The sequence below is a fragment of the Rosa chinensis genome, chromosome 3, assembly GCF_002994745.2.
Source record: "Rosa chinensis cultivar Old Blush chromosome 3, RchiOBHm-V2, whole genome shotgun sequence".
NCBI lineage: Eukaryota > Viridiplantae > Streptophyta > Magnoliopsida > Rosales > Rosaceae > Rosa > Rosa chinensis.
This window is the reverse complement of record NC_037090.1, coordinates 18,993,314-19,110,004: the sequence shown is the minus strand read 5'-3', so window position 1 is coordinate 19,110,004 and position 116,691 is coordinate 18,993,314. Positions and strand designations below refer to the sequence as shown.

The 116,691-nt window shown below is 37.7% G+C and overlaps 11 protein-coding genes and 1 long non-coding RNA gene across 17 annotated transcripts; 5 read left to right on the top strand and 7 right to left on the bottom strand.

Moving 5' to 3' along the window:
- Positions 1-2,699: 2,699 nt before the first annotated feature.
- On the top strand, positions 2,700-4,968 carry LOC112194889 (F-box/LRR-repeat protein At1g67190). Its single transcript, XM_024335142.1, has 2 exons — positions 2,700-2,879; positions 3,269-4,968. The coding sequence occupies exon 2, from the start codon at positions 3,412-3,414 to the stop codon at positions 4,669-4,671; it is 1,260 nt and encodes a 419-aa protein (XP_024190910.1). The 5' UTR covers positions 2,700-2,879; positions 3,269-3,411; the 3' UTR covers positions 4,672-4,968.
- A 1,186-nt stretch (positions 4,969-6,154) lies between these two features.
- Positions 6,155-6,763, bottom strand: LOC112195390 (NDR1/HIN1-like protein 10). Its single transcript, XM_024335812.2, has one exon. The coding sequence runs from the start codon at positions 6,761-6,763 to the stop codon at positions 6,155-6,157; it is 609 nt and encodes a 202-aa protein (XP_024191580.1).
- Positions 6,764-8,149: 1,386 nt separating this feature from the next.
- On the bottom strand, positions 8,150-8,830 carry LOC112191695 (NDR1/HIN1-like protein 10). Its single transcript, XM_024331097.2, has one exon. It carries the CDS (start codon positions 8,828-8,830, stop codon positions 8,150-8,152), a length of 681 nt encoding a protein of 226 aa, XP_024186865.1.
- A 6,255-nt stretch (positions 8,831-15,085) lies between these two features.
- On the bottom strand, positions 15,086-15,724 carry LOC112195024 (NDR1/HIN1-like protein 3). Its single transcript, XM_024335315.2, has one exon. The coding sequence runs from the start codon at positions 15,722-15,724 to the stop codon at positions 15,086-15,088; it is 639 nt and encodes a 212-aa protein (XP_024191083.1).
- A 12,409-nt stretch (positions 15,725-28,133) lies between these two features.
- On the bottom strand, positions 28,134-28,709 carry LOC112194240 (NDR1/HIN1-like protein 10). Its single transcript, XM_024334485.1, has one exon. The coding sequence runs from the start codon at positions 28,707-28,709 to the stop codon at positions 28,134-28,136; it is 576 nt and encodes a 191-aa protein (XP_024190253.1).
- Positions 28,710-38,302: 9,593 nt separating this feature from the next.
- Positions 38,303-41,842, bottom strand: LOC112191394 (protein ABSCISIC ACID-INSENSITIVE 5). Of its 6 annotated transcripts, none has more exons than XM_040517274.1 (6): positions 41,518-41,842; positions 39,287-40,689; positions 39,102-39,173; positions 38,984-39,013; positions 38,681-38,803; positions 38,303-38,577 (listed from the first exon to the last, which is right to left on the bottom strand). In XM_040517274.1, the coding sequence occupies exons 2-5, from the start codon at positions 40,415-40,417 to the stop codon at positions 38,708-38,710; spliced, it is 1,329 nt and encodes a 442-aa protein (XP_040373208.1). In that variant the 5' UTR covers positions 40,418-40,689; positions 41,518-41,842; the 3' UTR covers positions 38,303-38,577; positions 38,681-38,707. The 6 variants fall into 6 exon arrangements, with proteins under 6 accessions (XP_040373208.1, XP_040373207.1, XP_024186507.1 ...); XM_040517273.1 differs by having other exon boundaries at positions 39,287-40,662; XM_024330739.2 differs by having other exon boundaries at positions 39,287-40,639.
- A 1,534-nt stretch (positions 41,843-43,376) lies between these two features.
- Positions 43,377-44,258, top strand: LOC112194239. Its single transcript, XM_024334484.1, has one exon. It carries the CDS (start codon positions 43,377-43,379, stop codon positions 44,256-44,258), a length of 882 nt encoding a protein of 293 aa, XP_024190252.1.
- A 513-nt stretch (positions 44,259-44,771) lies between these two features.
- LOC112194238 lies at positions 44,772-45,527 on the top strand. The gene has a single exon (XM_024334483.1). It carries the CDS (start codon positions 44,772-44,774, stop codon positions 45,525-45,527), a length of 756 nt encoding a protein of 251 aa, XP_024190251.1.
- Positions 45,528-52,942: 7,415 nt separating this feature from the next.
- Positions 52,943-61,439, bottom strand: LOC112194237 (Golgi integral membrane protein 4-like). The gene is made up of 10 exons (XM_040516171.1): positions 61,309-61,439; positions 60,652-60,713; positions 58,454-58,718; positions 56,566-57,674; positions 56,334-56,468; positions 54,812-56,125; positions 53,939-54,125; positions 53,624-53,851; positions 53,303-53,535; positions 52,943-53,219 (listed from the first exon to the last, which is right to left on the bottom strand). The coding sequence occupies exons 6-7, from the start codon at positions 55,891-55,893 to the stop codon at positions 53,999-54,001; spliced, it is 1,209 nt and encodes a 402-aa protein (XP_040372105.1). The 5' UTR covers positions 55,894-56,125; positions 56,334-56,468; positions 56,566-57,674; positions 58,454-58,718; positions 60,652-60,713; positions 61,309-61,439; the 3' UTR covers positions 52,943-53,219; positions 53,303-53,535; positions 53,624-53,851; positions 53,939-53,998.
- A 21,264-nt stretch (positions 61,440-82,703) lies between these two features.
- Positions 82,704-83,584, top strand: LOC112193376 (germin-like protein subfamily 3 member 2). The gene has a single exon (XM_024333503.2). It carries the CDS (start codon positions 82,782-82,784, stop codon positions 83,430-83,432), a length of 651 nt encoding a protein of 216 aa, XP_024189271.1. The 5' UTR covers positions 82,704-82,781; the 3' UTR covers positions 83,433-83,584.
- Positions 83,585-83,607: 23 nt separating this feature from the next.
- On the bottom strand, positions 83,608-88,130 carry LOC112193375. Its single transcript, XM_024333502.2, has 5 exons — positions 87,884-88,130; positions 86,501-86,763; positions 86,212-86,423; positions 85,657-85,921; positions 83,608-84,147 (listed from the first exon to the last, which is right to left on the bottom strand). The coding sequence occupies exons 1-5, from the start codon at positions 87,975-87,977 to the stop codon at positions 83,851-83,853; spliced, it is 1,131 nt and encodes a 376-aa protein (XP_024189270.1). The 5' UTR covers positions 87,978-88,130; the 3' UTR covers positions 83,608-83,850.
- Positions 88,131-93,586: 5,456 nt separating this feature from the next.
- On the top strand, positions 93,587-94,032 carry LOC121052040. Its single transcript, XR_005807836.1, has 2 exons — positions 93,587-93,809; positions 93,958-94,032. It is a non-coding gene; the product is annotated as an uncharacterized LOC121052040 (long non-coding RNA).
- Positions 94,033-116,691: the final 22,659 nt, after the last annotated feature.

Here is a 116,691-nt window from a genome sequence, read left to right as displayed (position 1 = left end):
CAACGTTGAAGGTCTTGTTAGTGGACGTGATCCCAACAATCTCCAGAAGTGGAAAGCGATATCTATTTGTTTTGTAAGTGCAATCCATGATAAGTACATGTGGAAATGTACGTAAAATCTCAATGCTGTAAGGGTGACACCAAAACAAATCTGTTACTTTATCACCATCACTTCTATGATGCTCAATATACTTGTGCTCAAACAAGTTACTTAGCAGTTGCTGCATTTGTGTTCTCCCAACCCTAATTTTTGTCCTATATCGTTGTCTGGAATTATATATTGTCTTCATTGCTGTCACATTCTTCAGATTTCTTCTCTTGATGGCGGTCAAAATCTCTTTAGGCCTCATTAAACTCATGGACATATCCACCAACAATGAATTTTCTTTTTCTGACAATCGACCTGCGAATGAGTGCCCATGAAGGTATTCTGAAGCAGCATGATTATGCACTCCACAAACCACCTCTAACTTCCATTCGTCTCCATTTTCAATATTGATGCCTCTTAATGAAAATGGGCATCCACATTTCTTTGTACTAGTAAGCCTCGGACGCTTTTCATTTCGACTATCTTCATCAGATTCTTGTGTATTTATATCAGACTTCATAGACTTATATGATTTATATTGACCATTCCTCTCACAACAAAATCTAATTTTAGGTCTCTTCTTCTTATTGCCAATTTTTCCAGAATCAGACCTTCGGATAACAATCACAAAATTGTTTCTCGTTCCTTCTGAACGAGTCCATTCAATCAACTCAGCTTTATTTTTGAATATCTACCAGCAAAGAATCTAATCATGATTCAAAATAGTATGCCTTCGTGATATTTAAAGAAATTTAGAAAAAAGTTTACCTTGTCAGTTGTAAATTGATTGGTATGATCTAAAACATCATCTACTTTGACCCTGCTATCTGGAATAAAGGTATCACCGTGTTGTTGATCCTGTATGTTGTAATTGAAAAACAAGAACATAAACACAAGCAAGTGACGTTGATTAAATGTAATGTCAATCTAGCATGTATATTTGTCTTTCAAGCTTTTGAGAATCATATATAGGAATATAGTTAAAGCTGAAGAAAACTTTAGGCATGCATCAGCGTCATTTTCAAAACTTGGACCATATTTTTTTACTAAAGAAAAAATAAATCATGATCGTAGCTAGAACCACTGCAGCACGCACACACAGTTTGATTACAATATTTATATATAAAAGTGAACCCATTAACTCCTATGCTCCTATTAATTGAAACAATGCTTCAATGTGGTGATTATACACACTGAAGGTCATTAAGGATGTCCGCAAATTATTCTTTTCTTTAAATTTTCTTCTGATTGATAATTTTTGGCTATCATTATTGGTTCTTCTTAGGCAACGATGCATCTTTTCTGTTGCCTGTCCACATAGATAGCAGAAAATATAAGAACAGTTAATGCTGCTCTAATGCAAATTAGAAGGTGTGAAACAAATAGTAGAGCACTTCACAGTAGAAACAGAATGAATTTTACAGTTGATGAGTTGCTAAAGGTGCCAAAAAAAGGTCACCATACAAGTTATATATATGTAATTACTAAACGTACATGAAAATTGTGATGTGAAGATTACAAGGAAATGTATAAGTAGGAATTAAACCAGGTAGATGTGTGAACTGTCGAAATTGGTAACTTTATTTAGGAAACAAGTAACAACCAAAGAATTCAAATGTTGTTTCTGTTTGGAAATGGCAAGAACATGTCAGCAAACATTCCCTTGGATTTTATTTTGTTTTACAAATTACTTTGTTATCAACAGAACGTGTCAATCGGTTGGATCACATCCATAATCCATACATCACAAAGAATATAGCAAACGCAAACGCAGAAGAAGAAGAAGCAGAAAAAAAAAAAAAAAAAACACCAGTATAGCAAACGCAAAAGAAGAAGAAGAAGAAGCAGAGAAAAAAAAAACACCAGTATAGCAAACGCAAAAGAAGAAGAAGAAGAAGCAGGAAAAAAAAACCAGTATAGCAAATGCAGAAGAAGAAGAAGAAGAAGAAAAAAACACCAGTATAGCAAACGCAGAAGAAGAAGAAGAAAAAAAAAAACCAGTATAGCAAACGCAGAAGAAGAAGAAGAAGAAGAAAAAAACACCAGCAATAACGGAAACAAAGTACCATAGCTCTGTTGAAGTCTGCCCCAATCTTTGCACTGTGCTGCTCGTGTAGTTGTCGTTCAAGATAGCTGTCCAGTTTCTATTCAAACAAATCAAAACCTAGTTGGTAAATTCAATCCGTAATGAAAATTGCAGAACCCAAAAAACTAGAAAGCAAGAAGAAAGAACAACATCAGACCTTGACGGGCGGTGGAAGAACATCAAGCCTAGTTGCAATAGCTCTTATGCACGTCAATGGGTTTGACGTTGTGATCAGAATGGGACTGTTATCATAGATTAGAGTAACATCACAAGTCCAGGGTTTAGTGGTTTGTATCGTGAAAACTAGGTTTTTTTTTTTTTTAGTTGAAAGATTTGTAAAGAAAATACTAATTAATTAAAATTATTGTCTATAATTGTCATTTTACAAGAGGATATATATGTAATTCAATAATTCAAAAGAGGTGGAGGTCAAATGAGCAAATTGGGAGGTCCCAATAGAAAAACTCTTTATGTTATAGACCTATAAGTAGGGGGGTCGTCAACAGCTTGCTGGTTTAGAATAAGACCTACTTCCCACGTGAGCAAAGACCACTATTCTCTGATTTCCGCGCATGTTAGACGCAGACCTTCCTTCCCCCAATTCTCATTTTCTTTCACCCATTCAAATTCTACATTGCGATCGATTCTTCTCTCCCTGGAATTGAATTGATTCTCGCAACTTTCGAATTTCGATTATGGTCGTCAGGTAATCCAGGCCCTGATTCTCACTTTGGTCTTACCCTTTCTCCTTTTCATTGCGATTGTAATTTCTGTGATTAGACTATCGTGTATTATTGAATTTGTGGGAATGGTGTCTCTAGATTGATATTGATCCTGTGAAAAGTTTTGAAATTTTGAACTTATATGTAATCCCCAAATTACTGAGACTGTTTTAAGAATCAAGTAGCTGTCTTTGCCTGATGATTGTCACTAACAGTAGTGAAACTCACTGATTGAATTGAAAGTTTAAAACTTTGATCTGGGTTTTTGAGTTTTTGATTTTATAGATGATATTCTGAATTATGTGCCAGACATGGCAGATTGGTATTTGGCATTGATGGATGTTTGATTTTGCTAATTTTTTGTGACACCCAGATGATAGGCTTAGGAAGTATCAGTGCTCAATTGTGTGGTGCGGAGTCATTTGAAGCTGGTTTTTTTATTTATTTCATGGGTGTTATTGAGCTTGGCAACTACTAGCTTCCCTCGATCTTCAGTTGGTGGTGATTTTGTTGGGTATGGTTCGTATGGAGCACCTTCCGGTGGAAGTCATAGGTAACATACTATCGCGGCTTAGAGCTGCCCGAGATGTGGTTATTGCATCCGCAACTTGCAAGAAGTGGAGAGAGGCTTGGCGGAATCACCTCCACACTCTGTCTTTCAATTCCAGTGATTGGTCTGTCTACCGTGATCTCACAACGAGTAGATTGGAAATTCTGATAACTCAAACCATATTTCAAACCACTGCTTTGCAATGTTTATCAATTTTTATGGATGATGTAGATGAGTTCTCAGCTGCCCCAGTGATTGCTTGGCTCATGTATACGCGGGACACCTTGCGACAACTGCATTACAATGTGCGGACAACCCCAAATGTTAATATCATTGAGAAATGCAGTCGGCAGAAGCTTGAAGTCTTGGCCTTGGCTCATAATTCTGTAACAGGTGTTGAACCGAGTTATCAGAAGTTTCCGTGCTTGAAGTCACTTTCCTTGAGTTTTGTCAGCATCTCAGCATTGGATTTGAGCCTTTTACTCACTGCATGTCCAAAACTCACCAGTTTGTCTCTTGTTAATCCTGATATAGCAATGTCGGATGCACAGGCAACAATGAAACTTAGCAGTGTGTCATTGAAAGATATCTATGTTGAAGCAGTCAGTTTGGATAATTTCATATTGGAGTCTGATACCCTTGAGAATCTGCACTTGAAAGATTGTACCTTGGAGCTTTTTGAGCTTATTGGTAAGGGGTCATTGAAGGAATTGAAGATTGATGATGTTAGCGTGCTCCATCTCGATATTGGTGAGAACACTGAGAATCTTCAGATTGTGGATGTCAGCAGCTTCACAATCATGTGGCCAAAGTTCTATAACATGATATCTAAGTCATCAAATTTAAGGAGGCTTCGGCTATGGGGTGTTGTGTTTGATGATGAGGATGAGGTTGTGGATTTGGAGAATGTTTCTGTTTGCTTCCCACTGTTAAGCCACCTATCCCTAAGTTATGATTTAAGAGATGTTTGTGGCTTGCAGGGTACATCTCGTTTGGAGAATGTGGTTGTGTTAGAACTTGGATGGACTATAATCAGTGAGCTCTTCTCTGAATGGGTAGCAGGACTTATAGAGAGATGCCCTAAGTTGAGGAAGTTGGTCATTTATGGGGTTGTTTCAGAAGCCAAATCCCATGAAGAATGCCAAACTTTGGCAAACTTCACTTCGGCCATTGTCCGGCTGATGAGAAAATATATGCATGTGGAGATTCAGTTTGAATATGAGTAGAACTGCCCATTCATGGCTTTCCAATTTTTGCTCAGCCTGATCTGTCCAACAAGGTACATGGCACTTTTGAGGATTCATATCACCCTCATGTAAATGTGCCTCGTATTTTCTAAAATGCTGAGCAGATGAAACTTTAGAGATTGTTTAAAAATCAGTTTTGGCTGTTTATGTCAGGCTTGTACTTGTTTCAGAATATTCAAAGGGGATTTTCATATCAAAGATTGTTTTCTGCTAGTTTTTGCTTGTACTCGTTTCAGAATATTTAAATGGAATTTTCATATCAGAGAATGTTTTCTACTTTTTGTGCTTTATTTTTGAATTTAGTAGTCTATGTCCTTCTATTGTATTTCACCATGAATTTGTTTTATAGTGCAGTTAGTTATGGATAATTCAGATTGAAGCCATTTATGGACTCTATAGTCTCTATATGGCTACCTTCTTGAATATGGGCCAGAGGATTTGATGTGCTATTATCACCTGATTGCTTGAGCAGGTGTACTTTTCTGCTTTCACAATTCAATGGAAAAAGTCTGAGCCTATTTCTTGAAAGTGATGGTAACATGTTTTAAAGTTAGTTCTGTGCAAAGGAAGTTAAACTGAACCAAAATTCATGGAAGGAAACTGGGTACAATAAGTAATAACATGAACTCATTAAACAATATGCTCAAGTTCTGGGTTTCATTCTCAACATATGGAGTTTTCTTTCCCCCTTGTAACCTCTAGATGTGAAGTAATGTTTAAATAAACAATGCTAGCTGCATAGTTTGTTACAATATAGATAAGCAGGTTATTGGGGAGATACTCATACCCTGTGGATTGGACTTGTAATGCCCTTTTTGTATATCTTTACCAAGAAAAGATGCTAATCGGTGAAAAAATAATACAGTTGTTTGCTCATGAAGGTTTTGGTATATATTTATTGGGGAGGTACTCATACCCACTGGATTGGACTTGTAATGTCTTTTTGTATATCTTCACCAAGAAAAGATGCTAATCGGTGAAAAAATAATACAGTTTTTTGCTCTTGAAGGTTTTGGTATATATTTATTGCATTAAATTGTTTGAAAGAGTGTATTTCTTTGGTAATGCATTCGACCGTACTTTTGAATTTCCTTGGTCACTTTGGTTGACCAAACTATTGCTGTGAATTCAGACGTGTATTTTTGTCTCTGTCGCCCTTTGTTTCCAATCCATTGGAACAGATCATCCCTTTACCTTGACTTGTGTTCCTTTGGTGAACCTGTTTGTGGTTGTCACCAGTTTACGTCTCTTTATTTTTGAGCAAGACTTATTTTATGAAGGAAGATATTGTCTGATAAATCACCAAATAGGGAAATACAATTTCTGGAGTATGGCATATGTATTGAAGTGTTTATATTATGAATGCAACACAAATAGATATAAAAAGTTGAGTTTTACGGGAGTTGAGTATCTAAGTTATCTCGTTTTAGGCTGAGTTTGATTTCCTGACAAAATGTCTTGGTCAGAAAACAGGATCTGAAATAATGTATACATTTCCACACTTTGTAGTTTTGAAACGTCTAGCATGTCTCAAAGGAACCTTCAGCTTGCAATCGATCTTGCCGCCTGACTGCTGGTAATACCTTGTCTTGAACATGTCATACCCGAGCTTTACTTGAAGAACAAGTTGCACATCGATACTGTAAAACCCAGCAGCAGTCTCTGCCTTAAATTTGGAAACCTCTGGCTCCCCAAACTCCACTGATTGCTGCCCTTCAAGTACCACATGATCCAAAATGGTTGTGTTCTTGTGGCCTTGGTAAAATGGTGTGGAATCTACAGTCAGCATGGCAAACTCCTTTTTTTTATATTTAGCGATGACTTGGATGCTATTGTAGTATATGTCAACCTTCTTGGGATTTCTGATGGTAATGTTGAGCTCAAGGTTGTAGTGGAGAGTTCTGGTGGTCCCGATGAAGTCGAAATTGGTTAGAGAGGCATTAGTGATGCTGAATTTGGGCTCTTGGGGAAGGAAGATGAACCACACTATGGAGAAGACTAGGGTGAAGCAGAGGATGGTGTTGCAGAATAGGCAGAAGCTGCAGTCGATGCAGGCACGCCTTCCAGTCATGGCTGAGAACGAAGTCTACAAAATGGGAAGGTATATAATGCAGGGTAGGTATTGGCTCTTTCTATTTGAATAAGATTAAAAGATAGAATGTTGAGCAACATGATTGTTAGAATTTGTATGCATATTCCGTTTCAGTTTGGCAATTAGCAATTGGCAGAGAATGGCCATGCCGACAAGTTCAACCCTATGGGGAACTTCCAAAGTACTTTTTTGGGTGAGGTGGAATTTCCAAAGTACCTTCTTCAAGGAATTGCTTGGCTGTTTAAAATTACAGTACAGAGTTGGGATGCCATGTTCTTTTTTATGAGCTCCGATTTGGATTGGGACCTACTCTGATGAACCATTTCTGTCAATTCTGTTGCGTACTTTTTCTTTGGGATCGTTAACCCGGTCAACATTACCTATAGAAAGAAGGGTTGTTCCTGATAGTTTCGAACCTGTAAGCATTTATACGCACGGTTTTTTTCCCCTTTAATATAACTTTTCACAACTCGAGTTTTCAGGATAAGAAGAGTTTGCAGCGGCAGAGGTAGCTTGCAGTTTAAATATTATGATCAAAGAAACTTGGAGAAAACATTCTTGTCTATATGGTGTGAGAAGGAGCAAGGAACCTGCATATTCTGACTAACATAACCAAGTTTGCTTCAAAGGAGTTCTTAGAACAGCAAGGTTGTTTGACAATGTGCTTTTGGAATTTGTATATATTCCAGTGTAAATATCTGAAAAACGTTTGACAATACTCTTAATACTTTGACCCGGCAACTGTTTCTTACTGGTTTAAGCATGTAAAACTGCAAGACTACAGACCCAAGTAATCAACACTCGGACAATGCGGTTACCAAGAAAAAGCAAAACAGATTTTGCTCGCGGCTTCAGGTTCTGCAGTGATGTAGCACTTCTGCACTCGGCATTCTTTGGTTATGAGGTATACGAATTATCCGCATGGTTGTGTTATGTTGGCTAGCCTGCACATCCAATTAAGACTTGGGGAATAGCATTTTGGCAGAAATGGCCGTGACAAAAAGGTCCATGTCAAAGCTGAATAGAGGAGGAACTTCCTATGTTATTGAAGAACGTAGTTCCTCGTAGTTTCCAACTCGTTGACTTGTAAGGAAGCATTGGTAGCAATCTAAAGTGGAGGGTGAAGGGATTTCGTTGCTAAGGTTGTAGTACAGTATGTGTTGTTGGTGGCGTAGCTGACTCGCAGTGGATTAAACTGTGATAGTAAGTAAATTTGGGTTCTTGGGTATGGAAAGATGAGATAGAAGCAGCGTTTGCAGCAGCTGTGATTGCATTTTATCATATGCATGGTCTAACCATATTTTACATAACTCGAAGTTTGACAATTTGCTGAATACTTTTAATCAAGGAACGGTTTATTACGAGTTAACCACGCACTGCTGCAAAAATATAGATACAAACAAGCAACACTTGGACAGTCGAGTCACCAAGGAAAAACTGGACAGATTCAGCCCGCTGCTTCAGGGTCTGCAATGATATATCATTTCTGCACTTGGTTGTCTTGAAAGTGAAGCGATTTGTAGATGTTTCACTAGACTGCAAAGGAACTTTCAGCTTGCAGTCGATCTTGTGCGATGGGTTGGAATGTCTTGTCTTGAAGTACCCGCCGAATACTCTTATCCCAACATAAAGCCTCACGTCAATACTGTAAACGCCAGCAACAGTCTCCGAGTTAAACTGGGAAATCTCCCGTTCTCCAAACACCAGAGACTTGCTCCCTTTAAGAGGTATGTGATGCGAAATGGTTCTGTTCTTGCCGCATTGGCCAAATGGTTCAAAAGGTAAAGTCACGATAGAAAATACTTTGTTTCTGTAGGTAGACGCGACTTGTATTTTACCGTAGAATATGGCAGCCTTTCTGTTGGGGTTGGTGATGGTGATGTTGAGTGCAAGGTTGTAGTCGAGGGTCTTGTTGTGGTTGGTGAAATTGAATTGGGTTAGAGAGGCATCTGTGATGATGAATTTGGGATCTTTGGGACAAAAGATGAACCAGAGTATGGGGTAGGCTAGTAAGAGGCAGAGTTGTAGACGAATTCCTCTCCACATGGCTGGGAAAAAGCGAGAAATTTTAATGGGTGCGAGATATGGATTTGGCTATGATGTATATACGAATTCTATGAAATGTTTGGTTATGTTGGCTTGTCTACAGGAAGGGAACTAACCGTCGGTTCCATTTGGCAGAGAACAGCTGTGACGAAAAGGTCAATGTCAAGCTGAATTATAAAGAGTATTTTGAGAAATCTCCAGGTGTAAAATTCCAAAGTTTGTTTGGGGAGAGCGACTTCCAAAGTAATTACAAGGAAGTAGTTACTGGCCACTTGACTTTTAAGGGAAGCTCTTGGAGCGACCACGGCTTATCTGTTGTCTCGTGGCGTGACTGGCATCAAAATTTTGGCGGTCAATTCTCGGATTTTGGGGGTAGAAGAAAGTTTGCAGCAGCAGTATGGTATTTTGAAAAAGAGCCATATATTTAAAAATGTTTTCGCTTCCAATAGGCATTAGTGGCGAAGTTCGTGGCATATTCTATGACAATGGTCACTGTTAAGCTCCTACAGTAACGAGGACTGTTTTATATAATTAGCAAAGAACATAAGAAAGAGAGTAAACAATCCTATCCAACAACTCCTTCACGGCTTCACATTCTTTCCTCTCTACTCTTCCTAAGAATATTCATTCGTGCCTTACGATCGAAATTATCCAAATGTTCCATAGAATGACTTCCTTCTTACTCCTAGTCCTAGCAGGCCACTGGCGAGTGCAACACTTTCTCAATTAATTGATTTCTCATTCAAAATTTTAACTATAAGTTTAGGTTACAAGGTCAAATATCTAATTTAGATTTCAAGATAACTACCGTAGCTCTTTGCAATGAGATCAAACTATCAAAGACACCCTGAGTCTGCCGTAGTTACATATAACTGTTGGATTCAATGTATACGTCTGGAAACTATATACATATTGCTAAAGATTTTGAATAAACATTGAATTGTTTGGTATAACTAATTTTTTATTTTTTTAAAATAGAGGATTAGGCGATATTAGCACCTCGTTAGCGGTCTTTGCGCGAGCGCCTACCCTCCCTGTAAGGGGAAGGGACCACTACACCCGAAAACCCACCGCCCATCCCTCTATTTTAGTTTATTGAAGAAAAAAAGAAAAAAGTACAATAGGGGAGAGGGGGACATAAACCAAAACCCCTCCCAAAAACAGAAAAGAACAACCCAAAACAAAAACCTGGGAACTACCATGGACTTAGCCAACCAAAAACAGACCTTGGTATAACTAATTATAAGTCAAAGAACCAACACTTCATGAACAAAATAAGTAATAAAAGCAGAAAAATTGCATATTATTGCTAAGATCAGGAAAAACATTCGAGGACAAATTATTGCCCTAACTAAATTTATTCAATGTCTCGTCACCAAACATTCTGTTGCCTTGAAACTACTACCGGGAGTTGTTTCATTAGAACTCGACGGAACCTTCAACATACACATCCCTACTGGTTTGTAAACGATTCCTTTGAGAACCCGGCGGCTTATCCTAAAAGAAAACTGCAGGTCAATACTGTAAATGCCTGCATCGGTCTCCAGGCTAGAGGGTTGCCCTTGAAGAAGGGGATGCAGAATGGTTATGTTCTTGGTTCCTTGGTCAAAGGGTGGCGAACTCAAAGTCACCAAAGCAAATTTCTGCTCCCTATATTTCGCCGCGACTTCGATGCGATTGTAGTGTACCCTGAAGGTTGGGCTAGGGTTTCTGATGGCGACATCGAGGGCGAGGTTGTAGTAGAGAGTGTTGTTGTTGCTGTTGAGATTGAATTGGGTCATAGACGCATTGGTGACTGTTACTTCGAGCTTGGGAGATCTAGAGAAGATGACTACGAATGCTATGACTCCGGCTAAGACGGCGATGGCGGTAAATATAGAGAGAATGGTGCAGCTTGTTAGTTTCTTTCCGTTACATGTCATGGAGCAAGTCATGGCCAAAGGAATATTAATGCATGTAAACTCAAGCAAAGGCATGCAAGGGAGAGCCATATACGGGAGTACTCCTCCTATTTATAATGTGGTAGCTTAATTGGGTCGATCAACAGTGCTAAGGTGAATCTTTATGAAATCTAAGATACACCTTCAAATCTAAGGTCAATCGTTATGGATGGAACGAATTAAGAAACAAGTTGAAGGAATTAAGGCCCCGTTTGTTAGCTAGGAAATCAAATATGGAATGAGAAACATTCCATTAAATTGTCGTGTTTGGTTAAGTCATAAGTCTGGAAAGGAAAGTAAAATAAATGAATTGACCGGAGTTCAATTCCATAAAAAGGCGGAATAGAAATACCATCTAGGGTGTGGAATTTCAATTCCTTCACTTAATGGAATTGAAAATTTACTTGTTTAGCCCCTCATAAAATTGGGTCAATTAATAATTCATATCTCCACTCATTCACTTTTAATCTTCCATATTTAATTCGATTGGGCATTATTGGAAAATCGTTAACAAATTAATTCTCTCAAACCATTTTCTAATCTCAAGTCTTGAATCCTTCCAATCACCACAAATGAAAATGCTAAATCAATTCCATTCCATCATTGAAAGGAAAATTAGTACAATTCTTTTTCCCAACATTCCGGTCAACCAAACGGGGCCGAAGGGTGCATTTGCAGAATATGGGAAAGTAAATATTTAGAAGAACCTACATGTGATCTTTAATAAACTTGCCTCAAAAGATATCTTAATATGTTAATGTCAATGTCAATGTCTCCAGCAAAGGGCATTTACAAAGGAGCTCCCCAACTAGCCCATTCATATCTACACCATAACGAAGCTCTTTCCGGCAGCGAAAGATCGTATCATCGGTCCAAAATACAATTACCTAACCAGTACAACTAATCACCCAGCATCAATAGGAGTAGAAGGAAAATTTGTACCTAATTGGCTTTGGGTTTTCACTGTAAAGTTCGATGATGAGCTCTAATTCAGTGACGTAATACTTGCAACCAACGTTATCCAGCTGTCAACATGATCAGAGTCTTTCATCTTCTCCGGGGCCGGTCCTGAGATTGTAGAGGCCTGAGGCGAAGATATACCTTCTTTTACTACTCAAGAATATGTATGTTAAACTAATTCAAAAATATACAAAAAACTTAAGAAAACAGATGCAAAAATGTCATTAGTGGGATTCGAACTCCTGCTAAAAAGGAGCCATCAAAGGCAGCCTTGCCACTGCTCTAACTTTTAACATTGGAAATTTAGGCGCAGAGCTCATATATATTAGATAATATTTACTGAAAGTCAGAGCTCTGAGGGCCCCCGAAAGCCGGTGGCCTGAGACGGTTGCCTCAGTGGGCTGCCCTCAAGGCCGGTTCTGATCTTCTCGCTCAGGGTCTCAATAGCCAGCGAGAACTTAATCATACGTTCGGTGAGTCTTCTTCTCTAGGAATCATATGAGTTACAAATTAAAAAGCACTGATATTGTTGATGAATGAGACTACCTACGAGAAAGATTTCTTTCTTAGAGAATTTTCTCCAAGTATTTTTCCCTAGTGAGTTTAGAAATTTTTTGGACTCATAATTTGTCCTCATAGATGAAGGATTGTTTTCAAAGTTCTCTAATCCAATTTCTTTAAGTGGGGTGGGCTGTTTACTTTACGTTTTTGACTAGATTGAAAATTTGATGTTAACTACTATATGTCTATCTATAAGAGGGAGAACCTTTTTAGCTGGAGGGGCAATAATATCATTCATCTCAAGCCAGAATAGACCGTTACATACCATTTCGTTGCCATCTATAGACAGACAAGAAAATAGTGGTAGTAGTATTACCTACAGTGGTACATAAACAATAGACATACTCATTAAATATTTAAATACGTAGATAGCGGGAATCCTCTTTTGGTACTACTCCAGAGGCGCTAGAGGTAGAGTGCACCAAAAAAAGTGCATTAGTTTCCTAAAATGAATTTTTTTTTTTTTTGAGGAAAAGAGATAACTTCATTCATTTATCCATGGCCAGAAGGCACGTACATCAAATGTTGTCTTACACCAAAATTAAAAATGGTATAAGATACCAAACAAATGACAGGTGACCCTCACTGCTAACACATGCGCTCACTTATTGAGCCTACATACAAGAGATCAAACCCTCACTACAAGCCTCTCTTTGAAAAGTAAACCTAGTCGCCTAGAGACCTCAATTGGTGTACAACTAGAGAGAACTAAGAAGCAAATAGTAAAGACTCAATTTCAAGTACTAGGTAAAGAGACCCAGGAACCAAAAACTTCCTTTTGCCCTTATCTCGAGAATCCTCCGTCGTTACTACTCTAGAGGATTTGCTAGAGGCACGAAAGTGCGTAGTTCCCTAACAAAAAGTAGAGAGTAATACTAACCTAGGGTTCCCAATACAAAAGTAAAGTAACGTAAAAAAAAAAAAAACACAAGGCAGGGCCCAAAAAGAAACCCCAACCCAAGCTTCAGCCCAAAAAAGGCCCACAGCCAGTGCCCAAACCCAGAAGGTCAGACCAGAAGGTGGGTCGTACCCAACCCTCCCGGCCCAAGTCGCAGACTGCCTCGCCGCGTCTCCACTTCCATCTCCCAAACAATGGCCTCAGACCGCAACACGACCCATCGCCGCCCTACCAATGGGGAGTGACAGCGATCCGGATCCACACCAACCGCCTCTGCTTGAGTTGAAACTAATGTCCGATCAGCCAAACCAACCAAAACATTCAAACCCAGCCAGCCGACCGCTGACCACCACCAAACGTCGCGTCCGCCCCTGCAAGGACTCATGCCCACTCTGATCTAGTCCCATTGCCACGACTCATCCACCACCTGCAACCAGGAGAGAGGCGGTAGAACACCCACCGATCTCAACCTCTGAGTCGGACGCACGTCTCCTAACTAAACTACCTGTCCGGCAACCCCCAAACGTGCGCCGGCTAGGCCTAAAGGCCATCGCCTACGCCGGAGCGCAACCGGACAGGCATCTGCCCAGCTAACGACGTTCTAGAGAGAGGGTTCCTCTAGGCGTTCTAGAGAGAAGGGTTCCTCTAGGCGTTCTAGAGAGAAGGGTTCCTCTAGGGTTTTTTGCTTCTCTACAATTGTTTTTCAGTTTCCTAAAATGAATTATTGTAAAAGACAAAGCTAAAATATAGTAAAGACCTATGACAACAACCCCAGCCAAAAATACTAATTAAGCCCAAGAGCCCCAAAAGGAAGGGTTCCAACTCAGAGCCCATCAAGCTGGCTTGGTCCAGGCCCAACATCTCCCTGACGTCATGTCGTATGCAGCAAAACCAGCACCTCTATATGATCTGTTCCGTGTTCCATGCCGCTACGACCCCACACCGTTTTGACCCCAACCGTCGCGCCCCACACCGCCAGAGCTCAAGCCGTTAAGACCAGATCCAGAATCACGCCAGTCTAGTGCTCAAAACATCTGCACCACCGTTGATTCAGAATCCAACGCTACCGGTCTTGAACAGCCCACAAACCCCACAGCCAATCTTGATCGGAGATGTTGCCAGAAAACTCAAACCAACGTCGTCTGGTACCCCCGAGCACACAACACCCACCCAAGAAGCTTCCTCGACTAGTTACAGATCAAACACCTGTCCGGCAGCAGACCTCATACGTTGGCGAGGTCGAAGGCTAACCCAAAAGTTAGGTGCCGCCGGACGAGCACGGTTTCACAATCAGAAAAAAAACCTGTCTTAGGGTGTTTAGGTTTGAGAGAGAGAGAGAGAGAGAGAGAGAGAGAGAGAGAGAGAGTTTTATGATGGATTTTCCTATAAGAGGGAGAACCTTGATCGTATCAAAACCTAATAAAATCACAACTCATAAGGTAATTTAACCATTATTATAAATTTAAAAGAGCATACTATGCTTTTGTTTTTTAGGGTCATATACGTACGTATCATTTTCAGTTTATGATAGGCAAATGCCCTGTTATATATATAGACGATAGTCACGATACTATGGATGATGACGGATATGAGCTTTTTTTAATCTTGTTCTCATGAACTCTTCAATTAATCAAAAAATTATTTTCTATTCTCATAAAATCTATATAGAATAATCAGTAAGATTGAAAGACACCCCAACACAACCAAGTCTTCCTGAAGGAGTAATTTTATTAGTATAAGAGAAGTTCAACGTAGCCAAGTTCCCCTACAGTTGAAATTTCTGTGCATTATGAATATCAGTCCATATGTTTGTTTAATTATATAAAAGCACAAACAGTGCCATATAAACTCATTAGCACTTTGACAATCGATATAAGAGAACATAATAAAATAGAGTTAATCTGCATCAGGATCTGAAAAGAAGTGAACATTTCCACACCTTGTAGCCTTAAAACCAATGGCCGTTGACGTTTCATTAAAACTCAAAGGAACCTTCAGCTTGCAGTCAATCTTCCTATACGGCTTGTAATTGCGCGACTTGAACTTGCCGTACCTGGCTTTTATCCGAAGAGCGAGCTGCACGTTTATACTATAAATCCCGGAAGCAGTCTCCGAGTTAAACTGGGACACCTCGCGTTTTCCAAACTTCACCAGTTGCGACCCTTGAACAACCAGTTGATGCAAATCGGTGGTGTTTTTGTGGCCTTGGTAGAACGGCAAAGTAGTCAAAGTGACGAGAGCAAATTTCTTCTTTCGGTAGTTACCTATGACTTGGATGCGGCGGTAATATATGCCAACCCTCTTGTTAGGGTTTCTGATGGTCATGTTGAGTGCGAGGTTGTAATCGAGGGTGTTGTTGGAACTGTTGAAATTGAATTGGGTTAGAGTGGCATTGGTGATTGTGAATTTGGGCTCTTGGGGAAAGAAGATGAACCCGAATATCACGAAGGGCAGGCTGAAGCAGAGGGTGGTGCAGTAGTATATCCAGAAGCAGCAGGGGCAGCAGTTAAAGCGGCAACCACACCTTCTAGACATGGTTATTAATGTATACTATGGAGAGTTTAGCTTATCGATGAATAGTGATGAGGAATGTAAAGACGTATTTATATAGAGATGAAACGACGGTCGATTCTGATCCTGATCGGAAATGGATGGCAAGAAGCTCAAAGTCAACTACCTGGGAAGAGTGTTCCGTGAGGAATCTTTAATTAAGGGAAATTGCAAAGTTGTTGAAGGAAGCGATACGGTTCCTGGCAGCTTCCCAACATCTGACTTTTGCTTGATAAATACATACATACGTATACACACACACATATTACATATATATGTATTTTCCCATGTTAATTAATTAATGTTGACAAATTCTTTTGTTCTTTATTGATAAAGTTTGGGTATATATGACTGGGTAAGAAAACTTGGAGATGGAAATGTTTTCGCCTTTACAGCCTCATGATTAATTTGAAGCAAGTAGGAAGTCTAATGGCATCGCATATGCATTGTAAAAAGGCAGAATGAGAACAATATATATCAAACAATATTTACATGCATAACAGAAGAAAGATCTCTAGAAGACTGCAACCTAGTGAAAACTAAGTGAAAGATAACTATAACCACATTATGGCAATAACATGGAAGACTTGGGACGTTTACATTTAGACATATTAGTTTCATCCTTTTCTCCCAACCAAGCTATTACTTCATACATCGATTTATTTAGTCTTTTGTACAAGCATGCACGGTCACGCTCAAAAGGCTGAAGAGGCTTAAAATTTTCTGTCTGTGGCTACTTCACCTTCGATATTCTGTCTGCAGGCAGTGGCGCACCTAGAAAATTAGTTATGCGGCCGGGGGCGAATTTAAACCGTAATAGCTAACGAAAATTGAAATCCTTGCCCACCCATTTCCAAAAAACAATTTATGCATAAAACATATGAAAATAAGAAGCAATTTTTATGATATTAGATTAAACATGCATGAAATCATCAAAATCATGACACTTGTGGGGGCAAAAGCTGCATACTACACATTCAAATGCATAAAATTGTCTAGAGCTTCTATATATAACAGTACGTGTATGTATGATGATGTAGTGTGGGCAGCAGCCCACAGTAGCCCTATGCTAGGTCCGCAAATGCATGCGGGAACAGTGAAATTAATGAAAATGGCCTTGAATGAAATAACTAAAAGTCGCCATGAGCTCTCAGAAAACATATGCATGCAATGCTAGAGTGCTGGCTTGCATGGATTGTTAAAGACAAAAGCAATACAAGATCATAGCATAGCAATGCTAGATCTTATTTTTTGTTAACAGAGGTAAAGCCTAATGCCAACGTTGAAGCTAATTTGGTACCAAAATTACCATAATTTTCATTATTTTAGGTGACCACTCTTCTATCCGTTAGATTAGACAAATAATTGTGATTTTATGAAATTTATTTAACTTCACACAATGTAATTTTAGAGTAGCTGGATCCGTGTTGGTATGGTCATTGCAAATTTAGTTGAAAGTCACATGAGATGAATTCAAACAGAGGGCTCTTTAAGATGTAATGAGGAATTGAACTTTGGTTTCTTACGCTTAACTTTAACGAGGGTATACTGAAAAGTGTAAATTGATTGAGAGTCATTAGACTAATAGAGTTGGACATAAAAATAAAAAAAAAATAAAAAAAACTAAAAATAAAACATGGGATATATTCAGTAATTAATGTGATATGAGTATAGCGATGGGTAAGAGAATTATTATAGGCACTTTATATGGTATGATGAACTTTTTTTTAATGTGGTTAATAATGAAGGGAATGAGTTAGTTGAGTAGTTAGGATAATTGACTTTGAAAGAAATGTGATATTGTTGGTGTTTGTACAGAGGCTGTTAGAATTGCTTGATTGGGTTGATCTCCTGTATTTATCCGTTCAAAGCTTCAAGAAACTTTGTAGCGTCTTCTCCTAAGCTCCCCCACAATAATGTTAATTGGCCTGCTGCGGTAGCATGCTTCTTGTAATATGTAGGCATAAACTCATACAGTTTTGATAGATGAACAAAAGTACATAAAAAGGTTTGCAAGAAGGCATGTGGTGTGTGGGGCCAGAAGTGCATGAATTGTAGAAGATGAAATGCTTGCTGCGGTTAGAAGTTTGTTGTAGTGTAATTCACTGCGGTGAGGAAGGAATGGATTTTGGTGGTAGTTGATGGATTTAAGGTCATTTAGAGCTTGAAACTGGTTTTGGATTGGAGGTTAGAAATGCTTGGCTTGTTCCTTGAGGCTTGCTTGTAAGATGTATTGTTTAGAGGTCCTGAGATTTATTGCCTAGAGGTTGTATCCTCTATAGCTTGGAGGTCCTCTATTGCAAGAACAAGAAGTCTTAATTTATAGGCTAGAGGGAAGTGGAGTAAAAGTATAAGATCAAGGGAAAAAAACTGCAATGTTATGGTTAAAACCACATGACTAGGCATAGAACACAAGGCTTAATTAGAGTTGTTCCTTAAGTTTAGAATGTGCAATAAAGAATGTACCCTCTATGTACTATTGTGATGTAATCTTTATTGCAGTGTTGAAGACCACCAAAATGATGCTAGTTTCAAGGTCATGTGAAGGGAAATATGGTGTGTGTTTAGGGAAGAAACTTAAGGTCTTTACGGTTAAGTTCCTTACCAAAGCAAGGATGGAAAGATTGATGATTCTCATAATCTTGGTGTAGAATAAGATAGCTACTGCATGATAAAATATGGACAAAATACTGTTTACTCCTTATACTTATAGGATCTTGACGTTTCAGTCCCTGACATTTCAATTTCACCTAAAAAATCCCTGAACTTTCCAATTTCATCTAAAAAGTCTCTGCCGTCAATTTTCCATTAAAAAATCTGTTATCTTGCCGATGTGGCACTATTTCAACAGTAAAATGACTATTTTACCCTTATTGACCCCAAAAAAAAATTTACTCTTTTTTTTTTTTTCTTTTTTTAACTCTTTTTTCTCTATTTTTTTAATTTGTTCTTTTTTATTCCTACTTTTTTTTTTAACTCTTTTTTCTCTATTTTTTTAATTTATTCTTTTTTATTCCTACTTTTTTTTTTAACTCTTTTTTCTCTATTTTTTTAATTGTTCTCTTTTTTTTTCCTACTCTTTTTTTTTACTCTTTTTTCTCTCTTTTTTTTTAACTCTCTTTTCTCTCTTTTTATTTTATTTTATTTGTTCTCTTTTTTTTTAACCTCTTTCCTCTTTTTTTTCCTACTCTTTTTCTTTAACTCTTTTTTCTCTTTTTTTTTTTATAACTTTTTTCCTCTTTTTATTATTTGCTCTCTCTCTTTTGTTTTTTTAAATTTCTTTCTCTGTTCTGTTTACCTCTTCTTCCTCTTCCTCCTCTCTGCCTTCGGCCTTCTTTTCCTTTTCCCTTATTGCAGCTCCAGTTTTTGGCGAGCATCACCGCCTCTCCTAATCACCGTTGGCGTGCCCGCCGCTCCAAGCAAGTGCTGGCCATTCCACCATCCATCCATCATCCCCGTCATCCCAGCAAGCATCACCACCTCTCCTAATCACCCCTCTCCATACAGCGGTTCCAAACCAAATCGGAGCACACCCAAATCAAATCAATTCACCTTCCACCTCCCTTTCTTCGGTGCCAAAACTGTTCGAACATTTCTCTCTAAAGTTACGATCAGAAACAGCCAAATAGACCAAAACATGGAAACTCGCAGGAAAACTCAAATATCTTATCCTCTTCGAATCTCTATTGGCTCATCATCTCAGCAAACCAACACCAAAGAAACATTATTGACGTCAAGAGAAAGCTTCTGATATAGCTCCGACACCACGAAGGGGCAGGAATCTGAAGGGAAGAGAACCCGACCATTTCGGCTTCTAGGAGTGGCCGAAAATTGGAGCTGCGATCAAGAAGGAGGAAAATAAGGGCGAAGAGCCGAGATGAGGAAGAGGAAGAAGAGGTAAACAGAAAAGAGAAAGAAATATATATTAAAAAAGAGAGAGAACAAATAAAAAAAAAGAGAAAAGAGATTTTTTTTTTAAAAAAAAAAAGAAAGAAAAGAGAGTTAAAAAAAGAGTAGGAAAAAAAAGAAGAACAAATTAAAAAAATAGAGAAAAAAGAGTTAAAAAAAAAAGTAGAAATAAAAAAGAACAAATTAAAAGAATAGAGAAAAAAGAGTTAAAAAAGAGAAAAGAGAGTAAATTTTTTTTTTTGGGTCAGTAAGGGTAAAATAGTCATTTTACTGTTGAAATAGTGTCACGTCAGCAAGATAACAGACTTTTTAACTGAAAATTAACAGTAGTGACTTTTTAGATGAAATTGGAAAGTTCAGGGACTTTTTAGGTGAAATTGGAACGTCAGGGACTAAAACGTCGAGACCCTATAAGTATAGGGAGTAAACAGTATTTTGTCCATAAAATAAAGTATTGCATGACATTTGTGTTATTGGAAAGGCTTTTGGGTAGATGATTGTGTTTAAGCTTATGAGTTTGGACTCTCTCATTTTTGCATTCCCATGTAAAGATTTCGATTGTTGGACCTAAATTTTGGTCCCAAGTCCAAAACCACCGACAATAGAAAATCAAGAACGAGCCTCACATACTTCAGTAACTTTCCACACCACAACCAATTATGTAAGCCCCAAGAGTGTGATAGCAGTAAGACAATCAAAAATGAATTACATGATTGAGTATTCCTTCTAGCACAATGGGCATTAAGTCATTAAAGCCCATAATTCGTCTTTTTGGATATTACTCGTTTTATTATTTTCGCATAGTATATTGAATACCTCTTAAGCATGCAATGTGATTTTTTGGGTATCAACAGATATTCACACACTCTTAAATTTAATTTGAATCCCCGCATCATCTTGCATGACGACATAATATTCAGATTCAAAATTAAATTGAAAACTGATGTCGTATTACTCTTAAATTTTGAAACCTCATGACTCAGAGAAGCCGCTACATAATTGAAGGGGCGGCATAGCATGGCTTTTCCGTATCTTGGTGGCCCATTGTAAAAGGGTAGACAACAACATTGTTTAGGTCGTGGTTTTGACTTCTTGTAATTAGTAATGGCTTCGAATTTATCAAAGTGAATGTTAGCCCATGGGTTAGAGTTTTCAACCATGGTGCCGAAGTCTATGGCGTAATAGAGGATGCTGTTGCCAGTCCTCGATTCGTTGATATCCTCTATGGTGCCATAGAAGATATCAACTAATCGAGGACCCTCTATTACAAGTTTTCAACCATGGTGCCGAAGTCTATGGCTTATTTGAATTTTGAAATGGGATATGGGACAGGGATAATATTTTGATCTTCATCCCCCTACCTACCCAATAAGAATTACAATATGGGTATTGTTACCCTACTAATTACTTTGTTCACCCTACATTCTCTTCTCACCCTATATATATTTTGGTAATTTCAAGTCTACTTAGCTCACCCATTTATAGTACCCAAAATATCCTTTTTCAATGTAAAATTTAACTTGAATTCTTTTTCTATTTGGCTTCCTCTGCGTCTCAAATTCTTTTTTTGTTAGCATAACATGAGAATAATTGAAGATGATGAATGCTAAGAAAGAAAGAGTTAGGGTTTAACGATGAATGAAGAGATTAAGAATAGAGTTTAAGTACATGTTCAGTAGGGTGTAAACCATGTTATAGGATAAAGATATTGTAATTTATTGTTATTTTATATTAGGGTATTTTAGTTTTTCAATAAATCAGAAACTTGTAGGGTGAAGAAAGTAATTAGTAAGGTAGCAATAGCCGTACCCTAAGAATTATCTAGAATATATATATATATATATATATATATATATATATATATATAGCAAGGATCTGAAGAGGAAGGCCGCAAAAGAAGAAGAAAAATGCGGAGGTTGATTTTCAGCCATTAGATTAGTTAAATGAAATTGAACTGCTCAGGCAGAGTCAATTCAAGTCTAGACTGTCAGAGTGTAAGTGACCATTCCCAAGTACCAACATTTAATTTTCACAAATCATCTCAAAATTACTCATAGAGAGATGAGAATGGATAACTAGAAAACTATTTGAATTGAAATTTTCTACTTCAAAACTGTAAGGCCAGTCATCTCTCTTTCCATCCATGAAGAGTATGGCTTATACTCAATCTCATGCCGAGGGAAAAAAAAAATCATTTCCTATATTTCAGTTTGGCAGATGACTGAAGAAGAAGAACTGGGTAGGGTTGGGCATCCAAAATCGAAGTCCCGATACCGTCCCGAAATCAGCCAGTACGGGCCGGGACCAAATTCTAAAATTTACTATTTGGGCCCGTCCCGTGGAAACGGGCCCGGTACCAGTACTAGCCTAGTAGAAACCGATTGATCTCGTCCCGTCCAGTTAAAAATTAATTAAATTAAATCTTTAATTTTTTATATTACTTGGTTGGTTTTGATTGGGTAGTTTGTGGGAACACAAAGGAATGACCACATTTGATCAAAACATTTTGACCTAAACTAAACGGCCTAAGGCCCTAAGCCGCTAAACGAAGACATCGATCGATCCCTAATTCTTCTCTACTCTCCACTCTCCACTCTCCAATTCTAAGCTCTCTTCTCTACTCTCCACTCTCCAATTCTTCTTTTGTTCTTCATCTAAATCCCCGATCCCCAATTTCTTTCCAATTTCCCTTCACACAGCAAGCCCGATCCCCAATCCTTACTTTATTGTGAGGATTCAAGGCTTCAAGCATCATCCTCGACCTTACTTTCGAACCAATCCGAAACAACCAAGGAGGAGCTCGATTTGGAGCAGTCCGACCCGGAATCGTGGGCTCGTGGCTTTTTTCGTCATTATCAACAATCATGGAGGCTTGGTACTCACTAATCTGTTTGATCTGTGCCATATGAAATCGATTTGATTTTGAATTTGAATTTGAAATCGAGGAGAATCGAAGGTGTGGAGGGAGGGTTGAAGATCTGGGGTTGAGAGCAAAAGGAGACGGTTGTGGTTTTGGTATTTATAGGTTTAGAGAGGAAGGGTGGCGTGCCGTTTCTTGATGAAGAATTACTACATTACTGCATTACTGCAATCTGTAATTTGCAGTACTGCAATCTGTAATTTGCATTACTGCACTTGTTTCCTATCATAATCTACATTACTGCAATTTGAATTCATAATCTGCAATCTACAATTTGCTGTTTTGCACATATTGTATTATTTTCCATCTTCACTAGTTCATTTCTTCTTTTCAAGAAGTCTTCAATTCATTGTAGTATTTTACATTGTTTGATTTGGTTTAAGGCAAAATTGATTGTGTAGACTTATAAGTTGCAGTGCTAAGAGGACAGCTGCATCCTAGAATGATTGAAATCTAGAAGTTTTGGATAGCTGTTAAAGTACTTAAGTGTGGAGGAGGAAAAAAAAAAAAAGGAATCGGGTATCCTGAATTGGGCCCGGGCCCGACCCGATCCCGGTCTGTTTCGGTACCTTCGGTACCAACTTTGAAAAAAAGTAGTCCCGTCCCGAATAATATTTTCGGTACCAGGCTCGGTATCAGTCAGTAACCGGCCCGTGACCAGCCCTAGAACTGGGTTCAGTATATTCATTTGAAATAAAAAGAAAGAAAGAAACAAAAAGGGCAAGAGAGTGATTCAAAATCTGAATCCGACCCAGCAAAAGCTTTGGAACATTCAAAGCCAACCAATTAAAGACGAATTAGTCCCAGGGGAAACAAATTTGAATACCTTTCGGAATTGAAACAAGAAAAAAAAATCCAATTCCATATCTTTGATTTCTTCTTCTGAAATCGTCGCTTGACTTTGAATCTGAAGAGATGAGATAGATGAGTTGGGCTGTTGGGGACTGACTTAAGAGTGCGAAGTAGACACGTGTTCTCAACGCACATGGGTTTTTCATGTGAGCCATTCAATTTCATTTAACCAATCTAATGGATGAGAATCAACCATCCGCATTTTTTTTGGCTTTTGCGGACATCCTCTTCATATCCTTGCTTTGTATATATGTGTGTGTATATATATTCTAATATAAATTATCAATAAATATTTATCTAAATCTCTTTTTTTGTCAATCTTTTGGTACTCTAAATAAATTTGTTCAAAAAGAAAGATTCTTTTAATAAAAATATTATTATGAACATGTTTGATTTTACCTTCATACTTTGTATGAATTTTTATATAATAAATTAGTAATATTGTTAATAAATAAATATAATACGAAGAAACAAGTTTTTTTGAATATGTATCTTCAAGTAACATAATAGTGGTAGCATAAATTCAACAATTTCCCACTTCTTCAAGTACCAAGAACTCATAAGAGTTAACAGAGATTGAGGCGGCAGAGGCGGAACTGTATTACAGTCCGGCGGGGTCCGGACGCCCCCAAGCTTTGTTTCAGATATACGAGTATATATGCATTCTGTTAATCAACATGAGGGAAGAACCTTCTGTTCATGTAGTGGACCCCCCCTAACCACGTGATGACCAATTAAGCCTCATCAAAAAGCCCGCGGATCAAGTGGGCCGATGGAGGCCCGCCGGCCCGGAGGGCTTTTAGCCCGGCCCGGCCCGTCAAAAAACCCGCAAAAGCCCGCCTTAGTGGGCCGAGGGCCGGCCCGCCTAAAGCCCGCAAAAACCCGGCCCGGCCCGTAGGCCCGGCCCGCCAAAGGCCCGCTAGGCCCGGCCCGTAAAAGCCCGCTAGGCCCGGCCCGTAAAAGCCCGTAAAATATTATATATATATATATATATATATTTGTAGTTATGTGTGTGTGTGTTTATAAATATATACACACACACACACATAGATATATATATTTGTGTGTGTTTATATATATATATGTGTGTGTGTGTGTGTGTGTGTGTTTATATATATATGTATATATATTTATATATGTGTGTGTGTTTATATATATGTATATATATATTTATATATGTGTGAGTGTTTATATATATAATATATATATATATAGAGATATATATATATATGTGTGTGTGTGTGTGTGTGTGTGTGTGTGTTTATATAGAGGATATATATATAGAGATATATATATATATATATGTGTGTGTGTGTGTGTTTGTTTATATATATAATATATATATAGAGATATATATATGTGTGTGTGTGTGTTTATATATATGTATATATATATTTATATATGTGTGAGTGTTTATATATATAATATATATATATATAGAGATATATATATATATGTGTGTGTGTGTGTGTGTGTGTGTGTGTTTATATAGAGGATATATATATAGAGATATATATATATATATGTGTGTGTGTGTGTGTGTTTGTTTATATATATAATATATATATAGAGATATATATATGTGTGTGTGTGTGTTTATATATATGTATATATATTTATATATGTGTGTGTTTATATATATAATATAATAATATATATAGAGATATATATATATATATATATATATATATGTGTGTGTGTGTGTGTGTGTGTGGAAGTTCTTATACTTCTATTATTCTATATAGAATATGTGCATATATATATATATATTCTACATATCGGTAATCGGTTGACCAATTAGATCGGGTTCAAAACTATGGTGAAATTGACTAAATTTTTAACCACACGCATAATTTATTGTAATAAACTCATCCAACGGTCGGTTTTTCCATTTTCTTTGAATTGATAGGGGTTGCTCTTTGGAGTGTATGATATATAAATATAGGTTCATAAGAGTAACTAAGTTTGACCTAGTTGATCGAATTCGAAACAATAACGAAATTTGCTAGATTTTCTACAATCACCATAAAACATTACAATCTCTCCATCGAGCGGTTGGTTTCTCCGAATTCATTTTCTACTTCATGGTTGCTTTAGAATAAACCTAAACAATTTAAATGCAATGTATAAGTCATACAACTAAAGGAATAAAATTGGTATACACCAATGTGTTTGTAATTAAAATTAATTTTTTTTATCTTATGTCCACGCACATCCATCGATGGAATATATACAAACGTGATGTGAAAAAATAAGCACGTTTCGCGGTTGCCACGCCATCGGTCAACCAATAAAACATATAAGTGACTACGGTTGACCAATCCGATCGGATTCGAAAATATGGTGAAATTGGCTAAATTTTTTACCACACTCATAATTTATTGTAATAAACTCATCCAACGGTCGGTTTTTTCATTTTCTTTGAATTGATAGGGGTTGCTCTTTGGAGTGTATGATATATAAATATAAGTTTATAAGAGTAACTACGTTTGACCTAGTTGATCGAATTCGAAACAATAACGAAATTGGCTAGATTTTCTACAATCACCATAAAACATTACAATCTCTCCATCGAGCGGTTGGTTTCTCCGAATTCATTTTCTACTTCATGGTTGCTTTAGAATGAACCTAAACAATTTAAATGCAATGTATAAGTCATACAACTAAAGGAATAAAATTGATATACACCAATGTGTTTGTAATTAAAATTAATTTTTTTATCTTATGTCCACGCACATCCATCGATGGAATATATACAAACGTGATGTGAAAAAATAAGCACGTTTCGCGGTTGCCACGCCATCGGTCAACCAATAAAACATATAAGTGACTACGGTTGACCAATCCGATCGGATTCGAAAATATGGTGAAATTGGCTAAATTTTGTACCACACTCATAATTTATTGTAATAAACTCATCCAACGGTCGGTTTTTTCATTTTCTTTGAATTGATAGGGGTTGCTCTTTGGAGTGTATGATATATAAATATAGGTTTATAAGAGTAACTAAGTTTGACCTAGTTGATCGAATTCGAAACAATAACGAAATTGGCTAGATTTTCTACAATCACCATAAAACATTACAATCTCTCCATCGAGCGGTTGGTTTCTCCGAATTCATTTTCTACTTCATGGTTGCTTTAGAATGAACCTAAACAATTTAAATGCAATGTATAAGTCATACAACTAAAGGAATAAAATTGGTATACACCAATGTGTTTGTAATTAAAATTAATTTTTTTATCTTATGTCCACGCACATCCATCGATGGAATATATACAAACGTGATGTGAAAAAATAAGCACGTTTCGCGGTTGCCACGCCATCGGTCAAACAATAAAACATATAAGTGACTACGGTTGACCAATCCGATCGGATTCTAAAATATGGTGAAATTGGCTAAATTTTTTACCACACTCATAATTTATTGTAATAAACTCATCCAACGGTCGGTTTTTTCATTTTCTTTGAATTGATAGGGGTTGCTCTTTGGAGTGTATGATATATAAATATAGGTTTATAAAAAATTAGTGTCTTTAAAAATTTATTTATCAATAAATTAGTATCTATATATAAATATAGATTTTTTTTGGTACAATATAGTTATATAGATCTATTATCTTTGGTTGTATTTGATCATTATCCATTGAATTTCCAAAGCTTGATTAAAAAAAAAAACTTGTGTCTTTAAATATTTATTTATAAATAAAGCCCGCAAGGCCCGGCCCAAAAAAGCCCGCAAGGCCAAGCCCGGCCCGGCCCGAAAAAGCCCGCAAGGCCCGCTTTATATGGACGGGCTTGGATCCTTTGATTTTTAATAAAGCCCGGCCCGGCCCGGCCCGCAATTATTTAAAAATATGGCAAGGCCCGGCCCGAGCCCGCTATGAATGGGCCGGGCCGAGCCCGGCCCGGCCCGTTGACGACCCCTATGACCAATCCTCTATATAAAAGTGTAATAAAATAATAAAAAATTCATTGTAATACAAATCAATGACATATTAATTAAAAACTTAGTTGCCTTTTTTTCATTCTTAGAGTTGGTTTTTTAATTTTGAAATGAGAGTTATATGGTTTTGTTACAAAATTATAATTTACTTATGAAGTAGTTTTTTATTTTTTTTATTTTTGGAGTAGTTTGTTATATTATTTCTATCTCGAGTTCTGGACCCCCTCAGTGTTTAAATCCTGGTTCCGCCACTGTGAGGCGGGTATGAGGACCTAATCCCGAATGAGAATGCGGATGAGAACAGACAATCGCCAATATCTTATTAAGGAGATTGAGGTGGATACAGAGATGGAAAATGAAGTCGGACATGTGGATGGTATTTTAATTCCCACACCCTACCCTCCCACTGTCATGCCTACTGTTACATTGTAAAAAGTACCAGATTACCAGATCCTCTCATATCACACTAAAAAATAGTATCCAAGCCTAACTAAGTTCCAGGGGATGAAAAAGTTGAAGAAAATAATTTAGTATATAAATGTTCGGTTCATCATATGAATAAATGGTTTGCGAAGGAACATCACTGGTCAACCATACTTGTTAAAAAAAAAAATGGCTCCCTCATATGGAAAAAAGAAATAAAAACAAATATACAAAAAAAAAGAAAAAAAAAAGCCTATATAGAGATCGAACACATTTTAAGATTGTTTGTTTTTTTCCCTATCAAAACGCATTTCACGATTGTTGATGGCAAAATGTTAATTAAATTAGCTACTCTGTTTCTTTCTCTCACACTTGGTACTTTTGAATTTTTCACCACCCGATTTTGTAGGAACCTTCAACTTGCACTCATATTTGAATTTGTTTTTAACCTTGAAACCGAAAGCAGTATCGACCTTTATCTTGGCCTCAAGCTTCAAAACAATATCGACAAGCTTAAGGTTCTTCACCTTTGAAGCGTCAACATTACCAGACATCTGTTTCACCCCCTTGTACGATGGTTTGAGTTCCTTCTTGTCGACCTTAATTATCTCAAACGGGGCCAAATCAACCTTACCCAATTCCACATCCTCGTAAACAGGAGTAGTTTCAAACTCTTCCCACTTTATTTTAGTATTAGCGCTCAACTTATTCTCAGCAGTTATAGTCAAGGCTAGATCGTAATCGAGGGTCTTGTTGGGCGTCATGGAAAACGTGTTCAGCACGCCGTCGGACACCGTGTACTCCAGTCCCAAATCCATTTTTTTCATCTCCTTACGCAGCCAAAGAAACGTTCCAAGCATGGTAACAGCAGTTAGCACCAGAGGGATGACGCAACAAAAGAGACACAGCTTCCCAAACATGGTTGGTTGATATGGATTTAGTGCAACAAGATTTCCCTTTTCTTCTGCTTCAAGGCAGAGGCAGAACGAGCCCTAGAACCTTTGGCCTTGGTGGAGATTCTTAATCTCTAACCACCAAGACAAAAGAGGGCTGGTACCAGAGAGGCCAAAACGTCAAATTAATGTGTAGAAAAATTGGTAAGGGTAAGTACAAGTGCAGGATTTTGGGCAATTAAATGGGGGTATATATAGGCCAAACTCACGTACAGACGGGACCTTTTTGGTACATTGATAGACGTATAATTCGCGTATGTATGATGTACGTGATTCATTAATTCTTAATTTAGTTTATCTAATCTTAAAACTGCAGATCTTCAGGTTGACCACACGACTTGGTCTTGAACTTTTTACGACCACCTAACTTTCCTTTATGGAAACTTAGGGGGGTGTATTCAATCCAGATTTTAAATGATTCTGATTGATTTTTTATAATCCGTGGATTTTCGAGAATTCTACATAATCCACGGATTGTTTTAACTCCACACAGATTTAAATAGATTTTAATGTATTGTATTAGCAAGATTTGCTTAGATTTGTTTGGATTTCATAAGTGCATGGATTGTCCTTATAACAATAATTGAATAAATAACATAATAGAATAGTATAATTTTTTGATCTATAAGGCCCCCGCCTACAAGGCCTTATTTGATCATAGCTAGCTTAATTAAATGTGAGTTAGATTACATATATATTTGCATCAATAACACTAGTAATGACCAGTTTAATCATAGCTAGCTTATTTGAATATAGTAGTGGAGTGTGTGGACAAACTAATCCATCTTGTAAGGACAGACTATAGAAAGAATATTGTAAATATGATGCTATATGTACAATACACTTGATATAAATTATTCTACGCTTCCTGGTTTGGTATTTTCAATCTTTGACAAATGAGATATTGTGGTGTGATTTCATTGTTTTTTTTTAATACCCAGAATGATTTTTGAGTTGTTGATCAACCAAATAAGCATATGGATGGTCTCCAATTATGAAACAAAGTCTACTCAAGATTTCATAAAGCAGCTTTCCATACAAAGTCTTCATAATCATAACCGAACACATGAAATACTAATAGGGATAATTATCTTATTACTTCTTTGCTTCAATGTCTTTCTTGAAATCAAAGTTCGGCTGTGAGTCAAGAACCGAAGCAGGAACCTGCTCATTCCAAAGAAAAATAGTTAAGATCGACCTCAGCTCAGCATTGTTTTTCACCCAAAAACTCAAGAAAACAAAATTTCTCCCAGAATGTTCTTGAATGCTAATGAGTGCATTAGACTATATATTCACAATCAAAAGAAATTATTTAGCTAGATACCTTATTATGGTAAGAGCTAGCTAGCATATAGCAGCAAATCCAAACAATATAGCAGATTTGGATCAAAACAATAATATGTCACTGTAACATTCATATACAATGATACAAGACTGATGATGTATATAACCTTGGCAATGAGAACAAGTAAAAAAAGAAAGAAACGTTCAAATCAAAAAAAGAAGAAGAAAGAAACGTTGGCTTTTAACATTTTAGGAAAAGAGGAAATCATATGCCCCAAAAGCTGCTATATAAGACAGCATCATATATCAAAAGTCATTTTTATAATCAATCTGCCTAAACTGCATGCTGTACAACGAAATCACAGGGATTGTACCAAAACCAAGGCCATATCAAATTTGAACATGAGAAAATCTGATGAGGCAACTCTAGCTTTCCTGATTCACAACATCTTTAGTTTCTATCATATGAAAGATGGCACATTTACCATTATCAAATTACACCAGTATTGGTTTGTAACAAATAACATGATTTGTTATTATAGAAAGAGAAAGTTTTAATTCAGAACAATACTATTTCTTAAATGCATGTGCCATTCTATATGAGTTGATCCAATATCACAGCGATTTGCAATAGAACATTCTAGCTATAATGACAGCTAGAACATGCCACAGATCAGCTGAAAAAACATGACACCACAATGAAAATTAAACTACCATGACATTGAAATCAATATGGTTCGTCTGTTATCAATTTGGCTTTTTTGGTCACATGTTTTCAATACTGATCTCCAAATGGTAAATTTCATAAACAAGTAGTCAGACTTGAATAGAACAATTTATTATTATCATTGAGCCACTTGAGTGCAGGTATAAACAAAGCAATATTCCTAAAAGTTCCAACAATGCATTTACCAGACCAAAACAACACAAACCATGCGACTAGAGAGCAAAAATAGAAAAGGCTCGCCTGGATACGGAAAAAAGTACTGCTATTTCATGGGTAAAAATGACAAAGTACACAAGGTTACATATCCAAACATTTTTATGATTCTCTCTATTACAAAGCCAAACAAAAAATTCAGCCTAAAAAAGAAAAAGCCCCAAAAGAAGCCAAGTATTATTTCAACTATCAATGCCAGACCTAATATGCAGAATCCAACACATTCACATAAACGTATCAAAAATTGCCAAAATCACTGCAATCGATCAACACTGGCATGTGTATAAAAATACCTTTTTAGCAAGTGATAATTTCCCCCAAGTTCACAGATTGAGGTCAACTGTCAGTACGTCTTCTCTCTTTGTCAGTTCGTTTTCTATCTTTGACGCCTTTTCATCTTCAGAGTGAGAGAAAAAAAAATGAAAGACGTCAAAATCTCATGTCTAGAGGGTGGATTTCTGATAGGGTTTGGTATTTATACCAAGCACCCTAGAATCCTACAAAATCAAGCATCTAATAAAATCTTTCAAAATCGCTAGACTTTTGAATACCACTAGATTTGAAAGGACTTTTTAAAATCTTGATAGAATACCACAAGATTTTAAAGGACTTTTTAAAATCTTGATTGAATACCACCAGATTTTAAAGGACTCTTAAAATACAAAAAACTCCTATAGACTCCTAATTGAATACACCCCCCTTACTGTAGCCTTTTCTCCATGGAATGGATTAAGACGGAAGATTTCAGGACCTTTGATCCTATGTGGCGTGTCATGTTTGTTGGAAATTTTGATTGTGTATTTCAAAATACTTTGTGTAACTCCCAATGCTTTGAAAAACTATTTACTATATATTTATGATAAAACATTACTAATTCATTATGTTCATAATATTAGGGCGAGTTACAATATTCCAATAATTATCTTATTAAATTTGCATAATATCTCTAAGCTTTTTCATCTACTATATAAACCTATCACTTCTTGGTCTTACACACACAATGAAACTCATTATTTTCTATATTTCTCTCAGTAGCCATTTTTCTAGTGAGTTCTTTGTTCTTGCTCTTCCATAATGCCAAAGGAAAAATCAAGTATTTCTAGGATCCAAGTTTGCGAGTGTACGCTTACAAGGATTAACGGTTCTTGTACCCTGGAGGGTAGGGCTCCACAAACCTGCTACACTGAGACATTGTCTCCGAGGGGCGAAATCTACTCTTAAAAACAGTGTTTACACGCCTCAACCTTAAACTCTTTTTGAAATAATCATTGGGTGGTGGCTCGCAAATCTAAAAGATAAGTGTTGATCTTCTATTTTCAGCTTATTATGGCATTAATGTGATTATATTTATTTACTAATAAAATATTGTATTTGTGGAATTTTGTAGGAAACGAAATCTGATGACGAAAATAACATCCATCAACCAAATTTCCAACAATACATAAAACAAACAGTTTCGTATTTTTACTTTTCTATATCAATAGCTGTATATAATATCATTTTTGTAACGCTCCAAACTGCACCTCATCAGCTTGAGCACGTCATAGTGCCGCGTGTCCCTAAGACATAAACTGAATGTTCAGTTTACATCCTAAAAACCCGCAAGGCATTTTAGTTAAATCGCGTAGCGGAAACGTCGAAATACTTTTTGAGGTGAAAACTTTTTAGAATCATTTATCGAGCTTATTTGTCTAAAGCGCTTCTAGATCACCACTAGGGTAAATAAGAGTTGGTACACTCTGATACAAGACGAAATAAGGAATAACAAGTTCCAAATGAATGACTCTCAAGAGATAGAGTTCAAGACTAGACACGGAACCTGAGTTCAGTTACCACTATTCACCGAAGCTATCTCCGCGCACCCTGCTCCGTCCGTCAATCCCGTCACCAGTGCATAGTACCTGCATCCACACTGTTGTAGGGCTGAGCTTTCGTCCTCGCTACTCATTGGGAAATCATCTCGACTAGGTTTGAAAACAATCTAATATTGCTTTGTGGCCACAATATGAAAACATACTCAAAACCATGTCATTAAAAGAACGACAAACTTTAAAATAAAAATATTCTCTTTTGAAAATCGATGCATGTTACTCAAATCAATACGTGCGCACCAAATATTACCTGATGGCCGGTCCCATAGACCCACTACACGACCTTACCTCAAATTAATTTATCACCAGGTAAGCATAGCGAGAGCGTCCGCTACCTAGATACACACACGGATCGGGTCGTCATTGCGATCGCGCACCGTCCGACTGCTGTAACTAACCCTCCGGAGGTTTTGGGGATCTAACCCAAGGAAGTCAGAGCCACCCTTCGCTCTCAAGCCATCACATCTCTCACGGTTTGGTCAGTACGCATTGCATTTTAACATAACCAAACCACAGACTTAACATGCATTATTTAAACAAAAGCGTAATATAAATAAACCGCTAATCGAGGAGAGTCTCGAATCCCCTACCTGGATTCCGATGTTTTTCTTCTCATACTCCGAGAGTCACGAACCTTCCGTTCCTCGGGTAACTGAAGTCCTAGATTCCGACATATTGCTCGTCAATATCTCATTGGATAAATATTAACGTTTCGACGGTAAAATAATCGTCCGATCAATCTTTCCTAGTTTGACAAGGAGTTGACCAACATTGACCCATTTGACCAAGGTTTGACCAACATTGACCAATCACCACAAATTCAATAATTATCCCAATTACTGAATATTTTATCATTTATCACTTTTAGATTTTTCACCAATCATAACCATATCAAGATGTTTCTCAAATCAACACAATTTCTTTTTCAATTAGGTGCACCCTGAAAATTACTAAGGGCACCCAACATTAAACTTGAACCATGATTAGCTTTCTATTTAAATACAGATCCCATGATAAACAAAACCATGCTTATGCCGTATTGAAAATACCATGGCATACCCTGGAAATTTTCTTTGACCAATTTAACATAACTCCATTTCACAATTGTGATATCAGTTACTACTCTTAGTAAAAGATTCACCAACTCGTCCAACTTCCTTCCCAAATCAAAATAACTTCAACTCACCACAACTATGACAATTTAATAAAATCAAACATATAACCAGGAGATCAAATTCCAACAGAAATCCAACAACAACAATCGATCAGAACCTCTAGCTCACCTGATTCATACGAATTCAAGATTAAATGATTAATTATGAGCTGCTGCCTTCGCTTCCTCGACAGAGGAATACAGTGAATCGGAGAAAACTTCACCGTCTCCACTTTCACCCATTCCAAGCTCCTCACTTCAGCCAACTCAACAAACTGGGCTTCCTCAGATCTCATTTGATGCTCCACAACGTCGGATATGAGCCCAGAAGCATAGAGCGACCAAAGAGGACAGCGGCTCTGTTGGTACCCGACACCCACCAAAACATCAATCCATCAAAACCCATCCAAAACTAAAAACCAAGTATACCAGTACGTAGAGCTCACCCACAGGATCGATTTCCATACCTCATGCATCCCCGATGATCACCAGAAACTTCGCCAGAAAACTCGAAGCTTTCGGGCTTCCGTTCTCTCTCCTCGCTCCATGCATGGACGATCTGTGACCATAGGCAGAGCCACGACGACAAGACGCGTCGAACTTGACCGGTGCGCCGTCGTGTCGTTGCCAGACGCGGGAGTTCCGGTCAGGGCCGGTCTTGAGGTTTTTGATGCCCCGGGCAAAAAAAAATTTGGTGCCTAACTACCCATATATATATATATATATATATATATTCATATGTAAAACAGTACAACTTTAAACGATAAACATTCGAACACAGAACAATAAAACTAGGATTGCGATGTAGCAATTGTAAAGACGTATGCATCAACATATCAACCTGCAACTTCTGACTTCCAATTAATGCATCTAAAGATGCTATGTTTGTAGAGAAAGAGAGCAAAAAAAAAAAAAAAATTCCATTGTAGGGGAAAAAAAAGTCGATCTTCTAGTGTTCAGTATAGATTGAACCTGTAATTAACTGATTAAGGATGTTGAAAGCTGCAAATTGAACATCAGCGATGACAGTATAGTCGAGATTTTGATATTATAGGCATAAAAATTTATAATAGTTGTTAGAATAATCAACAAATACCACAAAATGCCAGTAATAGAACTTATAATGTCCAAAATTTCAACGAATTTAAAAATTGAAGAACACCCACCATAAAAAATAAAAAAAATTTAAAGAACACCCAATTTAACTATACCTATTTTGATCGATCTCTATTGCAGCCTGAATCGATGGAATGCCAAAAATTGTGTCTGATCACCGTAGAAGAAGAGGAAAATATAGGAGAGAAAGATTGAGAGGAAGTGACAGATGATGAAAATAAATTGCTTGATTGAATAACCATTGAAACCCCAATATTTCAAGAGAAATTTGTTTGTTTTTAAAGTTTTAGAGAGAGTTAAGAGACTCTTGAAATTCGTCTGCTATAATTGTGTGTACAATTCTCAAAATGAGGAGAAGAGAAAACCATTTCGAAGTGAGGAGAGAAGAGAAGACACTGCGTTTGGGAACAAAGCAATTTTTTTTTTTTTGTTTACCGTCGACATATACTATATATAATTTTTTATATATATATATAACCTTATTTAAAAAAAAATTTGTGCCCCCCTCTCACTTGGGCCCTGGGCCGTCGCCAAGCCCGCCCTTGGGCAAGGCCGGCCCTGGTTCCGGTTGGGTCACCGTCGCGGGTCTCGAGCTGGAGAAATGGGTCGATGCTTCTGTTCGTTTCTAGAACGATCTAGTGCGTCCATCAAGTCTCCCCTCTTATATACTTTCCCTTAAATGATTTTGGATGGCTCAGATGAAGCAGTGAATGGATCAATGGCTCAGATCGTGCCAAAACATTTCCTTTTTATATAAAATGAATTTCCATAATTCCCAGACTTCGGAAATTCATAATAAATAGTTCCGGTGTCGGAAAAATTTCCCGAAAATTCTCACAGACTCGTAACGTCGCGTACTTTATTGTAGTATCCAAAATTTTAAGATTTCACCTTGTGAAAAATCCCAATAATTATTCCCGAAGACCTTAATAATTACCGAGATCGTCAAATTTATTCCAAACAATCTCACCTTATCTCAATAGATTTTTCCGGGGCTCACAATTTTATCATTTTTCGTACTATTTATTGTGCATCATTGCTAGCAAGAGTTTTTAATTCTCTTTGTCATATGATTTACCATAATTATTTTCTATTCATTAAAATATTTTTTACCGTTATAACTTGAAAAGTTGTTCCTTTATTGTTGCCTTCGGAATACGTCCCTGCAAAGTATTTTTCTTCAAGGAAGAAATTTTTTTTTGAAATATTGCCTTCGGATTATTGTTTCTTTGGAAATAATAAAGTTGTTGCCTCTCAATAGTTCCATTGCCTCTTGATTAAGATGATATCTCGGTTGCCTGAAAAATAAATGTGTTATCATGAATAACGCATTGAGAAATTATTTTGTCAATTTTATATTGACGGTTGCCTATGTCAATTTGATGCCTCAGAATATTAATGTCCCTACGGTTGATGTCCTCGAAAAGAAAAGAAAAATGTTTCCTTAAAGTTTGGTTACAAATTACAAGTAATAAGAGTTGCCTCATTTAAATCTTGAATGATGAATCGGACCCTATCATATGGATTAAATATAACGGTTGCCTCAATATTTAAACAGTAATGAACACGGTTGCCTTGAGAATTTGGTCACTGAGAAAATAGTTGCATGATTCTATATTATTGGTGTTTTCGGATATAATGCAGAGACAACAAGTCTCTAAACATGGTTCCCTAGCCATTTGCTCAGATGATTTGCTCCATAAGTTGCCTTTCGAATTTTCGTTGCCTTTCAATCAATGTTGCTTCAAAAAAATAAAAATATGCAGTTTTTATTCATTGACGCCTCGATATTGTCCCTTATGCTTATGCCTGAAAAAAATCTCATTGATGGCTATAAATGTGGGGGTGACTAAAATACCCGAAGTTACGAAACCGGATAAACAATGTTGCCTATTAAAATTCAAGTCCTTGACCTGCGAAGATTCGTTGCCTAAATATATATGGCTTGATATTATCTTGCCTATATATATATATATATATATATATATATATGAGCCTGAGGCTAATTCAGACAGACTCAAAATGTGGGGGTTAAGAGAAAAACAAGAAAAATAGGCTCTTATATTTAAATGAAATATATTGGATAACTAAAAATCCAATAAAGATTACTTATTGTTGAGATTATTCAATAAGTTGTGTAGGTCAGAGTTGATTTTGGCCAATACTCTGACAAAACCACTAGGCCAAAGGAAAATGAGAATCCAATGCTTCTGAACTGGTGTCTTTTGGACTATGAACCAGCTATAAGATAAATAATTATGATCCACAGAAATTTGGTGAAAATTAAATTTTCTATGAACCAAAGTTTCTTAATATGAATCAGAGAACTACCATCCACATTGAACTCTCGAAATCAAGTATTTTCCATGGGTGGGCACAAATAAGCCATGCGCCCCTACGTGGATATTCATGAATGCTCTAGAGAGTATACCTTGCTCTCATAGGAAGCTGCCCCACTTCCACATCCATATAGGTGAATCCATCAAGTGTGTACCGCAACAAAACATCACCCAAATTTTTGGGCTATAAAACTCATTAAGAACATTTGTTCAACCTTACACATTACAGTTCAAGCACTATTTATTTACACCATAGAGAGGGACCATCAATAGTTTTATTTGATAGTGCAACACTGACCAACAAGTGACTTGTTCTTACCCATATGAACCTACTTCATGGGATCTCCAATCACATAGGTTGGGTTACCATCACTCTTGATCTTTGTTTATAGGCATAAGCCCTATCCCCCTCGATGTATTAACCACTAGCCTTGGCCAACAATGTCAAGCACACATAATTAATTGTTTGCTATTCTGATCTTCCATGGTGTTGGCTTCGGATAATATCCTAAGCTTCACACTCACAAAACAGAGTTGTCGAACAGAAAAGGAAATAGGTCGTGCTATGATGTGAAAATTTCAAGCTTGCATGAACCCAACCATTTCCAGGTTCAATTGGACTCCCGTATGTAACCCACCATTTTTCAGAAATAGAAACTGAAGAAAAGGATCGGTGTATAACACCATAGTACGTTAAAGAATTTCCGAAACAGTAACAAGAACTATACTAGTGACACTCAGATCACTAGTATAGTTAATATTGGGTGAATAATTATCGGTTGCCTCAGCGTACTGGCCTGGCTTCGCCAAAGAATGTCGAGTGTATGATGAAAAGCTCACGACTGTAGGCAACCACTTCAAGCCAAAAGCTAAAGTAAAAATATACAAAATTCAAAATTCAAACTATTATGTCTAGTCTAAGAATTAATACAAACTCGCATTCCTAATTTAATCCTAGCTCAACTTGGTTCTACACATCTTGAACTACTATTCGCGAATCTCGATGCACATTTCCATAGTCATATCTTCTCAGAACAAGTACAATTGAAGGAATTTATCAGCACTGTGCTGAGCTTCCATAGTTGCATCCGCTGGTGGGGGAACTTCAATTCATCATCTATTCCTCAATGACCTGAACCAAAGATCATTGCTCAGGTATAGGAAAACATATCCCCAAAAAGAAATTCAAATATCCATTTAGTTAGATAAAAACTCGGTGTACAAAATATGCTTACATTTTACTTGACATTTCATGATTTGCATCATACAGCACAACTGTGACTCCTCTTCAGCATCCACAGCTTCTCCACAGCTTTCTGGGCCCTGCTCTGAACTCTTTTTCTCATTTCCTCACAGTACTGCCAAAATTTAACAAGTTGATTCAGATTAACAATTACATGCTTCTTTTATTTCATTTATAGCTATACTGGAACCAATTACATCTGCATTAATTAATTGAAAGGCCAAGTACGGCAGTTGGCTTGAGGATTACCATATGAGGATACATTATGTGATTTCATCTATTACAAAAACTATACCTGTTGCTTTCGTTTCATCTCAAGCTCAGCCTGTTCAAGTTGACACAATCAGTAATGTAAGAGCACTAGCAAAGTTACAAGCGCAATATGAGAGAGATGTTTCTGATGTGATAATTACCAGTGCCTGTTTAAGGTTTGCATTCTCTTCTCTTAATTGGTTCAGTTCTGCCTCCAATTCAACAGTATATGCCTTTAAAACAAAAAGAAACACGTTCATAAAAGATTATTTTGATGATTATTAGTAGCTAATTTGAAGCAGAATAAATAATTAATCACAGACTGACTTTTTAAGGAATGACGTACCTGTTTCCTGGCTCTAGACCTTGCAGCAGACTCTCTATTCTTAATCATCCTTCTCTGCCTCCTCTCCACCACCTTCTCCACTGGACCATCTATAATCCTCTTTCTTCCCCTCAGTGCACCCATATCCATAGCATATTGACCCCCTGAGTTCTCAATCTGACTCGCACACATCCCATCTGATGACACTGGACTCACAGAAGTAGCCATCCCGATTGGCTGTGTCGGGGCATAACCACCTCCACCATTGACCACTCTCCCTCCAAAACAAACTGCCTGTGGCGGTGGTGGGGGGTATGCCCCATTCCTCTTGCCATTTGTAACATACCCAGATGACTCTCCGACCGGGGCGCCACCTTGAGGGATAGTTTGGTAATTGGGCAGAACAGGAGTAGTACTAGTGCTAGCACCGGCATTTGCACCCATTCCCATCACAAAACTTTGTCCCACTATGCCATACTGCTGTGGTTGCTGTTGGGGTTGAGGAGGGAGGGGCACCACTGACATTGAATCTGGTTCCCGAACTACCCCAGCTTTTACTAAAAAATCCTCCAGTGTCATCTCCCCAAATGTGGGCTGGCGAGGAACATACTCGGAATTCTGAGCACCATCATTGCTATTGTTGTGGTTACTGTTCTGTTGCTGAGCTTGTGCTTTCTGCTCTTTGTGCATTTCAGACCAAACTTCGTCCACCGTCTTCCTGCACAATGGTGCAGGAAGGGTGAGTGAACCCTGACGTGGCAAGCTTGGTTGCTTGGCTATCACACCTTCTTTTTCCATAGTGATCTCGCTTAAGGCGGGGTGCTGGACATTGTTGTTGCTTATGTTGTTGATGTGGTTGGGATTGAGGTTATTACTGTTGTTGTGGTGGGTGGAGTTGATGGCTTGATTTTCTTCAGCAGTCCAAATGCTGTTGAGGAACTCGTCCATGTTCATAGACCCGAAATTCTTGCCGTTCTCAGAGAGGGTGTGCTGGAACTCGTCGAGAGTGAGAGAGTAGATGGAAGATTGTCTTCCTAAGGACGTGAATAGTTGGTTGTTCTTGGCATATTGGTCAGACTGCCCTGGCAATTCCTCTTTGCCGTGGGACATCATTTCAGACTCTGAGACACCGCCCATTGTTGTGTTTGTCATATGTGGTTTTTCAGAATTCTGATAGGGCTGATGATCAAGAGGTTTACTGGAAGCAGAAGAGCGCAAGGACTATGCAGTGCTTGTGGGTGTTGCAAGGAATAGATATATTACATATAATCTTCAGGATGATCACTATCCGTTTGAAGAGAAATGACAACAGTGTACGCTCCAATCATAAAGAGAGAGCTGTGCGAGGCTCAGACCCGATGCCTTGAGTTTGTGCTGCACGTGATCGAGTTGCTTCACTGTTATTCCCACTGATACATTAGTTTCTACAAACAAACATATAACTGTCCATAACCGAAACAAAAACACAAAATTTCATCCTTCAATCAATTAGAAGAAAATTACTTATAACAAAAACAATGAAAACAAATAATAGCTAAATCAAGATGAACACAAAGAGCCTAGACTTTCTGGATCCTTGCTCAGGTAGTGCTAGCACTATAAGGACTAACCGTGCCGGTGGTATGCCGAGTCTTACTGAACCGGCTGCAATGCCAACTTACCAATTTAGCCTTTGGAATACAAAATAATCATGTTATGCAAATCTTCTTATCACCGACACTAGCTTGTTGAGATTTAACCTAGGAGTAATCAGAGATTTTCTAAAAAAATAAGCAGGAGAGATTCACGTGCCTATAAAGGGTAAAGGGGTCCATATTGAAAGAATAATGACAAGAAGTATATCTAATATCTACAATTAATTATACACTCCCAAAATAGGAAATTGGAACAAAATGTAGCCAAAAGCATAGAGAATCTTTCCTGTTTCAGTATAGCACTTCACACTAAAATTTCTCTTTCAACTATTATACACCACAAAGAAAAAGTCACCATAAATCAAATAAATCAGGAATACGAAAATCTTCCAACAATTAGCTAGCTTAACCAATGAGTAATAACATCAACTAATTAATCATTCTGCATGAGAACTGCAACTAACCCAAGTTTAAAGGTTGGGTTTAGTTGCAATTCATTAACATGTAAGTTACTTACGAAGAAGTCTCAGATCTCAACAACATTTTAATGCAAACATGCCGGCAAAGATTCCTAAAAAAGAAGAATGAAACAAATTGATCCAGACAAACAAAACATACCCTTATTGCAGAAGGCAAATTAAATGCACGCCGTAAATTTGTAAAAGCTCAGGTTCAGTAAAGTGAACGAAATGGTACCAGCAGGTTCTTCAGCAACTTGAATCTGAGCTCAAAGTATCAGAAATTCAATATCCGAGGACGGTGTTTTGAGTCTTGGGGCAGATCTATAAAATGAAGTATACTGTACTGATTCTTCAAGCTTCGGTATAAATAGAAGCAACAGTGCAATATAGTAGCAGATTTTAAGGGGTAGAGGCTTAGTTTTTATTTTTTTTGTTAATAGTAGCTAAGGTGGGAGAGAAAGAAAAGAGAGTAGAGAGGAGCAAGTTCATGACCACAGCTCTAGGTTTTCCGGCGAAGGGTGGGGCCACAGTGGCGTGCAAGTCAAATCCATCAATCTAAAGTTTCCTCTTAAAAATCGAAGCCTCAGTCCGCTATTCTCTACACTGCTTGGAGACCTTGACACCTGTTGGACATGTGGCTTCTATAGGAGGGTTAGGGTTTTAGGTATCAACACGTGTTCTGCCCTCTGAGAGAAAATATATTATTTCATCTTCTAGGTCATTTTTGGAAGGTTTCCTCGTAGACATAGATAACTCAAATGTGATGCAATCGTAATGGCCTTCCTTAACCAAAAGATGATAAAGTCTAATGGAATTATTTCGATAATTTCTTCGCTTGTATCTCATCTCGTTTTATGATTAAGATTACAACATTACTCGTTTTAAGGTTTTAAATCGAGAAATTTCAAATACACACTCAAACTACTTAATACACATTCCTATTATTTTATAAGGGAAATGATGGAAAATGTCATTTTAGATAGTGAAATGATAATAAGGTCACATAGTTTTCCACTTGATAGAAAGGTCCACTGTGAATTGTTATTAATATTAGTTTAGTCCTTATGAATAATGAGGTCATGTTACAAAATGTCAGTTTTTAATTTTTATCATTCCGATTCAGCCCCTACAGTAATAAACCTTTATAACCTTCCATTTCAAAATCTACGAGCTCAAATTTTCTCTCTCCTTTGATCAGAAACCTTCCGATTCGATTTGTTCGGAGATCTCTTTCCGAGATTTTTTCTTCTCCGTCCTCTCCGTTGGAAGCTTCCGATTTAGTTTTGTGCCTCTGCGACAATCTGAAATCTCAGTTTTGAGTGGTTTTGGAGCTTCCGCGGCTCTTCTCTTTTTCTGGATCTTTGGCTTCGTCGGTGTTCGTCTTGATCACGTTATTGTGTTCTTCTTCTTCGTCGACTCAGTGCTTAGTTACGGTCTCTGTATTTCTTCCTCTCTCTGGTTTTCTCTGATTTGATATGTAAGCCTTCTCTCTGTGAATTTGTTCGTTTTGGATTTTGCAGTGTTTTTTTGTTGTTTGTGTTAAATTGTTGAATTGTTCGTTTTGGATTACTGTGTTCTTCTCCTTCGTCGACTCAATTCTATGTTGAATTGTTGATGATGTTTTGTGCTATTGCGGTACTATATTTGTTCTATACTGTGTTTTTTTTATCAGTGACATGGCCAGTTACATTTTTAATACTGTTGTTTTGTTCAGGCTTTAACAGTTACTTTGGCAGTGACTTGTTTGTGTTGATTCTGTTGATTTTCTTAGTAGTGACATGGATAGTGATTTTGTTTTATTCTTATGCAGTTGTTATGGATACTAGCTATGTTGTCAAGTTTATTTATTCTGGTGAAGCAGCGACAGTTCCATTGTTGCATAATTGGTCGTTTGTTGACCTATGCAAATCAATACGCTCTCGTTTTCCGGATTTGATTCAAGGAAATTTCATGTTGAGGTACATTATTCCTCTGGATTCTAGTTCATGTTTTCTAGAGAGTGAAGTTGATATGAGAATGATTTTTAGGAATTTGGTTCGTTACAATTCTGATTTCGTTGAAGTGTTTGTGACTGATTTGCCTTCTATTAGTGAAAGCGTGGTGAGTAATACAGTGTGTGAGGATTCTAGTACCATGCTTGAGGAGAATGATTATTTGGGGTGTTATAGGGCAGAGGCATCGAAGAGTTATATGACGAAAGGTTGGGAGAGTTATATTCATTCTGAAGGCCAAAAGTTTGAGGGTGGGGTTGTTGAGTTTAGAGATAAGCTGCGTAAGTATGCCATAGAAATTGGTTTTTCATATGAGTTTGTTAGAAATGACAAGGTTCGTGTTATTGCTCAGTGTTCTAAGAAACATTCTCAGGGCTGCAATTGGCTTGTGAAGGCTTATTTATGCAGGGTTAATGGTTTCTTTATGATTAAAAGGTTGGTTAATGTTCACACTTGTCATGGTGTGATTCGTTTGCAGAAGAGTAAGATGATGGGATCCAAGGTTGTCAAGTCTATTGTGCTTGATAAGATTCGTGCGAATCCAAACAAAAAGCCAATTGATATAGCTGATGAGATCAAGAGTGATTATGGTTTGGATGTTCCTTATCGTACAGTTTGGTATGGTATGGAGTTGGCAAAAACAGCCCTGCATGGTGATGAAGCTGAGTCTTATTCTCAGCTACTTTGGTTCAATGAGTCTGTTATGAAGTCAAACCCCGACTCTAGGATAGTGGTTGAGTTTCATCGAGAAACACACAGGTTTCAGCGTATGTTTGTGACCTATGGTGCATGGATGAAGGGTTTCCAATTTTGTAGACCTATTCTTTTCATTGATGCTACATTCATTACCAACAAGTACAAGGGGCAGATTATTGCTGCATTGGCAAAGGATGCCAATCAAGGTTGAATCTCCTTCATTATTTCTAGTTTTTTATTTTTCTTGCTACTGACATTGTCAGTTACATGTTCATTGACAGTTACATGCCCAATGACTTAAATGTTCTGTGATTTGAATGACATGTCTCTGGCCATGTCACTGTCAAGTAATATGCAGTTATGTCAGCGACATGGTCAGTGACATTAACAGTTACATGACAGTGACATCATTTTGTTTTTCTGTTCAGGCTTGTATCCAGTTGCTTATGCTATTGTCGATTCTGAAAATTAGAGTAATTGGAGATTTTTTCTTGAGGTTTTGGCTGAAGAGTTTGCAAAACACCCTATGAGGAGGGTGACGTTCATTTCTGATCGTCATGTTGGGCTTGTTAGTGCTTTCCCTAGTGTGTTTCCCAATTATCCACATGGGTTTTGTTTTAGACATCTGATGGCTAACCTTTCTGACAAATTTCCAGCTAGTTCTTACCTTAAGGATCGGATTCCTTACTTGTTTATGTGTTGTGCTTATTCTCGCACACCGGAGATGTATGAGTTCAATATGGAAATCTTGAGGAGTGAAGGTGGCGACATAGTTGCTCAATTTCTGGAGGATCTTCCGAAGGAGAACTGGTGTATGGCGTACTTTAACGGCGAAAGATTTGGTGAAATGACAAATAACTTGGCTGAGTCTTTCAATAATTGGGTGTTGCCTTTGAAGAGTCTTCCTATTCTTGATATTAATGATGGGATTAGAGTGAAGTCCATGGCTTCAATTGCTGCTCGGAAGCAAGATGCTCAAGAATGGTTCTCTGAGTTGTGCCCGGTGATTGAAAAGAAGCTGAAGGAGAATTTGGAAGTCGGAAGGCATTGGAGATTGAGCAGGTCTGATACCTATGTGTATGAAGTTCACTGCCAGAAGTACAATAGCATGGTAAATTTGGAAACTCACTTTTGTTCGTGTGGAGAATGGCAGCTGTATGGCTTCCCATGTTCCCATGCCCTTGTAGTGATCCAACAACATGGTTCTTCCCCGTATTTGTATGTCAATGAGCTGTACAAGGTGGAGAAATATCGAGAAACTTATTCTTTCCCAATTAATCCTCTTCCCTCTATTTCGAAGCAAGTGCATGATTTTGGTAGAGATGCGGTGATATTGCAGCCTCCTTTGACTAGAAGACCACCGGGAAGGCCTAGAAAGAAGAGGTTCAGAAAAAGGAGCGAGCAAACCAGGATGATCAAGTGTGGTAGGTGCGGAAAATGTGATGGTCACAACAGAAAGAGTTGTACAGCTCCGATATAGGTTTTATTATGCTTACATGCCTTTAACAGTGACATGGCAAGTGACATAGCAAGTGACTCCAATATAGTTTGAAGTTTTGTTTTGATTTTTCATTTTTTTCAATAAATGATAAGAATTGCTTACTCATTGCAATTTTTTTTGACTATGAGACAGTGTATCTGCTTTCTTCTTTTATAAATTCTTCAGTATTCTGTGTCCTACATGTTTTTAATAGTTACATGTACAGTGACATAACCATTTTCTTTAGATTTAGATTGACTTGTCCATTGACATTAGTTTTTAGTTATCTTGGCAGTTTCTTGTTCAATGACTTGTAGTTGGATCACTGCTTATAGATTTGGTTATTGGCAGCGGAACGCTGTCGTTGCGGTGCAGCGGCACGCTGCAAAATAAAAAAATTAGCTGTAAATTTTTTTTTTGATTTTTGCGGTGCAGCGGCACGCTGCAAATATTAATGACAATTAAAAAATGAAGTATCTACACCAACTTTGGTTTGTTAATTGGTAGCGGAACGCTGCCGTTGCGTTGCAGCGGCACACTGCAAATTGAAATAGAAATATCATTTTGGTTTTGACTTCTCTAGTGACTTAGAGTTTTAATGTTTTTTGTCCAGTTATATATTCAGCTACATGATTAGTTACATGTTCAGTTACATACATTGTCAGTGAAGTGTAAGTAACATAGTTTGTGATGTTGGTTATTTAACAATCACATTGCCAATGACTTGGCCAGTGACTTCACTTGCCCAACTCATTGGCCAGTGATTTCCTCATTTACATGGATAGTGACTTGGCCAGTTACATGGACATTGACTTGGCCAGTTACTTTGTCAGTTACATGGACAGTGACTTCGCCATATACATGGACAGTGACTTGGCCAGTGACTTCACATGGCCAGTGACTTCACATGGCCAGTGACTTCGCCATATACATGAACAGTGACTTAGCCATATACATTCCGCATTGACATGGACAGTGACTTGGCCAGTGACTTCACATGGCCAGTGACTTCGCCATATACATGAACAGTGACTTAGCCATATACATTCCGCATTGACATGGACAGTGACTTGGCCAGTGACTTCACATGGCCAGTGACTTCGCCATATACATGGACAGTGACTTGGCCAGTTACTTTGACACTGGCCAAGTCAGTGACTTGTCCTATGAATTCAGAAGATGCATTAATCTTGAATAAAAAGATCCATACAAGTCATAGTCTGAACTAAACAACAAATTTCTGAATTTCTGAAGTAAACAAACAAATATCTAAAATTCTTAATTTGCTGAGTTCCAGCTCTGCTTATGTTCAGCAAATTTTTGAATATTTGAGCTTTGAATTTCATCATCTGAGCTTTGGTGACTTTGTTTGGCATCTTCTCCTCTTTTGCCATTTTGTCGATGTAATACATTACAAAAGCTCCGCAATCTAATCTGTTGTCAATTAAAAAGTTTCATGTTAATGATTTTGACCAACTTAGTAACAGTAAAGTTATCATTTAAATTTTTTGAATATAGACTTACGATCCTTCGTCTTGTTGGGGGCAGATTCTGGCATGGTTCAAGGGGATCCTTCCACCGTCATAATTTTCCTTTATCCACCTTATTGTTCTTATCTCATCATCGCTCAAAATACTTTCAACCACCTTTAATTTTGTGTGAGTGCTTTCACTTTTGTCAAATTTCATTCGGCAGCCTTGCTGCAGCATATCGTCTGCTTGATCTTTTACTGCTCTCATCCACAGCTCGACCATTTCAACCTGTATTTTTTAACACATTAGTGAGTGATAGTTACATGGTCAGATACATGGTCAGTAAGAAGTTTCTTACCAATTTTTTTATGCTTTTAAAGCACTGCCCTGTTCCTGCTCTTCTTGGTTTCATTGAATCAAAATGCAGCCATTGCGGTATGTCCTTGTCAAAGACCAATAGCGTGTGGTGAAATTCTTCATTATGTGTAATTGGGAAGAAAAGCATGCTGCATTTTCCCATGTTTTGGAACAGCGGCTCACACAAGTATTGATGGAGGTTTCTCACAGTTAAATGTATTGTCGAATACTATTTAAAAAAAGAAAGAAATACATAGAACGAGTTATAAATAAACAAAGAATGAGAGATAAGGATTCAATTTTTATAGAAATTGCTCGTCATACTTACCCAACACATGGTATGCATAAAAGCATATCTTCCCAAATTTTGTGAACTTTCGTTTTGAATTTCATCCTTCAATATTTCCCCATAGCAATCAATCTAGTTGTTTGCTATTGATTGATTGGTTATGAACATTTTGACATCTGCCCTTGTGATTTCGCTTCCAGGCTCTTTTCCCTCCCAGAATAATACGCTGCATAACATAGAACGGTGTTAGTCCGATGACTTAGCCAGTTACTTTTCACTTGCCAATAATCTGGACAGTGACTTGGCCAGCTACATGGAAATTGAAAATGATCTGGACAGTGACTTGGCCAGCTACGTGGAAATTGAAAATGATCTGGACCGTGACTTGACCAGTGACTAGGCCAGTTACATCTCAATTGCCATGATCTGGACAATGACTTGGCCAGTGACTAGGCCAGCTACATGTCAATTGAAACTGATTTGGACAGTTACTTGACCAGCTACATGGCAATTGAAAATGATCTGGACAGTGACTTGACCAGTTACTAGGCCAGCTACATGGCAATTGAAAATGATCTGAACAGTGACTTGGCCAGTGACTATGCCAGCTACATTGCAATTGAAGTCACTAGGTGGTGGGCTGTAACATGAAATTTTACCTTTGTTCTGCCTTGTTCTAGTACTTCTCTAATTTGCTTTTATTTGGCATGTCAAGTAGGTTGTACAGTTGTAGCTTTTGCCAATCTATGACTTCAATTTTTCTTTTTTCTGTTTCTTCGTCGTCATCTACTTGAATTGTCAAATCATGTATCACTTCCTGCCCTGGCTGCTGTTCAGCTGTCTGTCCTTTTTTCTTTTTCAGTGCTTTGATTCTGGTCATTTTCATCCTCTGCCTTTGCTCTTTCACTTCGTCCCACCAGGAAATATGATGTTTTTTTTGTACTGTCTCGTTTCTCTTCGTTCTAACCACATAACAATAGAGGCCAATAGATTCTGAGTCCTGCCCTGATATGTCATCTAATATTGGCTTGGTGAACTCAGCTCTTGTTATTTGTTCTATATGAGGACAGCAATTGATTAGTTCAACGTCAAAAATAGGCTGAACTTCTGGTGATACAATGATCTGATACTTGTGTGGCTTTGCTTCCATATCTTCCAAATGGACTTTTCTTGGAGGTGGATTTTGTAACGCGCCCGGAGGTGGAAACACAAACAATGCATTAACCCAAGCAGTATTTGGTGTGCAAGCATCTTCCGTCATTCTCAATTTAACATCAGGAGAGGTTGGTGAATGAACTTGTGCAGCTACTTGGGCAAGGCATTCAAGTGGTGACTGATGTCCTCTGTCGGTAGAGTGAGGTTCCGCAAATCCGCTTGCTGTGGAGTCGGTAGGTTGTGATTGAGTTCCCTGAATTCCACTTTGAGATTTTGTGTTTTTGGAGTGCTTGCTGTCAGTTGGCTTGTCCTAAGGGGCCTTTGATTTTGGTGGAGGGAAACTAGCTAGGTGGTGGGGGAGGTGGAGTTGAGTCGTTGTCATCACCTGGACGTGCTATTGGCGACTCATACTTCTCAGTTAATGCCATTACTATGCCCTCCAATTGCTTCACTCTTTGAATCAGTGAGGCTTTCTCAATTTGCAACACCTCATTTTCCAATAACATATCCTCCTTCTCTTCGTTTATTCTGCCAATTTCCTTTTCTTTCTCCTCAACTTCTTTTTTCAAAGCACTTAGCTCTTCTTCCTTTCCCTCGAGCTTTGTCTGTAATTCATTCTTCTCTTCATTGCTCTTTCCTATCTCTGTCTCCATCTTCTCATTGTTAATGTTGTCACCTTTCGTTTCTCTTGTTTCCAACTCTTTCTCCAATTTCCTTATTTTTTCTTCCAAGACTTTTTTCTCTATTTCCACCTCTCTTAGCTCTTCTTCCTTTTTCTGAAGATTTGTCTCTAATTCTTTCTTCTGTTTATCATTTGATACAGTCTCCTTCACCATATTTCCACTGGTTGTAGTTTCAACATTTTCTTCTTGCCCATCATTCTTTTTTTCTTTACATTCTGTGTCTGTATTAGACTCAGAATCTTCTTCCTCTGCATCTTCTTTAACTTTATCAAAGATTTTCTGAAACAAAATTACAAAAGTTGGCAGTGACATAAGCAGTGACAGAAATAAAACAACAACACAATCAGACATGTAAAGTTACATGCACTGTGACATGAAAATATAACAATAACATGAGCAGTGGCATATTCAATGACTTGCTCAGTGACCTGAGCAGTTGGAACCCTACAACATTAACAAGACCAGTGACCTAGTTTATCTACATCAAATTAACATACCTTCAACTTCCCCATGGTGTTGAAATCCCTTTTTTTTTTTTTTTTTTCTATCAGGGTCTTTAATTGCCACTTTCTTATTCCGTGTTTTTCGGTTTCTCTTCCAGAGATTGGCGGCACTACTCCCGTCTTGTGGCAAAACCAGTACTGTTTGGAAAATAAAAAATAAAAATAGAAAACTAGTTAGTTATTTTTCAAACAGCTGCTTAGCAATATGAATATCACAAACATAAGCAATGACATATGCAAATACACAAACAGTGACATTGTTAGTGACATAAACTTGAAAGTAACATCAACAGTGACCTGGCAAGTTACCTGTCCAGTGACTTGACCAATGACATGACACTGATCTAGTTTTTGTACTTACAACAGCATACGTAGTTAATTATGGGACAGCAAAATGATGCATAAACAAATTTTTAACAAGGTACGGGAATTTACCATCACCAATATCACGCAACCTGCCATGTTTTGGGATTCTTTTCCTTTTCGTTTAATTGATTTTTTATGGAAGTCGCCAACTTCCTTTGCCCAGCTATATTTTCCCAAACTTTCCACCTCTTCACAGACTCTTTATAGTCCCAAGATATTGTTCCTCCAGAGTTTGGGAACAGGAGTTTGATGAAAAGGTTCAAAAGTATTAATACGGCAACATTTTTGTCCCGTTTCGTTTTTTCTTCCCCTGTTTATGGAGTTTCTGCCAATGCCTTCTTCAAAGCTTCCTCTACAGCCGCCTTGTTGATCCTCTTCTTTTTGTCAAAGTATTTAGTCACGAACTCAGATTTGTATGCCCCTTCTTTGTTCTTTGGTACTGTTAACCCGGATCCCGGCACTCCTAAAATCATAGATATATCACTTGTTGACATTCTGAATTTCCTGTTTCCAAACACAAAAAGGTCTGTGTCGCTGTCGTATGCTTGTAGCAGAAGTGTGATTAAATCATCTGATTTCTTTGCATCCTTTTCTTTAATTGAACCTCCATGGAATGCATCTATCAGCGTTGCAAAGGGAGTTTTCTGCAGCAGCTCTAAAGTCCCTTCAGTCAGGTTATTTTTGTTTTCTGCAATTGTTTTCAGAAAAGCAATCATTGTGCAGCGATATTGCACATAACCCTCTTTTACATATCTTTTCCTTTTCCCTGGGACTTTTTCCTCTACATCATCCTTTGTATCTTCTTCCTCTTCAGTTTCTTCCTTCTTCTTTGTACTCTCTTTTTTTGCCTTCCTTTTATCCATTTTCTTCTTCTTCTTGGCAGGAACTTCTTCTCCATCAGATTCTTCTTCTTCATCTTCAGTTTCTTCCCTGTTTCTTCTTTTCTTCTTTTTATCCTTCTTCGTCTTCTTACCCCGGACTTGTTCTTCATTAGATTCTTCTTCAACTTTAGTTGTTTCTTCCTCATCTTCACTTGATTCTTCTTCATCTTCAGTTTTCTGCTTTCGCCTTTTTCTCTCATTTACTTTATTCCGTTTTATCTGTTTTAACTTTTCCGCAATTGTTTCTTCTGAACTTTGTTCTTCAGATTGTTCTTCTCTGGATTCCTCACTTTGTTTTCTTTTTAGTTGGGCCATTCCTCGAACTTTTTAAAAAAATCCTGTAAACAGTTAAGAAAATTAGAATTCAATAGTTATTTTGATAGTTACATAACCAGTGACATATTTATGCACATGTTTATGATAGTGACATAAACAGTGACATGACCAGTTACATGACCAGTTACATTATCATAGCCAGTGACCAGTGCAGCGACATGGGCAGTGACAAAGACATTGAACTATGACAAAATGCTGAAATTTTATGGCATCATCCCACATGTAATTCAAACAAAACTAACATGGAAATTCATTTTCTCATCAAATCCCACATGTAATTGAAACAGAAATCATCATTTTCTCATCAGATTCCACATGTAAGTCAAACAAATCTCACCATTTTCTCATCAGATTCCACATGTAAGTCAAACAAATCTCGCATTCAAATTCATTTTCTCATGAGACTCCACATGTAATTGAAATATCTTTTCTAATTCAAACAAAACGCATGCTATTCAAATCGAAATTATCTGAAAGAAGTAGGAGGAAGTTACCGGCGACTGTCTGACAAACACAGATTTTCAAATATTTTCAGTAAATTTGTAGAACCGTAGAATTTGGGGCTTAGTCGGTGAATCACTCTTGCTTACCCACAGTTGACGGTGGAGGAAATCAGTCGTTGTCCGCTGTTTTAGCCGGAGAGAAAATCTTTGAGCAGTTTCTCTGAATTTTGAAATTGTGAAAAGATATTGCAAAATGAACCAAGAGATATAGTCGCCCTCGGGTTAGATAACTGCCAGTGGCAGTTTTCTGGAAGTTGAAGGGTTGGATAGGTAATTTGAAACAGAGACAGTGACATAAGCAGTGACTTCAATTTTTACCGTTACTTGTTCTATTTATTGGCTCATGACATTATTTTTTAAGTTACTTGGCCAGTGACTTGCCCAGTGACTTGGGCAGTTACTTTATAATGCATGTAAGGATATGAATTTTTTTACAATTTGTTTTGTGTAGCGGAACGCTGCAGTCGCGGTGCAGCGGCACGCTGCAATTAAAAATAAAAAGATCAGTTTGGTAATGTCTTGTCTTTTGCTAGTGAGTGACTTTGTCAGTTACTTTGCCAGTGACTTGGCCAGTTACTTTATAGGGTACATAAGGATATGAATTTTTTTACAGTTACTTGCTTTATGTATTTGCTCATGACATTGCCTTTTACAATTATTTTGCCAAATCATGGCTGGTGACTTGTTCAGTGTCTTGGCTAGTTACTTTAGCAGTTACGTTGTCAGTGACTTTGCCAGTTACTTGAGACGGACAGTGACTTAGCCAGTGACATTCAGGTCGCCATTTCCAGTGATATTCAGTTTCTCTGTAACTTAGCCATTTACTTACTTTAAAAGGTATCATATCAGACAAAATTTTATATACTGAAGCAATATCTGCAAGAAAATATTAAAAAAAGGAAATTTCTTAATATTTGGAAATGACTATATAACCTATATAGTCATTTCCTATATAACCTATCCTATTCCCTAAACAAATTTCTACACTTCATTATGTTGTGAGTTCCAGCTGTACCTACTCTCTGCAAATGACTTTACCACATGAGCTCTAAATTTCAAAATATCATCCTTTGTGAGCTTCTTTGGAACTGTCCCTTTTTTCGAAATTTTCTCCATTGTGTACATTACAAAAAGTCCACAATCCAATCTGTTCATCATATAAAAATTGAAGTAAATGATTTTGAACTTTATAATGATTATATTGACATTTTAAAAGAGCTGTGTACTTACGAATCTTCTCCTTGCTAAGGGTTGTCTTTGAGTTCTGTCACTGTCATTTTTCGTTTGTAGTTATCCTTGATCCACTTTATGCTTTCTCTCTCTGTTTTAGTCAATGGAACTTCTATCATTTTCAGTTGTTCTTCTGAACTGTTCTTTTCATCAAATTTCACCCTGCAACCTTGTTCTACCATGTCATCTGCTTGTTCTTTTACTACAGTCATCCAAAGCTCTACCATTTCAACCTGCATTTCCAACATCGCGACATAATCAATAATATGCTTTCTGCTTAAATTAAATATATGAAATTAGTATGACGAAAGTGTTTCATACCATTTTTTGAACATTTTGAAAGCATTTTCTAGTTGATGATTTTTTTGGTCTTTTTGAATCAGAGTGGAACCATTTCTTTAATTCCTTGTCAAAAATGAGCAGTATATGATGAAATCCTGATTCATGTGAGATTGGGAAGAATATATAGTTGGATCTTGCCAGATTTTCAAACAGTGGTTTGCAGAGGTACAGATGTACATAATACACCGTCAAATTTTCTGCAGAATGCTGTTTGTAAGAAAAAAAGAAGACTAGTTTTTATCAATTAAGAATTATTTGCTTTGATTTTAGATTGATAATCATTCCACTACTTACCCAGCATAACGGATTCATAAAAGTTGGGACGTCCAAGCCTTGTGATTCTTTCTCCAACAACTAATCAGTCAAGAGAATTCCATAACATTCGATGCAATTGCTTGCTATCGGTTCATCCATGATTATGTCTTTTAAATCCTGTCTTGAAACCTGTGCTCCATACCGTCTTCCATCCCAAAAGTATACTCTGCAAAGAATGAAGTGTAAGTAACATAGTTTGTGATGTTGGTTATTTAACAATCACATTGCCTATGACTTGGCCAGTGACTTCACTTGCCCAACTCATTGGCCAGTGACTTCTTCATTTACATAGACAGTGACTTGGCCATCGACTTGACTTGGCCAGTTACTTTGTCAGTTACATGGACAGTGACTTGGCCAGTGTCTTCACATGGCCAGTGACTTCCGGATTTACATGGACAGTGACTTCGCCATATACATGGACAGTGACTTGGCCAGTTACTTTGTCAGTTACATTGACAGTGACTTGGCCAGTGACTTCACATGGCCAGTGACTTCGCCATATACATGCACAGTGACTTGGCCATGGCCAGTGACTTCGCCATATACATGGACAGTGACTTCCGCATTTACATGGACAGTGACTTGGCCATGGACAGTGACTTGGCCAGTTACTTTGTCAGTTACATAGACAGTGACTTGGCCAGTGTCTTCACATGGACAGTGACTTCGCCATATACATGGACAGTGACTTCGCCATGGACAGTTACTTTGTCAGTTACATAGACAGTGACTTGGCCAGTGTCTTCACATGGACAGTGACTTGGCTAGTTACTTTGTCAGTTACATGGACAGTGACTTGGCAAGTGACAATAAGTTTAAAATAGAAATTTAACTTAATTAAATTATTACCCTGATGGTGTATTTTGCCAGTATTTCTGGACTCTCCTCTTGGTGTCCTGGTCCATAAAATTGTATAATTTGCTCTCCTCCCAGTCTACGACCTCAGCAGGTAGCTGTTTTTCTTCTGGCTCTTTATTGATTTGTGCATTTTTTGCAGCGTCCATCTCTCTTATTGCTTCCAGAACATCCTCTGGTAAATCGTCCAATTTCTGTTGTGCTACCATATGTTCTAGGTTTTTACGTTCAGCATCTGGCAGTGAGGCCTTCATCTCGTTTTCTTTTTCTCTCTTTTCAGCATCTTTCAATCTCTCTTCAATCTCCTTTGCTTTCTTCTGTCTTTTTGCTTTCACATCTCCCCACCAGTAAATGTTGTCCTTTTTCTGTGTTCTTCTCCTATTCTTTAATCTCACAACGTAAGAGTAGAGACCCATTGATGATACCGTTTCACCGGAATGTTGCTCTATAAGGTGCATTGTTAACTCTCCCTTTTGGCTCTGCTCTGGTGTCTTCTTCTCTTTCTCTGTGCTCAACGTACGAAGTTGAAATGCTTCTTCAACTATAGGACTTTTCACTATCTGACACTTGTCAGCTTGTTGTTCCATTTCTGCCACTGTGAGCATGTGGACTGTGGGGCTCTGGAACTGTGACTCCTTGTGTGATGGAGGTGTCGATTTAGTTTCTTCTGCCACTGTGCAGTGAGGTGGAGATTGAGATGCTGCTGCTTCTGCAGATTCTTCAACTGTGCAGATCCCATGGGACTGACCTTCCTCAACAGTCGATTGATCTTTCTCTTTTGTGTTTTCAGCAGCCTTAGATGTAGCTCCATTTAATTCATTTTTTCCTTCTGTTGAGTTAGGAGGTGGGGAGTTGTGCTGCTGAGCTGCTGTTGAGGTGCGAGTCTTTGGGCTCAACATTTGCTCCAATTCCTTCAATTTTATCTCTAACTCCTTCACTGATGATGCAAGGCAGAAATTCTCGGTCACAAGTGTAGCATTTCTTTCCTCCAGATTCACCATGTCCTCTATGATTTTCCTTAGTTCCTGTTCCTTTTCGTTCAGCTTTTTCTTCAAATTATCTTTCTCTGCAGTCATATATCTTATCTCCTCCTCCTTTTTCTGAAGCTCTTTCTCCCATTTGTTTTTTTTCTGAAGCTGTTTCCTGTTCAGCCACCTTAACTTCTAGGTTATCTTCTTCGTTTTCACAATTCTGATCATCAGCTCCTTTTTCCTCTCCTTCCGGAACTGTCTTTGATTCATCTGATCTATTCTCCTCTTCCTCTGATTCTGATTCCTCTCTATCCTCCTTCAGGTTTTCAAAGATTTTCTGAAAGAAACATATTCAATATGTCAGTGACATGCTATGTGACATGAGCAATGACATGTTTACAACAGTTATGAAGGCCAGTGACATGAAGTGTGACTTGGCCATTGACATGCAGTGTGACAGTGACTTAATCAGTGACTTTTAACCAAGATAGTTACTTAGCCAGTCACTTGTCCAGTGACAACTACTTTGACAAAGAAGAAAATACCTCTATTTTTTTCAAGCTGTTAAAACTTGGCCAATTCTTTATCAGTTTCTGGATGTCCCATTTTCTCATCCCATGATCTTCATTCTCCCTTCCAGATATTGGCTTGATTTTTCCAGTCTTTTGGCAGAACCAATACTGCTTGCACAAAAAAAAAAAAAATTAGTCATAGTGACTTGCAGTTTGACTTGATCAGTGACTTGACTAGTTACATTTCAGTCTGACAGTAACTTACCAGTATTATCAGAACACAGCCCCCTGTATTACTATATTGGCTGCTTGACTCCTTTTTCTTTTTCAAAGTCTTTATAGACTTTTTTAAGAAGCTTCCAACTTCCCTTGCCCAGTCATAAGATCCGATCTTATCCAAATTTTCGCAGGCTTTTATGTAGTCCCATGAAATTGTTCCTCCTGCATTTGGGAACAGAAACTTGATGAACAAGTCCAGCAAGATTAATCTTGCCACATTTTTGTCCTTCTTCTCAATCCCTTCCTCTGTTGTTGCATTCTCTTTGAGCGCATCTTGCAGAGCTTTCTCCACGGCTCTCTTGTTAATTCTCGCTGTGTTTGAAAAAAAACTGCTGGATAAAGTCGGACTGATATGCCCCCTCAGAAGTCTTTGGGACCAACTCACCTTTTTCTGGCATTCCTAGGATCTTTGAAATATCTCTTGTCGAGATCCTAAATTTCATCTTTCCAAAGAAGAAGAGGTCATTTTCATGATCTTAGGCCTGTAGGAGGAGTGTAATGAAATCATCAGATTTCTTGGCTGACTTCTCCTCTATGTAGCCACCATGGAATGCATCGACAATGTTTCCAAATGGTGACTGCCTGAGCAAATCTAATGTTCTTGCACTGAGATTCTGCTTGTTATCTTTAATTGTGTTCAAGAAACTTATTAAAGTGCACCTGTACTGCACATGTCCTGGTTTCACATTTTTTTCCTCTTTGGTGCTGCTTCAGGTTTTTCTTCTACTTCTTCTTGAACTTCAGAATCTTTTACCTTCTTTACTTTCTGTTTTTTACTAATAACTTTTGAAGAACCCTTCTTTGGTGATTGTTCTACTTCTTGTTCTTCTATTCCTTCTTGTCTTTTTTTTTTTTTATTTCAATCTCTTCGGTGATGGTTTTTCTTCTTCTTCTTCTTCTTCTTCTTCTTCTTCATCTTCTGTTTCTTCCTCTCTCCTTTTTTTTGATTTCTTCAAGCTCTTCTTCGAATTCTTCTTTGTGTGTATCGTTTGATTGTCTTCTTCATCTTCTAATTCCACCTCTTGGTAGTCTTCGTTATCATCACTTGGTTCCCTTTCTTTTCTTTTTGTTCTTGTCATTTCTGATGTTTAAATTCTATTGAAAAAATAAGAAAGTTAGCATTGAGTTTGCAGTTACATAATCAGTTACTTGGCGAGATACATATATTGTAAGTTACATGATCAGTTACTTGGTTAGTTACATGGTCAGTTACATAAACAGTTACTTGGCCAGTTACTTAATCAGTTACTTGGCCAGTTACATGTAAGTTACATGGCCAGTTACATGATCAGTTACATGCATGTAAGTTACATGGACAGTTACATGGCCAGTTACATGGGCAGTTTACATGATCAGTTATATACATGTAAGTTACATGGTCAGTTACTTGATCAGTTACATGGCCAGTTACATGATCAGTTATATGATCACTGACCAGTTTCATTATCTGAGCCTATAAAATAGGTATTTGCAGTAGCAGAATTTCCATTCAAGTAAAGCTTAAAGCCTAAACAGCATCACACACAGTCATTATCTCCACATAAATGGTAATGACTATGTATCAAATCACACCAAAATGGAAACAGAGCCACTTCAAAATGAAATGATACCCACTCAGTAGCCTATGTCACTGGCTATGTCACAGCATCAAACTAAATTTTTAAGACAGTCACTGATCATCTCCACTCAAAAAAGCTTTAAATCTTCACTCAAACCAAACCAAACCAAAACTTGGAATCGAATTGTTTTGTTTCAGAATCAAATGCAGAAATAATTATAAATCATATTCGACTTATAATTTCAAAACTAAACACTATCTCAATGACTCGAAATTAAGTTAGAGAAGTTTATGAGAATCGAGTCTGAAAGATTACCCGGTCGAGGTAGACGATTCGAGTTCTGCAATTCTTTAAATCCCTAAATTTTGGAGCTTTTTCTGTGAAGTACTTTTGCACAGTCGGCGCTTCTTCACCGTTGAGCAAAACAGTCGTCGGAGAATGTATGTGTCTCAGAATGTGGCAGCCGGAGATGGAGAATTCTCTATTTCGGAGTAGGGTTGAGTGGTTTTTTGACGTTTGAAATCCCGAAATGATATGGAGAAGATGAACAATAGTGGCGTTTTACTTTACCGGCCAGAAACTGCCAAAGAAAACTGACGGTGGCAGTTTTGTAATTAATTTGAAATGCAGTGGTAGATCGTGAACAGGTGACCTAAATTATCATCGAAACATTTGTGGTGTTTAAATTATAATATGACACTTCCAAATGACCTTTTTTATCATTATCCCTATTTTATATTTCAAATCAGATTTTATAAGTAGGTTAAATGATCAAAATAGACATTTATGTATTAAAAGAAAAAAATAATAATAATCATATGTTCCTTATATTATTCTATAATTATAAACACAATGAATTTCTATACATGGCCTCCTCATTTAAAACAAGAATAAAGTTAGAAACCATCTAATTTAAATTTTTCTTAAATGAATTGTAATTAAATAGGGTGAGATACCGAGTAATTTCGAATTTCGAAATCAATAGTGACAGGACCCGCCCCGGATTTCACCCCGAAATCTGAAGTGGCCTTGCGGGGCCCACCTTAGAAGAAATTCTACCAAAAATTTGGCGGAACTTCCCCTAAAAGTAGGCTACCCAAAACCTGTAGGAAAACATTTACACTTCTAAATCATCCATCCTTATTCTCCTGGAGCCACCATGCTCCCCAAATTACAACATCAACCATAAATCACATAACACAAATCAGAACTTAAATAACATTAATTTCCTCAGGTAATCAGAGCAATTCTAACAGCAAGGAAAGGTAATCAAGGAACACCTATATCAAATAAAAATGCGGAAGCCATGTTGTTGACTATGCCTCAACTCCAATGTACTCCCGACCTCAACTAATTTCGCATGCAAACTGGGCATTTGAAACCGAAGGGCCCAGGGGAAAGTAATTGAAAAACACGTTAGAGTGAGTGGACAAAAATAAACGACTAAATAAATAATTTAAAAGAAAAGAAGTTGTATTACTTCCCCACGAATTTAAATTCGTAAAACTTCGATGCATGCAACGTTTATAAAACGTATGTCTTTAAAACTCAAAGTCTCGTGAAAACATACTAGTCCCCGCTGGCTAAAAGAATCGGACTAGCCCCGCTAGTCAAGTAAAGTAACAAATAAAAAGATATAGGGAAGGGATGTCACTATACGGGTAAAGGAACCCCTAACCTCGACTGCCACCCACACATAGATTGTGTGAGGAGGAGACTAATAACCTCGACTACCACTCACGTGAGGAGGAGAATAAATCACCTCGACTGCCACTCACAAACACAAAGTAAGTGAGGAGGAGAATAAGATACCTCAACTGCCACTCACAAACACAAAGTAAGTGAGGAGGAGACCTAAACGAATAACCCGAGTATGGTGAGGAAAACATTCAAAATCCATAAAATCCGAAAGGCTTCCCCCAATCTCTCACGAGAAAATATATATATTCCAATGACGTGACCCCGCACGCCAAAGTATTCTCAAATCCGTAACCAAAACCGGAAATTAGTATAAGAAAATCCCAATTCCAAAAATCTCTCAAAAACTCCAAGAAACAAGCCAAATCCAAAAATCATTAATTAGGCATTCCCAATGCCAAAACCGAAAGTCAATAAATAAATGAGAAATCCAACTCCATCGAAAACTCATCTCGAAAGTCTTCTAGAAATCCAAAGTCGGCGATAAAAAATATATATATATATATTTAATCCCGAAAATTCCTCGGAAAACAAATCGCTGGAAACCATGTAATAATCATATTCTCCAAATCGAGCATAATAAACTTTGATTCAAAAATCCCATTGACATAGTAATAAAATATTTAAATCCGTTTAATATGCTCGATAAATTAAAACAATAGTTTAAGTCACTACTTCAGTTCCCAAATCAAAACAAGACAAATTAATAATAATTTTCTGCAAACAAAATATAATCACATGGAATTAAATAACTAAATAATTAATACGGGAAAAACAATTGCATGCATCCTTATTTAAAGCGAAGGTCCACTCACAGTACTATATAGGCGATCACGCATACGAGTTCCTTCGTCGAGCAATAGCTCGGTATGTTGCCCTGGACACAATTATATTTCTGTGAATAACAATTCGGTAATTAAATACGAATCCCAAAATCAATCCTCTCAAGCCAACATCTCTATTTCCTTCTCCGATCCAACCCAAACTTTACCACTAACAACATTCCATTAATTTACAAGTTCTAGGGCAAATTCGAGAGAATTCCAACGGTCGGATTCTCGTAAATCGATAATCGAAATTCTAAATTTCAGAAATTTATAATCGATTCAAAACTTCTCCAATCTTCACCAAAATCACACATACAAACTCTACCTTAATTATGTGATTTAATTAGCTAAACACAGAATTTAAGTCACTATTCACGCGCTGCACTATTCATGCGGCGCCACTGTTCATGAGGCGGCCAACTTCTCCGATGGTCACCAAATTTTAGCAGCAGCTTCATCTCAACCTTCCTAGCATTTTTGTCAACTACACCAAGCTCAGAAAACAACTAGAACTACCTCAACAATTAAGAAAACAGTAAACCCCAAATTGTGAATAGAGCCGGATTTGCAATCTCTAAAATCCTCTAATATATATGCAAAATTATACTCAAAAGAAAGATAATGAGGTAAAGAAAAACTTTATACCTTGAGGTTTCTCCAAAATGTCGACGGTTTGGACGGATCTCCCTTTCTTTTTTTCCTTCTTTCTTTCTCTATCTTTCTCTCTCTCTTCCTTCCTTCTCTCTCTCTTTTTTGTTCTTTTTGGTTTCTGTCGTAAAGGATGGGGAAATGGGGCTGATCAGCCCCTTATAATTAATGTGTGCTGAAATGACCAAAATACCCCTCACACGAAAATACTCATAACTTTGGCATACGAACTTAGATTTTTACGTACCACATATGCACGCGCTCGGTTTAACGTCTCCTACAACTTTCATGAAGGAAATTTTCTCAAATTTTGACCCAAACAAAAAATCAACTTTTAGGGCCACTAAAAGTACCAAAACCATAGTAAAAGTGAAAATAGTTGTCGTTTACCGTCCAAATGACTAGTAAACGGATAAATTAAGATACGGGACGTTACAAATAGCATTAAATGTTTTTAAAACATATCGCTTTACTCCCACTTTTTAGTTCATTTTTTTTATCTAAAAGTGATGATTAGACAATTTCTTATCTAATATAAAACATCACATGTATAAAACTTGGTAATTGTTAATGTGTTTGACCATCCAATGACAACTTTGTAGTTCAGCCATTGTGGAGAAACTACTGATATAGTTTTAGTTGAATGTTCGACTAATTTTATACTTGATCAATAGGGTGTTTGGTGGATGAGAACTCAAATAATACAAAACCTGTTTCTAAGCATCTATTTGAACTTTGAAGGGAACAATAATGAATCCTTATGGATTTCCCAATAACTAACACAAGTAATTAATATGGTTAATTATACATACTAATCAAATGTTAAATAATAGTGTATTTCATGATTTTTAAGTTTAAGGATATTTTAGGTAATTTGGGTTGTGTATTTAGTAAAATGTTAGAATGAGAAATTAAATGGTATGTGTATTGAGTAAGGAGTGTGTATTAAGTTAGGGCAATGATATAGGGCCTCAATGAGGCCTAAGATTTGTGGCCTCAATCTTAGGTGTCAAACCATGTCACATATACACCTTACTAATTTGTCGAATCATGTCATGTCATTCTTGAATAAAAAGACTATCTTATCCTTTCAAAATCTAATGGCTCTAAATTATTTTAGTTTTCTTTTAGAAAAGATACATTATTTTATTTTTTCTTTATCTTTTTTATTATATATATATAATTCGTCTAAAAAAATTATATTTATATTTTTTGTGAATATATATATATATATATATTTATCTATAATTCGTCAAAATATATATATATATATATATGTTGTTGAATATATAACGGCTCTAAATTATTTTGACCTTCTTCTAAAAAAAATATTGTTTTGTTTTTTTTCCTTTCTTTCTTTTTCATTATTTTGGATTTTTTTCATTATACATATTCAAAAAAAGTATGGGTGTATATATATAATTCGTTAAAAATAAAGTTATATATATTTATAATTCGTCCAAAAAATTTATATATTTTCGATGGAGAATGAATGTGGTGTGTGTGTGTGTGTATATATATATATATATTAATATCGTAATTATAATCCATGAAATCTGGTAAATTAAAGTAATATTTAAATCTTTTAATAAATAAAATTAATGGAAGATTAGTTACCTTACATTAACAAGTTAATTTGAAAAGTCAAAAATTAAATTGGATTCACTAAAATGGAAAGAAAATGTATTTAAATCGTAATTTTAACTCATAAAATCTGGTGATTGAAAACCTAGATATCTGAAAATAAATTGCTTAATATGGAATACAATATATTGCACATGAGGAAATTAATTTTTGAAAGTATACTTGTTTTGTTGATCCCAAATTTTTCAATAAACAATAATGATTTTTAAATGTGAATGATAGCTTCTTTTTTAGTGTAAATATGTCATTAGAAAAAAAGTTCCTAGTGAACTCTACTTGTTCATTATTAGCTACTTAGTACTTTTTTGTTCATATAAGACATGTTAGTACTTAGCTGACTTTCAATTTCAATGTGAATGATATATGGCTTCAATTTTAGTATGAATATGTTATTAGGGAAAGATTCCCCATTGAACTTTACTATTGGCTACTTAGTATTTACTTGTTCGTGCAAGACACACTAGCTTATTTTAAGTTTCAATGGATGATGGTTTCTATTTTAGTGTAAATATGCCATTCGGGAAAGGTTTCTAGTAAACTTTACTGGCTCATTATTAGCTACTTAGTACTTATTGTTCGTGTAAGACATGTTAGCTAACTTTAAATTTCAGTATGGATGATGACTTCTATTTTAGTGTAATTATGTCATTAGGAAAAGGTCCCCAGTGAACTTTACTAGCTCATTATTGGCTACTTAGTACTTATTTGTTACTGTAAGACAATGTGGATGATGACTTCTATTTTAGTGTAATTATGCTATTAGGAAAAGATCCTCAGTAAACTTTACTAACTCATCATTGGCTACTTAATACTTATTTGTTCGTGCAAGACATGTTAGCTTTTTCAGTTTCAGTAGATGATAGCTTCTATTTAAGTGTGAACATGTCATTAGGTAAAGGTCTCCAGTGAACTCTACTAGCTCATCATTGGATACTTAGTACTTATTTGTTACTGTAAGACATGTTAGCTGACTTTAAATTTTACTGTGGATGATGATTTCTATTTCAGTGTAAATATGCCATTAGGGAAAAGTCCCCAGTAAACTTTACTGGCTCATTATTAGCTACTTATTACTTATTTGTTCGTGTAAGACATGTTAGCTGACTTTAATGTTAATGTGGACGATGAGTTCTATTTTACACCTTCCCTAATTGCACTTTTTCTTTGATTATTGCTGTGTTATACACCTATTGTTCATTGAATTTCTACATGGTATTAATAACATTATAATTGTTTTTTCATGTAAAAATAAACGAACAGTTGTATTAATGAAGTCTCACTTGACCTTTAAGGAACACTTCCTAATGTTGCGTTTGGATGAGACAATATTAAATTATCGAGAAATTTTGAAATGATGGAATCTTGAATTTTATCAATTCAATTTATTAATGATATTTTCTTACCTCTTCAATTACCAGATTTCATAGGTTTTAATTACAATTTCAATACATTTTCTTTCCATTTTTGTGGATCCAATTTAATTTTTGACTTTTCTAATTAACTTGTTAGTGTAAGGTAAACTAGTCTTCCATTAATTTTATTAAATTCATTTATTAAAAGAGTTGAATATTACTTCAATTTACCAAATTTGATGGGTTATAATTAAGATATTAATATGTTTTCTTTCCATTTTTGTGGAATCAATTTTAAATTTGACTTTTTTTTAATCAAATTTTTTTTAATTTTGTGGGTTAGAATTATGACATTAATATATATATATATATATATATATATATTTATACACACAAACACATATTTGTATATAATTTTTTTGACGAATTATATATATATATATATAATTATATATATAATGAAAAAAAGAAAAAGAAAAAAAAACCAAAATAATATATTTTATTTTTAGATGAAAACCAAAATAATTTAGAGCCATTGGATTTTAGAAGGATAAGATAGTCTTTTTGCTCAAGAATTACATGGCATGATTTGGCAAATAGGTGATGTGTGTAGATGACATGACATGACACCTAGGATTGAGGCCACAAATCTTAGGCCTCATTGAGGCCACAAATCATTTTCCATTAAGTTATTAGGGGTGTGTATTTAAAACTTCTCTTTAAATCTTGATATCCGTATATAACAGTGTAATTAATGTGTTATTCCAATGTATCAAAGAAAGACACAGTTAAATGTTAGTGGATATTTATATGCTAATTTTGATGACTTTTTATAGATCATCCAAATAAGATAAATAACACAAATCTTACAAAAAAAATTGAATTAATATATATATATATATATATTTTTTTTAAATAATTGTTTTAAATATATTTAGAACTTCCAGTTGAGTTCATCATACAGTCGTACACAAATCAACATATATAACTAGAAGTTTGTACATCTATTTGTACGCATACAGATCAATGAAGACTTAGTTTCAAATATCTATTCTCTGTTTAACGATCTTTTGTCACTTAGTTTGCTGAGAGTTTAATGGCCGGATGACTTCGTTTCATGGCGCTAGTAAGTATTTTACGTATTGGACAAATGAATTTAAGGGTTGATCTTGACCTAATAGTAAACAAGAAGTTCTGTCACGCCCCTGATTTTACACACATGAAAATCGATATATATAACCCCATAATTATATATGCGTGAACGTCCAGTCATCAATACAAAATACCTGGAATCTTTTTCCCTTTAACTTACACAGATATTGATGCCCTGAACCCTCAAAGTTAATATACACTCGCTCCATAGAGTTATATATTACACAAACTTACGAATTAAATTGTCAACAACAAGATAAAACGTAAATGCTCCTCAGAGCTCACTACAACGGAAGTCCAAATAACGGTAAAGTCACAAAGATGGTTTCCTACCGTAAAGCTGCTAGCTCGCTGCCTCAACCTTGATTATCCTAACCTGCAGGATTAACCCCTACACCGTTTGAATAGTGTACCGGGTTGCCACACAACAAACCCGGTAAGCTTTTGCAAGCCCGTATGAGTAACTCAAACCACACACAACTCACGCCAAAAATAAGGAAAACAACTCACGCTTTGATTCCTTAAAACACGAAATAAAGGAGAATAACTCACACTTTAATTTCCTTTCAAATCGAAATAAAAGAAAGCAACTCACACCTTGTTTCCTTTTAAAACGAAACATAGAAAACAACCCACACTTGAATTCTATCAATAAAACATAGAAAACAACTCACACCTTGATTTCTATCAATAAAACATAGAAAACAACTCACACCTTGAATTCTATCAGTTGTACCATAAGCGTACCATAGAAAGCAACTCACACCTTGATTTCTATCAGTAAAACATAGAAAACAACTCACACCTTGTTTCCTATCAAATGTACCATAATCGTACCATAGAAAGCAACTCACACCTTGATTTCTATCAGTAAAACATAGAAAACAACTCACACCTTGTTTCCTATCAAATGTACCATAATCGTACCATAGAAAGCAACTCACACCTTGATTTCTATCAAAACGTTAATAAGGAAAACAACTCACACCTTGTCCCCTTAAAAACCATTAATAAGGAAGCAACTCACACCTTGTTCCCTAAAAATACGTAATGTCATGAGTTGTAAATAACCAATTCCCGTTACCCCATGAATTACCTATATGGCAGACAGATTAGAGCTCTAACTGAAAAACGTAACCACTCGTCCGGCCAAAGACGTGGTCACCTGAGATTCTGCCCAAGGTCTTAGACCTTCGATCCTCGGGCCGCACTGTCCCTTGGAGCAAAACATTAAAGGAGTCGCACAGGACCCAAAATGTTACACAAATCGCAACGCTTTTGAAAACAATCGAAATCAACATTTCCATAATTATTGTTTTCCGAAAAGCCATAACACAAAACAATAAAAAGCATCAATTCATGCCTATTGTTTTCATACCCAAATCTCAACACTTCTCTCAAATCTCAACGCTTTTCAAAACAAATCGAAATCAATCATTTCCACAAATCATTTGTTTTCCAAAAGCCACACCCCAAAACAATAAAAAGCATCATTTCATGCATATTGTTTTCATAAATCCACAAACCACCCAAAACATATATATTTCACGTAAACATATATCTTCTAATACATGAATACGTATGTATATATATACATCCCATAATATATATATATATATATACACACGTAATCATCTACTCAAAAGTGCCACTAATACCATCTATAGTTTGCAGTTAACTAAATAACTCTCAAAACAATAAGGGTATTCCCGTTCGTGAAATGAACTTCGTGAGATTACTCACCTTGAAACTCCCGCTGCGTCTTCTATACAGAACCGAACCAAAACTATCACCAACAACTCGTCCAATTCACCTTTAGAAGCACCTAATCACCAATGACCTCAAATCAGTAACGATTCACAAACGATTTAAGTCCGAAACCCCTATTTTGAACTAAATCCCCAAAGTAACGCCAATCGAGGCGAAACCACATCCGAGACCACCCAATGTCTCCGGAACACCTCTACGATCGATATGTCCAAACCACAAGTCGATCGGACGCTCGGATCCTCACGGATCGAAGCATCAAACGGTCCGAAACCGTAAAAATCACAATATATTCATACGATCTCCAAAAATTGCGTATTATATATCAAAACGCTCGTATCGACGAGTGGATGATATACAATACCAGAAACTAACCATTACATGGCCGGAAGGCCACCATAACGCCGCCACAGTCGGCGGTGCAACCACCACAACTACCACCGGCCAAAACTCAACACCACAACAATCAAGCCAACCAGAAATGTTCATCATGATGAGTAGAGCAACTTTCATACCTGGAGCTAAGCCTGGTTCGGCCTAGATCGTCCTAGATCAAGCTTGCAAGATCGGCCAATCGCAGCCGTCAGATCAAACCCCAGATTCGTTGTGCACCGTAGATTTCAAGCCTAGATCTTCCACTCCACACGCAAAATCGTCCTACAAGGTGGTTATGAGGATGATCAGAAGGAGGAGGAGATTCCAAAACTGAGAACGATCGGCCGAGGAGTCGCCGGAAACTGAGAAAATCCGACAGGATCCGACTACGTCTACTGTAGCTCCTCCGATCTCCACTTTCCGATGGTCTCCGTCGCCGTCAAGCACCAGAGGGAGGTCGGCGAGATGGTGGCGATCACGTCTGCGTTGGTTTCGTCGCCGGCGGACGTCGGGAACGGCCGGAAAAGTCGGGTCGGGTCACCGGGTTTGGGTCGGGTCGCACGGAGGCTGAGGAGAGAGAACGGAGAGAAAAGGGTTTCCGAAAAAGGAAATATGAAAATTATGAAATTATTTTCGGAAATTCCCTATTTATACCAAAATGGAAACTTCTTCCAATGGCCATAACTTCTTCATACGAACTCCGATTCTCGCGTTCCACATGTCCACGAACTCGTATCGACGCAATCTACAACTTTCGTGAAGGAAGTTTTCGAAGAATCCCAACGTATAAAAAGTCAACCTTAGGCAACCCCCTTAAAACCATATTCTTCAATTAATTATTCACCCGAAACACTTCCGCTCCATCCACGAGCCATGAAACCATCCAATAACCATAATTTAGATTCCGGAAAATCCTCGGAAAATAAATACGAATTTCCGGGGCATCACAAGTTCCTTCTTTTTCAAGAGAAGATGTACGTTTCAGGTCGTCAGGGCATCTCGGCACATGCGCTTCCCTTCCAAGTTCTCTAAATGACGAAGTTGGCCTTCAGCTTGTAGTTCAATTCCCGCGGAGTTGCAGACACATGTTGGTGCTGCACGGATTCGTATACGGTATACTAATATATCTATATATTAAGTAGACTAGTTTTATTTAGATATTTTATGTATTGATAAACTAATTTAGAACTACTCTAATTCTGTATCTTGTTAATTCTTTCTATACTGAACATAATTAATTTTTATTTAGAGAAGAACGTCAAGCAATAATTAATAACCAAAAATAGGTAATTATAAAGTCATGACCTGTCTGTAAGGGCCACGTCAATATCAAGTCATAATAGGCTACCATATAGCAATCTAAATGTAATTACCCTAGGAATAAGCGCTAGTAATCAAAGTAACCAAGAAAATGTTATAGAAGAAACCCGTCCTAACAAATTCAGATAGTAACTAGGACCACCCCCTTACATAGAGGGGTTTCCTCGGGATCCCAAATACAAGCCCAAAAGTGACAAGGCCTAAGAACCTTAGCCAAAAGGCCAAACATAAGCAAATCTCGAGCCCACACAATAGGGACCTAGGGCCAACAGAAATTGCTTTGGACACTCAAACATGCTGCAATCCGCCACCACCATCTCAGCCACATTGGAAGAAGAAATCAATTGTCGAAACCTGCCTTGAATCCACCCCACTCAACCACCGGAGATCTGGATGATGTCGATGAATCTGTCGCTAACGACCCACCGCAGACCACCACATTGTACAGCCAACAAATTACCTAGTGATGGCCCACTCGCCGACTGACATGGAAGTCGATCTGAGAAACAATTTGAAAGTCTCTGTAGAGATCGATTCATAACCTTAGGTCGGTCCAAAACTCGACAGAAAAACCTGATAGTGCTCCGAGCAAGAAGTGGACGCCGGGCTACAACTAGATGACACCACAGGAATTGGGATCTCAAATTTGATTTGGATTAGCCAATCCACTGAGGAGCTGCATCCTCCCTTTGAGGTCTATCGCAGAACGAGCAGTACCACGCCGATCATTAGTGATTGAATCTCATTGACGAAACGGTGAGATTCAGAAGCAACAACCAAGAGGTTGGACGGAGGGGATCCACGAATTCAGAAAACTCGCTAGCCAAGCACCACGAGCACCTCATTATTTAGGAATTAAATCCATAGAGTTAGTGGCTGCAGAAATGAGAGGCGAGAGCTCTCATTATCTAGGAATTAAATCTACTTAATACATCAGTAAGTCAATGTACAAGTGCATTAATGTATTATATTATATTATATGTGTGTGTGTGTGTGGGTGTGTGTGTGTGTGTGTGGGGGGTCTTTCCACTAAGGGATCCCTTTTTTGGTCTTTTATAGGGATAAGGCATTAGACCAACTTTTTGATCAGATTTCGGCATCTCAATCGTTCAGTTTTTAGGTCCTAATGTGTAAATCATTTATGTAAATTTTCAGCCAAATCGGTGATCGTTAAGGTTTCAAACAAGATTAAATCAATGGATGAACCAAATCTGTCAAACTTGAACTGTTCATACTTATAATCTTAAATAGTCATTTTGAATGTCTTAACAATAATTAATTTGGCCGAAAATTTGCATAAGTGATCTACACATTAGGACCTAAAAACTGAATAGTTGAGATGCCAAAATATGATCGAAAAGTTGGTCTAATGTCATATCCCTATAAAAGATCAAAAAAGGGATCCCTCACTAGAAGGGCCTATATATATATATATATATATATATATATATATATATATATATATATATATATATCAGATCCTATCCAGAGTGATGTCTTGCTCTAAAATTTCAAAGCGAGGTTAGGGTTTAGGGTCACTTTTCGGTCACATTTTCACATCTCGACCGTTCGGTTTTTAGCTACTAATGTATAGATCATCTCTGCAAAATTTCAACCAAATTGATGGTCGTTAAGGCATTGATAACTGCCTTAAAGCTAGTACGGTTTAGGTTGGACAAATTCAGTTCGTCCACTAGTTTAAGTGAGTTAGATACCTTAAAGATCATCAATTTGGCTGAAATTTTGCATTGATGATCTATACATTATTACCTAAAACTGAACGGATGAGATGTGGATATGAGACCAAAAAGTGACTCTAAACCCTAACCTCGCTCTGGATAAAATCTATATATATATATATATATATATATATATATATATATATATATATATATATATACAGGCGGGTTCTGAAGCGGACGTCCGCACTTCGTTAAAGTGGGGACACGGGCGCTGCAGCCCAACTCAGGCATCGATGGTGGCGCGAATCGGGCCGGAAGGAGGCCGGAAGCATCCCAGACGGCTTCTGGGTACCATTCAAGGTCGGAGGAGGTCGGGGTTGCTGGTTTCTGGGTAGCCACCTCACCTGCAACTGCAGGTTCTGTGCAGCACCAGAAAACCCGTCGCCGGCGACTCCACTCGACCGCAGACCCCTCCGCACGACCCTTGGCCTCCCTACGGCAAGCAGCGCCGCGCCGTCATGGCCTGAGTTGGGCTGCAGCGCCGTCGTCCGCACTTTAGCGAAAGTGCGGACGTCCTCTTTGGAACGCGTCCGTATATATATATATATATATATATATATATATATATATATCGGTGAGTTATGACATGTTAGTAAGTTATAAATCTAACATTGTAAGGATCATGCGTTCGATTTTCACTGACATATGTAAGGGTGGGGTGAGCTAAAGATTTTAAATATATATATATATATATATATATATCTATACTATTATTAAGAGAAGAGGCTTTGTTAGCCAAAACTAAAAAATTTGATAGAAATGACCCTGAAATATTAAAAAATTTGAGAATTATTTAAATCACAAGGGTATTTATGACAATTACAAATTATATTTTTATTAAAAAATAAACAAAACAATCCCACAACCCGCTTTTGTCTCCCACGAACTTCTCTCTACAATAACTGTTTTAATCCATTATCTTTTTTCTTTTTTGAAAAAAAAAAAAAACTTGCACATGCAAAGCATGTGTGGAGGAAGACTAGTATATATTAATATCACAAAATTTTTATCTATAATCCAGTAATTGAAGAAAGAATGAGTTTTCAATGATCGTGGTTCTCATGGGTACTCATTTGCCACAAATTACTAGGGCTTTGTGTACCTATATTTTCTAAACCTAAAAGCAAAACTTGTTGCCCTAATTGGCTAACGGGAACGGCAATAGATCGACTCCTTAGAGGTAAAGTCAACCACAACAAATTAAAGTCTCACCTCCTCACACATTTAAAAAAAAAACAAAGAATCCTCACCTCACCCGCTCGGTCGAATCGACTAAGAAGCCACAATGTTTTTGTTTTTCTTTCTTAATAATGGTTATAATGTTAAAGGAAAAGCTCATTATGTACCTTCATCAAAGAAACAGACGAAGAGGGAATCAAGGAATTACAATCACATCACAATCAATATTTACTATCATTATTGTAATTGATGTTAATTGATATTTCCATTGTAATTTCACCCATGTATAAAGGGGCTATGAAATGAAATGAGTAGACTAATTCAAATCTCAATTTTACTTTTACATGTTATCAGCACGCTCATAGCAAATAAGCCAAGAGGAGAAAAGCCTTAGCTTCAAAAAAAAAAAAAAAAACTCCAAAAACCCTATAATTTTTTTCAGCCGCTACCCTAAAAATAAAAAATAAAAAATCCTTCTCTCCATAGCCGAGCATCAGCCTGACTTCACCTAGGCAGCTAGGCTACAGCCTAGCGCAGCAGCTCACCCATTGTTATCCTGCCCTGCCCAGGCCCTGCGCTCATCACAGATCCCTGCAACTCATTCGCGCCTTGCAGCCTACCAGGCGTTTTCCTAGCCCCCGCGCTGCAGCAACCCGATCTGCAGCATCCCAGCCCCGCGCGCTGCAACACCCCGCCTCCACCAGCTGCAGCAGCCCATCCTCTCACTGCCTCCGCCTTGTGCACGTTACCTAGCCTCATGCAGATCCCGCACCAATCCCTGCAATCCCGGCCTCATCCCAGTTGCATAGCCCCCTGCGCACTATACCAAAAAAGGTGTGACTGATCTCAAACAAACAAAAAAAACTAGGCCTGAGGCCCAGAAAAAAAGAGAAAAGCAAAGGAAAAAAAAAAAAAAACAAGGCCTTGTGGCCCACTGCTGAAAAAAAGAGGAAGCGGCCCAATTTTTCTCAAGCCTAAAAACATCACTACGCACGTCTGCATCAACACGCGCGTGTGCTAGGATTGTTTTATTTTATCAACAACAAGTATGTTCTCTTTTATTTATTTAATTTCATACTATGGTATATTTAATTATTTATAATTAGAATTTTTTTGAGCATGCTATTTTATTGCTTGTTATATATGTGATATATATTCGTGGAATTTAAAGCATGTGATTTTCATTTATGTTTACTATTTTTTAAGCATGCTCTATATTTTATTGTTTATGTTTTTATCATGAACTTTTGAGCATGTTTAGTTAGATAATATTGACCTTTTTAAGCATGTCTTGTTATTTATGTTTTATATAATTATCTTTAAGCATGATTATATATTTTACTGTTTATATGTTTGTAAAATTTCAAGCATGTTCTGCGAATTTTATTTACGTTTATTTATTTACGCATGATATATTATTGCTATTATTATGTGTAACATATATTTTGTTGTATATTTGTGAAATTTGAGCATGCCATATACTTTATTTTTATATATGCTATGTTCTATTTATTATTACATATGCTATGGTTATTTTTAGAATGCAACATAAAAACTCCATTTTGCCATGATAAAGAAAATTCATGTGCATTATACATACACACTTACCGTGATAAAGCATTTTCACATAGCATCGAAAAATGTGACCATTATGAATCTTGGTCTAGAAATAATTTTTGGAAAATAATTTACGTGGATGTCTTTATGACTGCGTAATTTATATTTTCTCTCTTGTTTATGTAGATGGCTAATCCAACTCGATCTGAATTTGACATTTTGGACTCAGACGGACTAGAGTACCACTGTTGGATTTCCGATGTAGAAACTGCTTTTGTAGCAAAAGACTACACTGCCACCATTACCGACCCCAAAGATGATGAACTGTCTACTAATAAGGTGAAAACAAATGCCTTAATGTTTCTGAGGCGACATATTGATCCTAGCCTATGCTGGGAATACCTTCAAATGAAGACACCCAAAGAACTATGGGATGCCCTTAAGGGACGTTTTTAGGAACATTCATGATACCTTGCTCCCAGAAGTGCCCATTCAGTGGAATGAAATTAGCTTGCTTAACTACAAAAAGGTCGATGACTTCAACAAAGACATGTTGCGCCTAAAAGCACGTCTCAATTTCTGTGGAAAGAAACTCACAGAAGATGATATGATCCAGAAGACTCTTTCAACTTTTCCTACTTTAGCACTTATACTAGCGAACCAGTATAGGCTGGAATATGACAACAAGAGAATCACAAGATTCAATAAGCTGATCAACCTACTGCAAGTGGCTGAGAGGCATAATGAGGTTCTTTTGAACAACAATGTCAAGCCCACTTGGACAAACAAAATTCCCAAGGCTAATTATGGAAAAATGAAAGGTGGAAAGAATCTCAAAGCAAAGGGAGTTGGACGTGCTGAGCCCAACCCACAGGCAACAATGCACCACGTGGCAAGGGGTCTTGGTATGGGCCGTGAAGGCCCTCCCAATGTATAGCGCAGAGATGGTGGTGCTGGCCCTAGTGATAATGGAAACAAGGTGCTAGGGCACCTAAGAACCCTTCTGTCAAACAAGAAAGAGTTAATAAATTAGATTTCTGAACAAGACCTTGATTGGTTATCGTTGACTTACTAATAAATTTCAGATTTTATTCTGAAGCATTGAATTTATCTGATTTTATTTACTACATGCATGGTTCGAAATAGCACTATAAAGATGTAAAGCAATACATCTAGAATAAGAAAAAATTATTAGAATGAGAAGAATACCATTCTACACAAATAGAAATACTCTAAAGAATATGAGTTATATTTTCTAAATACCTCCCATTTATTTGTAGGAATGAATCGAGGAGAACTTGAGTGCTTAGTTGATAGTGGGACTACCCACACAATATCAAGGAATAGGCAATTATTCATTGAATTAATAGCCTATAATTCCTCTGTGACTACGATGATTGGATCATCACAAGTAATAAAAGGGCGAGGAACTGCCAAATTTTTGCTGCCTAATGGCACAACATTTCAAGTCACAGACGCTCTATATGCACCAAGAGCTAATCGAACCTTGTTAAGTTTTAAAGATATTCGGGCCAACAGTTATCATGTAAAAACACACTGTGAGAATGAAACTGAATACATTTATATTACCTCTAATAAATGTGGAAGGAAACGCATTTTAGAGAAACTTATGAGTCAATCTACTGGACTGTACCTCACTACGATTCGGATCATTGAATCCTATGCTGTCACCAACCATGAAATGTGGGACACTGACTCATACAGGCTTTGGCATGACCGCCTAGGGCACCCCGGTCATGACATGATGATCCGTATTTAAAAGAACTCACACGGACATCCCTTCTTTCGAGTGAAAAACAAAATGGGAGAAAAATCTGCCACACTGCAAGGTGTCGGTCCTAGTACTGCTCAAATGCAGTCATTGCCTTCTGAAGTACCAGAAGCACTACCTCCCTCCCATTATGCCTCATTGACTATTTAAAGACACATCACTCGTTTTATAAAGCCTGCTCTTTAGCAAAAACAGGATCGAGACCTTCCTATGCTAAAGACACAAAACAAAACATTCCATTCTTACAAATGATACAAGGAGAAATCTGTGAACCTATCCATCCAGAATGCGGACCATTCAAGTACTTTATGGTTCTGGTGGATGCCTCGACACGCTGGTCACATGTCGTTTTATTGTCCACAAGAAATGCTGCATTTGCAAAACTCCTAGCACAGATTATACGCTTAAGGGCTCACTACCCTGATTACCCTATCAAGTCTATAAGGCTTGATAACGCTGGAGAGCATTTGATGATTATTGCATGTCTATTGGGAACAATGTAAAGCATCCTGTACCCCATGTGCATACACAAAATGGTCTCGCAGAAGCCACCATCAAAAGGCTATAGATGGTGGCTAGGGCATTGGTTATGCGCACCAACCTGCCTATATCTGCCTAGGGTTATGCAATATTGCAAGGAGCTTTACTTATTCATTTTGGACCTACTGCTTGCCAACCATTTCCTGCGTACCAGTTGGTAACTGGATATGAACGTGACATTTCACACTTATGCATATTTGGTTGCCCAGTATATGTGCCTATTGCGCCCCCACAGCACACCAAAATGGGTCCTCAGAGACAATTAAGTATTTATGTTGGATACGAATTCCCAACAATTATCCGCTACTTGGAACCCTTGACAGGCAATCTCTTTATCGCTAGATTTGCGGATTGTCACTTTGATGAGACAGTCTTCCCGTCGTTAGGGGGAGATATGAAAAAGGATTTTCGAAGGGAACGACAGGAATTGTCTTGGTTTGTCCCCACTCTGTCTCATTTTGATCCCCGCACTTCAAAAAGTGAAAGTGAATTGAAAAGAATAATCGATCTTCATAACGTAGCAGACTCGATGCCTGATACGTTTACTGATATCGTAAAAGTGACAAGATCACATATATTAGCTGCAAATGTGCCTGCAAGGTTAGAAGTCCCCAACAAGGGGTACGGTGCCACAGATAAAGGCATTGCAACTATATTTAGTGGAGGTGTGGTTGAGACCGTGGCTTCCCAAAGGAAAAGGGGGAGGCCACTTGGTTCGATTGACACTCATCCAAGGAAAAAGAGGGCGAGTAAGGCACAAAGCGGTCTATTAATTATCAATGTAGAGAACCCCTCTCATGAGATTGTCTCTGATTATAGTTATGTCCATGAATCAATAATAGAGGAGGCTCCGATGTTTGAAATGATTCCAGAGAACAAAGAAATCTCAATAGATTATGAGAGTGCGTATTAGTTGATAAAAAGATGTTCCATACACATTGATGATGTATGTTCATACACTGTTGCTCAAGAAATCATAGAGCACGATGATATTGAACCACGTTCTGTTGCAAAATTTCAACAAAGAGCAGATTGGCCTAAATGGAAAAAAGTAATCCAGGCAGAATTAGATTCTCTGACAAAAAGACAGGTATTTGGTCCGGTAATGCTAACCCCACCAAGTGTAAAGCCTGTAGGACATAAATGGGTCTTTGTCAGAAAGCGTAATGAGAATAATGAAATCCTGAGGTACAAGGCTCGCCTTGTGGCGCAAGGTTTCTCACAACTCCCTGGAATTGACTATGAGGAGACATACTCTCCCGTAATGGACGTTATAACGTTTCGCTACTTAGTTAGCTTGGTAGTTTCCGAAAGACTGGAAATGCAGGTCATGGATGTGGTTATTGCATATCTCTATGGGGATCTAGATTCAGAGATATATATGAAAGTGTCTGATGGCCTTACATTACCCAAATCAAGTGACTCTAAACCATGGAGTGCGTATGCAATTAGGTTGAAACGCTCACTTTACGGATTGAAACAATCCGGGCTGATGTGGTATACCTGTCTAAGCGACTACTTGATTGGGAAGGGATATAAAAACGATGAATTATGCCCCTGCGTATTCATAAAGAAAACAAGTTCCGGATTTGCAATTGTAGCTGTATATGTCGATGATATGAACATAATAGGAACTCTTGATGAAATAAGAGAAACCGCGAGCTACTTGAAATCCGAATTTGAGAATGAAGGATCTTGGGAAAACTCGATTCTGTCTAGGCCTTGAACAGGAACACCGAGTTTGTGGAATAATAATCCACCAGTTTGCGTATATCCAAAAGTCAGGCGATTTAACATGGACAAACAACATCCTGCTAGCACTCCCATGATCGGTCGAAGTTTGGATGGAAAGAAAGATCCATTTCGTCCAAAGGAAGATGACGAAGAGGTGTTGGGAGCTGAAATTCCCTATCTAAGTGAAATAGGCTTATTATTGTACTTAGCCCAATGTACTCGACCAAACATTGCATTCTCAGTGAACTTGTTAGCTTGATTTCGCTTAGCGCCAATGCAACGTCACTGGAATGGTATCAAGAACATTTTCCGATACCTAAAAGGAACCATTGACTTAAGACTATTATTTCCCTACAGAGAGACAAGAGGGACCGCAGATGGAACTACAATCCCTAAAGGAAATGTTGATGGCAAAAGCGCCACTCACTACACCAAAACGCCAAATGACATTTTGGTTAGTTTTGCTGATGTTGGGTACCTCTCTGACCCACATAAAGGTCGTTCACAAACTGGTTATGTATTTACCATTGGGAACACGGCGATATCTTAGGGATCAACAAACCCTTGTGGCTACCTCCTCGAACCACTCAGAGATCATTGCTCTACATGAGGTGGTTCGTTAGTGTATATGGTTAAGAGCTATCATTACACATATTCGAGAGACTAGTGGTTTGAGTTCTACCACTGAAGAGCCTACTTGCATTTATGAAGATAATGCAGATGAAGCTTGGATATATCAAGGGTGATAATACAAAACACATATCGCCAAAGTTTTCCTACAATCAGCAACAAGCACTCCTCAAGATTTAAGTGAATCAAGTAAAGTCTGAGGAGAATGTGGCAATGTGTTCACCAAATCATTTCCCAAGGCCACATTTGAGAAACATGTGAAAATAATAAGAATGCGAATACTTTCCAAGCTCCCTTGATTAATGCAAGTATCAGGGAGAAGTGTAGACATCAGGGGGAGTCTAACACACACATGTCATCCTCAAATGTAGAAGGTGCGTTGTGCTCTTTTCCTTCGACCAAAGTGTATTTTTGTCCCACAGGGTTTTTATTGTTACTTGGAAAGGTTTTTAGTGAGGCAACAACTCATGCACCATTTTGTCTTTGACTTGGCACAAGGGGGAGTGTTAAAGGAAAAACACATTATGTGTCTCCGTCAAAGAAACAGACGAAGAGGGAATCAAGGAATTGCAATCACATCACAATCAGTATTTACTATCATTATTGTAATTGATGTTAATCGATATTTCCACTGTAATTTCATCCCTATATAAAGGGGCTATGAAATGAAATGAGTAGACCAATTCCAATCTCAATTTTACTTTTACAGATAATAACTTACTCATGAGGGGAGCATTTTTAATGAGAACCACTAAAATGAGGACTAGTTAATGACTTTTTTGTTAGACCTACTTTTTAATCACATTTCCGCAAATCAACCGTTAAATGTTTATATATTTATATGTAAATGGTGGTTCTAGTTGGACCTTCAAATTTGATATTTGGACATCTCCTACTTATTAAACCTCCAATTCACTTTTTTGAATAAGTACACCTCCTTAATTTGACCAAAACATCCTTGTACAATTAAATCTATATTTTCAACAATTTGTTGTTTTTTTCCTTAATCTCTATCAATTCAACCACTAAAAATTTTGTGAGGAGAGCTGGCTACATTTTTTGTGTACTTTCAATGACAGAACCAGAAAGTGATTTTTGGAGGGGCCGAACAAGTAGACAGTTATAAAGATTTTTCTTTTAATTCGGGTCGTAGTTTTTTTTTTTTTTTTGCAATATGGGTTGTAGAAAAGATTTTGGTTCTCAAATAAATTAGTACTAGTTACACCAAAATATTCAATAAATTTACTTGTTTAAGGAAATCCAAATCAGATTGTTTTGAATTTATTTTTGTATTAAATGATAAGGCCATATATAGAAATTAATTATTTTTATTTAATTATTTTAGGTAAATTATAAAGTTATATAAGTAATATAAGGAAATTCTAAAAAAAGTTTGAATCTTATATTAATGTGATTGTCTAAAAGAAAATTGAATGTTATATTAATGAGGGAGGTAAGAATAGTTGTTTTTTGTTCCTCTCTTTGTCCTTATTTGTCTTTTCATATGAGTTGACAAAGTCTATTGATAATTGAAAAAAAGATGGAGGTCCAAATATTAAATTTGGAGATTCAACTAGAACCACCCATTGTGGCGTCTCCTCTTGGGGATCCTAAATCAAGATTGGCTTGCCCCGTATCTTCTCTGTCGCAGACTCCTTCTGCGCCACGGTGGCTGGTAGGCACAGGGACATGTGTCCTATCGAAGTTTCTGCCTCTTGATGTTGGTGGTGGCTCAAGGAGACCAAGGCGGGCAAGGCTCAAAGGTCGAGGAACGTTACCAGAGGCGCAGGGTGTTCTGATTTGACCTTGGCGGAGGAGATTGAAGATTCCGGCGGGGCCGGGTCAGACTCTATTCGAGTCTCTGATCTACGAATGGCTGCACCTCCGACATGGCTGTTTTCCGGCTATTCGACGCTGTTGCTTGTCTGGCGGCAAAGATGCAGAGGGGTAGTCGTTGATCTGCCGTTCGAGTGGTCCGATTTCCAAGGCGTTGACATTGGTTTTGCTAGATCGACTGGTTCACACTCTCAATACGGGCAGGTTGAAGGTATGATGTATGTCAGCATCGTCTCTCTATCTAGGTCATCTGGTGGTGTTGGAGTCGGGAGTTTTCTAGTTCCTTGGGGCAGGTTGACCGAATGCATGGTGGCAGGTCGGTGCGGCGATGGCGGCAAGACCAGAGTCACTATTGTGTTGGCTACAAGGGCAAACCCTAATTGGGTTTGGACTTGGCTCTACTTTTCTGGCTTGGGCTTGGGCCCTAATGGATTGACTAAGGCTGCAGGGTGTGGGCTTATTCTATTATGGATTCGAATTTGGGATCCCGGTGGATTTCTTATAAAAATTTGGGATCCAGGACGACAACCTCCATTTGTTATTTAATTTTGTTAAGTCACAAAGATCATAATCTCTTAGGGTTTTTTTTACCTTGCCTTGGGGATTATTGATTTTTGTTTGGAATTAAAGTGCGTGAACTGTCTAAAAGGTGGGTGTACTGGGGGTATTGTGGGTTCCTGTTCTTGTTTTAGAATAGGAGTCTCAGGGTACTCTGAGAAACAATTCTTTCTGTCGACCCCTTAAAGGTGTTTCGTTTTTGTACTGCTTGCTGAATCTATATAATGGGCTTAGCTCCTTTCATCAAAAAAAAAAAAAAAAAAACCATCCATGTGTAAAATATTTATGCAATTTTTTAACTAAATTGAAAATAGTTAAGGCATTCATAATCATGCATGATTTATCAGTTATGACTATGAATAGTTCATGTTTGACAGATTTGGTTCGTCTATTGATTTGATCTAGTTCGGTATTTTAACAATTAACAATTTGGAAGAACATTTCAGAAGTGATCTACTCATGTATATATAAACATCTAACGGTTGATTTGCTGTAATGTAATCGAACAATGGGTCTTCCAAACCGTTGGTTAGAAAGTCCTCAACTAGTCCTCATTTTAGTGGTCTTCATTAAAATGACTCTCTACTGATGATGAATATCCAAGAGACAATCTTTTTTTTTTTCTCTCCGACTTGTTTGAAAAATTATTCTTCAAATTGAATTTTGCTCATCTTCGGGATAGTATGAATAGTCGGTTAGAAATTTTGCACGGTCTTTTGATTAGGTTATTATGGGAGCCTTCCTCTAAATTCAAATTGATGTTGATCGATCGTTTATTTGGAGAGGACTTTTCTTCTAATAATTTTTGTTTTATATCAGTCATTTTTGTTTTCTTCTAATAGTCATTATTCAAAATTACTGTCCCGTGGGTACTCCTCAATATGTTATTTTAAAGTGATAGAAAGAGATAGTCATTTTGAAGAATGACTACTAGAAGAAAACAAAAATGACTGATATAAAACACATTATTAGAAGAAAAACCCTCTCCAAATAAACGGTCGATCAATATCAATTTGAATTTAGAGGAAGGCTCCCATAAAGTTACAACAGACGGTGCAAAATTTCTAACTGACTATTCATACTATCCCCAAGATGAGCAAATTCAATTTGAAGAGTAATTTTTTTTTTTCTTTTTGTTCTTGATCGAATATTCTGTTAAAGACCATAACCCCAGCCTGGGTCTGAAGCCCAGACCTAATAAATCACATCAGTATACATCCTCCTAAACCCTATCTCTTTGAGCAAGCTGCCAGTGCAGACCTAAATTCATCAAAATCTGAGTTTGAGCCTCTAGACCCTAAACTCTAAACCCTATCTGCTGGTTCTAAATGGCGAGGGTGCCAGCTTAGAACCTAATGCAGCATGAGATCTCCTTGGTCATTATTTGCTGTCTCATTCTTCAAGTCCCCGTTATTTGATCAGTTAATTCTCTCCCAGAAGCTTATCAGAAGTTGTTTCAAAAGGTCCTAATTTCCCCTAATCATAATACTACGTACTACAACATATAATTGATAACAATGCTATTACGTAAATGGGTACAAGAGGCTTCTCCTTTGTTTGGCTTGACGTTTGTTTGGCTGGAGCCTCATCTCCATTCTGAATTCGATGGATCCCTTTATTTTTCTTATAAAATCTCCACGGCTACGAAAATTTCTTTGCAAAGGTTCGATTAAACAAAAAAATTTTCTTCTTCTTTTTGATGTGGTGGATTGCTCCCAGATATTGGTATAGCAATGCTATGAAATCAAATCATTTCTTCTCGTTGACCATTCGGCAAAACAATTATCAAATCACCTATGAGTGGAACTGATCATTTTCAAATAGTCACCTTCCCTTCACTGCCAAGCAACCAAAATTACCTCATCATTCATTTGTTATCCACGGCCTACTTTAGATCAATATGCACAGGCGCCGTTCTCTGGCCACGGCGCTGGCAGAAAGTGAGAATCATAATGCCCTGGCAGAAAGTGAGAATCATAATGATCATTCATAACCATTTTTGTCGACTTTCACTTAACCTTGCAATATAATTCAGACTTATTTATGATTAGCAATCATAAAGTATTGCAAGCATGGCAGCATGGTATTAGCGAAGAAGATCATTAGTAGGGACCAATTTACATAATGGTGTTGTATCCACTTCCACAATACCCGCCTAATATCCAGCAAATAAGCTTGTAATTAAACCCAATTGTATCAAGGAGCTTATAAATCAACATATTCAGTTCTATAAAGCCTCAGCTTAGACCCTTTGCTTCTTATCTCATAGAGAGCTTTGTCTATGCCACGAAAATGTCTTCTACTCTTACCCTATTGTTTGTTAATTTCATCCTCCTATGTGCCACAACATTAGCTTCCGATCCCGACCCAATTCAAGACTATTGCTTACCGAATCTGAAATCCAGTGCATCAAGAACAGCCCACCTCACCATCATCCCATGCAAGAACTCGTCTGAGGCCACCACCGATGACTTCGTCTTCTCCGGAATGAAGGTACCCGGGAACTTCACGGACACGGGCCTCGCGGCCATCTCGGTGAACCCGACAATCTTTCCAGGGATCAACACACTAGGGATGTCATTTGTAAGAGCTGATCTCAAGGTGGGTGGAATCAATCCACCACATTTCCACCCAAGAGCCACAGAAATAGCATATATAGTGCAAGGGAGTGTTTATTCTGGGTTTGTTGATTCTACAAATAGGGTTTTCGCTAGGGTAGTTGAGCAAGGAGAGGTCATGGTGTTCCCCAGGGGTCTAGTTCACTTTTTAATGAACGTCGGCAAGAAGCCAGCTACAGTATTTGGAAGCTTCAATAGCCAAAATCCAGGAATGCAGAAGATCCCAGCGGCTATTTTTGGGTCTGGTATAAATGATAAGCTCTTGGAGAAGGCATTTGGATTGAGTCCTAAGCAGATTGCTCTGATGAGAAGAAGATTTGGGTGAGGTAAGAAGTGCCCTACCATAGGGCACTTTGGTCAGTTGAATTGCATTATAAGTTGGTTTTACCCCATGATTAAAGTACTTTTATTTAATGTACCTTGTATTGCTAATGTAGAGGAAATCAAGAAATTAAATTGATGATTTGAATGCAGGAACGACACGTGTAAACGTTTTTCTGTGATTTAACCATTCCATAGTGTAGCAAACAACAATCCTGCAGGTTTCACAATTTTATATCAAACCCAACTTTTCAATATTCAGTCCCTAAGAAGCAAGTGTATTGTGGTGCAACAATCTATAACAGAGCTGGCTGGTTCAAAATCTATATTGAACATACAGAACTTTGATTCTCTGATTCTCCACAGAGAATATGAATGCACAGAAAAGCTAACATGAAGTAGCCCATTAGATAAGTAGAAGGTTACTTGTCATCAGTTAAAAGTGCCTTGACAATGGTATTGCACATCCCATCAGCATGTGGGAACAAGTGTCCAGCACCTGGTATCTCATGATATTGAATCCAGGGAAGTTGTTGGGCAATGTATCGTTGCAGAGTAACAGGAACCATGTTATCTTCATCTCCATGCCACACATGAACAGAAGCTTCATTGTTTGGAAAAGGATTTTCCAGATCCAGAGGACTGAATTCCCAGGTCCCAAATCCAAGATTCATGTCACGGTGAATGGACTCGAATTCTCCTTGCTGTCTTACCTGGTCCTGAGAAAACCATAACGAAATAAACTACAGCTTTTTCTTCTTTTATAGAATTAAAACGACATTTATAATAGCATATGGATACATAATACTCTCTATAAATTGAGGGATTTGCTAAGCACAATTAAAACCATTAGCTAAACTACGAATCCTGCTCTATATACATGTATGTGTGATGCGAGGGAGAGAATAGAAAAAAGTAACCATTGAAATTATAGTACTCTGCAAGAATATATTGTACAACACGTTAACATGGGATACTACGTGATGGGAGTGCCTCGAACATTGGAGTTAATACGGTCTAAAATGAACTTTCCCAGTATGATATATCCATCTAAAAGTGAATCAAAGCTGTACAGATAAGGGATAGATCCAATCCAAGGGAATTGCAAGAGACAGAGCAGAAGACGTTCAGGGATTGCAGTCAAGCTGTACTGCAATCCTCTTTCTCCCCTATTTTTCATTATATTTTATTTTTCTATGAATTTCATTATTTTTGATTTCATGACTGTGCAACTAAATTTCCGGTAGTGAGGACTTGTTTGAATCCCTAGACATGATTGCTTTTATGTGATGATAGAGTTTCACTGATGCCACGACAAAGAAACTAAATCTGGTATTCATAGGTGCCAGATTGGTCCTAAAATTTCAATGAGATGATATGGCCAATCCTTAAAACACTGACCAGCAAGCTTTTATTGATCACACTAGACCAACTTGTTAGATGATAAACTGACATCAGTTACTATCACCAGCATGGATACCAAATAGGACCCTCTTCCCACATGCGAGAGGTTTCAAGTTCATCCTATGGGACTGCTTTGTAGAAGAGGGATGTATATCTCCCCCTCTAGGCTGCTCTTGATTAATATACATGGCCAATCAAAACCAAGTATAGACAACAGAGCTAAACGTAGTTGAAACTTGACATAGCTCATTTGTAACTTCGATAGATCAGGACTATTAAGGACAGAAATCAAATTAAAAAGAAAATAAGAAAAAGTATGGAGGAAATCCTGTTCTGAAATATTAAGACAGATCAACTTAATGGTATAATTTCAAGCCTCAAAATTCTTAAGAACTTAACTGATAAATTTCTGGAACACTAAAAATAATACCAACTTTCAAAGTTTGTATTTAATGAATCTAATTCTGTAAATTCGGAACTTAGTCCATATACGTTGAACTTTACACGACTGTCATTGTTCTGAAATGGTGCTACCAAATGTTAAACAGTCTAAACGTTCGGACCTGTTTGACAATGTCCTCATTTTTTATTTTCTGTTTCCTATTTGTCAAAAGGAAAGAGAGGCGAGAGGGAGAGGAATAAAACAAAACAATCAGTGCACACTACCATCTTTTGGGCAATATTTGTTCCTACTTTGTTTTTGAAATGCCTTTTTATAGTTGCACATGGCCGCTAGTTGAAGTGGTCTCAGTAAAGTTTACTGAAGAACAAGAATACATAGAACTACAAAAAAATAAGTAAATAAATAAACTAGTGGTACATACCATATATGGTTTTCTTTTGAAAAGCTTAGGGAGGAGTTCTTTGTCTTGTTGAGAAAGAATATCTGTGCTGTGAGCCATAACACTTGAAGCGGGAAACCATTTTTGAGTGTTCCAGAAATAGGTAAGCCAAGGGGTGTAGTGAGAAACACGAACTGCCCACTGGTCTTGCTGAAACTGTTGGTGGTATGCTTCGTTAGATAGATTTGCAGGAATACCGGTCCACCAGTAATTAACAACTGGAGCTAATAGTGCCGCTCCTGCTAGCCTGTTACCATTACACAAATCCCTCACATAAGAGGATATCCCAAATACAATGGCTGTAACACATCATGTATGTAAATTCTAACTTGTAGGCTTTACATGGTATAAATGAAATATGTTCTACTACCACACAATATGGGACCCTGACCCACCAACAATGGCAATGTGGATTGTTAATTTTTTGTACTCTGTCAGGCTCAGCACAATGACATGGTATAACAGTTGTACGATTTTATCTTTTCCATCATACACATATAAAGAAACTGTCCATTTACACTGCATGATTAATCATACCTGTGAGGGATGTACTTGAGGCAACCCCAAAGAACCTGTCCACCCATGGAAAAACCAATTACATAGAATCTGGATCCTAATCCTAATTCATCAGCCAGCTCCTCTATATCTAAAGCCATACTCTTTGCTGTTCTATTTGGATCAGGATCACTCTCTCCATAACCAGGTCTGTCAAAAGACACAAAGTAGACACCCAAGTCTTCAACAATTTCCTGGAAGAACACACCACAGGTCAACATAATAGTAAATGCAACCGAGACAGATACAAAACAAACCATAAGATACATACTGGAGATAGGGTTTGTGCAGCAACAGCATCATGTCTGCAAGAATCAATACCATGGACATAAACAATTTTATACTGAGCATTTTCTTTTGGGACCCCATGCTCTTGATAGGCTAAATGCCTTCCATCCCTAAGTTTTATTCTTGGTGCTGTAACAGGAGGGCCATCAGGAGAGCCACAAATCTTTGGTGGAGGAGGTTGGATGGCCTGATATGCCCATGCCAGAAACCCCATAAACAACACCACCAGTGTTGTCCTAAACATCCCTGAAATTATTGAGTTCTAATCAGATCACAATAAAAAGATTTGAGAAAAAGCTCAAGAAACATATTACACAACCTGTCTCGGCCAAAAAGAAGGGACCAACTTATTCGACTTCATGCTTCGAGCATAAAAATGACATCAAATGCATAAATATTTTGGATCAGATGCATTTAGGAGTTTAGTATTGACACTTTGCAGGAAATTAAACAAAAGTCATAAAATTGTTGTCAAGATTAACAGAGATACAATGTGCAGTAATAGACAAGGCCTATGGCACTATTATAATGAAGCATAATCCCTGATCATTGAATACCATGTCTAACTTGGTCCATAAATTATATAAACTATTATCACATCGAAATGAGAAATTCCTTACAGAGATACTAAAGAAAGCATGCACCTTCAAAGGCTTGTTAGTCGTCTGCTTACATGTAGGTAGTAGTCTATTGGTATCCAGATGAAAGACAAAATCTTATATCTAGTCTCTACTCAACCTCACTGTGGGGAAACTAAATTTCCCTCGATGGATTACTTCAAGGAGAAAGAACCATTTTTCACTTCTGTGTTTTTCTTTTTGTTTTAGATGACTGATACCATGTCAAAGTTCACTCCTAATACAAGCTCAAAACTGAAGCAGAGAACGTACATTTCATTGTTAGAAAACATTTATCCAAGTCAACAGCACTCCTTTTTACATTAATTACTTCTTTTTCGTGCATTGGTTAGGATTGAACCCATGAACTATCTTCCTAACCCAAAACATCACCTTGTTTTTACTATTTACTTCTTAATTCAATATCAACATTCAGAACAACAATAACAAGTTCTCACCCAAAAGGCTTAAAGCATAAGACTTCTCAACCTGACCCTATTTCAATTTCAAATTCTTTACGTAAATGATCTAAGAAGTTGATTCCTTTTAACTTTCCTCATTAACAAAACCCCAGAAACTAATCACAAATAGCTAAAACCAAGTAAGAGTTTAAATTTTCTCATACCCAGAAAAGAAACAGATTCAAATTCTTGTCCTACATTTTTCAACAAGAAAAATTACTAAAAACCGAGATGCATTGAAGACGTTAAATCAAATTAAGAAAGAAATGAGAAAGAAGAAGAAGCCACCTGAAGGAAGACGGAAGGAGCTGTTTTGCTTGGTTCTTCGGGTGTGAGCTCTGGCCGAAGCGGCCGATATCTTCCGGTTAACTCCACCGGCCATTTTCACCAGCCGACGAGATCTGTCTGAGATTTAAGATCAGATCGAAGAAGGCTGACCAAGCTCTCTGTGTCTATGAGTGTGTGTTGTGACTGTCCCTGTTCCCAAATGGTCAATCAATTAAAGCTAAAATCCACATGGTTATTGTTAATCCTAGTCAAGGAGTGAGCCAATAGTAGCCCATACTTTCGTATTATATGTGTGCTCCTTTTGATACATTCATTCTTAGGGGGGTGTATTGTATTTGGATTTGTGTGGAGTTTTTTTAAATGATAGACTTTTTCAAAAGTCTATGGATTCTATAAAAAGTTCATAGACTTTTATTGATTTTTTAAAAACCATTGACTTTTACTGATTTTTAGCACAGATTTTTACTGATTTGTAAAAATCTATAGACTTTATATGAATGACTTATGTAGATTTCACAATACTTATAAAAAGAAAAACCAAGCTAGTTTATTAGTCAGAGAATAAAATACGATGCCATAGCTATGTTAACTAATGACCATTAGCGTAGGAATCAGAGAAGCTCAAATAATGTCATGAAACAAACATATAAGAAAATAAAGGAAAAGCCTCCAAATATAATCAACCAAACCAAAAGATATCCAAAAAAGAGAAGGGAAAAAAAAACACATTGATGAAGTTTCATGCCAAATAAGCAGACGTCTTTGAAATAATGATATGATTTATTCTTCTCCCTCATTTTCACTTTCTTGATTGTCATTGTTTTCATTGTTGGCATTTGGTTGGGCATCTGTCCACATATGAGTAGCAATACTCATTCTCCATTCATTAGCATTCTCTCTTTGCTGATCTTGGGTTTGAAAATCATCCCATTCAAAATTATCTTCGTGATTGTCTATCGGATCTTCTTCTGGTTCAGGAGGAAATTCATCTGAACGACATTCCTGTCGAAGAAAATTGTGCAGTCCTGCACAAGCCAAAACTAGTTCTGCTTGTGTCTTATATAAAAATGGTGGTGCTGATTTGAAGATTGTGAAACACGACTTAAATATTCCAAATATTCTCTCAATTACGTTCCTCAAGGAAGCATGGCGAAGATTGAATAACTCAATTGCATTGACAGGATGATTTCCTTCACCACCAAAATCTTTGAGGTGATATCGAGTACCTCGAAATGGAGCTAGGAACCGACGTCGATTTGGGAATCCGCAGTCCCCTAAGTAATATTTACCTAATAATAAAAAACATGTGCAATTAGTATGTTACAAGCTGCTAATACATTTTGTGATATCTTCCCATGGCGATTTCGATATCTGCTTACCTCACGTCCAACTACAAGCTGCTAATACATTGGCTTCAAATTGAAGGGTTAAAGCAAAATTTGAATGAAAATTAATAACTCTGTATAGATTCACCCAAAGCTTGAACCAAATCGCACCTTTGACATTACTATCATTTTAAGAAAGTTGACATGAGATTGTCAACATAAGTCCCATCTCAATGCAGGGTAAAATCACACACACTATTAGGTATAGAAAAGAAGTTCTGGCATGAAGGAAAAAAAAAAAAAAAACCACCCACCGTTTGGCTAATCTACCCGAACTTAAGAGCCACAAGGGCAAAGCAGTAGCAAAAAAAAAGAGAACCATGCCATATAGGACAGCAACAAATACAAAAGAAACAGAAAACCTAGCGAGAAAAACAAAGAAGAAGAAACATACGCAGCAAACAAGCGACGACAATAGCAACAACCGCAATAGTATGCAGGACTATGATCGAACCGTAAAAGCATTAGGCATATACATTATTTGGCTTTGTTTTAGGAGTTGATGATAATATTAGGGTTCCAAGCATCACAATTGAAAAAAAAAAAAAAATCAAATTCAACAACAACAATGAACATGTTAGGTATTAGAGGTTGATATCACAAAATAATAGAGAAAAGAAAAAAGAAATCATGAAAGAGAGATGATGGAGGACCAACCTTGAACGCGCAGAGAGAAGAACTTTGACAGACTTTTCCACGCTCAAAATCTTTGCTCTGGTGGCTGGAAAAATATTGGAATTTGGTATTTATACTTAACACTACAAAGTCCATGATTTTCCATGATTTTCTAATTCCGTATGTATGAATGATATTTTGAATACCCCTAAACTTCTATTCATTTTTAAAAGTCCTAATTGAATACCCCTAGACTTTGGTGGAATTCATAAAGATTTTTTAAAATCCTAATTAAATACACCCAGACTTTTATGGACTATTAAAAGTCTCTATTGAATACACCCAAACTTTTAAATTCCATGGATTTCTTTAAAAGTGCCAGTAATTCCATATACAATACACCCCCCTTATTTTACCTTTCTAATTTTTTACACCTTGCGAGTAATTTAATTTTTCTATGATCTTCGAATATCTCCGACCCAATGAGCCGTAAAAGAATGTACATATATAAGTGTATATATTTTTGTCAATGAATTATTCGGTGACTTGTAACGGCCTCTTCTAACAAAATAAATATAAAAGATGCACATTTTCATGGATTTATTTGTAGACAAAAGTCTCTGGTTGTTTCGAAAGATATAGAGAATTTTAGTGTGCCTCTTCCAAACGAGGTTACTTAACCTAATTGTAACAGAGCTGGAATGTTCTCATAGATATCCTATCAATATGTTGGTTTAATTATAGTAAAATTTTGTACTTGTATTCCAAGCAAATATCTATGTAATCCTCTATATATAGAGATCTTTAATATGAATGAAATACACACAATATTCTCTCTGAATCATATTCTCTTAACACATTATCAGCACGAACCCCTAATCCTATATCAAAAATTTGAAAACCCTAGAAAAATCTGAAAATGCTAGGATGAACTTTTTTTGGATATCGGAAATTGAAAGCAAGATTGCTATCCTGACATGTACTGATAACAGAAATTTGCAATAAAGACAGCATTTTGTTTACCAAGTGAAAACATCAAATTGAGGGAAAAACACTGCAGGCTCTAACTTTTGAGAGCCCAAATGAAAGACTATCCACTAATAGTGAAAAATGAGTTTCTCTACAAACAAAAGTAGCTCTAACCATGGCTGCAATCACTAGACTTTATAGATGATGCGTTTGACTCGAACCTCTTCTATCTTCTTCATTTGAGAGCCTTTTCACTTGAAAGGAAGGTGTTGACCACGACCTTCAAACTTCTTGCATCACAGACTTCTCCACTGATCTCGAGAGAATTATGCAAGTGTATGAGCAATGAATCACTTAATAAGGAATAAGTGATTTTAATGATGCATGTCAGAAACTCTCTTACTAAGCAAGAACACTTTTTGCACTGATATGAGATGCACAATAATCTCACGCAAAAGCGCTGAAAACCTAGACCACATTTTCATAATTATATGGAGGAAAAAGTGTTAGTCAAATAGTCACCCTCAAGTATAAATGGTACAAGTAATAGTATAGAGATTTAAGAAATGTGTCAAACCCAGGAGGATTAGATTCAATTCTGTAATGCCCCGAACCTAAATTTACCAGTTTACGAGTCTTTCGATTGATAAACGACATTTACATTTACTTTTTGGCTCCGTTTCGACCTTTTAGGGGGCCCCAAAAGTTGACTTTTTGTTTGGCTCAAAATTTGAGGAAATTTTTTTCATGAAAGTCGTAGAGGACGTTAAACCGAACGCGTGCATATGTTGTACGTAAAAATCGGAGTTCGTATGTGAAAGTTATAAGCGAAAAGGTAAAGTTACTCATGGTAAATTAGTATATATATTCAAAAATTTACTGTGGTAGATCAGTTCTACCACTCTCTCTCTCTCTCTGCTCTCTGTTTCTCTCTCCCCGACCCCGTCAGCTTTGGCTAGCAGTTTCTCCCTAAACCGGTGACCGATTGAGGCCCTGTCTGCAACTATGAACTCGTCTCTTCATCCTCTTTATGATAGTGGTAGCTTGGTGGCGCGATTTGGGCCGTGGGAGGCGCAGCAAGGCAGTGAACTTGAGGGGTTCGGCCGGCGTTTCGGGTCACAGAAGTTTTCTAATTTTCCGGCCATTTCAGGCCGATCCATCACCCACTCCTCGATGCTGGTTCGAACCATGACAATGGGTATCAACGATTTGGCCGGATTAGGGCGGATCGAAGGCGAGAAACCCCGTACGGATTTGAGGTAATTTCGACCTTCAAAACTTGAAATTGAGCTTGGCCACAGTTATGAAAGATACTTAGAATGTTGAGTTAATGATGCTGGTAAAATTTGGTAACCAGATATGGTGGTTGACCGGCAGCTCGTAGGTCCCAGGCGCAGTCGCCTGTGGTGACGTGTGAAGGCGCGTTCGACCGTTCCTGGTGAGTTGTTTTGGTCTGTTGGATAGTACTTGTTGTTACAAATTTATAGATATGAGTTTGGTGAGAATCGGAAGAGTTTTGGTATTAATCGGAATTTCCGAAATTCGTTAGTTTGGTTATTGATTTACGAGAATTCCACCATCGGATTTCTCTCAATTCTGCCCTACAAACTTTGTATTAAAGAATTGGTGTTAATGATGAAGTTTTGGTTAAATCAGAGAAGAAATAGAAATGTTGATTTATGAGGATTTGATGTGGGAATCGTATTTAATTTTCCGATTGTTATTCATGAATTATAATTGTGTACAGGGTGACGTGCCGAGCTACTGCTCGACGTAGAAAACCGGTTGCGTGGTCACCTAAATAATACTATGAGTGGACATTTATTTTACATAAATTGTGCATGCAGTATTATTATTATTTTCCAATTGAGATTTAATTTATCATTTGAATTATTGTGTTTTATGGTTTATTGAGTTTTGATTTATTGAGATTTATTTATGAATTACTAGATTAGTACTGGAATTCCTTCCCGAGGGCTTTTAGTAGATTTTCGAGATAGTTATTTATGAGTTATTAAGTTGGGAAATGATTTTCGGGAAGTGATTGATTAAGAAAATATTGTGAGAATTATTGATTTCGAATATTGATTTATATGGTGATATACGAGTACGAATAATTTAGCAAATATTTGAGCATGATTGAATTATCGAGATTTATTGAGCTTTGAGTTATCAAGATAAACCTAAGTTATGCTTTCGGTGAATTATCGATGATTTGTTGAGTTAATATCGAGTGTCTTTCCAAAAGCAATTATTTGGAAGAGGTTAATTCCAGTTTATTGAGGAGGTACATAAGTTAGCGCATGCATGCATTACGTGGTCGACAGTCCCCTCCAGACAATATTCTGGTCGGCAGTCCCCTCCAGAATATTTTCGTCTGCAGTCCCATCCAAGGTTCTAAAAAACGCTAGGCGCTAGTCGGGCGGTGACTCAAGGCCTAGCGCCCAGGGGCCTAGGCGGTTTTTATTTTTATATTTTATTTTTATTTTTATAACAAATAATTATATAAATAAAAAATAAAATATATAGATAATCTTTGAAAATATAAAGAATGGCATGTACCAAGACATAGCTCATTGACAAGTTCGGGTTGGGCCTCCACCATTTGTTGGTTGACATTTTTCTCCTCAAAAAAAAAAAAAAAAACAAATAATAATAATAATAATAAAATTAAAAAACCCCAGCTTGAGACTTCGGCTCAATCCAATTAACTTCCCACTATTCTAGTATTCTTCCACTCTCTGTCTCTCTTCCAGCTCTCTTTCTCTCTCTCTTCCATTCTCTACTTCAAAACCCAAGGCACCACAGGTCTCTCTTCCAGCTCTCTTTCTCTCTCTCTTCCATTCTCTGCTTCAAAACCCAAGGCACCACAGATCTAAGAACCCAAGCATGGCCACCACATATCTGAGATCTCCATGATCTCCACCTACCTCAATCTATTTTCTAATCTTTATCATGTAAGCTACTACTCTCTTTCTCTGTTTCGTTGCCCAGAAAATGTGTTATATTGAAGCTTTTGCTTTTCTTAACCAAAGTGCAGAATCTCATGTTTTCTCTGCACCCAAATAGATGATTTTGATTTTGAAATGTGATTTGTGTGCTTAGAAAATGAATATTTCAGTTCTGGGTTATCAGTGAATAGAGAATGAGAGGAGAATAAGTCGATTTGACGAATGACGATAAAAAAAAAAAAAAAATCAAGCGCCCAGCTCCCTACCGACTCCGCCCAGGCCGCCTAACCTCCGCCTAGCTCATCTAGGCGGGCGCCTAAGAGGCCAGCGCCTAATACTTTCGCCCAGGCCAAAATCGGAACGGTACTCCAGCGCTCAGCGGCTTGGTCCCATCCGATGCGTCATTTGGTCGGCAGTTCCCTCCATATGCCATGAGATAGTTAAGCGGAAGTCCCCTCCGATGCGTCACTGGTCGGCATTCCCCTCTAGGTGGCATGAGATGACTAATCGGCAATCCCCTTTAGTCATCATCCATTTTGAGATATGATTTGAGATATGAGTAATTTAACAAGATGTTTGGAATATGATTACGTATATGAGGGATTGAAGATTTTAAGAGATTGTAAGATGTTCTATTTTACGTGATTAAGATTGCAGTAAAGATGATAATTAAAAGTGTTTCTAAGATTTTTACTGCATGCAAGGTTTTAGAGAATAACTTGGGAAAGCATTAAGTTTCACTTATTCATTCAAAATTACTCATTTTTTTGTCCACTCACTCTAACGATTTTCAAATGTTTTTCCCCTGGGTCCTTTGGTTTCAAATGCCCAGTTTGCAGGCCAGTTTAGTTGAGGTCGAGCGTACATGGGGTTAAGGCATAGCTATCATAGCTTCCGCATTATAAAAGTATCGGTCCTTTATCTTGTATTCTATCTTCTTGTACGCCTGTGCATTAGATTGCTCTGATAACCCATAAGATTAATATTCTTAAGTTCATAATTGTTTTGTGAAATGGGAGATGTTGTGATTTAGGGAGCCGTGTGGCTCCAGAAAATTAAGGATGGATTATTTTAGAAGTGTAAATGTCTTTCTACAGGTTTTGGGTAGTCCACTTTTAGAGGAAGTTCCGCCAAATTTTTGGTAAAATTTCTTCTAATGTGGGCCTCACAGGGCCACTTTGGATTTCAAGGTGAAATCCGGGGTGGGTCCTGTCAATTTCACTAGCTAAGGTGTGAATCTAAGGAGAGCTAAAATATGCAAATGTACAACCACAAACCTAAATTCACAGGGAAATCTAGACTCATGGTGAGTATGTGCAAGATGCAGTAGTGCTTTGATTTTGGTTTTTGAAGATAGTTTTGAATTGAAAATAAATAGATGCTCAAATGTAAACTAAATTAGTGATCAAATGGATGAAAGTTAGGATTTAGATTGTCTACCACTAACCTCCTCTGCAAGTATTGATGCATTTCGATATGAATAATGCTAAATTAATTAACCAATTCCTCTCCTTGCATCTCTCTTGGGTGTAGTACTTAACTACTTAAGTTATGCATTTCAATCCGGTTAGATATTTAGTGCATAACGTTTGGAGATGAAGAAATCATGCAAACCAACCAATCTTATCTCTAAGTGATTGTAATTCACAACCCCTACATGCACACCTATGTGCTTTCATGCTTTAACATTCATATGTTACCAAGCTCTCAACATTATATCATGACATAGAAAACACACATACTCAAAGTGGTGAAGTCTAAGCATATGCATTCAACTTTTGAACTAGCATGTAGGCATATTAAAGAAAATTACATCACATAATATTATAACATCAATCCATATAAGATTGGCTAGGGCTTTCAACCCTAACCCCAACAAAGTACTGCTCACTCATAATTACATATACTAACTTCATAGTCAAATTAAACACCAAAATATAATCTAGAGTAAAAGGGATAGAGTTGGATTAGTGGTGTGTTGGATGGTCCCCAAGCTCATGTCTTGGTGGTGGTGGTGATTCCCTCTTCTTCTTGCTCTTAAATATTTGATGATAAAAGATAGTAAAGCTTGTCTTTTGTATTGTGTGAATAGGTGGAGTAGATGGGGAAAATGATGATAGAAAAGAGAGTGAAGAAATGATGTAGTAGTGTTGGTGTTAATAGAGATAGAGGATATGAAATGGTGGTGGTGATGGAAGAAATAAAGTAGTACAGATGGTATGGGTTTGGATTTTAGGAGGTGGGGATGGAGGTTTTGTGGTGGAGATAGAGAGAAAGAAAATGTAATGAGGTGTATGGGTGATGGTTTAAGAGTCTAATGAAGGGATGCTTATATAGAGAAGAGATAGGAGTAAAATGATGAATGGAAGAAAAATGGAGCAACTCAAGCATTGTAAAAAGCATAGACGTGGAGTATGAGAGTGGTAATAGATCTCAAAAATAAGGGAAAAAGATATCGAAGAGATGAAGTAAAAAGAGGGAAGTAATGATGAGCTATGAGAGTGTAGAGTAGAAAAGAATGACTTAGGAGAAGAGAGGAGCAGCTAGCTCTCTTTATTATGCATGGGAAACATGAAGATGAAGAGTGTTAGGATGGTTTTGGGTCACCAAAGTCAATGAGATAACCAAAGGAGAGAATGTGCGTAGGAATGCCTATTATTCAGAGAATAATATGATGGATTAATCTTGTAGGATTCTTCTAGGACTCTCCTTGATAATTGTAGCATCATAGACCTTCCAAAAATGTACGGCCCAAAGAAGGTTCTAGGTCAAACTATCCTATTTTGACTAAGATACGTTTTCTTTCTCTGAAGCTTATTTCTTGGACAAGGATTGACTTGATATTGCCCATATTCTGAATGATTCTTGACTTATCCACGATTTATGACATCATATCTTCAAGAATGATTAATAACCTTCTAGAAAAACCTAAGTAAGTTGTCGGAAAAGATCTCCCGAAAAGCTTCATGAAAAACTGACAGTTTCTGCCTTATCGGGAAGTTTATTTTGCACTTGATTTCCTGCTGCCTCGTTGATGATTCTGACCAGTTATTTGGCTCATGTTGAAGTACAACATGATATCTTTAAGGAATGCTGACCCTTTCTGTAAAGGTACAGTTGGAAGAATGCAAGAAGCGCTCTCCAAAATTATTCCCAAAAAGCTGATTCTGAAACTGCAATTTTCTACTTTGCAGCAACTGTTTTGCATACTGATTTTCATGGACTTTCCTTGTAATTTCCTGCCAAACGAGTGATCAAATTTAGTCCTTTGCATCAGTACTTCATGGTCCATAGCTTCATTGCTCCATTTAAACTACTATTTTTCCGGGATTGCTTCATGAAATATTTGTGTCGCCAAAAGTGGTGGTGCATGAAAAATTCCCTGAAATTTCACTTTTTCTCCTCTTGTCAAGATTTTCTATAAAAACATGGAATTAGATTAGTCAACACTAAATTAGACTTTCAGAACAAATAATTTTCATGTTTTAGGGCACAAATATATATATATATATATATATATATATATATACAGATCTTATCCAGAGCGAGGCATCGCTTTGAAATTTCAGAGCGAGGTTAGGGTTTATGGTCACTTTTCGGTCGCATATCCACATCTCAATCGTTCAGTTTTTAGGTACTAATGTATAGATCATCTTTGCAAAATTTCAACGAAATTGATGGTCTTTAAGGTATCTAACTCGCTTAAACCAATAGACGAACTGAATCTGTCCAACCTGAACCGTACTAGCTTTAAGGGAGTTATCAATGCCTTAACGACCATCAATTTGGCTGAAATTTTGTAGAGATGATCTATACATTAATACCTAGAAACTGAATGGTTGAGATGTGGATATGCGACCGAAAAGTGACCCTAAACCCTAACCTCGCTCTGAAATTTTAAAGCGATGCCTCGCTCTGGATAGGATCTGTATATATATATATATATATATATATATATATATATATTATGATCAAACAAAAAGATACCTCCACAATCAATGTTTCTAACCTAATTGACTCCTATTAGGAAATAATTTTTTAAGAAAAGATTGTCAATTAGTTTAAATCAATCATAAATCAATTAAGACTAATTCTCTTAATTAGTACGAATTAACCAGTTGGAAAATATCTTTTCTAATCAATATTTAAATAATAGAAAGATACATTCCAAAGAATGATGTCCTAAAACAACGGACAGACTCAAGGATTGTAACACAGGTTAATTGCAATCCTAGTGCATATGCAGACACATGAAATGTCTTTACCTAAGATATGTTTGAGATCAGTTTTGATGTACTTTTTCAGCTTCTTCAGTCATGAAACGATATGATATACTTCACTTTGCTTTGTATGGGATTGCCAACACAAACATGTACAAAAACTTGTACTTACAAAATCCCAGAAGAAAATCCCAAAAAGAAAAAAAAATTCTTCTACCACTAGCCTCACCAGCCCCTTCCCATTAACCTTACTAGCCCTACACGCACAATCCCTACATAGACTTGCCAGCCCCTAGCAGGCTTAGCCTCGCTAGCCTGTAGCGCCTACCCTTAGCGCCCTCTCTACCTACACGTTTCCAGCCCAGCCCACCTGCAGCACGCTAGCGTGCCCCTGCTCTTCTGCCTCCCTACACACAAGCCTTTGCATGTGTGATGCCCCGGAAATTCGTATTTATTTTCCGAGGATTTTCCGGAATTAATTTTATGTTTATTGGACGGTTTCGTGGCTCGTGGATGGAGCAGAAGTGTTTGGGACGAATTTCTATTCGGAAAGTGTGACTTTAGGGGTGGCGCAAAGGTTGACTTTTTATTTGTTGGGATTCTCTGAAAACTTCCTTCACGAAAGTTGTAGAGCGCGTCGATACGAGTTTGTGGATATGTGGAACGCGAGAATCGGAGTTCGTATGAGGAAGTTATGGCCATTGGAAGGAATTTCCATTTTGGTATAAATAGAAGTTTCCCAAGTTGGAAACTTACTATTTTCATTTGGTTTCCTTTTCCGGAAACTATTCCTTTCTCTCTCTCTTCTCTCTCGTTCGCACCTTCAGAATCGAAATTATCCGGCTGACCCGACCCGAACCCGAACGATCCGACCCGACTTTTCCGGCCAACTGCGGCGGTCTCCGGCGACGAAACTTTCCAGATCAGTTCGTCTCCTCCGTTTGGTCTTCCCTGTGGTGTCCTCTAGCACCGATTCTCGGTGGTGGGGGCGGTAGAAGGCGGTGCAGGTTGGCGTTTTCAGACCCGGTCGGAAATCCTTGTTCCGACGTCGGCGAGGCTTCAAGTCTTCTTGGTTGAGCTCAGAGCAGCCTCGTTGATCGATCCTTGGTGGTTGTTTGGATCGATTCACGTGAAACTTCGATCAACTCGGATTGGATTACTGTTCACGGCTTGTGAGGTAGTTTTCGATCCCTTAAGCTTGTTTTCTGACTTCGAGCCAGTTATGAGAGTTTACAAGCATGCTTAGATGAAGAACTTTGATGTTGGGAGTTTTGTGAAATATTGAGTTTTGGCCGGAGGCGGTGTGCCACCGTCTGTGGCGGCGTTCCGGCGGTGTTCCGGCCACTTAAGGAACTGTTTTTGGTATTATATATGTTCTACTCGTTGATACGAGTGTTTCGATATATAATATACAAATTTTGGAGTTCGTATGGAATTGTTATGATTTTTGTAGTTTCATACCGATCGATTATTCTGTCCGTGAGGATTTGAGCGTCCGATCGACTTGTGGTTTGGTCACATCGATCGTGGACGTATTCCGGAGACTTTGGGAGGTCTCGGATGTGGTTTTGCCTCGATTGGCGCCACTTTGGGGATTTTAGTTCAAAATAGGGGTTTCGAACTTTAATCAAATGTGAATCGTTACTGATTTGAGATCATTGGTGATTAGGTGCTTCTAAAGGTGAATTGGATGAGTTGTTGGTGATAGTGTTAGTTCGGTTCTGTATAGAAGACGCAGCGGGAATCTGAGGTGAGTAATCTCACGAAGTTCATTCACGAACGGGCTTACCTTTATCGTTTTGAGAGTTATTTAGTTAACTGCAAACTATAGTTGGTATTAGTAGGCATTCCTGAGCGGATGACTACGTATATATATATATATATATATATATATATATATTTACGTGAAATATATGTGTTTTGGTGGTTTGTGGATTTTGAAACAATATGCATGAAATGATGCTTTTTATTGTTTTGGGTTGTGGCTTTTGGAAAACAAATTATTGTGGAAATGTTGATTTCGATTTGTTTTGAAAAGAGTTGAGATTTGTGTATTTGAGGAACATTTTAGTTCCCGGGTGATTTATTTAAATATGGTTTTTACCGGGAGTAATTGATAGGGGTCAATTACTGGGAATCTTTCATTTTAGATTCGTGTAACATTTTGGGTCCACTGTGACTCCTTTAATGTTTTGGTATTTATACCGCAGGTCCAAAGACTTACGAGTTGAGGATCGTAGGTGGGAAAATCGGGACTTCTCGCCTTTGGCCGGGTTAGTGAATACGATCAGTTAGAGCTCTAGTCTGTCCGCCGTGCTTGTTTATTCATTTAAACGTGTGAGTTTATCTCGTGATTTGAGTGAGTTTATCTCTTGCTTTGTTTCTTGATTGAAACACGTTTGTTTATTCATTTAAACGTGTGAGTTTATCTCGTGATTTGAGTGAGTTTATCTCGTGCTTTGTTTCTTGATTGAAACGCGTTTGTTTATTCATTTAAACGTGTGAGTTTATCTCGTGATTTGAGTGAGTTTATCTCGTGCTTTGTTTATTGATTTAAACGTGATTTGAGTGAGTTTATCTCGTGCTTTGTTTCTTGATTGAAACGCGTTTGTTTATTCATTTAAACGTGTGAGTTTATCTCGTGATTTGAGTGAGTTTATCTCGTGCTTTGTTTCTTGATTGAAACGCGTTTATTTATTCATTTATACGTGTGAGTTTATCTCGTGATTTGAGTGAGTTTATCTCGTGCTTTGTTTATTGATTTAAAGGTGATTCGTGTGAGTTATTCTCGTGACTGGTGTGGGTTGTGTGTGGTTTGAGTTACTCATACGGGCTTGCAAAAGCTTACCAGGTTTGTTGTGTGGCAACCCGGTGCACCATTCAAACGGTGTAGGGGTTAATCCTGCAGGTCAGGATAATCGGGGCTGAAGTTGGGGTTGCATACTTGCAGCTAGACGGTAGGAAGCAAATTTTGTGACTTTACCGTTATTTGGACTTCCGTTGTAGTGAGCTCTGAGGAGCAATTACGTTTTATCTTGTTGTTGACAATTTAATTCGTAAGCTGGTGTAATATATAACTCTATGGAGCGAGTGTATATTAACTTTGAGGGTTCATGGCATCAATATGTGTGTAAGTTAAGGGGACAAAGATTTCAGGTATTTTGTATTGATGACTGAACGTTCACGCATGTATAATTATGGGATTATATATATCGATTTTCATGTGTGTAAAATCAGGGGCGTGACAGCATGCCTACACCTCTGTGCCCTGCCCGCACCTCTAACCCTGCACGCGCCTGCACACCTGCATGCCTTAACCTCACTGCTGCCCCCCCCCCCCTAATGCCTCCTACACAGCGCACGAGCCTTGCCTCGCCTTGCCCGCTTCCTTGCACGTTGCTCTACACAACTGCACCTCGTGGCTAGTGCGCCTCCAGCCTGTCTGCCCTAGTGCACCTCCTACACAGTCCTGCAAGCTGGCCTGCTCATTAGCACTGCATGCACGCACCCTTGTTAGCCTCAGCGGTGGAAAAAAAAAATTCAAATAAGCTTTTAATAAAAATTTATACTTTTATTTAATTTTGCTGCTTTATTTAAATTTCACATTTTGCAAATCCAGCCTATTATTGTTTACGTTTATATAATTGCAAATTTTTATGCATGTCTTGTAAATTTTATTATCTTTATGCTTTATATAATTATGAAATTTTGAGCATGCTATGTATATTTTATCTTTGTTTATATTTTATTAAATTGTAGAATTTTGAGTCAAATTGTAGGTGTTCATGCTACTCCGAACAAAAGTTCGTTGATAAAATTTAATCGATCATTAAAACATCATTGTTTCGGTCTAATCCTACAAATTATTAAAAATCAATTTCTTGGCAAAAATTATGCTCAAAAAATTATTTTGTTTTCATGTAAGTTTTTAAGCTTCGAAACTAACATTTTCTTGATTTCTTTTTTCAGGATGTCAAACTTGAACAAGCTTGATTTTGCTCCACTAAACTCAACGGGCGTTAGATATCACAAGTGAGTTTGGGATGTCCCAGTATCATCTCACTGCCCAAGGGATCTTGACATCAATCTGAGTGCCTAACCCTGATGTGGTCGCCCAAAATGTTTAAGCTATGGCTGTAACAAACAACACCAAGGCGCTCATTTTGATTACCCGCCATATGAACAAATCACTTCAACTTGAGTACATGAATGAGGATAATGTTAGAAACTTATGGGTAGCGCTTCAAGAACGTTTTGGGAACATTCATGACTTCGTCCTTCAGGATTTAGAAGTGCGAAGGCACAATCTTCTCTTTTCTGATAAAAAGGCTGTTATGGAGTACAATTCAGAAGCTTTCCACATCAAATCTCTAATGCAATTCTGTGGAACAACTATCACAAAAGTTCAATTGATTGAGAAAACCCTCTCTACCTTCTCCGTCTCTGCATTGATGTAACTACAAGACAGATTATAAAGTTTCATGAGCTAACCACAGCCATGTCTGTTGCTATAAATCATGACAACATCCTTGTGAAGAATTATGATTGGTGACCCATTGGAACTAAACCTATTCAAGAGGTGAATTATAATAGGGAGCCAGAAGAGGTCGTCATGAGCAAAACCCTAAAGTTAAGGATAATCAACCTGGACACCATACAATCGCTCTACTCAAGAAGTTAACCACCAAAACAATCAGAAGACACGCGGCCGTTAAGGCCATCGTTGGAAGAGAGGGGTGGCCAGCCATGGTAGAGACGCCAGCGACTATGATGCGTCATCGCCGTCAGCCCTAGGGTTATTAGTTCTCACACAAATGTGCCTTAATCAAGGGAGAATCCTCCAACTCAAAATGAAGTATGCATGTTTCTGATGTGGGCATCTAATCATTGAGCCAAAGTTTGCAAAGCACCTGAGAATTTAGTTGCAACCTACAAGGCATATACGATTGTAAGGGAAGCTCATCTCAATTAACATGAAGATCAAGATGTCGAGCCTAAAGGTTGAAGACTTCAAATCCGGCAATAAGGACAAGGATATAGATGTTGTTGAATTTGCTTCAAGTCTTTTTATTTTTCCGAGGATTACCATTTGTATTAACTCTTCATCAAATAGTCTTATCCAAAGTGAATACGATGTCTAGGCTAGAGTTGAGATACGGTACTTAAGCAAGCCTTGCTCCACCAACATCTCTTATTTTGGAGTTACCGAAATGAGTTGAGTGACTACTTTTGTTTGCATTGATAGTTATTTTTGGATTAGATCTTGTTTGGGAACTCTTGAAATAAGTTGAGTGACTACTTTATTAATGAATAAAATTTTAATTTTTATTCAATCTCTCAATTTTATTTTAATTCGAGCATTTATTTATAGGAATGGACTCCGAATAATTACAATGTCTCACGGATAGTATAACTACGAACACTATACTTCGCCAAAGGCAATTATTCTTAGAGATGTTGCATACCTATTCCTCTCTGACAACGATGGCATGACCAACCAACTTGGTTCAAAGTCATGGAATGACCCAATTCCTCTTTCCCAATGACACCTTGATTACTATATATATGAAAAACTGAATATATTAGTCACGCTCAACAAAGAATTGCCTGCAATTCTTCTTCAGCCTTCCTTTCTTCTTCATCAATTATTGTTATTACAATTGCATGTATTGTCGCTATTCATAAATCATAATATAGATCTTGATCAATTAAACACCCTCATTAATATTTCCAGAAAAAAAAAAATCATCGTATTGTCGAGATTTAATAGTAAATATAAAAAAATTAGTCCAGTTGACTTTCAAGAGTGAAGTTCTAATGGGAACTGTTGAAATGAGAACTGTCAAATTAATAATTGGATTATCAAACATGGCCAGGCACCATGTTGCAATGCATGGTTGGAACCTTTCACAGGGGGGGGGGCGATTAGTCATTAGGCCTAGGAAGCCTTTGAAATACCCCCCTTAGGGGTCTTTCCGATCGCAAGGAAGGCTAATTAAAAAAAAAAAAAAGTTGGATGAGTTGTATGTTGCAAAAAAAATAATGATAATAATAATAATTAAAAATTAAAAAACATTCAACCAACCTTGAATGTGAAAATTCTCATGAAATTCTCATTTTTGTTAAAGGAAAAATACATTATGTGCCATCGTCAAAGCAACTGACGAGGAGGGAATCAAAGAATTACAATCACATCTCAATCAGCATTTAGTATCATTAATGTAATTGATATTTCCGTTGTAATTCTATCCCTATATAAAGGGACTATGAAATGAAATGAGCAGCCCAATTTCAATCTCAATTTTACTTTTACACGTTATTAGCACGCTTAGAGAGCCAATAGCCAAGAAAAAAAAAAACCAAAACCCTAGAGGAAATTTTTTTTTCTTTTCTGCCGCCACCAAAAAAAAAATTCCTCTCTCCCTTCCAAGACCAGTCTTACATCTCTTCTCGGCCTCTTCCTTCTGCCGCCAGGCCACCTGCACCCACCTGCAGCCTGCCTATCCCCACGCAGCAGCACCACAGTAACAGTAAGCACACCTGCGCGCGCTCTAGCCTCCATCAGCCCTGCGCATTACCACCTTCGATCCAGCCTAGCGCTGCGCAGATCCCATCATTGTTGCTCCTCATCCCCGCCTCAGCCTCGCTGTCCCATAGCCGGCCCAACGCCTCACAACCCCAACCCCATCGCCGTCTACACACCTATCTGCACAAGAGAAAATCAGAAGAAGAGTAGAAGGAGGAAGACACAAAAAAAAAAAAAAAAAAAAAAAAAAAAAAAAAGGAGAAGGGGGCTGCTGACCTGGCCCAAAAGAAAAGAGCCGAACCAAAAAAAAAAAAACAGGCCCTGCGGCCCAGAGAAGAAGAAAAAGATTTTTTTTTTTTTAAAAAGGCCAAAAAAAAGAAAAAAAAACAACAACAAGGCCCGTGGTCCATTGCTGAAAAGAGAGAGGAAGCGGCCCAGTTTTTTTTCTCAAGCTCAAAAACATCACTACACACGCCTGCATCAACACGCGCGTGTGCTAGGATTGTTTTGTTTTCTTGAAATCAAGTATGTTTTCTTTATTTTATTTTATGACTTTAACCAAGCACGTGAATTTTCTTTATATTTTCTATTTTTAAGCATGCTTTATATTTTATTGTTTATGCTTTTATTATATTTTGTTATTGAGCATGTTTAGTTAGATAATTTTGCTCATTTCAAGCATGCCTTGTTATTTATGTTTTATATGATTATCTTTACACATGATTTATAATTATGTTTAAGCATGCTTTATATTTTATTGCTTATGTTTTTATTTATGAAATTTTGAGCATGTTCTGTGATTTTTATTTACGTTTATATAATTATTTCTAAGGATGCTTTTATATTATGCTATTGTTTATATTTTTACGCATGCTATATTATGTGTAGCATATGTTTTGTTGTATATTTGTGAAATTTGAGCATGCCATGTAATTTATTTTTATATATGCTATGTTTAAATGTGCTATGGTTATTCCTAATTTAGCATGCTGCATATAAATTGCATCTTGCCATGATAATGAAAATTCATGGGCATTATAAACATATAATTAACGTGATAAAGTATTTTCACATAACATCAGAAAAAAATGTGACCATTATGAATCTTGTTCTTGAAATCTAATTCATATTTTTAGAAAATAATTTACGTGGATGTCTTTATGACTGCGTAATTTATATCTTCTCTTTTGTTTATGTAGATGGCTGATCCAAATCAACCTGAATTTGACATCTTGGACTCAGAAGGACTTGAATACCATTGTTGGGTTTCCGATGTGGAAACTGCCTTTGTGGCAAAAGACTACACTGCCACCATTACCGACCCCAAACATGATGAATCATCTAATAAGGTGAAAGCAAATGCCTTAATGTTTCTAAGGCGACATATTGATCCTAGTCTACGCTGGGAGTACCTTCAGTTGAAGACACCCAAAGAACTATGGGACGCCCTTAAGGGACGTTTTAGGAACATTCATGACACCTTGCTCCCAGAACTGACCGTTCAGTGGAATGAAATCCGCTTGCTCGACTACAAAAGGGTCAATGACTTCAACAAGGTCATGTTGCGCCTAAAGGCACGTCTCAATTTCTGTAGAAAGGAACTCACAGAAAATGATATGATCTAGAAGACTCTTTCCACTTTTCCTACTTCACCACTTATTCTAGCAAACCAGTATAACAAAAGAATCACAACCTTCAATATGCTGATCAACCTACTGCAAGTGGCTGAGAGGCATAATGAGGTTCTTTTGAACAACAACGCCACACCTATTAGGACAAAGAAAATTCCCAAGGCTAATTATGGCAAAGTGAAAGGTGGAAAGAACCCCAATGCAAAGGGGATTGGAAGTACTGATCCCTACCCACGTGGCAAGGGACGTGGGGGTCGTGGTATGGGCAGTCGAGGCCCTTTCAATGTATGGCGCAGAGATGGTGGTGCTGGCCTAGTGATCATGGAAACAAGGTGCACAGGTCACCTAAGAACCCTTCAGTCAAACAGGAAAGAGTTGGCAATGAACCATGTTATAGGTATGGAGTCATTGGGCATTGGTAAAAGAACTGTCAAGCAAACAACATCACTGCAGCTAAAGAACAAGAGGTATAAGGAGTCTAAAGAACAAGAGGCTCACTATATGGAAGAAGGAGGCCATGACCGAGATGTCAACCTCACAATTGCAGACTTCAATGGCAACAAGGTCAATGAATGGACTAGATTTTGACTGATCTGCTTTATCTATTTATTTTTCAAAGACAGTTGTGAAGGCATAATGCCTCATTTTTAATTAGACTATTGATTAGTCTTAAAGTTTATTTCAATAGTGGTTTGATGAATTAGATTTCTGAACAAGACCTTGATTTGATTATCGTTGGCTTATTAAGAAATTTCAAATTTTACTTTGAAGCACTGAATTTATTCGACTTTTATTTACTACACATATTTACATGGTTCGAAATAGCACTATAAAGATATAAAGCAATACATCTAGAAAAAAAAAATTATTTGAATGAAAAGATTATCATTCTACCTAAATAGAAATACTCTAAAGAATATGAGATTTATTTAATGTCACAAACGCTCTGTATGCACTAAGAGCTCAATTGAACCTTGTTAAAGTTTCAAAGATATGTGTGCTAACGATTATCATGTAAAAACACACTGTGAGAATGGAACTGAATGACTTTATATTACCTCTAATAAATGTGGAAGGAAACACATTTTAGAGAAACTTATGAGTCAATTTAGTGGACTGTACCTCACTACGATTTGGATCATTGAATCCTATGTTGTCACCAACAATGAAATGTGGGACACTGACTCATACAGGCTTTGGCATGACCGCTTAGGACATCCCGGTCGTGACATGATGATCCATATTTTAAAGAACTCAGATGGACATCCCTTATTTCGAGTGAAAAATACAATGGGAGAAAAATCCGTCACACTGCAAGGTGTCGGTCCTAGTACTGCTCAAATGCAGCCATTGCCTTCTGAAGTACCAGAAGCACTACCTCCCTCCCATTATGCCTCATAGACTATTTCAAAGGCACATCACTCGTTTTACAAAGCCTGCTCTTTAGCAAAAACATGATCGAGACCTTCCTATGCTAAAAACACAAAACAAAACATTCCATTCTTACAAAGGATACAAGGATATATCTGTGGACCTATCCATCCAGAATACTGACCATTCAAGTACTTCATGGTTCTGGTGGATGCTTCGACACGCTGGTCATATGTCACTTTATTATCCACAAGAAATGTTGCATTTGCAAAACTCCTAGCACAAATTATACGTTTAAGGGCTCACAAGCCTGATCACCCTATCAAGTCTATAAGGCTTGATAACGCTGTAGAGTTTTGCTGATGCTAGATACCTCTCTGACCCACATAAAGGTCGTTCCCAAACTGGTTATGTATTTACCATTGGGAACACAGCTATATCTTGAAGATCAACCAAGCAAACCCTTGTAGCTACCTCCTCGAACCACTCAGAGATCATTGCTCTACATGAGGTGGTTCGTGAATGTATATGGTTAAGAACTATCATTACACATATTCGAGGGACTAGTGGTTTGAGTTCTACCACTGAAGAGCCTACTTGCATTTATGAAGATAATGTAGCTTGCATCGAATAGATGAAGTTAGGATATATCAAGGGTGTTAATACAAAACACATATCGCCAAAGTTGTTCTACAATCAGCAACAACAGGCTCTCCTCAAGATTCAAGTGAATCAAGTAAGGTCTGAGGAGAATATGGCAGATTTGTTCACCAAATCATTGCCCAAGGCCACATTTGAGAAACATGTGAAAAACATAGGAATGCGAAGACTATCCAAACTCCCTTGATTAATGCAAGCATCAGAGGGAGGTGTAGACATCAGGGGGAGTCTAACACACACATGTCATCCTCAAATATAGAAGATGCATTGTGCTCTTTTCCTTCGACCAAGGTGTATTTTTTGTCCCACATGGTTTTTATTGTTACTTGGCAAGGTTTTTAGTGAGGCAACAACTCATGCACCATTTCGTCTTTGACTTGACACAAGGGGGAGTGTTAAAGGAAAAACACACTATGTGTCTTCGTCAAAGCAACTGATGAGGAGGGAATCAAGGAAATATAATCACAGCTCAATCAGCATTTAGTATCATTAATGTAATTGATATTTCTGTTGTAATTCTATCCCTATATAAAGTGACGCAGTCGGATTGATAACTAGATTTACCAGCAATAAACCTAAGCAAAAGATTCTGGAGTCCACCAGAGATAAAAGAGAATAATCTCAATTTAATTGATAAAAGATGAAAGATCCGTTCTGATAAATAAGAGAAAAGTACCCTAGGGCAACTAACAACGAAACCCTAAGGCCCATGGATAAAAACGAAAACAACCCAAAATTAACTAAGAAAACCAAAAACGGGTAAAATAGAAAAATGCAGTTTTGAGGCCCTAAACAATCCCGAAAGCCCGAAAAAGGTCACACGTCGTAGCATAGCAATGAGTTTGATTTCTGGCGCGATTCCCTTTTCGGAAAGCTAAAGTACGTCCCAATAGGACTCCGGAGGCCCATTTCACGTCTACTAGTCACTTTTCGGTTTCCACCTTTAGCACGATCCAATTGTTCTTGAAATTGGACCGCCATCTGTTCTACATCAGTCTCCTCCACCTCCGAAGAACTCGACCCCGAGTTCTCTTCAGGATAAAGAGCCTCATCTTCACGAAACTCATGCAGATCAGCAACATTGAAAGTGTTAGAAATGCCCATTGAATCTGGAAGTGCAACAACATAAGCATTATCATTGATCTTCTTCACCACCTTAAAAGGACCATATTTTCTGGGCTTCAACTTGTTATAGGTACCAACAGGGAATCTCTCCTTCCTCAGGAACACCATCACGTCATCACCTTCCTGGAACACTTTAACTCGCCGATGCTTGTCAGCTGCAGCTTTATACTTGGCATTAGTTTGTTCCAATTTGGCCTTAATTGATTCTCTAACAAACTGCACATCCTTGGCCATGCTTTCAGCAGCAACACTAACACCAGGAACTTTAGGAAGCTTGACCAAATCCACCACATGTCGAGGAATAGCAGTATAAACTAAGGAGAATGGGGACTTCCCTGTTGCACTATGCACAGCACTGTTATAAGCAAACTCCACCTGTGGTAAAGCATAATCCCATTGTTTGGGCCTATCTCCACAAACACTCCGAACCATGTTACCCAAGGTTCTATTAGTAACCTCTGTCTGTCCATCAGTTTGAGGATGAGCTGTGCTGCTACGGTTCAAAGTTGTTCCAAACATCCTCCACAAGGTAATCCAGAAATGGCTAAGGAACTTGGTGTCTCTGTCAGATGTAATGGACTTGGGTACTCCATGCAAACGAACCACTTCTCTAAAGAACAGTTTAGCTATATTAGAAGCATCAGCAGTCTTCTTACATGCAATGAAATGCACCATCTTAGAGAACCTGTCAACTACCACAAACACTGAATCCACTCCCCTTTGGGTACGGGGTAATCCCAACACAAAATCCATAGCAAGGTCCTGCCAAATATCATCAGGAACAGGTAAAGGTAGATAAAGACCTGTGTTTTGAGACTGACCCTTAGAGACCTGGCAGGTGTAGCACTTTCTTACGATAGTTCCTACGTCCTTCTTCAACTGTGGCCAGAAATACCTCTCCTCAAGGCCAGCAATAGTTTTGTCTCGGCCCAAGTGCCCACTCAAACCCCCTCCATGCAGATCTCTAATCAGTTTTTCTCGTAATGAAGAACTAGGGATACATAACCGATTGCCTTTGAATAAATACCCTTCATTCACATAAAAATCTGCAACTGCATTATTGCTACTGCATTTGGTCCAGATCTCCTTAAAATCAGTATCTTCCACAATCTCCTGAGCTAAGGTGACCAGCAAGGAAGCCCTCCTACTCAAAGCATCTGCCACCCTATTAAGAGTACCAGATTTATGTTGAATCACAAAAGGAAATTTCTGCAGAAAACTCACCCACCTGGCATGCATCTTATTCACAGTTTTCTGACTATTAAGGTACTTCAAGGCTTGATGATCCGTGAACAGTACAAATTCTCTCTGAATCAGGTAGTGCTCCCATTGCCTCAATGCTCGGAACACTGCATAAAATTCTTGATCATAAGTACTCCACTTCTGGCGAGCTTCACTCAGCTTTTCACTAAAGAATGCTACTGGTTTCTTCTCCTGTGACAACACAGCACCTACTCCCACACCACTAGCATCACATTCAACCTCAAAAACCTTATCAAAATTAGGAAGAGCGAGAACTGGTGCAGTACAAAGCTTTTCTTTGATCAAGGCAAAACTCTTCTCTTGCTCCTCTCCCCACTGGAATTTGCATTTCTTTAAACATTCAGTAATAGGGGCAGTAATGGTACTGAAATTCTTCACAAACCTCCTGTAGAAGGTAGCTAAGCCATGAAAGCTCCGCACCTCAGAGGCTGTCTTTGGAGCTGGTCATTCTCTTATAGCCCGTACCTTCTCTTCATCAACCTGAATGCCTTCTTCTCCAACCACAAATCCCAGAAATAATAACTTGCTGGTGCAGAATGTACATTTCTTTAAGTTGATGTACAGTTTATTCTCCTGTAAAGCTACTAAAACCTGCTTCAAGTGCACCAGATGTTCTTCTTTGGTTCTGCTATATATCAGTATATCATCAAAATACACTACTACAAAGGAACCTATAAAAGGGTGAAGAACCTGGTTCATAAGCCTCATAAAAGTGTTGGGTGCATTAGACAATCCGAATGGCATAACCATCCACTCGTACAAGCCATCCTTGCTCTTAAAAGCTGTCTTCCATTCATCTCCTGGCTTGATTCGAATCTGGTGATATCCACTTCGAAGGTCTATCTTGGTAAACACTTTGGAACCCTCTAGCTCATCAAGCATGTCTTCCAAACGAGGAATAGGGAACCTGTACTTCACAGTTATCTTATTAATGGCCCTGCTATCAACACACATCCGCCATTGATTGCCCTTCTTAGGAACAAGGAGGACTGGAACTGCACAAGGACTCATACTTTCTCGAATGAACCCCTTTTTCAACAAGTCTTCAATCTGCTCTCTCAAAATCTCATTCTCCTTGGGACTCATTCGGTAATATGGCAGATTGGGCAAGCTAGCTCCAGGCACCAAATCAATCTGATGTTGAATGTCTCTCATAGGTGGCAGCTCGTTGGGCAACTCATCCGAGATCAGCTCTTCAAAGGCCCCCAATATGTTCTGCACTTCCTTGGGGATCACCACTTCTTCCTTTTCTTCAGACAACAACCCCTTTATCACCACTGGACAGAAAACCTCAGATTTTTTAAAGGCCCTCTCCATCTCAAGTTCACTGCTAGACAAGGTCAGGAAACTCTCCACTTTCTTCACACCAGATTTCTCAAATTGACACATAGGAGCCATAGCAATTTTATGGTTATTCCACATAAACAACATCACATTGTCCCTGCCTTTATAAGTCACATCCACATCAAATTGCCAAGGTCGTCCAAACAAAATATGACAAGCATCCATATCAATAATGTCGCATAAAACTTCATCTTTATAATGCTTACCAATGGTTACCGGTACTTTGCAGGATTCAACAACTCGAACTTGTGGACCTTTCTTGACCCACCCGAGGGAATAAGGTGTCTCATGAGGTTGCGTAGGTAACTACAAATATTCCACCAGTTTCTTGGCCACAAAATTTTCGCAGCTTCCATTATCCACAATTAAATTGCACACTTTGTTATTAATGGAACAAAGTGACCTGAAAATATTGCGCCGCTGCCCTTCTTCTTTAGGACATAGTAGAACCCGCTGCAACACAATATTAATCTTCTCAGGAGATTCCTCCTCCGCAAACTCAGCCCCATCATAATCGCCATCTCTTCCAACTTCTTCTTCATCCTCATCATAATCATCTATAAGGGCAGTTTGTCTCCTCTCAGGACACACATTAGACCTATGCCCCGGTTTGTTGCATCGATAACAGATATCTGTTGTAGGTTTAACATAGGGATTATTAAACCTCTGATTCGGGGCCCTATTTTGAGCACCACTAGAACTGTTAGAACTGCCCGCGCCTTTAAAAGGAGGATTAGAAGTTTTAAAAGCGTTTTCTGCTCTCTGCAGCGTGGTTGTACCCTTGGCAGTTGAGGCGTTAACCAAATCTGTACTCCTTTGGTAGTTATACCTTTGGAAGGAAGAAGCTCGTGAAGGCTTCTCCATCAACTCTGCCTTCAATGCTAGGTTCGTAACTTCGGCCATAGTATGAACAGTTTGTAACCCAATTCTCTCCTGAATGGAAGGCTTCAGTCCACTGATATAGCGAGCCACCTTCTGGCCTTCAGTTTCCCCTAATTCATTACGCTCCGAGTAGCGTAAGAACTCAGCTGTATAATCACCCACCGTCCTAGTTCCTTGGACACATTCTATGTACAGCCTGTATAAAATCTGCTCATAATCATCTGGCAAGAACCTCTCCATCATCAACTGCTTCATTCTTCGCCATGTTCTAACACCCTGCTTCCTCTGCTTCTTTCGAGTGTTCTGCAATTTATCCCACCAAACTGCAGCAGTACTCTTCAATCTCCAGGCAACATGCTTAACCTACTTGTGCTCAGGAACTTCCATGATCTCAAAGAACCTGTCCACCTGAAGCTGCCAATCTAGATAATCTTCTACACCCAAGTTGCCTGAAAAGAAAAGAATTTCGGCCTTGACTTTGTAATCTTGGTCAGCTTGTCCTTGTGGTTCATATTGTACCATATCTTCTTCAGATTCAGATTCTGAAGTATGAACAACAACCTCTCTACGTGGAGCCCTAACTCGCTGGCCTCCTTCCCTGCCTCTATTCCGATCGTTGTTTCTCTCTCCCAACAACCCACGAATTTCTCCAATTTGCTCGTCCACCCGATTGTTCATGGTGTTGATGGCAGCGGTAAACGCTGCCGTGAGAGCTTCGATATCCGATTTTGTGACTTCACCCATTGCTACGAAGGCAAATAAAAGAGACAGGGAAGACCTGCTTTGATACCACCTGACGCAGTCGGATTGATAACTAGGTTTACCAACAATAAACCTAAGCAAAAGATTCTGGAGTCCACCAGAGATAAAAGAGAATAATCTCAGTTTAATTGATAAAAGATGAAAGATCCGTTCTGATAAATAAGAGAAAAGTACCCTAGGGCGACTAACAACGAAACCCTAAGGCCCATGGATAAAAACGAAAACAACCCAAAATTAACTAAGAAAACCAAAAACGGGTAAAATAGAAAAATGCAGTTTTGAGGCCCTAAACGATCCCGAAAGCCCGAAAAAGGTCACACGTCGTGGCATAGCGACGAGTTTGATTTCTGGCGCGATTCCCTTTCCGGAAAGCTAAAGTACGTCCCAATCGGACTCCGAAGGCCCATTTTACGTCTACTAGTCACTTTTCGGTTTCCACCTTTAGCACGATCCAATTGTTCTTGAAATTGGACCGCCATCTGTTCTACATCATAAAGGGACTATGAAATTGATTCCAATCTCAATTTTACTTTTACAATTTTAAAATTATTACTGGATACTCTTACTAATTTTGTCCCTCAAAATTTTAAGCTTAAAATTGAATTTGAGTTGCTATGCGTTGAGGAGAAACCATTTGAAATTTAATTAATTTGGACGAACTAGATATATAAAGATCTTCAGATTGCTGCAGTCGATACAATATTATTGACGGAGAGTACAAGGGAGACAGACACCCATCTAATCTAATTATTGAAGAAACTCTTCTATTATCTTTTGTGAGTTTGCCCTAGGTGGCGCGGTAGTCGAACTGTCATTGTTTCAGTTTCCATATGAATTATAGAAACTCTCATGTAGGTACCCCCCATTCCAATGATGGCCCGTAGACTTCTCCCCTTCCAAGTTCTGATCAATCAGAAATGATGCTTTTGCCTTTTGGTATCTGATCATTTCATACAGTATACTGCATGTTAAATTAGTAAACCAATATATATCCATCCACGTACAAAGCCAGCCAATACATATCTTCCAATTGCAAGAGAAAAGTCAGAATCCAGTAAAGGAACCATGAGTTTGTCTGACCATCAGGTCAGTTAGTGAGTACGTAGCGTTGCATTTTCCTTATAGTGATAATTTGATTACCCATATTCCCAAGGTCTCAAATACACTCGTGTCACATGCATCACCCAACATTCACTATAACACATGCATGCATGAGTGTGTGCGGACATAGATCCTGATCAACTAGTGTGAAACTGTGAATGCTGTTAGTTTACGAGCCTATCGTTAAACTCATCTGTTTTGAATTTTCTTTTTTGATCTAAGCCGTGTATTATACATATAATACATTTAACAGTCTCACTACTTTGACCATTTTCTTCTGCCCTAAATAAATTATACTCTGGTTTGGATGCTCCCTTAAGTTTTTATTTTCTCCAATGTCTCTCCTACTTATGGTCACGCTTGCCAACTTATTGCTTTAATCTGCATCATTGTATTTCTTAATGAGTTAACTAGGTTGCACAACAAGAAAACGCATTGGTGCGAACCAAGGAAGGGAGAGAGTAATTAATAGAAAAACTAACAGACATTATGGTAAGTTCAAGCTAAATATATGCTTAATAAAGGAATGAAAAGCTCCTAGGGACTAACATCTCTTGCCCTGGCTTCTCTGGTATGTTCCAAGATTTCACTCGATCTGTTGACTCATGAACTCGAACCTCCTTGGATGCCGTGATTATGGTCATTTTGGGATTAGTATTAACGATTTTTTGACAGACTTATTCTTTCATTTCCTATCTGAAATTTATGCTTGAATTAGGCCAGCATATGTTTCTAATTGAGAATATTATTTGTCATGTGAGAACTACCTAGGTAAGCTGGAGATTGATATGTAGGTATTCTCTGGTTTGATGAAATCAAATTTCGATCAAGTAAATATGTTACTCTTAAAAAACCGATCAAAGCTGATGGGATAACCGGCGGATCTACATAGTGCATGGGACGGGCTCAAGCCCGCCTGAAATTTTTGGAGGAAAAAAAACTTTTATATATAGTGTCATAAAAATGTTAACGTCTTAATGTTAAACCTCACCCGAAAATAATTAGGAATCGGTGTCTAGTTTTCTCTCCATTATTTCCATCACTCATCATCGATTGAGCCCTCGTTTTCTTCTTCACTCAAGTTTCTAGAGCCAGTCAACAACTGCTTGTTCTCTTCCAGATACTTTCGTCTCTCGGCCTCTGTCGACGATAATACGACATGATATTTCTTACATTTGTACATAGTTGTAGCAAAAAAAAAAAAAAAAAAAATTGGACTTCGCCTAAAAGAAGACATCTAAATATGTAACTCACCCTATTTTTAAATCCTAAATCCGCCACTGAATGGGATCAAATGTGTTTAAATTTCATACATCTAAATCTAAATGTAACTGGAACCATTGCTCTTGTAGCAATCATTACAATTTTGTACCAGAACTCTTCCTTTGTTTGTTACTCTTTTAATTTTATTTAACCAATTCAATTATTAGGATTCCCTAGCCTTTTAGTACTTTTTCTCAAGAATAAACTCCATTCCTCGAGAGTGAGGTTCAGAAACCTAAACTTTGGACATCATCTTCAAGTTTTAGAGCAAATTATATTCATACTAGGCTTGGCAAGAAATCATTAATAGTGCAAAATTAATAACATTTCCTATTATAACTTACAAGACAGACAATGGCTAGACAACTAGAGAATCCATTTCCCGCTTGCTCCTCTTAGCTAGTGCATGCGCATTGTAACTGGAATTTGACGTTTTGCAGTACCTTACCAACTGACGTCCACGATGGAATATTATAGTTCATACTGATCGAGAGTACCAACATTTACGCTTTGAAGCTCGATTCGCAGAGTGACATTGGAAGAGGAGATAAGACCGATCGAAACTTAAATCATAGACTAGATTCGGGGAACAATATTAGAGAAACCGTGAGGAGGGAAAGGAGGAACGAAAGGGGAAGTGATATGCAACCTCTCTGAGCGGTTGGGTCAGCCACACTGCTACTTTCTACACGTACGTGTGTCAATGTGTTTCTGATGCAGTTTTTGACTTTTTTTCCATC

Excerpts from the sequence above, each read along its gene's own strand:
- LOC112194889 (XM_024335142.1), top strand. The coding sequence starts at position 3,412 with ATGGTTCGTATGGAGCACCTTCCGGTGGAAGTCATAGGTAACATACTA.
- LOC112195390 (XM_024335812.2), bottom strand. The coding sequence starts at position 6,763 with ATGACTGGAAGGCGTGCCTGCATCGACTGCAGCTTCTGCCTATTCTGC.
- LOC112191695 (XM_024331097.2), bottom strand. The coding sequence starts at position 8,830 with ATGTGGAGAGGAATTCGTCTACAACTCTGCCTCTTACTAGCCTACCCC.
- LOC112195024 (XM_024335315.2), bottom strand. The coding sequence starts at position 15,724 with ATGTCTAGAAGGTGTGGTTGCCGCTTTAACTGCTGCCCCTGCTGCTTC.
- LOC112194240 (XM_024334485.1), bottom strand. The coding sequence starts at position 28,709 with ATGTTTGGGAAGCTGTGTCTCTTTTGTTGCGTCATCCCTCTGGTGCTA.
- LOC112191394 (XM_040517274.1), bottom strand. The coding sequence starts at position 40,417 with ATGACAAACACAACAATGGGCGGTGTCTCAGAGTCTGAAATGATGTCC. Across the intron at positions 39,174-39,286 it reads GGTCTAGAGCCAGGAAACAG|GCATATACTGTTGAATTGGA; the intron begins GTACGTCATTCC and ends TTTGTTTTAAAG. Across the intron at positions 39,014-39,101 it reads CAAACCTTAAACAGGCACTG|GCTGAGCTTGAGATGAAACG; the intron begins GTAATTATCACA and ends CAACTTGAACAG.
- LOC112194239 (XM_024334484.1), top strand. The coding sequence starts at position 43,377 with ATGATTTTTAGGAATTTGGTTCGTTACAATTCTGATTTCGTTGAAGTG.
- LOC112194238 (XM_024334483.1), top strand. The coding sequence starts at position 44,772 with ATGTATGAGTTCAATATGGAAATCTTGAGGAGTGAAGGTGGCGACATA.
- LOC112194237 (XM_040516171.1), bottom strand. The coding sequence starts at position 55,893 with ATGACTGCAGAGAAAGATAATTTGAAGAAAAAGCTGAACGAAAAGGAA. Across the intron at positions 54,126-54,811 it reads TGGCAAAATACACCATCAGG|AGTATACTTTTGGGATGGAA; the intron begins GTAATAATTTAA and ends CATTCTTTGCAG.
- LOC112193376 (XM_024333503.2), top strand. The coding sequence starts at position 82,782 with ATGTCTTCTACTCTTACCCTATTGTTTGTTAATTTCATCCTCCTATGT.
- LOC112193375 (XM_024333502.2), bottom strand. The coding sequence starts at position 87,977 with ATGGCCGGTGGAGTTAACCGGAAGATATCGGCCGCTTCGGCCAGAGCT. Across the intron at positions 86,764-87,883 it reads CTCCTTCCGTCTTCCTTCAG|GGATGTTTAGGACAACACTG; the intron begins GTGGCTTCTTCT and ends CAATAATTTCAG. Across the intron at positions 85,922-86,211 it reads CTCAAGTACATCCCTCACAG|GCTAGCAGGAGCGGCACTAT; the intron begins GTATGATTAATC and ends TAATGGTAACAG.